The following is a 144,179-nucleotide window of genomic DNA, read 5'->3' as shown; positions in this document are numbered from 1 at the left end:
GGAGTGGGTTGCCATTTTCTTCTCCAGTGCATGCAAGTGAAAAGTGAAAGTGAAGTCGCTCAGCCGTGTCTGGAGTGGGGTGCCATTGCCTTCTCCGAAAAATGTCCTTACCTGTGGCTTTTTTTTTTTTTTTGGTTGCACCTTGCAGCACGTGGGATCTTAATTCCCCAAGCAAGGATCGAACCTGTGCCCCCGGCATCGGAAGCACAGAGTCTTAACCACTGGACCGCCAGAGAAGTGCCCCTGTGGCTTTTTAAATGTTATTTTACTTTGTTTTATTTTTAGATCAATGCTTTCCTTTCCTTGGGAGAAATTAAAATCTAACAATAAAAAGTAATTAATTATAGAAGTGTTGCCTAAGCAAATACAAAAAAACTATAATTTTGTATGATTCCATTTATGTAAAACTTTATTGTAAAACAGGCAAAGCTAATTTGTCGTACTGGTATTAAGATTTTGATTATGCTTAGAAAAGAGGATGAGAGTAGATGAGAAGAGGGTTTCTAGAGTTCTGCTGCTGCTAAGTCACTTCAGTTCTAGGAATGTTCAATTTCTTGATTTGGGTGGTAGTTACAAGGGTAATTTCACCATGAGACTTCCTCAAGTTATACACTTAGAATTTGTGTACTTTTTGACAGGTATATTACTCCTCAAAAAAAAAAAAAAAGTTTATTAGAAACAAAAGAGGGAAAATAACTAACCAGAAGTGGACCCATTTTAAATGGAAGAGGGCAGTAGAGAGAGCAAAGGGCAAGGGAAGTGAGGTTAGATGCAAAGAAATCACTGTGACCTTGGAGAGGTTCACTTCATGAGAGTGACAAAGTCAAGATCACCATCAGGAAACCAAGAGAGAATGGAGGAAGGAAAGGGAGGAAGTGGTAAAGATTGTTAGGAGAGAAAATAAAGCAGAAGGTGGTGGTTAACAATGAAAACCAATGTGTCTGAGAGCATAGAAGATGAAGGTCAAAAGCACCAGTGAGGACTTCCCTGGTGGTCCAGGTTGGGCCTCTGTGCTTCCAAAGCAGAGGATGCAAGTTTGATTCCTGGTCAAGGAACTAAGATCCCACATGCCACGCAGCATGGCCAAAAACAAAAATAATTTTTTTAAAAAAGCGTCAGTGAAAGAAGGAGAGTGAATGAACTGAGCGGTACGTGCATGGGAGAATGAATGATCACTTATTGCGGCTTCCTCTGTATCAGACTCTGCTATTAGGGAATTTCGAGCAAAAAATAAAAGGACAGGAAATAGAAGAGAAGAAAAGAGAAGAGCAGTTTTGTTCCCTGAAATGGTCAGGCTGCAGCCTGAACTGATGACTCTTCAAGCGTTCATCATATTACAGCTAGCATGTCAGCTGAAGTCAAACTTGTCACCACACATAAGGCAAAAACCATCTTCTCTGTAAGAAGCACAAGACAGAGCAGCTGCCTTTGAGGCAGGTTGGTGAAAACTTTCACAAGGACTGCGTTTGTTCTCTAGGGCTGCTGTAACAAAGGAACCCAAACTGCAAAACAACAAAACTGTAAAACAATAGAAATATTCCTTCACAGAGTTCTGGAGGCTCCAAGGCCCAACTCAAGGTGTCGGCAGGGCCTGACTTTGTGGGCTTTTTTTGTTTTTTACCATAGTGAAAAAATACAGTGTTAGAGTCAGGAACTGATCAGTTTGGGAGGGTAACGCTTCTGCAAGTTGGTACTTACGTAATGGAAATCTTATACATATCTTTTTATATTGTGTAGCCTTTGCTTTGAAAACTTAAGAAAGTTAATCTTGCAAGAAATATGACAAATATGCCACAGCAAGCATTCAATCACTTGTCACAAGCATAATTGGTGCAAGTGGTATTTTCCATTGCCTTTCCTTATGCTACTATCAGTGCCTGTTTTATTTTAGATGCCTTCAACAAAGGCTTCTCTCACTAACTCAGTTATGGAGCCCATGTAAATAAAGTCAAAAGCAACTTGGATTTTTATTGTTTGCTTAAGAACGGGACCCTCTGATATTTGTAGCCTGTACATTTTGAATTGCAATCAAGATAAACAGAAAACTGAATCAGGGATCAGGCTCGAAAAACAGAATGGGAAGCTTTTTGCATGGCTACGGATGATTGCCTGAGTGTCATGAAGAAGCCATTTCCACAAATCCAACAGAAAACGTGCAAAGGTATGTCAAGGATTTGTTTCAAAGGATGCACAAACCTGCAATGTGATTTTGTCTACAAGCTCCTAAAGAGAGCTCATTCATGTGTTGGTGCTAAGTCTCTTCAATTGTGTCTGACTCTTTGCGATCCTATGGACCGTAGCCCACCAGGCTCCTCTGTCCATGGGGATTCTCCAGGCAAGAATATTGGAGTGGGTTTCCATGCCCTCCTCCAGGGGATCTTCCTGACCCAGGGATTGAACCTGTGTCTCTAATGTCTCCTGCAGTGGCAGGTGGGTTATTTACCACTAGCACCACCTGGGAAGCCCCTGGAGAGCTCTGCATCTCCCAAAGCTTGTATCAGGAGAGGAAAGAGGGGACATGAAGTGCCAGAGGGAGCCGAACCATTTCTGTGTATCAGGGGTCATCTTCTCTGAATTCAGGAGGAGGCAGCAATCTAAGAAAAAGAAATGGCAAAAAGCAAATAGTTTAAAAAGAAGAATTTTACCAGATTTTAATTTGCTCAGACAAAGTGTTCCTTTCTTTGTTTATTACTCACACTGGAATGGTACATAAGGGGTCCATCTCGGAGTTTTCCTGCCTCTGGTTCTCTTCCGTTATTCAGTTTGTAAACAGGACCATACTCCTCAAACACCATAATTCTTCCCATTGAGACTGGGGGTCAGCAAGAGAAGGCAGGGCACAAGCATTAAAAGAATCACACAAGAATGACACAGATGTTGAAGATAAGACAAAAACTGGTTAGAACCTATTAGATCCCATTTTCCCTCATGCCTCATTCTCCTGCAACACCGTTTGATTTTTTTTTTAACCAACTTGAAATGTAAATTCATGAAATAAAAACGTGTATTCTAAGACAAGTCAAGGGCAATTTGAACACAAAAATGTTTCGCTGCCCTTTGACCTCCTCTCTCATGCATTATGTATGGACCACACCTCCCCATTGGCAGAAATACCTGCTCAACCAAAAAAAGAAAAAAAAAACATTCTTCTAGCAGCAATAAGATAACACCTTAGGAGATAACTTTCCTGTTTTATTAATCTTGTGAGGCATCACGATGACCACATAGACCCATACTGTGCAAATTGTCAGTAATATATCAATGAGTGTACAGCCCTCTGTTTCAAAACCTTATGTAGCTATGCTTAGACCTCTAATGGTAGAACAGTTCTCAGAGCTTTCTGAGAGGCTGCTTCCAAAGTTACAATCCGCAATTTAGCTCGAATAAAACCTTCTCTCTCTTTCTTAGATGAACAGATTAATTTTTTCATCCACAAAATCAACTCAGATCTCCTATTAATAAGTGCACATGTGCTCAGTCACTCAGTCGTGTCTGACCCTTTGCGACCCTATGGACTGTGGCCTGCCAGGCTCCTCTAGTCCATGGGATATCCGAGTTAGAAATACTGGAGTGGGTTGCCATTTCCTCCTTCAGGGGACCTCCCCAATCCAGGGATTGAACTCAAGTCTCCTGTAGTTTCTGCATCTTCTGCATTGCAGGCAGATTCTTTACTGCTGAACCACCAGGAAAGCCCTATTAGTAAGTTATCATATTAGTAACCATGGAGGCTGGCCAATGAGCAAGCACTTCCCCAGCTCCAGCCAGTTACTTCTTTGGCTGCTGCATTTCTTCTGGTTCTAGCAAAACAAGCAGGCGCCTGTCAACAGGTCCTTTCCCGCCCCTCCTTCCCCCACACCCATTTGATCCTAAAGCGTCTGCCTGCAATGCAGGAGACCTGGGTTCGATTCCTGGGTTGGGAAGATCCCCTGGAGAAGGAAATGGCAATCCACTCCAGCACTCTTGCCTGGAAAATCCCATGGAGGGAGCAGCCTGATAGGCTACAGTCCATGGGGTCGCAAAGAGTCAGACACGACTGAGCGACTTCACGTTCTTTCACTTTCTACCTCCCAAGGGACGCAAGTCATTGCCCTCCAGGACTTCACGATACTATTTTTGTTTTGTGAATAGCAAATGGCAGAATGTTGAGTGTACTATGCTCTTACCTTTGCAATGAATTTTTTTCAATAGACAGTCAGGTATGTATCAAAAAGTTGCAGGGCTATTGCACAACACTATGGTAAGGCATGGTTATACAGGAGATTTTCACTTTAATTCATGATATTTAAACTGCATATATATTTACACATCTGTCATCTCTAAAGACCAATTTTTCTAAGACAACCTCTTCTGTGAAATGTTATCAGATTGCCCCTTTCTAACGTTGCTCACTCTCATCACTTCTATAATGCTTTTGACAGCTGGATATCTTTACCACTGTTTACATGTATATGTTGTTGCTGTTGCGTAGTCACTGAGTTGGGTCCAACTCTTTTGCTTTTCTGTCCATGGGATTTCCCAGGCAAGAATACTGGAGTAGGTTGCCATTTCCTCCTCCAGACGCTCTTCCCAGGGATCAAATCCTCGTCTACTGCATTGGCAGGCAGATTCTTTGCCTCTGAGGCACCAGGAAAGCCCATATATATATATATATATATATATATATATATATATATATTCATGCATATATTTCTCCTATTTTTTTCTGTTATTTTCCTCTCTTCTCGATTATATTAAAAATCTTAAGATTACTGTAAATTTTATATCAGATAATAGATGAAATATTCTACAATCCAGAGAATTGTAGATGCCTATTTTAAGATTCCCTAGAACCCAATTCATGGTAGACAGTCTTTTGAATAAACAAGGAGTGAGTGTATAGAGTAATGAGAGAATCACTCCACCCCTTGGACCCATGTAAAAACTGCTTCAATATTCATTTGTTCTTCAACAGTTGTGTCTTTTCTCCAAAATGTATATAAAATGTATTGTTATACAAATCCCAGTAATTCCTGAAAACATGTTTTTTTAACAGCGGCCAACAAAGTTACTTTACCAAAGCTAGATTTTCTTACCAACGATTTCAGTTATTCCTGCCAACTGGTTAAAAACCCAGAACCCTTTTCAAAATCCAGAAATGTGACAATAAGGATTGCTGTGCTAACGCAAGCTCAACGGGATCCACAGTGACATACTCTACTTAGCTGTCTCGGGTTGGATGAAACAAGTTTTTACAGCTTTTTCCAGCCTTGGAGTTGTCTATCAACATTTAATTGTACTTCCAATGACTACAGACAAACCATTTTTTCTTCTTTCCAAATGAGAATTTGTAGAGTTTTCTAGTGCCATTTGCCACCAAGAGCTCATCAGAAGATGAACATCCTAGTGGGAGGTCAATGATAATGGAAAAAAAAAAAACAAAAAAACCAGTAGTTCAGTTCCCTGGCCCAGTGATGGAACCAGCAGAGGGCCTCACCCAACTCAAGTTGCCATGGCAAATCGCCTAATGAAAAATGCTTCCTTTCTGAACTCATCACTAGAGGGTGATTAGAATGTAGATAATAGGGAGGCATATAGGTGATAACATTTTTCTATTAAAAAATGTGATGCAAAACACATTCCCATTGTTAACAAGTCACCTGTGATAGGTGTGACTACTGTTAATCCCACACCAAAGCCCTGAAACCTTTTACAAAACCCACTGTTTTCCATTGGATCTGTCTGTAAACTTCCACTACGTTGCATTAAAAATATGTGATAATTAAGGCAATTTAAAATTTAAATGGTTTTTGGGCGAGTAGAGCGAAGTCTGTCATTTTTCTCACTGTAGGACGTGTGTAGGGTATGGATTCGCATCTGTTCTCAGCAGTTCCTCCAATTCGATTACAGAACAATTTGGAAACTGCAGAAAGACATGAAGCATCGCTTGAATCACAATTTATCTTTTTTAAAACTGTATTTATTTACATAAAATTCAGGATATATATCCCTAACCAATGGTGGCTCAGAAGGTAAAGAATCTGCCTGCAGTGCAGGAGATCTGGATTCCATCCCTGGGTCAAGAAGATTCCCCGGAAAAGGGAATGGCAACCCACTCCAGTATTCTTGCCTGGAGAATTCCATGGACAGAGAAGCCTGGTGGGCTACAGTCCATAGGGTTGCAAAAAGTCAGACACGACTGAATGTCTAACCCTTTCATCCCTAACCAAAAGTGGGAATTTTACATTTTCCATTCTCCCCCAGTAATGAAAGTCATATGGCCCACTGTTGTAACAGAGTCCTCTTGTTAAGCACAGCTCTTGTCTTCCGGACTACCTGGATGCCTACCACAAGGGGAGAAGTGACACTATAACTTCACTTTGGAGTTGAGATGAGGTGAAAAAGTGAGTGGCGACAAGGTCAAGTTGAATAATCCAGAGAAAAAGAGCTCAGAATGTTTGGGGCACTCGTTTATGTCTTTGTGCATGTGTGTATTTGATAAGTGTTACCTAGTTCAGTTCAGCTCAGTTTAGTCGCTCAGTCCTGTCCGACTCTTTGCAACCCCAGGGACCACAGCACGCCAGGCCTCCCTGTCCATCCCCAACTCCAGGAGTTTACTCAAACTCATGTCCATTGAGGCGGTAATGCCATCCAACCATCTCATCCTCTGTCATCCCCTTCTCCTCCTGACTTCAATCTTTCCCAGCATCAGGGTTTTTTCAAATGAGTCAGCTCTTCACATCAGGTGGCCAAAGTATTGGAGTTTCAGCTTCAACATCAATCCTTCCAGTAAATATTCAGGACGGATTTCCTTAGGATGGACGGCTTGGATCTCCTTGCAGTCCAAGGGACTCTCAAGAGTTACCTAAGCACCTAGTATAATTGTCATCTGTACACTAGGACTTTTGTTGTTGCTCAGTGACTAAGTTGTGTCTGACTCTTTGTGACCCCGTGAACTGCAGCACACCAGGCTTCCCTGTCCTTCACTGTCTCCGGGAGTTTGCTCAAATTCATGTGGAGGGGGAAGGAAGGGATTATCCGAATAGGTGATGCTATCTAACCATCTCATCCTCTGCCGCCCCTTTCTCATTTTGCCTTCAATCTTTCCCAGCATCAGGATCCTTTCCAAAGAGTCAGCTCTTTGCATCAGACTCTTTAGGTGTGTTGATTAAGCTTTACAGCCTTGGCCAAAGGCAAGAGGCTACCTTCTCAAAGGGTATCGTCCTTCTCTTTGTCCATGACCGCCCCCCCCAAACAGGTCATAAATCTCATCCTGTAACTCTGCCTACATACTGCCGTGTGCTCTACAGAAGGAAGTGTAGGTCAATGACCTAATTCTCTCCAAGGCTGCAGCTATGAGTCACTGCTAACGTGGTGTCACTTTTGTGAGAACTACAAAACGGCACCCTCTGAGTGAATAAATTACAAAAGCCACTCTTCTCTCTGAATTTTAGCCCCTGCTTTTCCCCTCCACCAACATACTTTGAAAGTGAAAGTCTCTCAGTTGTGTCCAACTCTTTGCGACCCCATAGACTGTACATGGAATTCTCCAGGCCAGAATAATGGAGCGGGTTGCCATTCCCTTCTCCAGGGGATCTTCCCAAACCAGGGATCAAACCCAGGTGTCCTGCAATGCAGGCAGATTCTTTACCATCTGAGCCATGAGAGAAGCCCAAGAATACTGGAGTGGGTAGCCTATCCCTTCTCCAGCGAATCTTCCCAACTCAGGAATCGAGCCAGGGTCCCCTGTATCACAGGAGGATTCTTTACCAGCTGAGATCATCAGGGAAGCCATGTTCTGACCACTTGCTGGTTCCTTCCAACTAGTACAGACCTGGCCCCACCTCCCCCAGTAGAAGCCCCTTCGTGCACATCCTGTATCACAGGATGTAAATTAATATCCCCCTGACTAGACCAATTGGGCTTCCCTGGTGGCTCAGAGGTTAAAGCGTCTGCCTCCAACGCAGGAGCCCAGGTTCAATCCCTGGATCAGGAAGATCCCCTGGAGAAGGGAATGGCAACCCACTCCAGTATTCTTGCCTGGAAAATCCCATGGAGGGAGGAGCCTGGTAGGCTACAGTCCACGGGGTCATGACTGAGCGACCCGACTGAGCAACTTCACTTTGAGTTGGACACGACCGAGTGACTTCACTTTGGCTAGACCAAGGTGTCTTCTGTGAGTTGAACAATGTGAACAAGGTCCTTAACTCTCTATTCCATGTTGCTCACTTCCATGCCATCCAATCAGCAATGTGTGACCTCACTAAAGATTCAAGTCCATTGCAATGCAAAGGGCATCCTCTCTCCACATACCAGTCAACTCCGCTGCTGCCGGGAGCCTGCAGTACTGGAGAGCAGCCAGCAGCTGTCATGGATGTTACAAGAGCTTGTGGTCCTCGGTCCACACCTGTTTCACACGCCCCTAATTTCAGGGACCTGCCATTTGCCAGCCCCTTCCTCCTCCGTCATGAGCTGGCATGGGGACACTTCTGCCTGGGGCAGGGTCTTTTTGGAGGAGGTTCTGCAGATACTCAGGCTTCAGGGCACATCATTCTGCTAAGTGAAGAAGCCCCACTGCCTTTGGGGGTCTCTGGGGGTCTCCAGGGCAGAGGGACACATGTCCTGTCCCTTTACAGGGCTTCCACCAGCCTTGTGAACAGCTGCAGTCCAGCCGCAGCATCAGCCTCACTGCCCGGCAACCCCCTTTCAGTGGACACAGATGTGGCCCCCATGCCACCTGGTGAAAGGTTCTGCGACCACTACAGCTTGAGAGCCTCAGCAAAGGCAGCAAAGAGATGCGCACCCAGTGAGCAGGCAAAGGGCACAGTGCTGACAGGAAGCACCGTGGAGGAAAACGAGAAACGATGTTTCTCTGACCTCAGTTCACTACCTCTGTCCGCTCTCTTGGAGGCAGTCCAAGCTCCTCGCAGCCTTCAGAGGAAGCTCTGGAAGAAGTCAAATGGGCTGGGTGTGCTCAGAAGGTCATCAGAGTCTTTCCCTGCAGCCCTGCGCCCCCCACCCTACACCCCGGAAGGTTGGGTGGGGCTCCCAGGGGTTCCCGGGTGATGGGTGGGAGGGGGAGAACAGAGAGAGGGGTGCAGGCTGAAAAGAGGGGGCACCCCACCTTTCTAGACCTCCAGACAGTTCGTAAAGGGGAGGCGGGTGATGCGGCAGGACTATGGGAGCCAAAGGCCAGGTGTCATTTATTTTTGCCCAAGTTTCAGCTGGGGAGCTGCCTGGAAGCTCACGTGGAGGACTGCAGACTTGCTCCTTTGCATCAAAACCCAGTAGGAATGGTTGATTCACAGTTGAAAAAGTAGCAGAAGAAAGGATTTGCCTTTAAAAAAAAAAAAAAGTTTTCTAAATCTCTGTTCAAAGCAAAGAGCCTGAGGCAGGGAAGGAGAAACACACTGATCTGAAATCAAACCACCATGATGGCTGTCTTTGGGCAGCTGTGTGTGAGTGTGTGTATATGCGTGTGTGCAGGCAGGGGTGAGGCGGGGGCTGGGGGGGATGTGTACCCTGGAGGTAAGCGGGGGCAGGATGTTATTTGTGTTAAATAAGATAATTTTCAAATATTCTTTGCACAGGTAGAAGGGAATCGTCGTTCACATTTAGGTGATTTTCTTGCTTTCATCATTGTGAAATGCCAGCAGCTTTGTTATCTGCTGCTTAGTCACTTCAGTAATGCAACCCCATGGACTGTAGCACGTCAGGCTCCTCTGTCCATGGGATTCTCCAGACAAAAGTCCTGGAGTGGGTTGTCATGCCCTCCTCCAGGGGATCTTCTGAACCCAGAGATTGAACCTAGGTCTACTGCGTTGGCAGGCAGATTCTTTACTGTCTGAGCCACCAGGGAAGCTTTGTTACCTCGATCTGGTCAATCTGATCAAGTCATTGACAGTGACCTATGAGGACTATTGCACCCCTTGGCTCCCACCCCAGCCCACTCAGTCCCTGGCAGCACTTTGTTAAGAAAAACAAGCATAAACCTAATAAAGTACACAGGTCAATTCATAACCACTGTAAAAATTGGGTGATTAATCCAAACTCCTGGTCCTCACATAGTCTGTTCGCTTAAGTTTAGAAAGGTTCTCAAATTTATACTCTGCACTGTGCTAGGTTCTAGATACACAATAGCAAACAAGAGCAACCAAGTGCCTCCCCTCATGCAGCCTGGAATGTAGCTGGGGAAAAACACATTATATAAATGAATATGGAATTTAAATGTGGATAGCCAGACAGAGAAAGTTCAGTTCAATTGCTAAGTCATGTCAGACTCTGCGACCCCATGGACTGCAGCACACCAGGCTTCCCAGTCCATCATTAACTTCCAGAGCTTGTTCAAACTCATGTCCATTGAGTCGGTGATGCCATCCAACCATCTCATCCTCTGTCGTCCCCTTCTCCTCCTGCCTTAATCTTTCCCAGCATCAGGATCTTTTCCAGTGAGTCAGCTCTTCACATCAGGTGGCCAAAGTATTGGAGCTTCAGCTTCAGCATCAGTCCTTCTATTGAATACTTAGGACTGATTTCCTTCAGGATTGACTGGTTTGACCTCCTTGCTGTCCAAGGGACTCTCAAGAGTCTTCTACAACATCACAGCTCAAGGGCATTAATTCTTGAGCAGACAAGAATGCCCAGGGAATTTGACTATAGAGGCCAGTGGGACTTGATTACAGAACTTCCACAGGACTGGGGAAACAGACTCTTGGAGGGCACAGACCAAACCTTGTGCACACCAGGAGCCAGAATAAAGGAGCAGTGAAAGAAAGGAGACAGAGACAGAGAAATATATGATATCACTTGTATGTGGAATCAAAAAAAAATGTTTTTAAGATGCAGATGAACTTATTTGCAAAACAGAAATAGACCCACAGACATAGAAAACAAATTTATGGTTTCCAAAGGGAAAAGGGAGAGGGAGGGATAAATTAGGAGTTTGGGATTAACATATACACATTACTATATATAAAATAAAGAACAAGGACCTACTGTATAGCACAGGGAGCTATAATCAATATTTTGTAACAGCATAAAAAGAATCTTAAAAAGAACATATATATATTAAAAAGCTGAATTACTGTGCTGTGCATCTGAAACTAACACAACATTGTATTTCAACTATACTTCAATAAAACAAAATTTTTAGATGTAGTAAGAAAAATTTTTTTTATGTGGATAAATGTGATGAAAAAGTGCAGGACACTTTGAGAAAGAGTTGTAGAAGGACTTTATTTAGATTGTGGGGCCCAGAAAGGCTGAGGCCGAAATTAGGAGCCAGCCAACCAAAGAGGGCAGGAAGTCCTGGCAGAGGGCACAGCGTGAGCAAAGGCCATGGGGTAGGAAGGAGATTGGAGAATCTGAGGAACTGTGAGAAAGGAAGCACACAAGGAGATAGAGATGCAGGTAGACAGAGGCCAGATGGCATAAGGTCCGTTGTGCGATGTGTACCTTTATCATGGCACCACTTGTGTATTTTGAAAATAGTAGCTTCACAGTGAAAAAAATCGGGCAGATACCATGTTGACCAAATAATAAAAGTTAACACCAGCAGTGGCATAAAGAGTCATTCCACGCCTCCTGGTAAGATGCACTGAGAAGGGCATAATGTCATTTCTCTGGTCTCCTTGCCAAAACCTGCATAATCAGCATTAGTTATGAAGAAACATCAGGAAAACTCAAAATGAAGAGCATTCTACAAGACAAGCGGCTCATAATTTCCAAAACAGTCAAGGTCACAAAAGACAGAAATTGAAGATCATTTCTAGATGAAAGGAAATTAATGAGACAAGGTGACTAAATGTGTGATCTTAGACCCCAAAAATGAAGTTGGGACAATTGCTGAGGATTAACAAAGGTCTACATCTTTGAGAATCCTACTGCATTGATGTTAACTTTCTGGTTTTGATCATTGGACCATGGTTTTGTAAGATGTTAACCTTTAGGGGAGCTGGGAGGGGAGCTTATAGGAATTATTTGTACTATTTTTGCAATGATTTTCTAAAGTCTGAAATTATTTCAAATTGAAAAGTTAAAAAATAAATTGAAAAAAATGTTAAGCTTTAGATTTCCTCCCAGGTATAACGGCAGGCCCTTGATGGAGTTTAACTAAGGGAGTGTTTAGGTTTTTAAACATCTGTGTGGTCGGGGAATGGCAAATGGATTGAGGGCAGGACCACAGGGACATGGTCATGATGCAAGAGCTTTGACTAAGTGACATCAGTTTTCTCAGCTGCCAAATGAGAGGGCTGAACTGTCTGTACTTACAAGGCAGGCTCACGACTTACCTGCGCTGGAGTCACCTGGGGAACTTCAGCCATTCAGATCCCTGACACCCAGCCCCTCATGATGACCTGCAAGAGAACAGTAGTGTCTTGGTCTGCTCCAGCTGCTGTAACACAGTACCACAGGTGCCGGGGCTTACACAACAAGCATTTACTTCCCATGGTTCTGTGAGAAGTCCAAGATCAAGGTTCCTGGTGGGAGCCCTCCCCCGGTGTGTAGATCGCCACCTTCTCCTGTGTCCTCACTTGGCAGACAGCGAACTCGGAGGAGTCCCTTTCTTTTCTTATAAGGGTGCCAGGCCAATCATTTCAGGGTTCTTCTTTTATGTCCTCATCTAACCTTAATGATCTCCTTATGGGGGCTTCCCAAGTGGCACTAGTGGTCAAGAACCTACCTGCCAATGCAAGATAAGCAAGTTCAATCCCTGGGTGGGAAGATCCCCCGCAGGAGGCCATGCTAACCCACTCCAGTATTCTTCCCTGCAAAATCCCATGGACAGAGGAGCCTGGTGGGCTACATACAGTCTGGGGGGTCGAGAAGAGTTGACACAACTGAGCAACTGAGCATGAGCACACATGTGCGTGCACACACACACACATCAGGGCATCTCAGGACAAGAGCCACAGAAGAGATTCTGCTCCAGCTCCTCAGAAGGGCCAGTGGGACTTCATACAGTTGCCCACAGCAGCGACGACTCCCACAAGCCTCTCTCCTACTGGCTTTTCCTCCTTCCTCTTTCTCTCTCCCTGGCCCCTCATTTCTACTCTCTGACTTTGAAAAATGAGCAGGTTTAGACAGAGAGGAGAGAGCACCTTCTAAGCAGAAGGAAAGGCAGAACAAAGGGAAGCTGGAAAGACAAAGGACGAGAGACATCACTGTCTGTTGCCATTATGTGCATGATTCAGAGTGAAGCTTGTCACACAGATCGTGGGACAAATGGATGCAGGTACCAGACCCACACTGGTTATCAAATGCTGTAAATGTGGCAAGAGGGATGTGTGTACGGGCATGCTCAGTTTGTGACCCCGCGGACTGTACTCTGCTGGGCTTCTCTGTCCAAGGGATCCTTCAGGCAAGAATACTGGAGTGGGTTGCCATTTCTTCCTCCAGGGGATCTTCCTGACCCGGGGATTGAACCCATGACTCCTGTGTCTCCTGCGTCACAGGCAGATTCTTTGCCATTGAGCCATCGGGCAGGAACAGGGCAGAAGCAGGGCAAAATAGCCTGGGCGCATGTGTGCATGCAGCAGAAACCCTGGCAGAGAAAGTCACCTCTATGGGTGCTCTCCTGTTTCATCACGTGAAATTGCACTTCCAAGGCTGTTCATGGCATAGCCTATCTTGCAGCTTTCCAACCAGCTCTAAATTAGCTTGGTCAGCGCCCAAGGAGAGGACCATTGAGCCACCTTCACGACGCACATATCAGGACATAAATATGTGAGCAGTTCTATATTAGCATGAATTAGCAGCAGTAGCCTGGAAATGCTGAGCCTGACGCTGGGAAGCGCTAATGGAACTGTGCATCTTTTTTCTACCGCAGGAGCAGTCAAGAATCATGCATAATATAAAAGCGCAGAGTGCAGCTGGTAGCCGCAGGCTGGATCACAGGAGATGGTTTCAACTGGTTTTTGTGATCATGAAGAACTACCTTTCAATCAGGGCCCCAAAGCATCTACAGCCCTCCTGCCCCAGGGAGGCGGGGGAGTAGGGGGGGAGCGGCGGCGCAGTGGGGGGCGAGGCTGGCGGTGCAGAATTGTAATACATAACAGTAAATACAGATCCCACTCAGAGGGCACGAAGCTGGGCTCTTTATTGATATTCAGTCCATATTTATAGAGTCTAGCAGAGTGGGTGGCGGCGACATAAAGCAGGTGCCACCTGGCCATCCTTGAGGCTGATTCAGACACGTGGATGAGCCATTCTCGGATCAGCCCGGAAAGGTCTGCCCTGGACATGCAGCTTTCTAATCTCGAAATTGTTCAGACTTCCACAAGAAGGGCCAGAGCAGAGGAAAGCCTGTTTAATGGCGTCAGCTCACCTCCTGGTCTTAGAGCATCTCGGAGAAAAAGTCAGGAAAATTCCAGGAAAATTCCTCAATTTAGTCTGCTGTTTATTGCTTTCTTTTTCTCAACCACTATATGGATTTAGGGTTTTTTTCCCAATAGCTTTATTCTGACATAAATCACATCCCAGACAACTCACTCATTTAAAGTGTGTAATTGAATGCATTTTTGGTTTATGATATTTCACCAGTGCGTGCTCAGTCACTCAATCTTATGTCCAACTCTTTGGGACCTCATGGACTATAGCTTGCCATGCTCCTTTGTCCATGGGATTCTCCAGGCAAGAATACTGGAGTGGGCTGCCATTTCCTTGTAAAATTTGTAATATGTACATACAAAAAAATCTGCCATCTTAATCATTTGGGGTAGAATAATTTTTATTGTGGTAAAATATACATAAAATTTGCTGTTTTAACCATTTTCAAGGGTACAGTTCTGTCATTAAGTACATTCAAATTGTTTAACTATCACCACCATCTGCCTCCAGAACTTTTCATTACCCAAGGCATAAAGTCTCTACTCGTTCAGCAATAACTCCACATTCTCCCCATTTCCCCTTAGCCCCTAGAAACCTCAAATCTATTTTCTGTCTCTATGAATTAGCCTAGTCTAGCAGTTTCATGTGAGTGGGGTCAGACACTCTTTGTCCCTCTGTGTCTGCTTGTTTGACTTAGCATAACATCTTCAAGGTTTGCCATGCTGTATTAATAGCAGGAATTATCAATAAAGTTTCATTCCTAATAAATGCTATTTGCAGCAACATAGATGGACTTAGAGATTATCATACTAGGTGAAGTAAGTCAAACAGAGACAAATGTCATATGATATCACTTATATGAGGGATCTAAAAAAATATGATACAAATGAATTTATTTGCAAAACAGGAACAGACTCACAGGGATTGAAAACATATGGTCACGAAAGGAGAAAGGTAGGGGAGAGAGGAATACATTAGTAATTTGGGAGTAACATATATATATGTTATATATGTGTGTTTTATATATATATATGTTATATATATGTGTTTGGTTTTTTATATATATATGTTATATACATATATAATAGATAGACAACAAGGACCTACTCCATAGCACCAGGAACTATATTCAAGATCTCGTAATAACCTATAATGGAAAAGAATCTGGAAAAGGATATATGTGTGTCTGTGTGTGTCCAAATCACTTTGCTGTATGCTAACACAACAGTGTAAATCAATTATATTTCATTTTTTTTAATTCATCCTTCTTTATGGTTGAATAATATTCCAAATATGTATGTATTACATTTTGTGTATTCATTCACTTGTTGATGAATCCTTCCGTTATTTCCACCTTTTAGCTACTATGAATATTGCTGCTAGGAACACTGCCCTGCGAGTTATCTATTCGAGTCACTTATGAGTTCTTTTGGATATATACCTAAAAGTGGTATTGATGGGTCATATGTTAGTTTAGCTTTTTTAAAAAAAAAAACAGAGGTGCTGTATTGGTTTATTTTTGGCTGCACTGGGTCTCCACTGCTGCACGTGGCCTTGCTCTAGTTGCGGCGAGCAGGCTCTGCTCTCCACTGCGATGCTCGGGCTTCTCGCTGTAGTGGCTTCTTTTGTTGTGGAGCACAGGCGCTAGGGCACATGGGCGGTTGTGGCTTGTGAGCTCTAGAGCACTGGCTGAGTAGCTGTGGTGCGCCAGCTTAGTTGCTCCTTGGCATGTGGGATCTTCCTGGACCAGGGATCGAACCTGTGTCCCTTGCGTTGCAAGGCAGATTCTTAACCACTGGAACCACCAATCTCTTCTCCATAGCAGCTCTACCATTTTACATTTCCACCAGCCATGAATGAGGGTTCCCATACACTTCTTATTTTCTGGTTTTTTTTTTTTTTTTTTTAATTATAGCTATCCCAGGAGATATAAAGTGATTTCTTGTGGTTTGGTGACTGCAGCCATGAAATTAAAAGACGCTTACTCCTTGCAAGGAAAGTTATGACCAACCTAGATAGCATATTCAAAAGCAGAGACATTACTTTGCCAACAAAGGTTCGTCTAGTCAAGGCTATGGTTTTCCTATGGTCATATATGGATGTGAGAGTTGGACTGTGAAGAACGCTGAGCACCGAAGAATTGATGCTTTTGAACTGTGGTGTTGGAGAAGACTCTTGAGAGTCCCTTGGACTGCAAGGAGATCCAACCAGTCCATTCTGAAGGAGATCAGCCCTGGGATTTCTTTGGAAGGAATGATGCTAAAGCTGAAACTCCAGTACTTTGGCCACCTTATGCGAAGAGTTGACTCATTAGAAAAGACTCTGATGCTGGGAGGGATTGGGGGCAGGAGGAGAAGGGGACGACAGAGGATGAGACGGCTGGATGGCATCACCGACTCGATGGACGTGAGTCTGAGTGAACTCCGGGAGTTGGTGAGGGATAGGGAGGCCTGGCGTGCTTCGATTCATGGGGTCGGAAAGAGTCGGACACGACTGAGCAACTGATCTGATCTGATCTGAATGACTTATTGACTATGCCAAAGCCTTTGACTGTGTGGATCACAATAAACTGTCGAAAATTCTGAAAGAGATGGAAATACCAGACCACCTGACCTGCCTCTTGAGAAATCTGTATGCAGGTCAGGAAGCAACAGTTAGAACTGGACATGGAACAACAGACTGGTTCCAAATAGGAAAAGGAGTACGTCAAGGCTGTATATTGTCACCCTGCTTGCTTAACTTATATGCAGAGTACATCATGAGAAACGCTGGGCTGCAAGAAGCACAAGCTGGAATCAAGATTGCCGAGAGAAATATCAATAACCTCAGATATACAGATGACACCATTCTTATGGCAGAAAGTGAAGAGGAACTCAAAAGCCTCTTGATGAAAGTGAAAGTGGAGAGTGAAAAAGTTGGCTTAAAACTCAACATTCAGAAAACGAAGATCATGGCATCTGGTCCCATCAGTTCATGGGAAATAGATGGGGAAACAGTGTCAGACTTTATTTTTGGGGGCTCCAAAATCACTGCAGATGGTGACTGCAGCCATGAAATTAAAAGATGCTTACTCCTTGAAAGGAAAGTTATGACCAACCTAGATAGCATATTCAAAAGCAGAGACATTACTTTGCCAACAAAGGTCCGTCTAGTCAAGGCTATGGTTTTTCCAGTGGTCATATATGCATGTGAAAGTTGGACTGTGAAGAAGGCTGAGTGCCGAAGAATTGATGCTTTTGAACTGTGGTGTTGGAGAAGACTCTTGAGAGTCCCTTGGACTGCAAGGAGATCCAACCAGTCCATTCTGAAGGAGATCAGCCCTGGGATTTCTTTGGAAGGAATGATGCTAAAGCTGAAACTCCAGTACTTTGGCCACCTCATGCGAAGGGTTGACTCATTGGAAAAGACTCTGATGCTGGGAGGGATTGGGGGCAGGAGGAGAAGGGGACGACAGAGGATGAGATGGCTGGATGGCATCACTGACTCGATGGCTGTGAGTCTGAGTGAACTCCGGGGGTTGGTGATGGACAGGGAGGCCTGCTGTGCTGCGATTCATGGGGTCGCAAAGAGTCAGACACGACTGATCTACTGAACTGAACTGAATTGAACTGAATGACTGGCGATGTTGACCATCTTTTTGTGTATTTATTGGCCATTTGTATAGCTTTTTTGGAGAATGTGGTATTAGTTTGCTAGGACAGCCATAACCATAACCAAGTGCACAGACAGGGTGGCTCAAACAATAGAACTTTATCTGTCACAGTTCTGAAGGCTAGAAGTCCAAGGTCAAGGTGTCAGCAGGTTTGGTTTTCCTGGGGTCTCTCCCTGTGGCTTGTAGACAACCCCCTGCATGTGGTCGTTCTTCTGTGCCAGCCTGGGTCCTAGTCCTCTCTTCTTACAAGGACACGAGTCTATTGCTTTGGGGCGCACCTTATGACCTCATTTAACCTTAATCACCTCTTTAAAAATCCAAATACTGTCACAATCTGAGGTCCTGGGAGTTAGCACGTCAATATATTAATGGTGAAGATTAATATGTGGGGGTACAACTCGGCCCACAATAAACAACAAACGTCCACTTAAATCCTTTGCTTAATATTTTTAAAATTGAGTTGTAACCACCACAAGTTTTGATGTCGAATGTGTGGTTTAATTTTTATTTTTGAGGGGTGAAGATCCAGTTAGAAAAAAAGAGAGAAAGGTTATTACTAGGTTTCTAACCTCAAAATGTTTCATTTGATCAGGTCTAAGTATACTCACATTGTCCCAAAGGACACATCTCCTTCAATTTTACACACTTCACTGATGAGAATCCTCTTAGTACTAACACTATAAGCCAAAATTATTTTTTGAACTAGGAGTTTCTAATGTCAGTCATAAAGGAGTATATTTAATTTCTTAGGTACATATGAAATAAATATTACAGTAATAAAGAAGGACTAAATTCAATTAATATGCTTTATTCATGGTAATTGTAATAAAGACAGAGGATTTTTTAATTAAATGATAGGAAGGAGGGCAAAAGGTTATGAGATGAAAGTTTCAATACACCAAAAATTTAAAAATAGTCAATGACGTTGGTTTGTTTGTTTAGTTGCTAAGTCTTGTCCAACTCTTGCGACCCCATGGACTGTAGCCCGCCAGGCTCCTCTGTCCATGGGATTCTCCAGGCAAGAATACTGCAGTGTGGGTTGCCCTGCCCTCCTCCAGGGGATCTTCCCGACCCAGGAATTGAACCTGGGTTTCCTGCATTGCAGGCAGATTCTTTACCGACTGAGCTATGAGGGAAGCCCCAACAATTATTATACTTTTTAAAAATTCTCCACCTAAGACAATGATAGCAACATTCACAAATTATCCACATTGGTTTCAGCCCTCTGCTGGTGAGATACGTTTCTCTTTTCGGAAACATCCAAGTAGGCCCGGGCTCCTGTTGGTAATGGAATAAGAAGCTTTGGCAGACAAGTAACAGGCCTCCCCTAGGATTCTATGGAGCTGCTTCACATAAGGATGGAGAAGGAACTGGCAACCCACTCCAGTACTCTTGCCTGGAAAATCCCATGGATGGAGGAGCCTGGTAGGCTACAGTCCGTGGGGTTGCAAAAAGTCCGTCATGACTGAGTGACTTCACTTTTCACTTTCACATTAGGAAGTTGTCAGACCTCTTTGTGTCCCCCCATGGTGGTAACCTGAGCCCTGGTAAATCCGGTCAATCCTCTCTGACCTCACCTGACAAGGTCTAATGGACAGCCCTTCTCCAATGGCTTTATTCGCCATCAGTCACCAAAACTATTGAGCAAAGAAGAAATCCATCTAAGGAATTTCACAGATATTACACATTCTTCCTTTGCCAAGATAGCTATTTTTCAAGGAAGGGCATACGGAACCTTGTGATCACAGTTTGTTCATTCCATCTTTTTTTCTTTAAGGGGAAGGAAAAAGAAATAATTACATGGATAAAACATGTCAATGAAGACCTCAGTTCATAAAGAAGAATCTGACCCAGGAAATCCCAGAACATCTTTTGACGTCTCGATGTGTTTTTGTTTTATGCTTTGCTTTACTTTCTGATCCCCAACAGGCTAGCTGCTCTGGGAGGGGGAGAGCCCACTATACGCTGGGGCACGGCCAGCAAGACACACCACACTCTCAGTGTCAGAAAGGCCTCTTGTAGCATGTCACCAGCTCTGACTGACTGGGGTCATGGATGGGTCCATGACCCAAATCACATGCTCTATCAAAATTATCTGACTCTTAGTTTCCATAGTTCTTCCCGTGAGGGACAATCTAGGTGTGTTCAGAAATCAGCAGGGTTAAGATTAACTTCTCTGATCAGGCTGGACAGTTGCTCACACAGCTAGAGTCAAAGTCTGGTTTCATGTATGGGCTTCTAAGAACAAGGATTCTAGAACACTCCTACAAACTGATTTGGGCTGGGCTGTCTGGAAGTCACCCTGGTTCTTGTTTTCTTACCTTACTTCCCCTTTGATCCTACTCAACTAGTTGTATGTTGGTGAATGTCCAACTACTCTCCAAAAACATGCAAATATATATATACTAAACTTTACTGTCTCTCTAAAATGTATTTGTTTTAAGAGATGGTACTGATGAACTTATCTGCAGGGCAGCAATGGAGATGCAGACATAGGGAACAGACTTGTGGGCACAGTGGGGGGAGGAAAGGGTGGGACAACTTGAGAGAGGAGCCTGGAAACATATACAATGCCATGTGTAAAATAGATCGCCAGTGGGGATTTGCTGTGTGACACAGGCAGTTTAACCCAGGGCTCTGTGACAACCTAGAGGGGTGGGATGGGGTGGGACATGGGAGGGAGGTCCAGGAGGGAGGGGACCTAGTGTACCTGTGGCTGATTCATGCTGATGGATGGCAGAGACCAGCACAGTGTTGTAGAGTGATGGTCCTCCAATAAAAAAAAATTTTTTAAATAGATCTACTCACAAAAGTCAATGGTAGCAGGAAGTAAAAATGTGAAATAAGATGGCAAAAAAAAAAGATGTGTAATATACAATTTACAAATGATAAAGTATACAGTTTTCTTCACTGTGAATTCCATTTACTCAACTGATTCTCAGAACTCTTTCCCTGATCTTTTTCCAAATTCTCACATCTCTAGTCAATCCATGCTTGCAGCTAAAACATGATGTAGTTTTGAAAAGAATATTGGTTGATATTTTTGTCTACGCCAGTCAGGTGAAACAATGAAGATGTATCTCAAAGGGCCACCTGATTATCAGCACGATCAACTTCTTTGCTGAATAAGATAATTTTCTAATGCTGGAAGAGTATTTCCTCAAATTTTTGTGCTATTCACAATGTGATGGCCGTGGATGTGACAATTTTAAGTTTTACTCTGCATTATTAATATTTTCCCCATCTCAAGTCTAGACAGTCATTAAACCAATAAGTCAAGCCCTAACTTGTAGCAGTTGTCAAGTTCCATGGCAGATTCAAAGCTATGAAAGAGACACAGAACACGGATATGGGAGGAGAAGCACAGTAGATGGGATCATATACTATTATTGCATAATATAAACCCAATAGATGTCAGTAATCACAAGCGTTAGGTAGTAAAATAGGTAGGAAGCAATGAACTTATTAATACAGATGATTTCATGATGCACGCATGCTAAGTCGGTTCAGTCGTGTTTGACTCCGTGCAACCCTATGGACTGTAGCCTGCTGGGCTCCTCTGTCTATGGGATTCTCCAGGCAAGAATACTGGAGTGGGTTGCCATATCCTCCTCCAGGGGATCTTCCCAACCCAGGGATCAAACAAAAGATCTCCGTCATTGGCAGGCGGGTTCTTTACCACTAGCGCCACCTGATTCTTCCTGATTATGAGATAATTACTTTTTTTTTTTTAATTTTATTTTATTTTTAAACTTTACATAACTGTATTAGATTTGCCAAATATCAAAATGAATCCGCCACAGGTATACATGTGTTCCCCATCCTGAACCCTCTTCCCTCCTCCCTCCCCATTCCATCCCTCTGGGTCGTCCCAGTGCACCAGCCCCAAGCTTCCAGTATCGTGCATCGAACCTGGACTGGCAACTCTTTTCATAAATGATATTTTACATGTTTCAATGCCATTCTCCCAAATCTTCCCACCCTCTCCCTCTCCCACAGAGTCCATAAGACTGTTCTATACATCAGTGTCTCTTTTGCTGTCTCGTACACAGGGTTATTGTTACCATCTTTCTAAATTCCATATATATGCGTTAGTATACTGTATTGGTGTTTTTCTTTCTGGCTTACTTCACTCTGTATAATAGGCTCCAGTTTCATCCACCTCATTAGAACTCATTCAAATGTATTCTTTTTAATGGCTGAATAATACTCCATTGTGTATATGTACCACAGCTTTCTTATCCATTCATCTGCTGATGGACATCTAGGTTGCTTCCATGTCCTGGCTATTATAAACAGTGCTGCGATGAACATTGGGGTACTCGTGTCTCTTTCCCTTCTGGTTTTCTCAGTGTGTATGCCCAGCAGTGGGATTGCTGGATCATAAGGCAGTTCTATTTCCAGTTTTTTAAGGAATCTCCACACTGTTCTCCATAGTTGCTGTACTAGTTTGCATTCCCACCAACAGTGTAAGAGGGTTCCCTTTTCTCCACACCCTCTCCAGCATTTATTACTTGTAGACTTTTGGATTGCAGCCATTCTGACTGGTGTGAAATGGTACCTCATAGTGGTTTTGATTTGCATTTCTCTGATAATGAGTGATGTTGAGCATCTTTTCATGTGTTTGTTAGCCATCTGTATGTCTTCTTTGGAGAAATGTCTATTTAGTTCTTTGGCCCATTTTTTGATTGGGTCATTTATTTTTCTGGAGTTGAGCTGTAGGAGTTGGTTGTATATTCTCGAGATTAGTTGTTTGTCAGTTGCTTCATTTGCTATTATCTTCTCCCATTCTGAAGGCTGTCTTTTCACCTTGCTAATAGTTTCCTTTGATGTGCAGAAGCTTTTAAGGTTAATTAGGTCCCATTTGTTTATTTTTGCTTTTATTTCCAGTATTCTGGGAGGTGGGTCATAGAGGATCCTGCTGTGGTGTATGTCAGAGAGTGTTTTGCCTATGTTCTCCTCTAGGAGTTTTATAGTTTCTGGTCTTACGTTTAGATCTTTAATCCATTTTGAGTTTATTTTTGTGTATGGTGTTAGAAAGTGTTCTAGTTTCATTCTTTTACAAGTGGTTGACCAGATTTCCCAGCACCCCTTGTTAAAGAGATTGTCTTTAATCCATTGTATATTCTTGCCTCCTTTGTCGAAGATAAGGTGTCCATATGTGCGTGGATTTATCTCTGGGCTTTCTATTTTGTTCCATTGATCTATATTTCTGTCTTTGTGCCAGTACCATACTGTCTTGATAACTGTGGCTTTGTAGTAGAGCCTGAAGTCAGGTAGGTTGATTCCTCCAGTTCCATTCTTCTTTCTCAAGATCGCGTTGGCTATTCGAGGTTTTTTGTTTTTCCATACAAATTGTGAAATTATTTGTTCTAGCTCTGTGAAGAATGCTGTTCGTAGCTTGATAGGGATTGCATTGAATCTATAGATTGCTTTGGGTAGTATACTCATTTTCACTACATTGATTCTTCCAATCCATGAACATGGTATATTTCTCCATCTGTTAGTGTCCTCTTTGATTTCTTTCACCAGTGTTTTATAGTTTTCTATATATAGGTCTTTAGATTCTTTAGGTAGATATATTCCTAAATATTTTATTCTTTCCGTTGCAATGGTGAATGGAATTGTTTCCTTAATTTCTCTTTCTGTTTTCTCATTATTAGTGTATAGGAATGCAAGGGATTTCTGGGTGTTGATTTTATATCCTGCAACTTTACTATAGTCATTGATTAGTTCTAGTAATTTTCTGGTGGAGTCTTTAGGGTTTTCTATGTAGAGGATCATGTCATCTGCAAACAGTGAGAGCTTTACTTCTTCTTTTCCAATTTGGATTCCTTTTATTTCTTTTTCTGTTCTGATTGCTGTGGCCAAAACTTCCAAAACTATGTTGAATAGTAATGGTGAAAGTGGGCACCCTTGTCTTGTTCCTGACTTTAGAGGAAATGCTTTCAATTTTTCACCATTGAGGATAATGTTTGCTGTGGGTTTGTCATATATAGCTTTGATTATGTTGAGGTATGTTCCTTCTATTCCTGCTTTCTGGAGAGTTTTTATCATAAATGGATGTTGAATTTTGTCAAAGGCTTTCTCTGCATCTATTGAGATAATCATATGGTTTTTATTTTTCAATTTGTTAATGTGGTGTATTACATTGATTGATTTGCGGATATTGAAGAATCCTTGCATCCCTGGGATAAAGCCCACTTGGTCATGGTGTATGATCTTTTTAATGTGTTGTTGGATTCTGATTGCTAGAATTTTGTTAAGGATTTTTGCATCTATGTTCATCAGTGATATTGGCCTGTAGTTTTCTTTTTTTGTGGGATCTTTGTCAGGTTTTGGTATTAGGGTGATGGTGGCCTCATAGAATGAGTTTGGAAGTTTACCATCCTCTGCAATTTTCTGGAAGAGTTTGAGCAGGATAGGTGTTAGCTCTTCTCTAAATTTTTGGTAGAATTCAGCTGTGAAGCCGTCTGGACCTGGGCTTTTGTTTGCTGGAAGATTTTTGATTACAGTTTCAATTTCCGTGCTTGTGATGGGTCTGTTAAGATTTTCTATTTCTTCCTGATCGAGTTTTGGAAAGTTGTACTTTTCTAAGAATTTGTCCATTTCTTCCTCGTTGTCCATTTTATTGGCATATAATTGTTGATAGTAGTCTCTTATGATCCTTTGTATTTCTGTGTTGTCTGTTGTGATCTCTCCATTTTCATTTCTAATTTTATTGATTTGATTTTTCTCCCTTTGTTTCTTGATGAGTCTGGCTAATGGTTTGTCAATTTTATTTATCCTTTCAAAGAACCAGCTTTTGGTTTTGTTGATTTTTGCTATGGTCTCTTTTGTTTCTTTTGCATTTATTTCTGCTCTAATTTTTAAGATTTCTTTCCTTCTACTGACCCTGGGGTTCTTCATTTCTTCCTTTTCTAGTTGCTTTAGGTGTAGAGTTAGGTTATTTATTTGACTTTTTTCTTGTTTCTTGAGGTGTGCCTGTATTGCTATGAACTTTCCCCTTAGGACTGCTTTTACAGTGTCCCACAGGTTTTGGGTTGTTGTGTTTTCATTTTCATTCGTTTCTATGCAAATTTTGATTTCTTTTTTGATTTCTTCTGTGATTTGTTGGTTATTCAGCGGCGTGTTGTTCAGCCTCCATATGTTGGAATTTTTAATAGTTTTTCTCCTGTAATTGAGATCTAATCTTACTGCATTGTGGTCAGAAAAGATGCTTGGAATGATTTCTATTTTTTTGAATTTACCAAGGCTAGCTTTATGGCCCAGGATGTGATCTATCCTGGAGAAGGTTCCATGTGCACTTGAGAAGAAGGTGAAATTCATTGTTTTGGGATGAAATGTCCTATAGATATCAATTAGGTCTAACTGGTCTATTGTATCGTTTAAAGTTTGTGTTTCCTTGTTAATTTTCTGTTTAGTTGATCTATCCATAGGTGTGAGTGGGGTATTAAAGTCTCCCACTATTATTGTGTTATTGTTAATTTCTTCTTTCATACTTGTTAGCATTTGTCTTACATACTGCGGTGCTCCCGTGTTGGGTGCATATATATTTATAATTGTTATATCTTCTTCTTGGATTGATCCTTTGATCATTATGTAGTGACCATCTTTGTCTCTTTTCACAGTCTTTGTTTTAAAGTCTATTTTATCTGATATGAGTATTGCTACTCCTGCTTTCTTTTGGTCCCTATTCGCATGGAAAATCTTTTTCCAGCCCTTCACTTTCAGTCTGTATGTGTCCCCTGTTTTGAGGTGGGTCTCTTGTAGACAACATATGCAGGGGTCTTGTTTTTGTATCCATTCAGCCAGTCTTTGTCTTTTGGTTGGGGCATTCCACCCATTTACGTTTAAGGTAATTACTGATAAGTATGACCCCGTTGCCATTTACTTTATTGTTTTGGGTTCGAATTTATACACAATTTTTGTGTTTCCTGTCTAGAGAATATCCTTTAGTATTTGTTGGAGAGCTGGTTTGGTGGTGCAGAATTCTCTCAGCTTTTGCTTGTCTGAAAAGCTTTTGATTTCTCCTTCATACTTGAGTGAGATCCTTGCTGGGTACAATAATCTGGGCTGTAGGTTATTTTCTTTCATCATTTTAAGTATGTCTTGCCATTCCCTCCTGGCTTGAAGAGTTTCTATTGAAAGATCAGCTGTTATCCTTATGGGAATTCCCTTGTGTGTTATTTGTTGTTTTTCCCTTGCTGCTTTTAATATTTGTTCCTTGTGTTTGATCTTTGTTAATTTGATTACTATGTGTCTTGGGGTGTTTCGCCTTGGGTTTATCCTGTTTGGGACTCTCTGGGTTTCTTGGACTTGGGTGATTATTTCCTTCCCCATTTTAGGGAAGTTTTCAACTATTATCTCCTCAAGTATTTTCTCATGGTCTTTCTTTTTGTCTTCTTCTTCTGGGACCCCTATGATTCGAATGTTGTAGCGTTTAATATTGTCCTGGAGGTCTCTGAGATTGTCCTCATTTCAATTCGTTTTTCTTTTATCCTCTCTGATTCATTTATTTCTACCATTCTATCTTCTAATTCACTAATCCTATCTTCTGCCTCTGTTATTCTACTATTTGTTGCCTCCAGAGTGTTTTTAATTTCACTTATTGCATTATTCAGTATATATTGACTCTTTTTTATTTCTTCTAAGTCCTTGTTAAACCTTTCTTGCATCTTCTCAATCCTTGCCTCCAGGCTATTTATCTGTGATTCCATTTTAATTTCAAGATTTTGGATCAATTTCACTATCATTATTTGGAATTCTTTATCAGGTAGATTCCCTATCTCTTCCTCTTTTGTTTGGTTTGGTGGGCATTTATCCTGTTCCTTTATCTGCTGGCTATTCCTCTGTCTCTTCATCTTGTTTAAATTGCTGAGTTTGGGGTGTCCTTTCTGTATTCTGGCAGTTTGTGGAGTTCTCTTTATTGTGGCGTTTCCTCGCTGTGTGTGGGTTTGTACAGGTGGCTTGTCAAGGTTTCCTGGTTAGGGAAGCTTGTGTCGATGTTCTGGTGGATGGAGCTGTATTTCTTCTCTCTGGAGTGTAATGAAATGTCCAGTAATGAGTTATGAGATGTCTATGGTTTTGGGGTGACTTTGGGCAGCCTGTATCTTGAAGCTCAGGGCTGTGTTCCTTTGTTGCTGGAGAATTTGCTTGTTATGTCTTTCCCTGGAACTTGTTGGCCCTTGTGTGGTGCTTGGTTTCAGTGTCGGTATGGAGGCGTTTGATGAGCTCCTGTCAATTAATGTTCCTTGGAGTCAGGAGTTCCCTGGAGTCAGGGATTGGACTTAAGCCTCCTACTTCCAGTTATCGGTCTTAATTTTACAGTAGTTTCAAAACTTCTCCTTCTATACAGCACCACTGATAAAACATCTACGTTAAAGATGAAAAGTTTCTTTACTGTGAGGGTCACTCAGAGAGGTTCACAGCGTTACATGGAGAAGAGAAGAGGGAGGAGGGAGTTAGAGGTGACCCAAATGAGATGAGGTGGAATCAATAGTGGAGAGAGTGGGCTAGCCAGTAGTCACTTCCTTATGTGCACTCCACAACTGGACCGCTCAGAGATGTTCACGGAGTTATACAGAGAAGAGAAGAAGGAGGCAGGAGACAGAGGTGGCCAGAAGGATAAAAGGGGGAAATGAAAAGGAGGGAGACAGATCCAGCCAGTAATCAGTTCCTTAAGTGTTCTCCACCGTCTGGAACACACAGAAATTCACAGAGTTGGGTAGAGTAGAGAGGGGTTAGGGAGGAGATACAGGTGACCTGGTGGAGAAAATGGAGAGTCCAAAGGGAGAGAGAGCAGTCAAGCCAGTAATCTCGTACACTAGTGAAAAATGGGTCCTGAAGATTGGGTTCTTAAAGGTACAAAATTGGTAACAAATACATAAAAACAAAAATTAGAAATCTAGAGTAGAGTTTGGAATTTCAAAAATGCGATGTTAATGAAAAGGAGAAGGAAAAGAAAGAGAGAAAAAATGAACAAAGAAAAACAAACAAGGTCGTGAAAGTAATAAAGAAACTACAGGTACAAAATTGATAACTAATACCAAACAGCAAAAATTAAAAATCTAGAGTAGAGTTTGGAATTTCAAAAATACAATGTTAAAAAAAAAAAAGAAGAAGAAGAAGAAGAAAAATAAAGAGAGAAAACAAACAAACCAACAAAAACAATGTCGCAAAAATTATAAAGAAAATACAGGTACAAAATTGATATCAAATACCAAAAAGCATAAATTAAAAATCTTGAGTAGAGTTTGGAATTGCAGATATACGATGTTATATAAAAGAAGAAGAGAAAGAAACAGAGGGAAAAAAAGTCACAGCAATTATGAAAAAAACTATAGGTACAAAATTGATAACATATATCAAAAGGCTAAAATTAAAAATCTAGAGTAGAGTTTGGAATTTCAAAAATACAATGTTAAAAAAAAGAAGAAAAAGAAAAAAGAAAAAAAAAAAAAACCACGGTCAAAAAATTATAAAATATATATATGAAGTTTGCTGAAGAAGAAAAAAAAAAATAGGGTCTTTTTTTTTTTTTTTGCAAAGTAATAGTTATAAAAGTGAAAATCAAAGGACAATAGAGGACTTAAAAAAATTTTTTTTAATTAAAAAAAAAGAAAGAAAGAAAGATTGATCGTAAAAATAGTAAAAATATATCTAGGTCTTTCTCTGGTTTTGTTGTGAGTATTGTGGGTTCAGTTCATTTTTGGCAGTTCCTTAGTCCGACTTATATTTCTCAAGATCTATAGGCCCCTTCCTATGTAATCCGTAGTAACCACAGGGTTTTAATCTATGGCCTGTAGCTTCCAAGGCGTTTCCCTCTGTTATAGCTTCTTCTGTTTGCTGGTCTCTTCAGTGTCTGGTTCCCGCCCTGACACAAAGGGGATGGTTGAGGACACTATATATTTTTTTTTTTTTTTAATTTAGGCTCACTTGTTCAGCCGCGCTGTGGGGAGGGAGGGAGGGATGCTGCAAACAGATAACACTGGCGTGTGCTCGCAGTGCCTCAGCCACACTGGGTCTGCCCCCGCTCACGGCGCGTGTAGCCTCCCTGCCCACACTGCTTGGGCTCTAGGTTGTTCCGCCGGGAACAATCAGAGGCCGGCCCTGGGCTGAGCTCCCAGGTCCAAGCCGCTCAGGTTCAGGCACTCAGGTAGTCCTCAGAGGCGCAGACTCGGTTGGGCCTGCGTTTTGTGTTCTTCCCAGGTCGAGCAGCTCAGGTGATGAGGTGTTTGGCGGGCGCCAATGCTGCGACTTATTGCCTCCCCGCCACTCGGTTATCTGGGTGTAAAACCGGCGCACCTTCTCAGGCAGATGTTGACCGTCCAGACCCCCAAGAAGTTTTAGTTAGCAAAGAAGCCTGCTTACAGTTTTATAGATAGTGTCTCTCTGGGGCTGCAATTGCCCCCTTCCGGCTCTGGCTGCCTGTCACCGGAGGGGGAAGGTCTGCAGCCGGCTATCTCTGTTCAGTCCTTTGTTCTGTGCGCGGGCCTGGCGGTGTCTTAGGTTAGGGCTGGCTTTTCGCGTGGTAGATATCCCACAGTCTGGTTTGCTAGCCCAAATTATTTCTCTCAGATAGCGCTCAGGACATTCGGCCAGATTCTTACTCTAAGGACACAGCCCGCGCCGCGCTTCCCTGCCCAGCCCCCGCTTGCTAATGCCGTGTGCAGGCGTCTGCGCTGCTTCTCCGCTGGGGGAGTTACCGTAGGGCTCACAATCCGCGATTTTTAATTGTTTATTTTTTTTTCCCCTCCCTTTTATGTTGCCCTCTGTGCTTCCAAAGCTCGGCACAGATTCGGCAGTGAGAGGGTTTCCTGGTGTTTGGAAACTTCTCTCTTTTTAAGACTCCCTTCCCGGGACGGAACTCCATCCCTCCCTCTTTTGTCTCTTTTTTTGTCTTTTATATTTTTTCCTACCTCCTTTCGAAGAGTTGGGCTGCTTTTCTGGGTGCCTGATGTCCTCTGCCGGCATTTAGAAGTTGTTTTGTGGAATTTACTCGACGTTTAAATGTTCTTTTGATGAATTTGTGGGGGAGAAAGTGTTCTCCCCGTCCTACTCCTCCGCCATCTTGGCTCCTCCTCGAGATAATTACTTTTTAAAGGACATCTAGGAAGACTAATTTTCATGTACAATTTGGCTGTACAAGGTCTGTATCAGAGTACCACAAGTCAGATTCCTGGTATAGTAAATAAACCTCATTACAAAGAAAAAAAAAAAAACTCCCTTGTAAAAATTCTCTAGTCCATAGAACATTCCAACAAAATACCATAAACACACTAAAATTTCACAGGGAATTTGAACAGTTCTTTGGAATATGTTTCCCTGGGTTTTGATCCACATTAGTATTATTAAAGAAAGCAACTGAAAACCATTCACACACAAAATGTATTCAAGCAATCCTCAAATATTTTGAGGAACCACCCCCCAACCTGATACTTGGAGTCCAAGGAAATAGAGCCCGCTGACTTGGGGCTCCCAAGGCTGTCAAGACAGATCTGGTCACTGAAGAAGAGTCTGTCCCATCTGTCACTGTCCAGACACATCTGAAGCAGAGAGAGTCTCTGAGTTTAGGAAAAGGCGGCAAATAAATGTCAGAAAGAATAGTGTCTGGGGTGGACTCTTCATACTTAGGAAAGAATCGGGATGTATAAATGCAGCAGACTCTTGAGATTATAGCTTCACTTCCATCTAAAACTGTGTTCTCCTTGGTCAGTTCATTCCGGAAAATGGTTTTACAGGGAAGAAATTTGGGGTTTTTCTTGAGACTTTTCAGGGGCCTTGTGTGCTGTAAATCTAAAAACAAACATAATGCCTAGATTTTCTAAACATGATGTAATAACCATGGAGCACTCTCCTTTTGTTTTGAAATGAAGTACATTAAAAACATTTTTAATTTAATTGTGTGTGTGTGAGAGAGCTTCCCAAGTGGTACAGTGGTAAAGAATCTGCCTGCCAATGTAGGAGATACAAAGAGACATGGGTTCCATCCCTGGATTGGGAAGATCCCCTGAGGAGGAAATTGCAATCTGCTCCAGTATTATTGCCTGGAGAATCTCAAGAACAGAGGAGCCTGGTGGGCTACAGTCCATGGGTTTGCAAAGAATCAGACATGACTGAGCAACTAAGCACACACATGCACACCCACACACACATATGTGTGTGTGTGTGTGTGTATATACATATATATATATATATATAAAACATAAAATTACCACTTTAACCATTCAAAGTGTACAGTTCAGTAAAGTATATTTATATAGTTATGCAACCAATTTCCAGAACTTTTCCATCCTGCAAAACTGAAATTCTGTATCCATTAAACAACAGTTCCCTGGCCTTAGGTTACCTTTTCTATAGCCTCCAATCTTCTCAGCTGAGCATCTAGACATCATGCAGCAAAGACAGGCCATCCCTGTTTTTCCTGTCCAAATTCCTGACCCTCAGAACTTGTGAACACTATAGAAAGGTTGTTTTATACCACTGAGTGTTGTGGTTTGTTACAAGGCAATAGTAACTGAAACAGATAAGATTGCAACCATTCTCTCTTCATACTGTCCATGCTTGCTCCTTGGAAGGAAAGCTATGACAAACTTAGACGGCATATTAAAAAGCAGAGACATCACCTTGCTGACAAAGGTCCATATAGTCAAAGCTGAGGTTTCTCCAGTAGTCATATACAGATGTGAAAGTTGGACCATAAAGAAGGCTGAGCACTGAGGAACTGATGCTTTTGAACTGTGGCACTGGAAGAGACTCTTGAGAGTCCTTTGGACTGCAAAGAGATCAAACCAGTCAATCCTAAAGGAAATCAACCCTGACTATTCATTGGAAGGACTGATGCTGAAGCTGAAGCTCCAATACTTAGGCCACCTGATGCAAAGAGCTGACTCGTGGGAAAAGCCCCTGATGCTGAGAAAGATTGAAGGCAGGAGGAAAAGGGGATGACACAGGATGAGATGGTTGGATGGCATCACTGACTCAATGGACAAGAGTTTGAGCAGGAGACAAAGGAGAGCCTGGTGTGCATGGGGTCGAAAAAGAGTCACATACGACTTAGGGACTGAACAACAACAACAAATTTCATTCTCTGGATTTTCCCTTGCCCACTCCAGGGAAGCCTCTGTGTCTCCTTTCATAGAAGTAGACTTTTCTAGAACCCTATCACTCTTTTGCAGATTAGATGCCAAGGATGGAAAGGAAGGAAAAAGAGTGTCTGGGGTGGGGGAGGTGGTTTTGTAGAAGGAATGGAAAAAAGTTAAGAGTCCCCAAACTAGAAAACTAGAGCAGGGGCAGAGGTGAGAACTTACAGCCCAGCACCAAGCACCCCCTCATGGCCACAGAAGGGGTCAGACCTCGATAAGGGAGGCCAATGCCGTGCATGGAGAGATGGGACCCCAGGCGCAGAGCACAGCATTGATGAGACCTCTATGCACAGCCATATGAAGTAGCAGAAGGAAGAATGGGCTTCTCAGGGGACCGGGACCGACCAAAGATCAGCTCCCAGGACACCTATCTTTGTACATGAGACCCCCAGGACAATATATATATTGCTCTATAATTAAGGTACCCCAACATGACTGAGTTTTTTTTGCCTACCTGATAGGGTGGTGGGCTTGAAGTTTAATTTGGTATAAGGAACTTGTTTTGTGGCAGATTGTCAATACTTCCAATGTGAAATTCATGGAAATTAGACCTTGAAAAGTAAACAAATAAATACACAGGGATGATAGAAAAAGGAAGCTCTGGATCAACAAGAAACTGTGAAGAATTTCTTCAAGTTAGAAAGTTTAGGCAAGAATAGATTGAAGAGGAAAAAGTAAAGCCCAGGATGAAGGTTGGAGAGTTCTGCTAAAAATCCTGAGGGTCCCCCAGACTGAGACGGGGTGGAATCCAGCAGGAGGAGAGGGCAGCTCAGAACCAGAAAGGTGAGATGAGCTGGCTGGGTGTCCGAGCATCCGGCCTCCTCCCTGGGTGTGGGAGCCGGCAGCCGTGGTGTGGTCCTCACTTCCCACAAGGCAGTGGGCACAGGAATTCTGGGAGCGAGAAATGTGCAGTGTCCTGGGGTGCCTTAAAGACCACCTTATCCTGACACATCACAGAAGCCCCTGCCACCCTTGCTAACAACAGTAAGTACAAGCCTTAGTGGCAGTCCCCATACTGCTTGGCCAGTCTGCATAATTTGTCGTATATCTGTTTTAGTCGCTTGGTCATGTCCAACTCTTTGTGACCCCATGGACTCTAACCCACCAGGCTCCTCTATCCATGGGCTTCTCCAGGCAAGAATACTGGAGTGGGTTGCCATTTCCTTCTCCAGGGGGATCTTCCTGACCCAGGGATCAAACCCGGGTCTCCCACATTGCAGGCAGATTCTTTACCATCTGAGCCACCAGGGAAGCATCATTTGTTACAGATGCTGTAACAAGGAATCTTAATATTAGGGAACATAATTAAGAATCAAATATCTGGGGAGAGCCCACATCATAGGATGTGGAGGAAACAAGGAAAACTAAACAAGCAGATTAAATAGTGTGGTCACAGAAGGATGTTTTTTTTTTAAAGACAACTATATCAAAGCTTTAAGGAAACAATGTGGGCGAATGAAGAGACAGAACCAATAAAAGCTACGAGGCATTAAAATTATAGTTATTGAGCTGAAAACTTAATATGACGGGTAAAAAAGAAAAAACAGAACAGGCACAGCTAAGGAGCAAATCATTTGGGAAATGGAGCCACAGAATTTGCTCAAAAGACAAAATTAAGAGGCTTAATAATGGAATAAATCTAGTTCCAGCATCCATATAATAGGGATTACAAGAGCCCAGAGACTGAACAACAACAAGAGAAAATAAAATTTAAAGAAATAATTAATTAGAAATTTACAGAACTAAAGTAAGACATGGGGTCTCTGGAAAAAAAAAAAAACTACTCACTACGCAGCAGGATAAATTTTTAATTAATCAGACACAACTAAGAATAGAGACAGGTTCATTGTACCCATGTAGCTTAACTACTGGGACCAAGAATTAAGACCACCTGTTCCAACAGGATTTATTTTTTCCAGGAAATCCTTGCCCAGAAAGATAAGACAGTAAATCAGCAGATAATTGTTGCTTACCTCAGGAAGTTCCTGACAACCAAATTGTCTGGGCAAACGGTTTGTACGTCTGGGCAAACAATTTTCCTCTCTGGATAATCGTGTCTACACCTGAGCAAACAGCTCATTTATCAGACAGTTTACATATCAGTTTTGGCTTTGCGCGTCGGTGTGTCCACTAAACTTAAGCAACTAGTTAGGCGCTTCACCCAGTCCCAGTCAGTTCCCTGGTCTTGAAAGAGCTGTCCTAAATTCCTAAATCACATGAGCCCTGACCCCCCCACCCACCCAACAAATCCTGTAAATATCTTGCCCAAATTTTCTCCTTCTGAGACATTGCTAAAATCTTCTCAAAGTGATGATCTCTTACTGCTGTAGGGTTTTTTGTTTGTTTGTTTTCAATTTGTTTTGTTTTTGTGGCCACACCACTCACCAGCTCCCCAACCAGAGATCAAACCCACGCCCCCTGCTTTGGAAGCATGGCGTCTTAACCAATGGTCCCTGCATAAGTTTAATAAACACCTCTGCTTTATCAAAAACTTGCTTGCAATAGACAATTTGGGGGAGCAAGGGGGCAGTTGCAAATCCATGAGGAAACCATTAAAATGAAAAGAGAACCCTAAGACCGTCTACAGAGGCGTACCCTGGTCCTCTGCAAGGAAAAAGAATGTGGGTGACCTCAGGCTTCATGACCGCGGCAGTGGCACCGGGAGACACTGGAGCAGTTCTCTCCAATTTGTAAAGGAAAATAACTTGGAACCTAAAATTCTATATCCAGATTCTATATCCTTTAAAACCGAGGTCAGCAGACAATGGCCAATGGACCAGCCACCTGTTTTCATTAATAAAATTTTATTGGAACATGGGCATACCTATTCAGTTATGCGTTGTCTTTATATACATAGACATATAAGGACAAAGCATAGAAAGACTGTTTATATACAAAACCAGTTGGGGCCTGCTTTTGCGTAAAGTGACAGCGTTGAGTAGTTGTAACTGAAAACTTATGCAAACTTAAAACACTTATTTGGACCATTAAAAAAAAAAAGAGTGCTGACACCTTCTTTAGCATAAAGACATTTACAGGTATAAGATCTCAAAGTTTGCTACCCAATGACCTTTTTGGGAAGAATTATGAAAATTAGGGGTGTGGGGAGAGGGAGGCTCCAGGAGAAATAGGTGAGATTTATAAAGAAACAAATCAAACACAGAAGTAAAATGTACTGTTACATTTAAAAAGTATTAAATAACTGCGAATTCTCTGGCAGTCCAGTGATTAGGACTCCGTAAGGATTTGATCCCCGGTTGGGGAACTATGTACAGCTCTTCTGTGTATTCCTGCCACCTCTTATTAATATCTTCTGCTTCTGTTAGGTCCATACCATTTCTGTCCTTTATCGAGCCCGTCTTTGCATGAAATGTTCCCTTGGTATCTCTAATTTTCTTGAAGAGATGTCTAGTCTTTCCCATTCTGTTGTTTTCCTCTATTTCTTTGCACTGATCACTGAGGAAGGCTTTCTTATCTCTTCTTGCTATTCTTTGGAACTCTGCATTCAGATGCTTATATCTTTCCTTTTCTCCTTTGCTTTTTGCTTCTCTTCTTTTCACAGCTATTTGTAAGGCCTCCCCAGACAGCCATTTTGCTTTTTTGCAGTTCTTTTCCATGGGGATGTTCTTGATCCCTGTCTCCTGTACAATGTCACAAACCTCCGTCCATAGTTCATCAGGCACTCTATCTATCAGATGGACAGGGAGGCCTGGCAATTCATGGGGTCGAAAAGAGTCGGACACGACTGAGCGACTGAACTGAGCTGAACTGAATTGGAGAACTAAGATCCCACATGCCTTGCAACAAGGCCAGAAAAAGAAAAGAAGAAAAAAAAATAGTATTAAATAAGTAAAAGTTTTAAATAAAATGTCCATACAGTGTTGAAATCCATGGAGGCAGGGGAGATTGGAAGTAGGAGAACTAAAAAGGGCAATAAAGTTCTTTCATTTTTGGTGGGAGTGAGGAGGCCTGAGGATAAAGATAATTCCAGAAAAAGTTTATTCATTCTAGATTATTTATAGATGATTATTCATTTTAAGCAATGTTAAATACTAATGGGTAAGTATTAGAAGATTAGAGGTAAGGTGAACTTACCTCTTACTACTTACAAACTTACAGAAGGGGAAAATGAAAAATATATATATATCAATTAGCTCAGTTAAGGGCACACAAATTAAGACAGTAGGACTAACCTCAAACATATCAGTGAAATCAATGGTTATGATTCAGTTACTTTTAGCTCAATTTCCTGTTGATTACCTGCATGCTTTGTGCTGGCATTACTAGAGACTCTAGAAACACAATTAACAGCTCTCACGAAGCTTGAAGCATGCGTGCTAAGCCGCTTCAGTCGGGTCTGACTCTGTGTGACCCTATGGTCTGTAGCCCACCAGGCCCCCCTGTGGATGGGATTCTCCAGGCAAGAATACTGGAGTGGGTTGCCATGCCCTCCTCCAGGGGATCTTCCCAACCCAGGGATCGGAAGCTTATGTCCCACTAAAGAAACAAACCGTAAACCAATATGTATGTAATATAACCTCAGATACAGGTGCTATTTTAAAAGGAAGTAAGTCAGAGTAGAGGACTGGAGAGTGATGTAAGTTGGTCACCTTGGAGGCCACTTCATGGGCCCAGGCAGTATGTGGCGGGAGCCCGATTAGCGTGGGTTTTGTGGAAGCAATGGCAAGTATGGGTGGAGGTGGTGAAGGAGAAAGACGAGAGGACTTGCTGATAGAATCTACTGAAGAGGGGAGGGTCAGGGCATACGACAAGGAGCATTCCGTTTTGTGTTAAAACACATACAGACAAGCATATAATCAACTGTCTTCAGCTTACAAAAGAAATGGCTATGGACGCCAAGGGGACCCACCCACGTCCGTTTCCAGCTGGTGCATCCACCCCTACTGTGAGTGTTGGTTCTCAGGCTGCCTCCCTTCCCTGCGGAACTGCTGATGGTAGCTGCTCGTGTGAGTGGGTATCCAAGCAAAAAACCCTCCATGTACCAAATGGAAGAGACTTCTCTAAAGATCAAAGAGGAACACACACACACACACACACACACACACACACACACACGTTCCATAGGGCTCCCTGGCTTTCCTGCATTGTACACACTTCTGTTAACTGTTTTCTTGTAAGAAAGTAAGAATTTTGAGCCCTGTTGGGACACTGAATTTAGACCTGGAGTGGAAAGGCACAGTGAGACTAAAACATTTCTTATCTCTGCTGCCTCTAATACCCCAGACCATTGTCAAAGCATATATTGTCTTGAAGAAGAGTTCTCAGGAGAGCAAAGCAGAGCTTTTGTAAGAAATATTGAATGCAAAAAAAAAGGGAGGGCTTTTTCTCCTTATTTTTAAGTATAAGCAATTCTTTCCAGCTGCTCTCAATAGTTGTACCCTAGGATATTCCAGTAGCTAGAAAGAAAAACATTCAAATAGTGAAAACTGCAAGTGCTGTGATTTTTTTTTTATGCAACTGAATTTCTTCTGAAAATACATTTTTTTCAGCATGTTTCTGACAAAACTCACAAATGAAGTTTTACATTATTTCTTGCAGATCGAGGCAGTTACAGAATTTCACGAAATCATACTACAAAATTTTTATTCCAACTATAGTCACGCCTCAGACTAGTTTATAGTTGAGGTTTTCTTTAAAGTTCTCTAGTTCCTATTAAAAGAAATAACAATGAAATTGATGCTGCACCCAGTCTCATTTAGCCAACATCTTCAACTATCGGATTCACTTCCTATTGCTGCTGTAACAAGTTTACATAAATTTAGTGGCTTAAAACAGGGCAGGTTGATCATCTTATCATCTGTATCATCTAGAGTGTATGTGTGCTAAGTCGCTTCAGTCCTGTCTGGCTCTTTGGGACCCCATGGACTGTAGCCCACCAGGCTCCTCTGTCCATGTGATTCTCCAGACAATACTGGAGTGGGTAGCCTTTCCCTTCTCCAGGGGATCTTCCCAACCCAGGGATCGAGCCCAGGTCTCCCTCTTTACCGTCTGAGTCACCAGGAAGCCGGGTTCTTTACCACTAGCGCCATCTGGAAAGCCCCTTTATCATCTTGTGCTGAAGTCCAAAACAGGTCTCACAGCATTAAAATCTAGGTGTCGTCAGAACTGAGTTCCTTCTGGTAGCTCTAGGGGAAGAATGGGTTTCCTTGCCTTTTTCAGCTTCTAAGGACTGTTCATGTGCTTTGACTCACGGCCCAATCATTTATCTGCAAAGCCAGCATTATCGGGTAGAGTCCTGAGGCTGCCATCTCTCTGGTTTCTCTCTCTTCTGCCCCCCCTTCCACTTATAACGACCTTTGTGATTACACGACCCACCAGGATAATTCAGGATCATCTCAAAATCAGGCAATTACAAATTTAATTCCTTCTGAAACCTTAACTCCCCTTCACCATGTAACCTAGCATACACACAGGTTCTGGAGATTAAGAGTGGCCATTCATTGATGGGTAGCCAGTATTCTGCCAATCCATGTACTAAAAAACTACCCCAACAAAATGGACTTTTATGATTAACAATTATTTATCAAAATGTGCAGTATACTATTGCTTTGCTCAATTACATTCTCATTTAAATTATAACTAAATATAGAATAAACTTCTTATCCCTAAGAGCCTGAGAGTCATAGGAAAAAGATTTTCAATCAGTAGGCATAATTTTATTTGTTGATGTTGCTATTTAGTCACTAAGTCATGTGCCGGCTCTTTTGAGACCCCATGGACTGTAACCCAGCAAGCTCCTCTGTCCATGGGATTTCCCAGGCAAGAATACGGGAGTGGGTTGCCATTTCTTTCTCCAGGGGACCTTCCTTACCCAGGGATGGAACCCACATCTCCTGTATTGGCAGGTGGATTCTTTATCACTGAGCCACCTGGAAAGCCCCATAATTTTATTACAAACATGTATAATAGGGTGAACAATAAAGATTCTAAAGCATAAAATTGTATTACATTAGGATAAAATTCAGTGTGAAAATGAAATGGAAATGCAAGTCGAGGAGAAAGAGAAAATAAGGATTTTCCCAATGTTTAAGGAAGATTTGTGTGTGTGTTTGTAAAGGATGATGGTGTTTATCAAATCATTATATGACATTTAGGTTCCATTGAAACATTCTGAAGTGTGGTTAATAGGTTTGCCTTAAAACGTTGATACCACTGAGCCTCAAAAACTGATTTTGAATAAAAGGAACCAAACTATATATTCCATTCATAAAACATTCAGAAATAAACAAACTGAGCAGTGGCATGAGAAGTTAGGATAGCAGTTCCTTGAGGTGGAGCAGACAGTGACCGGAAGGGCCCAGGGGTCACCTATGTAAAGGCACAAATTAGGACCTGTTAGTTTTCCTGTTTGAAATTCAGTCTAGTTATTTTTCAAGAAATCCCATTTCATTGTTTATATATATAGCGGATATGCTCCCTGAAATCTTGCTTGTTTCAAAACATTTGACTCCCAAAAGAAATATGTTCTAGCCCTTTTCTCTCTAAGCCCAGGTAACAGAAACACAAGAATTCCTGTAACAAAGATTTAATGTTTCCCAACCTCCTTGTCATTCCTACTCTGCTATCAACTCCTACTCAGTGCATTTCCCTAAGGGAGTCTGACTTCTCATCCAATTCACAAATGGAATCCTGACACAAAGAGCAGCTGCAGAATCTGTCAGAAGAAAGAGGGACAGAAAGAGCAAAGAAATCGGCACACAACTGGAAACAGATATGCTTCGGGACATCACCTAGTAGCCGGGTGACCAGATAATAGAACCATCTCCCCGGCTTGGTTTCCTCTCCTCAAGACGTGAGTGTTTCCATACACACAGACCACCCTGAACCTGTACACACACAACGTGAGGTTACTTGTAGGCATTGATTCTCAGGTCTCTCCATTTTTGTTAACTTCCTGTAAGTATCACATTTATACGTGAGCTACAGTCCACAGACTCAGGTGCAAGAAACACCCCATCTCTATATAAATCAGCCTGATTTCTGATTCCAATGCCAATGATGTAAGGCTGGTAGCAAAATGTAAACTCAACCACTTTCAGAGTTTCCAGACAGTTCCCTGGAGCTATCGAAAGGTTATGGAGGGACTGCCCTGGTGGTCCAATGACTAAGATTCCATGCTCCCAATGCAGGGGGTGGGGGTGGGGTCACAGTTCGATCCCTAGTCAGGGAACTTGGGCCACATGCTGCAACTAAGAGTTCACAAGCCACAACTAAAGATCTCACGTGCTGCAACTAAGACCCGGCATGGCCAAATAAATAAATTTAAATTAAAAAAAAAAACAAAACAGAAAAGCTATGGAGGTTTTCCATGGTTCTGCAACTGGCCCTCTGGACAAGCATTGGTGGGGGCGGGTAGAGGGCGTTCACCCAGATTATGGCTGAGACAGCCTCTTCTCTTTGCAATGTCAGAATGGCCATGGAGCTCTGCTGCTGCCATCCACATGTGGGGTTCCACCTGCCCACATGAGCTGTGAGGCCACTGCCACTCCCACCTGGGGTCCTCCAGTGCCTCCAGGAAGCCATAAGCAAGACCCTCTCCTCAAAGACCCCCAGCTTCTCCTCTCTTCTTACCAAACTCTTTCTAATCCATGGTATGAAGTGGCTCAGGTGATCAGGGGGACCTCTATCGCACCTCTCTCGCCTGATTCACCAGATCTTCAAGCAGAATCCTCTTATTGGAAGTTCCCCTCAGGGATTGACAGCCTTATCTCCTCAATGGGTTTGAGTGAGTGAGTGAAGTTGCTTAGTCGTGTCCGACTCTTTGTGACCCCATGGACTGTAGCCTACAATGCTCCTTCGTCCATGGGATTTTCCAGGCAAGAGTACTGGAGTTGGTTGCCATTTCCTTCTCCAGGGGATCTTCCCAACCCAGGAATCGAACCTGGGTCTCCCACATTGTAGGCAGATGCTGTACCATCTGAGCCACCAGGGAAGTCCCAATGGGTTTATGTTTTGGAAACAAATCAGTAGGTCACAAGCTTTCTCTGAACAAGGAATATTAGCCTCTGCTGCCTGTCTGAATAAGGAGAATAAAGGGGAGAAACTGGGCTGAAAACCCATAAATATCTCCAAATGGCGTTTAGCCAATAGTAACAAAAACACACAGCCTTTCTCACCCAAACCATAGTTTATGCTCACATCCAACAGACTCCCTGAAGTTTAGATGAACTCCCGTCGGTTGCCGTGATTCAAGTTTGTCTTTGAGTCCTGAACAGGAGGGCAGATCTAAACCGTATGTGCCAGGATTACTCTTTCCCTTCAGAGGTTGTCTCGCCCTTCATGAAAAGTCTACAAGTTACTTTAGCATTTGGAGAAGGAAATGGCAACCCATTCCAGTATCCTTGCCTGGAAAATCCCACAGACAGAGGAGCCTGGCAGGCTACTGTCCATGTGGTTGCAAAGAGTCAGACACGACTGAGCGACTTCACTTTACTTTAGCATTAATGTCCCAGAACGTAAAAGAAGAAGTTACTTAGGAGCGTATGGGTGTTTTTTAGCTGATTGCTGCAACTCTGCCATTCCCAGTTTTCTCCAACACAGTGAATTACTCTTTCTTTTATTCCCCCATAGTGTGAAATTTTTAGGTATTTTTGGCACTGACTTTATTCTGCCTTCTCTCTGGGGAAATAAATGAAGATCATCCAAAGGAGAACAGGCAAAGACTGTTTATCCAGTGCTTGTTGTAGCAAGAAAATCAGCCACCACCACTTGCCTCTGGCAGAAACTCAGAGCAGCCAGGGGCTGGGAGAGCCTCAGAGAGAACAGGGAGGGCTCCTCCCTAATTGGAGGCTGTTGGCCTGGGAACCTGGGGGCGGGCCAACGAGGAACAGGGTTCCCATGTGATTGGTTAGGGTGTCTATTTGGCTTTCTCTGATTGGTAAGTTGGCTTAAAGCTCAACGTTCAGAAAACGAAGATCATGGCATCTGGTCCCATCACTTCATGGCAAATAGATGGGGAAACAGTGGAAACAGTGTCACACTTTATTTTTTGGGGCTCCAAAATCACTGCAGATGGTGACTGCAGCCATGAAATTAAAAGACGCTTACTCCTTGGAAGGAAAGTTATGACCAACCTAGACAGCATATTCAAAAGCAGAGACATAACTTTGCCAACAAAGGTCCATCTAGTCAAGGCTATGGTTTTTCCAGTGGTCATGTATGGATGTGAAAGTTGGACTTTGAAGAAGGCTGAGCACCGAAGAGTTGATGCTTTTGAACTGTGGTGTTGGAGAAGACTCTTGAGAGTCCCTTGGACTGTAAGGAGATCCAACCAGTCCATTCTAAAGGAAATCAGTCCTGGATGTTCTTTGGAAGGACTGATGCTGAAGCTGAAACTCCAGTACTTTGGCCACCTCATGTGAAGAGTTGACTCATTGGAAAAGACCCTGATGTTGGGAGGGATTGGGGGCAGGAGGAGAAGGGGACGACAGAGGATGAGATGGCTGGATGACATCACCAACTCGATGGACAAGAGTTTGAGTGAACTCTATGAGTTGGTGATGGACAGGGAGGCCTGGTGTGCTACGATTCATGGGGTTGCAAAGAGTCAGACACTACTGAGCGACTGAACTGAACTGATTGGTGAGAAGGTGGAAGTAGAAGCCAAAAAAAAAAAAAGAAAAGAAAACTGTCAGGTATGAATCAAGTCCTGGCCATTTGGGGCTGTTCTGTATAGCTGTTATTGTCTGGCTTCCTGGACTGGTTCCTAGAAATAGCCTTCTTACTTTGGACAAGTCTAACTTACAGAGAGCAGGCTGACTTTCTGAACTGGTTACTGTAAATAGTGGATAGGTTTCCTGGGCTGATTGCTGAAGATTTGGGATCAGAATGTTATTTTTGTAAATTTTACACCATAGGTCTGGCTAATGTTCATTTGTATACTGTCTCTCATGTACTGGAGCTGGCTGTTTAAGTTCATGACAATAAGCTCCTTGAGGGCAGACACTAACTCTTTGTATTTCAATGTACAGGGTCTAAGACAAACATATTTTAAAAATAAAATTGAATCCATAGCTATTTGTGGAAGTGAACTGAATACACTTCATGTTCCCTAGTACAGTCATTGGGTTTATTTTTCCCTTTAGCACAAAATTCTAAATGGATGATATCACACAAACTTCCATTTAAAGCAAGGCTCCCCTCCACATGCTAAACCTCCAAATTTCACTTATGACCAATCTGCCCTCAATTACATCTCTGTCCTTCCATCATCTTCCTATATCTTCCCAGGCCTGAGTTATGTCCAACCTAAGGCAACAGGCCATGAGACGTTGGGTTTGTCCATCCATATTTTATTGTCGTTAGGAAGTTGAATTTTGTCTACATTTCCCACAATGGCTTAAAAACAAGATGCACTTGTAGTGAACCAACATTTTCTGGGTATAATTTTTTCCTGGAGCATATTTTCATTGAATTATACATTTTTGTGTCTTGATTTTGATTGCCTATGTGAGACTTTCACACGCTCTCTAAGCAAAATAAGATAAGACAGTTTCAGGGACAAAAGAGATGTTTCAGTGATGCTTGAACTGTTTTTCTCTGTATTTTTCTATGTAGATATCCATACCAGAAACCTGACTCTCCTTGACTCTCTCCCTCATTTCCCACATCCAGGCATCAAATTCTGCCATTTTTACCGAAATATTTCAGTTTCCTTCTTTTTCTCTCCACTGCCACCACATTAGCATGGCAAGCCACCCTCAGCCCCATCCTCAGTTCAGTTCACTTCAGTTCAGTCGCTCAGTCATGTCCGACTCTTTGCGACCCCATGAATTGCAGCACACCAGGCCTCCCTGTCCATCACCATCTCCCGGAGTTCACTCAGACTCACGTCCATCAAGTCAGTGATGCCATTCAGCCATCTCATCCTCTGTCGTCCCCTTCTCCTCCTGCCCCCAATCCCTCCCAGCATCAGAGTCCTTTCCAATGAGTCAACTCTTTGTATGAGGTGGCCAAAGTACTGGAATTTCAGCTTTAGCATCAGTCCTTCCAATGAACACCCAGGACTGATCTCCTTTAGGATGGACTGGTTGGATCTCCTTGCAGTCCAAGGGACTCTCAAGAGTCTTCTCCAACACCACAGTTCAAAAGCATCAATTCTTCGGCGCTCAGCTTTCTTCACGGTCCAACTCTCACATCCATACATGACCACTGGCAAAACCATAGCCTTGACTAGACGGAGTCTCTGCTTTTGAATATGCTATCTAGGTTGGTCATAACTTTCCTTCCAAGGAGTAAGCATCTTTTAATTTCATGGCTGCAGTCACCATCTGCAGTGATTTTGGAGCCCCAAAAAATAAAGTCTGACACTGTTTCCACTGTTTCCCCATCTATTTCCCATGAAGTGATGGGACCAGATGCCATGATCTTCGTTTTCTGAATGTTGAGCTTTAAGCCAACTTTTTCTCTCTCCTCTTTCACTTTCATCAAGAGGCTTTTGAGTTCCTCTTCACTTTCTGCCATAAGGGTGGTGTCATCTGCATATCTGAGGTTATTGATATTTCTCCTGGCAATCTTGATTCCAGCTTGTGCTTCTTCCAGCCCAGCGTTTCTCATGATGTACTCTGCATATAAGTTAAATAATCCCCATCCTAGATTTATCCTAAATGCATGCTGGTTGGTCCCCTGACTCCAGTCTACTTCCCACCCTCGCAAAGAGGATTTTTCTACAATGAAAATCTAGGCATAGCATTACTCTGCCTATAGCCTATAATGGTTCCCCACTGCTTGCCAAATAAACCAAAATTTTAGCCATGATCTTGGTGATTGGCACCCACCCAGCACCACCTCTTTGGTCTCTTCTCCACACCCCCAGAAGCACCCAACTTCAGCCACAATGGGACTGAGTGCTATTCTCTAAAACAGGGGTCCTCAGCTTCTGGGATCTAATGCCTGATGATCTGAGGAGGAGCTGATGTAATAATAACAAAGTGCACAATAAGTGTAATACGCCCAAAACCATCCCTCCCACCCCCAGTCTGTGGGAAATTTTTCTTCCATGAAACCGGCCCGGGTGCAAAAAGGTTGGAGACCACCACAAAAGACCCAGAGTCTCTTGCTCACTTGCCTTTGCCCAGCTCTTCTATTTAACTTCATAGTTCAGATTCATGACTAGTCTTCCTGAATCCCTTTCCCCACGTCTGTGTTCTGTGTGTTTTTTAGTTCCTAGTCTTTGCAAAGTCCCTGAGGCAGGAGAGGCAGTCATCACATATTTCTTTGATTCAGTAATAAATGGATCCATGGCTCACTGTCATTCTATCATCTAGGCCAGAAACTCAAAAGACCTTTTCCTCTGACCCTTAACTTTCCCTTCCACGTCCAATCACACCTTGGAAACTCCACCTTTCCTAGAGGGGAAACCCCTGATTCGTGGTATTTGTCAGTTTCTGTACTGTAAATTCTTCCACCCAGGACCAGCTACATAATTTCTAGGGCCCTGCACAAAATTAAGATATAATGTTGCTTGTTTAAACATGATTCCGAATTTCAAGACAGCAGCAAGAGAGCATTAAACCAAGCATAGTATGTGCCTGTGTGCTAACTCGCTTCAGTTGTGTCCAACTCTTTGTGATCTCACGGGCTTAGCCTGCCAGGCTCCTCTGTCCATGAAATTCTCCGGGCAAGAATACTGGAGTGGGTTGCCATGCCCTCCTCCAGGGGATCCTCCTGACCCAGGAATCAAACCCGTGTCTCCTGCAGCTTCTACAGTGCAAGCGGATTCTTCACCACTGAGCCACCAGGGAAGCCCCTCTCTATACATATTTGAACTAAAATTCACGTACCTAAAATTCACCATCTTGAAGAGTACAGTTCAGTGGCATTTAATGCACTTGTGTTCACCATCACTTCTGTCCTGTCCCAAGACGTTTTCATGACCCCAAAAGGCAATGCTGTACCTTAAAAAGCAGACACTCTCCATTCCCCGCTCCCCAGTCCCAGGCAACCACAATCGACCTTCTGTCTCTTTGGATTTATCTATTCTGGATGTTTCATATCAATGGAAGCATACCATCCGTGCCCCTTGCTCCTGGTTTCCTCCCCTTAGCCTCAAGCTTTCAAGGTTCATCCATCTACATTCTTGCCTGTGTCCATGCTTCATTCCTTTGTCTGGCTGAGTCCTATTCACTTTACGGATCTCACTTTACGGATAGACCACATCCGCGAGTGCACTCATCAGGTGACAGGCATTTGTGCTGGTTCCACCTTCTAGCTTTTATGAATGATGTTGCAATAAGTTTCTGTGTGAACACATTTTCATTTCTCTTTGATGTACATCTAGGAGTGCAATTGCTGGATCATAGACTTATACTATATCCAGATTTTTTAGTGAATCTTCTCTCAAAAGGGACTAATGTAAGGTGTGCTCAATCTGATTGAAACACACAGGTGGGAAGAGAGACCTAGAATGGGCTTTCCAGTAACCCCCCGAGGGCTCCCTCCTCTTTGCAGCCGAGTGAGACCTCCAGGTACCAGACCAAGCTGGACTGAAATCATTTATTTCACATCTGAAACCTCGATTAGCCTACAATTCCCCTTGAGTGGGGGCCACACTTCATCTGTGTAACCTGAGTGTTTAGCATTTAGCACTGTGTCTAGCGCATAAGGGTCAGCGAGTTTAAATCAATTTATGAATAATTTAATTAAGGCATCCATTCCTTCTGCGGTGTTGTCCTTCTTTTCTAAAACAAGAGAGTCAGAGAGCTGCTGCTAGGACATTAGCACTATCATCCCACAGGAGGAACAAGTACGTTTGGAGAGAAAGAAACCCCAGGTGCCCTGAAAACGATGGTGATGCCTGCAGTTTAGGATGGTCCCCCCTTAACTGGTGTGGAGGTTGGAAGTGAGCACCGTTGAGTATTTCCCATTTCATAGTTCCAGGCCTCATTATCCCAAGCAAAATACAGTCTGAGATTAACACTGACACTAAAGCACAATATCGTGTCTGAGAAAAATGATTTCAGTGGTACACTGGTTATATTGCATCGTTACCGATCAGAATTTCTGGGTCTACAAGTTCACCCATTCTGCTTCTGCAAACTGATGAGTGTCTCCTAGGAGCATGAAGAAGGACACAGTTCATCTTTTAAATATGCAGGAAACTCAGCCCCAGTGTTAAATGTAGCCATCTAAGAGCTCAGTCGGAGGAGGCAATGGCACCCCACTCTAGTACTCTTGCCTGGAAAATCCCATGGATGGAGGAACCTGGTAGGCTGCAGTCCATGGGGCCGCTAAGAGTCAGACACGACTGAGTGACTTCACTTTCACTTTCATGCATTGGAGCAGGAAATGGCAACCCACTCCAGTGTTCTTGCCTGGAGAATCCCAGGGACAGGGGAGCCTGGTGGGCTGCCGTCTATGGGGTCACACAGAGTCGGACACGACTGAAGTGACTTAGCAGCAGCAGCAGCCGCAAGAGCTCAATTCTCTGCAATGGACTGCTGGATTGACATTACATGTTATCTGAACGCAGTGCCTGCCACTGAAGAACCTAGAAAAGAAGGCAATGCACAGCTCTGTGTTAACTTACTGTCACTGCAATGAGATCTTTCTTTTCTTTTTCCCCCTGTAAACTCTCCCTTGATGTTGAAGAGCCAGGGCTAAAAACAATCAAACACCAATTAAGTCATAGCAATCTAAGAATTAGGAAAGATGATGACCTGGAAAGGACTGTCTGCGCCTGAAAGATAAATTGAGAACATGCAGGGGAAGGAAATATTAATTCCGGGTTAAAATGTGGGACTTCAGTGTGGCAGGCCATAATCAGAGACTGAATTCACCATGTCCTTCTACATCAGCCCTTCTCTCTGCATTTCCCATCACTGTGCCTGGCGCCTCGTCTCTCCAGAGACGCTAAGACTCAGGACTTGGCATCAGTTTTGATGCCTTCTCTCTCATCCTGGGAGTCGGTTTCCATATCAACCAATCCAGCTTCTGGAACCCCTCACGTGCACCCCGTCCCTCACCGCCTGCTGCCACACCCTACAAATTATTTGAAGCCTTCAGTAACTCGGGATTATTAAAATAGCCTTGGAGCCAGCTTATTGCCTCCAGCCTCCTTCCTGCTTTGCCTGGCATTCAAAGCCATCTGTAACATGGTCCTGACTCACCTTTCTTCTCTGCAGTTAAAGTGAGCTATGCTTCTTCCCTGCACACATTCCTAATATCTCATGTGGGGTTCACATGAGATGAGAATTCACATGCAGGTCACTTACTGAGGGACCTAGACAGGGGAGGGGAACAGCCTGGAAGAGGGGTGATTTCCGACACAGGGGAGCAGAGGGAAGACTTGGGGAGCTCTGTGTGAGGAGACAAAGCTGCTGTGGGAACCCCTGGACAGGCCTCTCAAAGTCCCAGGGACAGGGCTGTTGGAGGCAAAACACACCACTGTTTGTATAGGGGGCAGGGGTGGGGTGGAAGAAGAGAAAAGATGGAGGCCCCAGGAGGATTCGGGTGGATGATGAAAGAGCCTGCTTTACCCACTTCCCTGCCTGGCATCCTACCCAAGTCACTAAGCAAGGCCTTCCCATCTCCACCTGCCCGAATCCTGACCAGTTTCACGGCTCAGATCAAAAATGTCAACAAGCCAACACATGAGTGCGCATACACACACACACACACACACACACACACACGCACACACACGCACATAAAGAGAGATGTGGACCCAGCCACCCTGGTGATCAGCTGAGTGGTCTGGGAATAGAACAGTTCCGGCCTCAGCCAGAGACACGGGCATCCGAGGTACAAGGGGGAGCGGGTGGCCCAGCAGGTGTCCTTATAACAAAGGAAATTTGGAGTCTTCCCTGGTGGCTCAGTGGTAAAGAATCCACCCACCAATGCAGGAGACACAGGTTCGATCCCTGGTCCAGGAAGACTGCTTATGACATGGAGTAACTAAGCCCGTGCACCATAACTATTGAGCCTGTGCTCTAGAGCCTGGGAGCCACAACTCCTGCGCCCATGCACCCTAGAGTCTGTGCTTCACAACAAGAGAAGCCCACACATCACAGCTTAGAGAGGAGCCCTTGCTCACTGCAACTAGAGAAAAGCCTGCACGCAGCAACAAAGACTCAGCACAGACTAAATAAATACATAATTTTTTTTAAAAAGGTAAAGGAAAGGAAATCTGAACATGCAGAGAGACCCCAGAGGCGTGCACAAAGACCACAGGACAGTCTGCAGCCATGTGCAAGCCACGGAGAAAGGTCTCGAAAAAAACAAAGTAGCTGACACCTTAATCAGACTTGCAGCCTCCAGAGTCGTGAGAAAATAAATGTCTGGTTTAAGCCCCTCGGTCTGTGGTATTCTGCTCTGGCAGCTCCAGCAAACCAACAGAGCAGCCTTTCTTACTTGCCTGGGAGTTGGCTCACAGCCTGCAGGACGTGGCTTGAAACGTGTCCCCATAGTATGACCACCTTCATCTTCCCACCCAGGATGCCAGAAATCAGGGTGCTCAAGTCCACGGATGTCCCTTCCTGTGGGAGAGACTCACAGGAAAACAGAGCACCCATCAACAACAGAGATAATACATGAGTGTCCATTAAGATCTGAGCATAACCCCCGCTCTTGTGTGATTGAGGGAAGACACCAGAGGTGTTGGTTCTTCCAGACCAGAAGCTGGCTCAGCTTGATAAAGTGAATATGTTAGCACTTAAATCAGCTCTGATGGTTGGTCTAAATGGAATCACGCAAGCATTAGGCACCAATGATGTACTGTCCAATTGCAACCTCTCCTGCTGATAAAGGCAGGACCTGCTGGAGCAGAGAGTGAGTGAGATGGAGTTGATGGATTTACTATGAGTTTTGTTGCCAATGTTAAGAGCTATAATCTTTTTCTAATTTCTTTTTTTTAAATACACTGCTGCACTTCATGGAAACCTGATAACATTCTGACAGGTCTTAGGAAAGGAACTGAATAATATTGGCTTAATTAGATTAATTGCCTGCCGTAATTATCTGGAGAATGTCTTCATCCTTATTCTTCTTGTTTTTTTCCTCAGCTCTTGCCTTTCAGAGTTTTTACCAGCAGGTGATATTTTCGAGACTGTTGGGATGGCAGAAGCGAGAAAGCAATTACTAAGATACTTGTGAGTCTAAAGACACTTGCCTGAGCTTCTTCCCCTCTTTGTGTACTTCTGGGCCCCCGGGACCCACCTCCAGGGAAGCCAGCATTACCTCTGAGAGACATAGGGTTCGATTTGCAGCTGGAGAAATGAAAGGGAGGCTGGTCTGTGGTGGAGGTGACTCAAGATGGAGAATTCCGATGTGTGGAAAAGATGGGAAAGTTACAAATGGAAGGGGCTACCCTGGTAGCTCAGTTGGTAAAGAATCTGCCTGTAATATGGGAGACTGCAGCTCAATCCCTAGAGAAGTGATTGGCTACCCACTCCAGTATTCTTGGACTTCCTTGGTGGCTCAGACAGTAAAGAATCCACCTGCATTGTGGGAGACCTGGGTTCAATCCCTGGGTTGGGAAGTTGCCCTGGAGGAGGGCATGGCAACCCACTCCAGTATTCTTGCCTGGAGAATCCCATGGACAGAGGAGCCTGGTGGGCTGCAGTCCTTAGGGTCGCATAGAGTCAGACACAATGGAAGGAAGGAAGCAGCAGCATCAGGATAGCATGGGAAGGAGAAGTTTAATCAGAAAGAAGAGAAAGAAAAGAGGACTTGTGGGTTGAATTGTGACCACCCACCCCAAACACACGTTGAAATCCTAATTCCCGTACCTGTGAACATGATCTTATTTGGAAATAGCAAAAGTGGAAATAGTGACTTATTTGGAAGTTGCTCAGTCATGTCTGACTCTTTATGATCCTATGGGCTGTAGCCTGCAAGGCTCCTCTGTTCTTGGAATTCTCCAGGAAAGCATACTGGAGTTGGTAGCCATTCCTTTCTCCAGGGGATCTTCCCAACCCAGGTATTGAACCCAGGTCTCCCACATTGCAGGCGGATTCTTTACCATCTGAGCCACCAGGGAATAGAGTCTTTGCAGATGTCATCAGATTAAGATGAGGTTACACTGGAGTGGCTCAGCAGTAAAGAATGTGCCTGCAAATGGAGGAGACATAAGAGATGTGGGTTCGATCCCTGGGTTGGGAAGATCCCCTGGAGGAGGGCATGGCAACTCACTCCAGTATTCTTGCCTGGGAAATCCCACAGACAGAAGAGCCTGGTGGGCTATAGTCCATAGGGTCACAAAGAGTTGGACACAACTGAAGCAACTGAGCAAAGCTCCCATATTGGAGTAGGATGGGTCCTAATCCAACAAGACTGGTATCCTTATAAGAAGAGGAACATTTGTTTCTGTTTTTATTTTACTATTGGAGAATAAATGCTTTACAATGCTTTGTGCTGTAAGGAAGAGGAACATTTGGATACAGACAGTCACAGAGGGAAAAGACGGTGATGAGAAGGCAGAGGAAGAGACTGGAGTGATGCTGCTACAACCAAAGGAAAGCCTGGAGCCATCAGAAACTGGAAGAGGCGACAATGGATCCTCCCCTAGAGGCTTCAGAAGGAGCCAATGCCTTGATTTTGGACTTCTGGCTTCTACAACTACAAGAGAATATATTTCCATTGTTTTAAGCCCCCGGTTTGTGGTACTTTGTTATCATGGCCCCGGGAAACAGAAACAAGGCAAGAGTATAAAGAAAGACGTTTCCTACAGGCGCCTGCTTCTTAAGTGGCTGATACGCTGGGAGCACCACAAACATGTTTAAATTAACACACTAGGACGAGGGTGACCACAATTGTACACCAGGTGCTCAGAATAAAAATGGGAGAGGAACTAAAGTGAGAACCCATTTCATGTATCTCTTCTTTCTTCCCTATGGGCTAGCTCAGTGACTTGCAGAAAATAGATGTGTAACGGAAGTGTTAATCAACTGATGAATTCATTTCCACCATCAGCTAAAGCTTATTTTTATGGACTCAGGTTGCACAGTTTTGCAATGAGGTAATTTGTTTTCCGGACTTAGAACAGCTATTCCATTGATCTAAAAAAACAACTGGGAATCTCATCATGGATCATTTTATCTCTTGTACAAAGGGATGAAGGAGAGAAGAACCAGGAGTTCAGAAAAGAGGAAGGAGAAGAGGAAGAAAAAGAGGGGAGAGGATGAATTATGAGAAGAAAGAAAAGGAATTGTTTCAACCTTAAATGCAGGAGAAGTGATGAGGGCAGCTTACTCATGGTTCATTGAGAATTGTAACATTTTTGAAATAAAATTAAACTTTCCTTGCCTCTCAAACTGGCAAAGATGAAATATATTGGTAAAACATATTTGGGGAAGATATGGAGAAATAGATTTCCATGGACTGTTGCAAGAAATATAAATGGATGTAACCTTTCTAGAAATCTTTGTATATTTTCACTAGCAATCCCACTTCAAGGAATTTATCTTAATATAATAAGCACAAAATGCGAAAATGTAGGCACAATGATATTTAGCCTTGTTTATAATGATGAAAATCGGAAGCAACTGATGTGGCCTTCGAAAGGAAAGTAAGCAAATTATGGTACGGACAACCTGATAGTCTCCAACCATAGTAAGTGATTTCTAGATCTTAGATTTACAGAAATGGAAAGATGTCCATCACAAATTATTGAGTAATGATGTTGGTTACAGAATATGTATAGTATGGTGGTGGTGGTTTAGTTGCTAAGTTCTGTCCAACTCTTGCAACCCCATGGACTGTAGCCTATCAAGCTCCTCTGTCCATGGGCTTCTCCAGGCAAGAATACTGGAGTGGGTTGCCATTTCCTTCTCCAGGGGATCTTCCCAACCCAGGGATTGAACCCGGGTCTCCTGTATTGCAGGCAGATTCCTTACCCACTGAGCTACAAGGGAAACCCAATGTATAAATGTATAGTATACATGTATTAAAACTGTGTACATATATAGTATATATAGCATACATTTTTTAAAACCATGTACATATATGTACATACAGGTCTGTGTGCACCTATATGGTCACCATTGTGAGGTAGAATTTCTAGTGTTTTGTCTCTTTATTATTCTGCTTCATATTAAATGTTTTATGAAAAGTAACATTTTTAAACATAAAGCTAATTTTGAAAAGAGCTACCAAAAAAGCAACAATAACAGCATTTGCAGCAGCTCCACATTATACCTAGACCTTTTCTATATCAGCTACTCCTTAGAGATGACAGCATCTCTTCCTTTTATAAAACAAATGCTCTAAAAAAAAAAGAAAAAGACACACAGTGCACTTTGGCAAACGCCAAAAGAAAACTAACAGAATGCGTGTCACCATTTGTTCTCAGTGAGATCATTCTACCCAACTCTCTTGAATGATTCTCCAGAAATAAGAATGACATAATTGTAGGCAGGAAGCCAGAGTTTTCATAACAAGAAGGGAGAAAGGAAGGATTCACTTACCTAGTGGTGACTTGAAACAAGAAGAAAATTAGGCAAAAATGTCACTGACAGCCTTGTAACCGGTTGAGCTACTTTATCAACCTGGAGAAAATCAAGATCCTTATCCATGTTATTTTTCTCATTTCCTGCTTGAGTCATCACCTGCCCTATTCATCAGAAATGTCATTATCTCCTTCTGGAAATCTTCCATATACCTGCCATTTCAGTGCCAAGAATTCAAAGTTGAATTGCTCAGCCCCCAAAGACCAAGCAGAGGAAAACCTGAGTTGTGCAGGTTAAGCCCAGCACCCTCGCTCCATAGAAATCACCATGTTTGATAGATGCCCGGTTGGCAATTAAGGCTTCTTGGTTTCGGACACAACTGAACCCTTGACTAGAGCTTAGGAGATAACACATTTAGTTCAGCACATGCTCAACCATTTCTCCAGCATGAGTCTTGGCCAGAACATTTAGATTTAGGAAGCCCGCAAATATTTGTGTTGTGCTGAGCCTAGTTCACCAGCCCAGATATCTTCCCTCCCAAACAGATCAATGTAGATGGATAGAGAGGTAGATAGATAGATAGAGACAGGCTGATGAATGGATAGATACACGAGTTCCCATTTGAGTCCTAGGTGGGTTTTCCCATCAACAGACTTCAGCTGGGTTGGGGCCGTTCTGATTCATCAGAAAAGGTCTGAAGAACACGGAATCTCAATAGTGAATGTGCAGGGGACTTCCCTAGTCATCCAGCCATTAAGACTCTCTGCTTCCACTGCAGGGGGAGCAGGTTCCATCCCTGGTCAAGGAACTAAATCCCACATGCCACATGGCATGGCCAAAACATTTTTAAAAATGAAAAAATGAACGAACACTGAAAGTGCAGGAAATGAGCCTCAATCGCTTTCCTCTCAAATCTACCTGCCTTCTGATTCAGTAACCATCTCTGCCAGGTGCTGTTTGTTTGGGGAACAGAGTCTCAAAGAGCTCCTGTTAAATTACACTGAAATCTTCCCCAGGGTAATGGATCCCTATTCACCTAACATTCATGTCACTAACAGCAGGCTTGGAAGGGACTTCCCAACCCCCCACCAACAAAAGTCTACTCTAAAGAGATTTGTTACAGACTAACTTAGAAGAATAGTAGCACCTCAGTCGTGTCCGACTCTTTCACAACCCCCCCAGACTGTAGCCCACCAGGCTCCTCTGCCCATGGAAGTTTGCAGCCAAGAATACTGGAGTGGGTTGCCATGCCCTCCTCCAGGGGATCTTCCCTACCCAGGGATCGAACCCCCGTCTCCTGAATATCCTGCATTGGCAGGTGGATTCTTTACCACTTCGCCACCTGGGAAGTTTTTCTCTGTTATAAAATCCTTAATTCTGCCTAACTGGACATCCTATTTAGAAGCTGTCATTTAAACAAAAAGAGGAGGGCATGGAAGCTGCTTGTATAGCTGCCTTAAAATTTTAAGCTGCCTTAAAATCCCCTCCTCCGTTTTTAATGTGAGTCAAGACTGACTCTCCTGAATCTGCCCAAATGACTCTAGGGGCACGCTGCACATCAAAATAGTTCAAGAAAATGATTTCTCCCTGAGTAAGATCACTGAGTGACCTGAGACCTGCACTGGACATAAAGCTTTTGTATCATTACATTCAAGGATTCTTATTTTATCTCTGCCTTCGGCACAGAGTTAAAGAATCCACCTGCCAATGCAGAAGATGCAAGAGACACAGGTTGGATCCCTGGGTTGGGAAGATCCCTTGGAGTAGGAAATGGCAAGCCACTCCAGTATTGTTGCCTGGAGAATCCCATAGACAGAGGAGTCTGATGGGTTACAGTCCGCCGGGTCACATAGAGTTGGACATGACTGAGCACACACACACACATAGTATCTCTCCTTTGTATTTTATCAATAGGCACAGACATTGTTGCAGCTGGGTGACTAACACTGAAACACATAAGACGTCAGTTCAGTTCAGCTCGGTCACTCAGTCGTGTCCAACTCTGTGACCCCACGGACTGCAGCACACCAGGCCTCCCTGTCCATCACCAACTCCCAGAGTTTACTCAAACTCACGTCCATTGAGTCCATGATGCCATTCAACCATCTCGTCCTCTGTCGTCCCCTTCTCCTCCTGCCTTCAATCTTTCCCAGCATCAGGGTCTTTTCAAATGAGTCAGGTCTTCCTATCAGGTGCCCAAAGTATTGGAGTTTCAGCTTCAGCATCAGTCCTTCCAATGATATTCAGGACTGATCTCCTTTAGGATGAACTGGTTGGATCTCCTTGCAGTCCAAGGGACTGTCAAGAGTCTTCTCCAACACCACAGTTCAAAAGCATCAATTCTTCGGTGCTCAGCTTTCTTCACAGTCCAACTCTCACATCCATACATGACCACTGGCAAAACCATAGCCTTGACTAGACGGACCTTTGTTGGCATAGTAAAGTCTCTGCTTTTTAATATGCTGTCTAGGTGTGCTTCCCTTGTGGCTCAGTTGGTAAAGAATCTGCTTGCAATCTGGAAGACCTGAGTTCAATTCCTGGGTTGGGAAGATCCCCTGGAGAGGGGAAAGGCTACCCACTCCAGTATTCTGGCCTGGAGAATTCCATGGACTGTGTAGTCCATGGGGTCGCAAAGAGTCAGACAGGCCTGAGTGACTTTCACTTTCACAGGTTGGTCATAATTTTTCTTTCAAGGAGCAAGTATCTTTTAATTTCATGGCTGCAGTCACCATCTGCAGTGATTTTGGAGCCTAAAAAGGTACAGTCTGTCACTGTTTCCATTGTTTCCCCATCTATTTGCCATGAAGTGATGGGACCAGATGCCATGATCTTCGTTTTCTGAATGTTGAGCTTTAAGCCAACTTTTTCACTCTCCTCTTTCACTTTCATCAAGAGGCTCTTTAGTTCTTCTGCATTTTCTGCCATAAGGGTGGTGTCACTTGCATATCTGAGGTTATTGATATTGTGCAAGTCGTTTCTGTCTAGTTACAATTTTACTGTCCTGAATGACATTAACCAATTTTAGCTCAAACTCAGCAAAGTTATATCAGAATGTTTTATATATGTGTTATATCTGGTGGAGATAATTCTCTGTGCCCGTACCGTCCTAGGCATGCTGTATACATCAACTCATTTGGCCCATACATCCGTAAAATCAGTAATAATAGCAAACTCAAGGTGGATATTAGGTTCATATAAAATAATCCATGAAAGCATGACACATGCTGAAACATGGTAAGTTGTCAGTGAAGATTAACTGTTATTATTGTTCACTGTTACGTTAGCATAATATTTATTTTAAATAGAGATTTAAGGTAAGACAGCTGAGATGAAGAGAAGAGGATAAGATGCAGGAAGACAGCAAAGGCTGAGGAAATAAAGATGCAGGTTTTGAAATTCTTGGCCATGTGGGGGCAAGAGAGTGAACGGATAAATCTTGACCTGTTCCTGGCCAGGCTGTCTGACCTCACCTCCCAGCTCTGCCAAGTCCAGCTGTTATATAACTCTGCTGTGTCTCAAGGCCCACATCTATCAGCAGAGGGGTAGTAAGAGTTGATCTACCTTATACAGTAAATATGTTATACATTAGGGTTTCCCAGGTGGTACTAGCATTAAACAGCCCATCTGCCAATGCAGGAGACATTAAGAGACAAAGATTTGATCCCTGGGTCAGGAAGATCCCCTGAAGGAGGGCATGACAACCCACTCCAGTATTCTTGCCTGGAAAATCCTATGGACAGAGAAGCCGGGTGGGCTATTTGAGTTAATATATACAACATGCCTAGGATGCTGCGGGCACAGAACAAGCTGTCTATGTTAGCTATTTATTTCCTCCTCTAATATCACACTGCTTTCACCAATTATTTTGCGATTTAAAGTTTAGGTTCAAATATAACCACATAGGGTACACAAGCTCTGTTACTTAATTTATGGTTACATACTTAATGTTGAAAATGCACATTAAAAATGAAAATTTATAGAAATATTATGTAAATATGATGCTTTGTTAAAAATATGATGCTTTAAGATTAAGCAAATGAAACCCTTTGGCATTCTTTTGAAAGCATTTTTTTATCCATATAAAAATACCAAAAAAAAAAAAAAATTCTACACCAGGCAAATATTGATTGACCTACAAAAGTTCTCACGACTCTTACAGAAATCAGGGAATTCTAAAAATAGAAATGATCATGAGTCTCGTGAAAAGAGGAACACTCAGGAGAAATAAAGACAGGAGGCAGTTAATTTAAGAGAGAGCAGATAGACTGCTAACTGGTTAATGTGGGTGAACAGGTCAAAATATAAGATGTTTCAAAAAAGTAGTGCACGAATGCAAAGTTCATGTTATTTAGCATCATTAAATTCTTTTTAGCTCAGTGGGAAAAGAAGTATCTATTCCAACCTGTCTCTGGGTTAAATTTTTTCTTAGTTTTAAGAGACCATGATCCATATTATTTATTTTTTCTCCTTCACCTTCACCCTCTCCCTCTCTTCTGGTTCTTACTTCTCAGCATACAAACAAATTTAAATCTTTTATGTGTTAAAAATAAAATTCTCAGGACTTCCCTGGCAGTCCAGTGGTTAAGACTCTGCGTTTCCAATGTGAGGGGGCACAGGTCCATCCCTGGTAGGGGAATTAAGATTCCGCATGCTGCGTGGAGAGGTTAAAAAAACAAAAATCTCCCTCGATACTCTGCTCTTCCAAGCGCCATCTGATAAAACATACTGATAGGGGACTTCCCTTGTGGTAGAGTGGACGAGAATCCATCTGCCAATGTAGGAAATACAAGTTCGATCCTTTGTCCGGGATGATTCCACGTGCCCAGAACGACTAAGCCCATGAGCCAGAACTACTGAAGCCTGCGTGCCCTGAGCCCCTACTCTGCAACAAGAGAATCTACCTCAACGAGAAGCCCGTGCACCATAACAAAGAAAGAGAAACTTGAACTAGGAACTGCAACCAGAGAAATCCCGCATGTAGCAGCAGACCCATCACAGCCAAAAAATTAAATAAAAAGTCTTTTTAAAAATACAAAATAAGATTACATTTTCAAAGCATCCGCACAGTGCCTGGCATATATTAACTCACTTTCCATGAGTGTGGTGACCCCGGAGCTCCTACCTAAGGGGCTGGGGCTGGGGGTAGGGGTCAGCGGATGGCCCAGCAGCAGGGAGACGTTTTCTGTAGCTTACACTTCTTATTAAACCATAAGATTGTGACAGGCAGAATCAGCACCCTGCTTATCTTTATATTCTCCACAGAGCCTGCTGCCGTGCTCAGTACATAGTATGAAATCATTTTGATCACGGCTAGCTCAGCAGTTCATGGAGCACAACACCCTGGATTAAGCCAGGAGATTCCAATTCTGACTCCAAACACTGCTAGTAACACGCAGAATGACTTTCAGAAATGTACTTCTTTCTGAGAGACACCGTGGACTGTCTGCAAGATGCGGTCCTTGCCTCCATGGAAGTCTAATGATGGAGATGGACTTGATATAATGAGCACGTGGTTAGTTAGTAACTATGGTGATAAGAACTATGAGAGCATATCCAGAGGCACCTAAGGGTGTTGAAAGAGAAAATTCAAGGAAGGCTTTTCTGAGCGATGGACATTTGCACAGAGACCCAAGTATGGATTAGTCGAGAGTCATGGAGGTGAGCAGAGGGGAGCACTTTCGGGTATGTGAAAAGTCCAAGATGGACAGGAGCAGAGTGCCCTGTAGGACTAGAAGGGGCTCACGTGGCTCAGCTCAGGGAACAGAGGTGACAGGGCCATGAGATAACTCAGGGGAAGCAGGCAAGGGGCCAGGTCAGACAGCAGCACTGGGGCCTTCAGCCTAAGAACACTGGGAGCAGGCAATCGTCCTGGGGGTTGGAAGTAAGGAGTATATTGTCTGTAGAGAATTGAAAGTGAAAGTGAAGTCACTCAGCTGTGTCCAACTCTTTGCGACCCCATGGACTGTAGCCTACCAGGCTCCTCTGTCCATGGGATTTTCCAGGCAATAGTACTGGAGTGGATTGCCATTTCCTTCTCCAGGGGATCTTCCCAAACCAGGGATTGAACCCAGGTCTCCCACATTGTAGACAGACACTTTATTTATTTTATTATGTATTATAAATGTTACAAATGACATAAAGGATTGTAACACACAGTTTTCAAGTAATGATAAAAGCAGGCAAATACTCTTTTTCCTGCAAGTTCTACATAGTTGATGGAATCTCATGGAACACTTTTGTTGCTTTTTGCTAAAGGCTTGTGTATATATCAATCTGGCTGTGGTGTTGGCCATCTGGTGATGTCCATGTGTAGAGTCTTCTCTTGTGTTCTTGGAAGAGGGTGTTTGCTATGACCAGTGCGTTCTCTTGGCAAAACTCTATTAGCCTTTGCCCTGCTTCATTCCATATTCCAAGGCCAAATTTGCCTGTTACCCCAGGTGTTTCTTGACTTCCTACTTTTGCATTCCAGTCCCCTATAATGAAAAGGACATCTTTTTTGGGTGTTAGTTCTGAAAGGTCTTGTAGGTCTTCATAGAACCATTCAACTTCAGCTTCTTCAGCATTACTGGTTGGGGCATAGGCTTGGATTACCGTGATATTGAATGGTTTGCCTTGGAAACGAACAGAGATCATTCTGTCGTTTTTGAGACTGCATCCAAGTACTGCATTTCGAACTCTTTTGTTGACCATGATGGCTACTCCATTTCTTCTGAGGGATTCCTGCCCACAGTAGTAGATATAATGGTCATCTGAGTTAAATTCACCCATTCCAGTCCATTTTAGTTAGCTGCTTCCTAGAATGTCAACGTTCACTCTTGCCATCTCCTGTTTGACCACTTCCAATTTGCCTTGATTCATGGACCTGACATTCCAGGTTCCTATGCAATATTGCTCTTTACAGCATCAGACCTTGCTTCTATCACCAGTCACATCCACAACTGGGTATTGTTTTTTGCTTTGGCTCCATCCCTTCATTCTTTCTGGAGTTATTTCTCCACTGATCTCCTGTAGCATATTGGGCACCTACCGACTTGAGGAGTTCCTCTTTCAGTATCCTATCATTTTGCCTTTTCATACTGTTCATGGGGTTCTCAAGGCAAGAATACTGAAGTGGTTTGCCTTTCCCTTCTCCAGTGGACCACATTCTATCAATGAAAGTTATGACCAACCTAGATAGCATATTCAAAAGCAGAGACATTACTTTGCCAACAAAGGTCCGTCTAGTCAAGGCTATGGTTTTTCCAGTGGTCATGTATGATGTGAGAGTTGGACTGTGAAGAAAGCTGAGTGCCAAAGAATTGATGTTTTTGAACTGTGGTGTTGGAGAAGACTCTTGAGAGTCCCTTGGACTGCAAGGAGATCCAACCAGTCCATCCTAAAGGGGATCAGTCCTGGGTGTTCTCTGGAAGGACTGATGCTAAAGCTGAAACTCCAATATTTTGGCCACCTCATGGGAAGAGTTGACTCATTGGAAAAGACCCTGATGGTGGGAGGGATTGGGGGCAGGAGGACAAGGGGATGACAGAGGATGAGATGGCTGGATGGCATCACCAACTCAATGGACACGGGTTTGGGTGAACTCCAGGAGTTGGTGATGGACAGGGAGGCCTGGTGTGTTGCGATTCATGGGGTCGCAAAGAGTCGGACACGACTGTGCGACTGAACTGAACTGTGTGTATATCCAACCAATGCTTGTACTCTTTGCAACCCCATGGACTGCAGCCCACCAGGCTTCTCTGTCTGTAGGGGTTCTCCAGGCAAAAATACTGTAGTGGGTGGCCATGCCCTCCTCCAGGGGGATCTTCCCAACCCAGGGACTGAACCCAGTTCTCCCGCATTGCAGGTGGATTCTTTACCGTCTGAGCCACCAGGGAAGTCCAAGAATTCTGGAGTGGGTAGACTATCCCTACTCCAGGGGAAGTTCCCAACCTAGGAGTCGAACCAGGGTCTCCTGCATTGCAGGCGGATTCTTCACCAGCTGTGCTGGTAGTTGATGGAATCTCATGGAATGCTTTTGTCGATTTTTGCTAAGGGGTTGTGTCTATATCCAACTAATGCTTGTAATTAAGCCATGATTTCACAAATGGAATTGCATCTCAATCTTCTCTTTTCCCAATACATTCATTATCATTAAATCTGATATGTCATCTGTTCAACTATGTCTCACCTTTGTACGAATCAAGGCCACTAAATTAAGATCTTTTCATGTCATCACTAAACGCAACGCATTTTTAAGTTTCATCTGCATTATTATTTCCTCCATCACTTTCTTAAATCTAGCAAAGAAGGAAGTGGACAAAACATCAAATCGAACCCTGATTTGTGTTTGCCAATTTCCATGGTGTAAATGACAGAGGATGAGATGGTTGGATGGCATCACGACTCAAAGGACATGAGTTTGAGTAAGCTCTGGGAGATGGTGATGGACAGGGAAGCCTGGCATGCTGCAGTCCATAGGGTCGCAAAGAGTCACACACCACTGAGCCACTGAACTGAACTGAGATACTCCCACAGTGGCTGACTGCAATCTCCCAGTGTGACATCACTGAATGTGGGTTAGGAAGCACACGCAGTAGCACAGCACTAAATACAGCTGTGAAAAGGAGAGAATTGTTCAGATTTGATCCACATGTCACAAGTAGAGTCTTGGTGACTTGTTAACATACCAAGGGTGATGGCAGATTGGGGAATCACTGGAAGCATCACCATGACAGGGAGCCCTGAAGAGGAGCGAGCAGTGAGAGCACGCCTCTCACTTTAAACGAGTTCCATTCGAGGTCCTGGTGACAACCAAGTGGAGAAGCTGATTAGGAAGCTAGATACACGGGTTTGGAGCTCAGAGAAGGAAAGATCCGAACTGTAAATCTGGAAGATATTCACTGAAATGTTGGCAGTGTGTTAAATCATGCAGGGAAAAATTGTGGCTTCAAAGCAAAGGGCTGAGATCTTTCAAATACATCACTTGGATGTTATCAAGAAGCAGACCCAGAGCAAGCCAAGGAGACTGGAGGGGGAACTGGGCGGATTATCGCTCTTACCAGAGTGTTCTAAGAAGGAAGAAAGAACTTTGCTAAGAGATTAGGTATAACGAAGTAGGACAGTGTCCTTTGTATTACTAACTGCAGGGAGCCAAGACAGTTTCGGTGGAATGCAGAAACCAAGAACTGAGTGCGATCTGGGAGACCAGAGAAGCGTGGGCAGACAACCTTTCAAGGAGTTCAGCTACAGAGAGTAGGGGCAAGGCAAGAGGGGCAGCTGGAAGGGCACCTGGAGGGGAGGAAGGTTTGGGGTTCATGAAATGCCTATGACTCGGGTCCAGTGAAGAGGGAGATACTGATCTAAGATAGGACTCTGATACTGGAGGAAAAGCAGGATGGAGGGAGGGTTCAGAATACGTGTGGAACCCCACTCCAGTACTCTTGCCTGGAAACTCCCATGGACGGAGGAGCCCGGTAGGCTGCAGTCCATGGGGTCGCTGAGGGTCGGACACGACTGAGTGACTTCACTTTGACTTTTCACTTTCATGCATTGGAGAAGGAAATGGCAACCCACTCCAGTGTTCTTGCCTGGAGAATCCCAGGGACGGGGGAGCCTGGTGGGCTGCCGTCTATGGGGTCGCACAAAGTCGGACACGACTGAAGCGACTTAGCAGCAGCAGCTTTGTAGGTTTCAGATTTCCCTGGTGGTTCAGACGGTAAAGCATCCGCCTGCAATACGGGACACCTGGGTTCAATCCCTCGGTTGGGAAGATCCTCTGAAGGGAATGGACCTCCCACTCCAGTATTCTGGCCTGGAGAATCCCAGGGACAGAGGAGCCTGGTGGGCTACAGACCATGGGATCGCAAAGAGCTGGACACGACTAAGCGACTTTCACTTTTCATCCTTGGGTCCAGAAGATTCCCCTGGAGGGAATGGTCACCCACTCCAGTCTTCTGGCCTGCAGAATCCCATGGACAGAGGCTACAGTCCATAGTGCCTCAAAGAGTCGGACAGGACTAAACGACTAACACTTTTGTAGGCTTGGCAATGGAAAGTGGAGAAAGTTTCTCTTTTTCCTTGACATGGGAGGCAGAAAAATCGACTAAGAATGGGGGTTATGAAACGCGCGGAGTGGCAATGCGGTTGGGAGCATAAGTTCAGGACAAAAATGACTTGGATGCAGAAGCCGGCAGGATTCGTGGGTCAGCAGGAGATGCGAGACTAGAGCCGTGGAACAGGGTCTGCTAAAAACAAAGGCGGGATAGCAGCAGGGCCTTGGACTGAAGAACGCAGTCTCATCGGGTCTTTCCCGAGACGCAGAAAGTTGAGACACACACTCGAAACAGCTCCTCCCAGGCAAGAGGAAGTCTTGCGTCCGGGTCGCTGCGATCCAGCTCCCTTTCCTGCAGGGACGCGGCACCCCTCCGCCGAGCGCCACCGGCAGCGCGAGGAGCGCCGGACAAGCCGGGAACGGGCTCCAGCGCCGCGAGGGGCACGGGGGAAGCGCCTACAGGCCCGCGGGGGCCCCCGCAGCCCGCCGCCCAGGCCCTGCCCGGGGCTCCACGCCCAGGACTCCGCTTCCTCCTCTGGCGCTGAGTCCGCCTCTCAGTCCCTGGCGGCTCCCTGCGCCACGGTTCGCGCCCCTGGCCTGACGTCACCGGCGTGTCCGCCAATGAGCTCGAGAGGGACCGGCGGCGCCCGCGAAAGTGACGGCAGGTATAGCCAATGGCCGCGAGGAGAGGGCGGGCCGAGGCGGCGGGGATGTGAGGGGGGCGTCCGCGCGCGTGGGGAGCTGTGGGCCGTGCGGGCGAGCGCGCGGCGCGGGCGCCGCGGGGCGGGGGAACGCGGCGGGGGGCGGGGGCGCGGCGCGCGCTGCCCCTCCCCCTGTCCAGCTCGGGGCAGGCTCCCGTAGCCGCCGGACTGCCCGTGTCCGCCGGGGAGATGCGGCCGCCGCTCGGGCTCCTTGCAGGTAACACGCGGGGCGGCCCCTGCAGGGCTGAGGGCACCGCGGCTGGGCAAGCGGAGTTGGGCGCCGAGCGGACGCGGGCGGTCCCCACTGCCCGCCGCGCCCCGAGCCCCGGCAGTCCGAGCCGGGCCCGGCGGCGGCGCGGCTGAAGGAGTTGGCTCCGGGACCTGGGCTGCGGCCGGGGCCGGGGTCACGGCGGATGCGGGCCCTGGAGCCGTGCGCCCGGGTGTCAGCGGCACGGGACAAAGGGCGCGGCGTGGAGGGGGCGCGCTCACCGCCGCTCCGGCAGCGCAGGCTCCCCGTCGACCCAGGGCGCACGGGCGCCTCTGGCGCGTCCCCCGGAGCGGACACCTGGCCGCGGGCCCCCGCGCCACCCGCCAGCTGGCCGCCGCGCAAGCGATGGCTGGGCGCAGCCGGACCGCCTGGCCGCCCGCCCAGGGGTAAAGGCGGCGCCCTGGCCGCGCCGCGAGTGCCAGCCTCCCCGCGGTGGCTGCCCGGCCGAGCGGCGTGCCCTGGGCCGGGGCGCCCGGGGCCACTACCGAGCTGCCCCTTCCCTGCGCCGGGCTTGGAGTTTGGGGAAGCCGAACGGGTGGCACAGCCGCCTCCTCACCTCCTGCGAACTCCGCGGGGCTTCTCGTCTTGTTGATGTTGTGTCTGTAGGCTGTGCGTATTTTCTTCCTTCTTTTTTTAACCGCACACAAAAGAAAGGAGGAGTTAGAGGAACGAGCTAGCCAGAGCCCCGTGAGTCATCCCACGCTGCTCTTTCTCTTGGAGCGCAGATGGATGGGGAGTGTTTCTTGAGAAACAGTTAACAGAGGACTCACAGGGTCCCCCCCCCCCCGTCCCCTCAGCCCCGACCGTGCCTGGGGCGCCCCAGAGGGAGGTGGGGTGAAGTATCACCCGCTGACTTCGATGGGAAAATGACTACAAGCTAGCAAGCTGGAAACTTTCTGGGACAGTGGAACTGGGAATGTCGAACCTCCCGCAGTCATTCTTACTGTCGGCAGGCATGGCTCTCGCGCGTTACTGAATCAAGAAACCGAGAAGGTGATCCGAAGAGGAAGCTACTCGGAGTAGCATTGTGTTCAGCGCTGCGTGGGGGGAGGGCGGGAGAGATGAGTCTCCAGTGCCTTGGGGGCCCCAAGAGAGGAGCAGCCAGCTCTCCAGGTGCTAGGTCAGGAACGGTTGTGTTCTTTATTCTGGTTTCCAAACGCACTCTCATCTTGGGCTGGCAAAGGGCAACCGGTGTGTGAATGGATCAATACTGATGAGCTGGAAAGGCCAGTCTGAGGCCAGAAGGCCCTTCAGTGCAGCTGGAAGAATATTTTTTAGTAGGTGTTCACTGCTGATTTTTCCAGGGATCGTGTAGGTTTGATCTGCATCTGTCAGCCCCTTACTGCAGTCCAGGCTGCTGTGTCAGGCGTCACCGAGTCCCCAGGGTTCAGAGCTCAGTGACTGCTGTGTGTTTGTTTTTGAGGGATGGTGTGCCCTCTCTAAGGTCTCTTTGACCTTCTCATTGACGATTGATTGATGGGTTTTAACCCCCTGAAAATAGAAGCTTGGTATAAGGAGTTTGAGATATTGAAAATAAAGAGGCTTGTGCTTCAGTTCCCAATCTAACTACATACAGGCGCCAGTGAATTCTCAACACAGTAGGGGTAAGCACAGGAGTGGGACAGGAATCCCATCAACAGTGTGGTCACTGGTAGAGCTAACTGGAGCCCTGCATGGGCTGAACCTGAGGCCATGATATTGCTCCTTTCTTCTCTGTCCATGAGGCAAACTTCCATGGCTCAGGAGCCAGGGCTCGCAGGCAGGACATCCCCTGGGGAAGACGAATGGGGTAATGCCGCCCAGGGCCCATCCAGAGAGAGAAACAGAACATGCCCCTTTTCCTGGTTCATGCTGCTGTTTAGTCGCTCAGTCGTTTCTGACTCTTTGAGACCCCATGGACTACAACCCACCAGGCTCCTCTGGTCCATGGGATTTCCCAGGCAAGAATACTGGATTGCCATTTTCCTTCTCCTGGTACAAAAAGACGGAAGGGCCCCATCTCCCTCCAGGTGCCACTTCATGCTGGCAGGGCTTCTTGTACCTCAGCTTCTAGCCTGCCTGCGATCCTTGCAGAAAAAAAGTCCATCTACTGTTGGAGGAGGAGGATTAATGTGTTCAGCTAAGTGGTTTATGCAGGACATACAGATGCCTGGTTACAGAGCCAATGCCCTGGGTCTGCCCAAAAGAAGGGTGCCCTTCTCTCAATTGCATCAGGTTACCTGATGGGCTACTGCTGGCCTTGGTTGGCTAGCCTATCCTCAAGAATAAAAGTTGACAGCAACGTGTTGTTCAGTGACTCAGTCGTCTCCAACTCTTTGCGACACCATGGACTGCAGCACGCCAGGCTTCCCTGTCCTTCACTGTCTCCTGGAGTTTGCTCAAACTTATGTGCATTCAGTCAGTGATGCTATCTGACCATCTCATCCTCTGCCTCCTGCTTCTCCTCTTGCCCTCGATCTTTCCCAGCATCAGGGTCTTTTCCGGTAGGTCAGATGTTTGCATCAGGTGGTCAAAATGCTGGAGCTTCAGCAACATGATGGCAACATGGGCGACCCCAAGAGAGGACGTCAACGACTAGGCACTGGGAACTAATCAGAATAATGAAGTGACGTGAAAGTCACTCAGTTGTATCTGACTCTTTGGGACCCCGTGGACTATACAGTCCATGGAATTCTCCAGGCCAGAATACCGGAATGGATAGCCTTTCCCTTCTCCAGGGGATCTTCCCAACCCAGGGATCGAACCCAGGTTTCCCACATTGTAGGCTGATTCTTTACCAGCTTAGCCACAAGGAAAGCCCAATAATAACAGTAGTGGGAACCAATTGTTTCCATATATGCATTCGTTTAATCCTTAGTACAACCTCCTGGTACCCTATGGTGCTGATGAGGAATGCATCCTTGGAAACACCAGGCAACTCAAGGTCATGTAGGCAGCAAGTTCAAGTCTGTCTGCCTGCAGGGCCTGTGCTGTTAACCACTGGGCTAGACTAAGGTTCCTGACGCACTGTAGCAGAATTGCATTTGCTGATCCACAGTATTTTCTGGGCTACCTTACTCTGCCCATTAGCAATCAGGCCTTAAATGGGAAGGGCATTTGTGAGTGTCCTTGAGGGCAGCAGAGAAGTGGGGATCTTGGACCAGGGAAGGGAAGCAGCAATGAAGAGGGAAGAGTCAGCCAGGATGGGGAGCAGGGCAGAGTCTAGGCTCCCTGGTGTCCCTGCCAGAGGGGGAACCCTTCTGAGATGGGCTCATCCATCCTGTTGACCCCCCAAGAGTCCAGGCCTGGTCCCGATGTTCGGGTCTGTAGTCTGCCTTCCGTCTATCTCAGCAGCCCTTGCCTGAGTACCAAAAGCACTAGTGTGTGTTACAGATAATCTGAGATGAAAAGGGAGGCACAGCAACTAATGTTGTTGTTTGGTTGCTAAGTTGTGTCTGACTCTGCGACCCCATGGACTGAAGCACGCCGAGCTCCTCTGTCCTTCACCATCTCATGAGTTTGCTCAGATTCTTATCCTTTGAGTTGATGATGCCATCCAACCATCTCATCCTCTGCCACAGCAACTAATTCAGGAGCACAAATTAGTTCCTGATGCAGTACTCTTCCTAGAGGGCCATTTGAACCTCAGAGATCCACTTGTAAAATACCAGCATCATCAACTCAATGGCTATGAGTTTGCACAAACAGGAGATGGTGAAGGACAGGGAAGCCTGGCATGCTGCAGTCCATGGGGTCGCAAAGAGTCAGACACATCTGAGCAACTGAACAACAAACTCAAATATGTGGGCCTGAAGCAGACAACATGAAGACCAGTTAATGGACCATCTGTCAGCTCACAGCTCCATTTCACATTTAAAATTGATATGAAACTAATATAAACCATTTGCTTTCCTTCATATTCACTTTCTGAACCAAAGGACTCTTGTATTCCCTCCGTATGACGTCAGGGTAGCTTCCTAACTGTTCAGTCTTTTTTCACTTGTTGTAGCAGGAGTAACTTCTGGAGCTCAAATACAGACACAGTGTTTGGGGCCTGCGTGGTGACCTCTATGTGTTTGCAGCTGTAATTTGGATTTGACCAGCGGTTTATCCTTTCAGTGAAAAAGGAGGGTGGGGGGAGTGCCACATAGTGACTGGAATATTCCCCCTGTACTTGCTGAAAGCATGACTTACAAATGGGTTACCTCAGGTGGAGAAGCTTGAGGGCCCAGCACCGCGAGAGCTGCAAAGCCCTTCCTCTCTGGGGGGTAAACCCGGCCTCTTCCCAGGCCTGGACAGGAGCAGTGCTGCCATAGAAGAGAGGGCCCCCTTGACTGTTGTTGGATCCTCAGCACGTTCACTCAGACAGAGGGCTGCAGAAAAGAGGCCCGTGGCGTCCAGTGCCCCGTGGGCTGACTTCTCATTGATTCCATCATCTGGGGTATTCCCTGGAAGACCTGGAAACAAATACAGGTTCAAACTCATGTTGACCTTACTGTGTGGGTACATTTATATGCAGATTATTTTCTGTAGTAAAGACCTCAGTACTTTAAAAAAAAAAAATTGATAAAACAAAATTGAAGGGGGCGTGAGTTTGATCCCTGGTCAGGAAGCTTAAGATCCCACATGCCACGCATGGAGCCAAAAAAAAAAACAAACAAGACTACATGGTCTGTGGTTAGTTGAGTCCCTGGATGGCAAGGAACTGCAGATACAAACTTATATAAGCTCTACATAGATTTTCAACAGCGAGGAGGGTCAGTGCCCCTAACCACCGAGTTGTTCAGGGGTCATCTGTACGTCTAAAGTGACTCCCAGTCAAAGGGCCTGAAATTTTCTTCCATCTCAGTGTGAAGGAGTGGAGCTGCTCCCTTAGTAGGGAAGACGAGAGTCTTGCTTATTACCAGTCAACCAGACGCTCCAGGGGATTCTCAAATTATTCTCAAATGAATGTGCTTTCTTCTTCCTTGAAGAAAGTGCTTGTAATAACAGTTAACCTTCCTTTGACATCCATTAAACCCAGTGCTTCTAAGCACTTTCGGTGGGTGTCCTGCTTAACCTTCATGACAACCATGTTAGGTGGGTATCATCCCCATTTCAGAGGTGAGGAGACTGAGGCCCAGAGAGGTGAAGTAACTTGGCCAAAGTCAGGTAGGATTAGACCTAGACAAGATCCTGGTAAAACCAAGGAGGGTGCCTACTGAAGGTGTGGTGGGCATGGGGACAGATACAATGTGATGGGGAGGGGAGGTGGTTTCATAATTGGTGAATTCCAGGTTAGGAAGCTCTTAGGCAACTGCTGGGAAGTTCTTTTGCTTTGCTGAGTGCACAGGACGTGAACTCAAAGATAGGCAGCACACGCAAGGCCACCGAAGTAAGAAATGGCAAGGCCGGGAGACAGTATTTCATTTTAATGTTTTGCCTATTTGAAAGAAAAGCTAAAATAAGTGTCTTTATAACTTGACTCCCTCACCAACATTGGAGGTCATGTCCTCGCCTAGAAGAGGACCCCCCACTCTCCTTTAGGACACAGCCTAACAATGCTGTCCCCAGCATCAGTCTGCAATGAGCCCTCCTTGCTCTATCCCCTGGGTGGGAACCATGGCTGTGTGCCTGCCACCTCACCTCTGTTAAACTTCTTTCTCCCAGATTTTCATTGAATGGGCTGGAGTGTTTGTGTTCTGCAGAGAGACCATAAGCTCTCTCTTCACAGTCAGGACCATGCTTCACATGCACACACAAACACACACAATTTTTGTGCTAAGACTCCACAATGAATATGCATTTTTTTCTTGATTGCAAGAAGCAAGATGGTAACTTTTTTTTTAACTTTGTAAACTGGTTCAAGGACTATAAAAATGATCTGCCTTATGGGGCTGATAAACATAGGATTCCCTTAAATCAGTGTTTCTCAGGGATAATCCAGCATCAGAAATCCAAAGACTCCTGACGTGGTCGGCCGCATCTGGGCCCAGGAGAAGCTCCCTGTGCCCAAGGTGACGGTTCTGCCCACTTGAGTTTTGAAAGCACACTTTAAAGGTGTTTAGGATCACACCCTATAAACTCACAGTATAAATAAATAATTGACCGCCTCGCTCTTTTTCACTTGGGGTAAACATGCCTACTGTGTGTGTGCGTGTATGCTAAGTCGCTTCCGTCGTGTCCAACTCTTGGCAACCCAGTGGACTGCAGCCCTCCAGGCTCCTCTGTCCATGGGATTCTCCAGGCAAGAATACTGGAGTGGGTTGCCATGCCTTCCTTCAAGGGATCTTCCTGACCCAGATCGAACCTGTGTCTCTTACTTCTCCTGTACTGGCAGGCGGGTTTTTTACCACGAGCGCCACTTGGGAAGCCCGCCTACTCTATAAACCTGCTACCAAGGCGTTGATGAGTATTGATTTCGTGTCACTTATCTCGCAGGTTTCTAGCCAGCAGAATGCTGGACCCAGAGGCCGGCAGGGCGCAGCTGTCAGGATGGCCGAGTGGGACGCCAGTCTGGACCATGTCATCCCATCCTCTCTGCTTCCTCCCTTCTGGGCGAAGTTCCTCGTGGGTTTTGCTTCCCTCGTGTGTTTTGCCTGGAGCTACGATGGAGACTTTGTCTTTGATGACTCTGAAGCCATTGTTAACAATAAGGTCCGTATCTTGATGTCTGTCTGGTAAACTGGCTTGCCTGCATCTCAGTAACGATCTGCATCAGTTATTTTCTATGGCCGTGGTCCTCATCCTCTCTAACACCAGGGACCAGCTTCGTGGAAGACAAGTTTTTTCCTCGGACTGGGGCGGCAGGGGAATGGTTTCAGGATGATTCAAATGCATTATATTTACTGTCCATTTTATTTCTATGATTAGTACATCAGCCCCACCTCAGCTCACCAGGCACTAGATCCCAGAGGTTGGGGACCCCTGCTCCACTGAACTTTGGCTGAGCCTTTATCTGAGCCCCCATCGTGCTCCAGATTTCCCATCTTTTTTTAGAGAGCATCTCCTTGATTTAGGGCCCCTTTTATTGCTGGCAGCAGGATCTCCCAGCCTTGCCTAACCTCAGGCTTTGCCCTGGCTGGGTTCCCTGCATGAGGTCCCAGCCCATGCACATATCAGAGAGACCGTTCTTCTAACATGACAAGGCCACAGTATTGCAGAGCCTTGCAGGCTATTTCAGGTTTTGTGAGAAAATTTTACAGAACTCTAGGCCAGAAGGATGCCCCCATCAGACACACACACACACACACACCGTGCATTTGCATACACACACACACACACACACCCCTGCTGCAGTGATGGGCAAGTCTGATCCCCCACTGGAAGGTGTGTCCTTGGCTGTAGGCAGTGAGCCGGCCCCTTCTGTGTCCTTCACTGGGAGCATCAGGACATCCTGCTGACAGTTGCGGATGAGCTGGAGTTTGCTGCCCGAGGAGACTGCAGTCCCTGCTCGTTTCGTCCCTGTTTGTGTCATGTGTGGAGACTCAGATTTGCTGAATTTGCAAAACCCCAGCCAGTTCTGCTCACCAGTGGGTGCAGGGGAAATGATATTCTTTTTCAGTCTCTGACTATAGAGGTAGGGAAGAAGAAATCGGTTTGTGGGAAGGGAAGAAAAGGTTTTCATTGAGCTAAAAGAAAATCCGAACAAGAAACTTGGAGGCAGAGAGAGCCCAGAGGAGAAAGAATGTGGAAAGAGCGTAGTTAGAACCTTTGTGATGGGAAATGGCTACCCTTTCCAGTATTCTTGCCTGGAAAATCCTATGGACAGAGGAGCCTGGCGGGCTGCAGTCCATGGGGTCGCAAGAGTCGGCCACAACTTAGTGACTAAAGCAAACCAATCCCTACTCAGCCGATGTTCTGTGTCTGCCTTAAGGGGCCAAGAGAACCTGAAGGAGTTCACTCCTCTCTCTTTCTCTAGTAGATACAATCGTGGCATCTCTTTGTAGCACTTAACACTCTGCAAATTTTGAAGTCATAGATTTTCCCGAATGTGGAGAAAGCCATTTTCCTATTAAAAGTGTTGAGGAAAATTCTCTGTGCAAGGAACGTGTGTTAGGTGGGGGTGGAGGGGAGGGGGTGAGGGGTAAGAAGGGGACTGTTTGGCAGACATTTCATTTGTAACATCCTGTAAATGATTTGCTCCATTTCCACGGCACAGACTTCAGTCCTGCGTTTATTTTGAATCCAGGTTCTTCACTTGTAATTTCCCTCAAGTTTATCCAGCAGTTTTACTACAGATATTTCTGTTTCAGTCCTTTTTGCAACAGCGCTTAGGAGCAAAAGAAGTGTGTTAGCTCTGAGCAACGGTGTCACACGGGTGGCTTAATAGCTATTTTCCAGCGGGATACGTGGCTTAATAGCGCTTTCCAGTGAGGACATGTGACTGTGCCTTTATTTTTTTGGCTAAGCTGGGTCTTCATTGCTGTGCAGGCTTTTCTGTAGTTGTGGAGAGCAGTGGCTACTCTCTATTTGTGCTGCTCAGGCTTCTCACTGCCATGGCTTTTCCTGTTGGGAAACACGGGCTCCAGGGCACATGGACTCCGTCATTGCTGCACGTGGGCTCAGGAGTTGTGGTGTGCGGGCTTAGCTGCCTCGCAGCATGTGGGATCTTCCTGGACCAGGGATCCAACCTGTGTCTCCTTCATTGGCAGGCAGATTCTTAACCACTGGACCACCAGACAAGTCTGCCTTTATCATTATTATTTTTTAATTACATTTGCTGAGAGTTTCTTGGCTCTGCCACTCCCAGAGGATGTATGAAGTGTCAACCCTGGACGCTCGTTGGAGAGCTCTGGTGAGCGAAGCAGGGAGACACGGACCATGTCCTGCGTGAGATGCCCGGGACGAGGTTGTGCTTCTCTCTCCTTCTGGGAGCGAGGGCAGATGAAGCGCTCTGACCCCGTGCGTTGTCTTGGCAGCGTTTTCTGGAGTGTTACACTGTGCCCCTTTGTTCGCTTGCGAGCCTGCTCTTCTCCCCTTCCCTGTCTACTGACAGGCCCTCCTCTGTGCATCGGCACTGTGCCTGCAGTAAGTGAAACAGGCTGTGCCTGGAGTTGCTTGGTGTTAAAGGCTGTTTTCCAGCTGCTTCCTTGTAGTGTTGAGTTGTTCGTGGAGATGATGATTTTCTTTGAGACAGTGGAGTCAGCAAGCATTTGAGACACAGCACATCTTTTCTAGGAATCATTAGGAGGAAAAATTGACCTTTCTTCCTGTGGCGCTGTGTGAGGGCTACACCCAATCAAATATTTAGAGCTTTGTTGGTGTTTGTTTTCTGCTCAAACGGAGGGAAAGATCCTTTGCTTCTCCCTCCACAGCTGAGCAGGTAGTTCTGGGACAACGTAAAAGTACATGACTTCCAATGGGGTAATGGAGTAAACGGAGTTAGTAGGTGGATCGCACGACCCTCATGAAATAGCGACTTGACTCTTAGAGGCGGGTGTGTGCACTCAAGGCCCCTGAAGCTGATACCCACCGGAAGTGAAATTCACCCACAAAGTGGTTGTCAGGTCACCGGCTTGCCTCTGTCCCACGTCGTCAAGCTTTTCCCTTTGCGTCATTAAGCACCAAAGGCTTCCCAGGTGGCACTAGTCATAAAGATCCCACCTGCCAATACAGGAGACACAGGAGACGTGGGTTCCATACCTGGGTCAGGAAGATCCCCTGGAGGAGGAAATGGCAACCCACTCCAGTATTCTTGCCTGGAGAATCCCATGGACAGAGGAGCCTGGCGGGCTACAGTCCATGAGATCACCATAGAGTCGGACACGGCTTAGTGGCTAAACAGCAGCCTTACATATTGGCTGTGAGAGAGGGTGATAGTGACCTCATTTAGCTGCTTGGTCCATTTGTTCATTTTGCATGGATCAAACACCTTCTGTGCACTCCCCCCAAACACGGGGTTGCCCAGGCCTGGAGGAGCCCCAGCGCAGTGGGGCAGATAGCATCACGTGACTGTAAACCTCCCGGGAAACAGGCACTGTGAAGAAAGGTCGAGGATGCTCTGGGCCCCCCAGGAAAAGAATTGCATCAATTCCGGAACGTCGTAGCCCAGTGGCTGAAATATGACGAGCGGGAGGAGCTGAGCTCTGGGGAGCTGAGGGGTGACCATCCGGGCACAGACCCGTCTTGGGGCAGGTGGCAGCAGGGGCCATTTGGGGACCAGAGACCAGGAGCAGAGCCAGCGTCTGGGAGACGTGCCAGCGGAGTGCAGCTGAGGGGCCAGAGCACCCCCAACTGTGGTGTCCCCGTAGAATGTCGGCTTGGTCCTGGAAGGGGTGGGGCTCTCGTAGTGGGTGGGAGAGGTCACTTGGAGAGCGCACAGAGCAGGGCACAGTGGAGCCCCGAGGAGACCCGGCTGGTGCTGGGTGTGAGGGTGCTCGTGGCTGGACCCAGGACTGGTGGGAGACATGGGGAAGAGAGGGCTTCCACCCAGGGGGAGGGCACAGTCCCGACCCCGCCGTCTGCTGTGTTGCCCGCAGGACCTCCGCGCAGAGACGCCTCTGGGGGACCTGTGGCATCATGACTTCTGGGGCAGCCGGCTGAGCAGTAACACCAGCCACAAGTCCTACCGCCCCCTGACCGTGCTGACCTTCAGGTGAGGTGCCGCAGGACGGCCGTGGGGGAGGGGAAACCCGAGGCTTGTGCTTGGCATTGCACCAGGTGGGGTGTAACAAGGGGCCCCGGTCAGGGGTTCCGATGGACATACAAGCCGCGGTGTAGACACTGACCCAGGCAGCCACACAGAGGAGACCTGCCAGGCCCCCGGCAAGGCAAGGATGCTCTGACGAAGCGGTCCCTACTTTGCACAGTCCTCTCAGGTTGGACCCTTTGCAGCTTAAGCTGGAGGAAACAATATGTCAAAGCAACAGGTAGCCTCTAATTAAATTGTGTTTGCTTTCACTATATACAAAAAGTAAGTTATAAATCTTCCTCCTGTGAACCACATCAGGCTTCCCTGGTAACTCAGAGGTAAAGCATTCACCTGCAACACAGGAGACCCAGGTTCGATCCCTAAGTCAGGAAGATTCCCTGGAGAAGGCAATGGCTACCCACTCTAGTTTTCTTGGCTGGAGAATTCCATGGACAGAGGAGCCTGGCAGGTTCATGGGGTCACAAAATGTCAGACACGACTGAACGACTAATACTTCACTTCTGTGACCACATCAATATCCAAAAACAAAATGAAACTAAAGATGATCTCACCACCCCCCATGAATCAGGGAGCTGTTTGCATTAAATAGATTAATTGATCTCACAGAAGTTCCCATGCATAGCTGTTTCTCAGGTGTATTGGATAACCTATGTGTAAAGTAAAGTAAAGTGAAGTGAAGTCGTTCAGTCGTGTCCAACTCTTTGCGACCCCATGGACTGTAGCCTACCAGTCTCCTCTGTCCATGGGATTTTCCAGGCAATAGTACTGGAGTGGATTGCCATTTCCTTCTCCAGAACCTATGTGTAGATCCCTCAAAAGTGAAAGTGAAAGTCGCTCAGTTGTGTCTGACTCTTTGCGACCCCATGGACTATATATACTGTCCATGGGATTCTCCAGGCCAGAATACTGGAGTGGGAGCCTTTCCCTCCTCCAGGGGATCTTCCCAACCCAGGGATCAAACCCAGGTCTCCCGCATGGCAAGCAGATTCTTTACCAGCTGAGCCACAAAAAGAAGTATAGAAAGGATGAATCAGAACCACTCGTGGTTGAAAAAGAGACAAGAATCCTTGACAGGGAGGAAGTGCTTCCTTGTTCAGAAGGCTGGTGGACAGACTGTCAAGGGGTATTTTGGGGACGGGGAGCATAGACAAGTCACTTGCCCCTGCTTCCCTGTGGAGCAGCCTGCGTAACGTGTGGTCTGTTTTATCTTTCTGAAAGACAGCCTTGCCTTTATCGCACCTGAATAATTGTCTTTTTTTTTTTTTTTTTTGGCATTTCCTCTCCAAGTATTTTCTGTCCCAGTCCTCTGAGAGGTCCTTATCTCCCGTTTTCCCCTCTGCAGTTAATTACATTCTTAGCTCATCTTCACCCTTCTTAGCTTAACAGGCATTATTTATCTTCACGCTATTTTTATCAACTGCGCACACGCTCACCTCCTTCAGTATGTTCACACGCCAGCCTTTCCCTCCAGCCGGTTCGTGTTTTATTTCATGTGCTTCTGCATCTCTGCTGTGAATACCATCCTTCCCTGCAGGATGAACTACTATTTGTCGGGAGGCTTCCACCCCGTGAGCTTCCACGTCGTCAACATCGCCCTGCATGGCGGCGTCTGCGTGCTCCTGGTAGACGTCTTCTCCGTGCTGTTCGGGGGCCTGCAGTACACGAGCAAGGGCAGGAGGCTGAACCTGGCCCCCAGGTCGTCTCTGCTGGCCGCCCTGCTGTTTGCCGTGCACCCGGTGCACACCGAGTGTGTAAGTCCTGTCTGCCAGCTGTCTCTACACTCGTGTAAGATAGATGCGGTCCACACGTTGGTTTGTTCCCTAAAACAAGCTTCCCTTGGCTGATTGTATGGCTGTAGAGGGCTGTAGGCGGCCAGCTTTCAGACGCCCAGAGTGGTGATTTGTGGGGACAGCAGGTCCCCCTTAGGACAAACACAGGGTCCGCAATGGGCCGAGACTTCATAAAGACCACATGGTGTGATCTCTGGCGATACTGTCTGTGTCCCTTATTAGACCACACTGGGAAGGTGTGAATGGTGAACCTTGCCCAGCTTCTGGGTCTAAAGCCAGAGGCTGAGACTGCCTTGTTTTCCTGCAAAGGGGTCTGATGCAGTTTTCCTCTGTTAGCCGAGAGCTTTTGTGATTTCCAAAATACTTCCTTACACTTCATACGATCGTCACCAAAACGCTGTAGGTTCAGCTGGAGCAGCATAACAATTTCCACTTTACAGAAGAGGAAGCAGCCAGGGAGGACAAATTAGGGACTTAACCTAGGTCGGTCACATGGCCAAGGGGTATAGGGACAGAATTTAAGATCTGGTCATCTGAACCCCTGCCAGGGAGAGGTTGGTGTGCTGTGAGCTGAGCTGGTGGGTGGGTCCCCATGTCCTGCCGGGACCTACTCATGAATTCACCCCACCTTGCTTCTCATCTCCCATCCCTCCATTCCATGACAGCCATTCAAACTTAAATATTTGAGAAAAAGCTATTGGTCATTAAAAATTAGCATTCCTAAAACAAATCAGCTTCTGTTCACCTTTCCTTGTTTCTTGGCAAATAGGCAGTATTCAGTTTCATCCTATCAGTTCGGTTTAGTTCAGTTGCTCAGTTGTGTCCAACTCTTTTCAACCCCATGGACTGCATCATGCCAGGTCTTCCTGTCCATCACCAACTCCTGGAGTTTGCTCAAATTCATGTCCATTGAGTCGGTGATGCCATCCAACCATCTCATCCTCTGTCATCCCCTTCTCCTCCTGCCCTCAATCTACCCCAGCATCAGGGTCTTTTCAAATGAGTCAGCTCTTCACATGAGGTGGCCAAAGTATTGGAGTTTCAGCTTCAACATCAGTCCCTCCAGGACTGATCTCCTTTAGAATGGACTGGTTGGATCTCCTTGCAGTCCAAGGGAGTCTCAAAACTCTTCTCCAACACCACAGTTCAAAAGCATCAATTCTTCAGCACTCAGCTTGGTTTATAGTCCAACTCTCACATCCATACATGACCACTGGAAAAACCATAGCCTTGACTAGATGGACCTTTGTTGGCAAAGTAATGTCTCTGCTTTTTAATATGCTGTCTGGGTTCGTCATAATTTTCTTCCAAGGAGTAAGCATCTTTTAAATTCATGGCTGCAGTCACCATCTGCAGTGATTTTGGAGCCCAAAAAATAAAGTCTCTGGGCTTTGGGCTGGGTCCCCAGGGGAGGGAGGAGAGCTAACAGAGGGTGTTTCCTCGCCTCTTGTCCTTTTAGAGACCAGGATGTCGGCCCCAGGGGGTTCCCCAAGGACACTAGCGCCACTGCAAGATTTTCTTTCCTCGAGGCGTTGGTGAGGATTTCAGATTGCTTGAGTTCAGACTGCAGAGTGTCAGAGAGGGACGGCCAGGTGTCCTTACTACTCCTGCTCATCCAGTGAAGCCAGAGTTTATACTGAAGGAATCAGGTGGTGAAATACCACCCTCCCACCTCCCTTCCATCATTCCTTCTACGGCTCCCGTGCAAATTTGCCCAGTAGGGGAACGCCACCACCTTGTATGTTACGGATTCAGGGAATGGCGGTGACTTCTCCAGAAAACCCTGATGGGACTGTCTCAGGTTATTTGTAAGAAAAAAAAAAAAAAAGTCGTTATAAAAAGCTTTGCCTGAAAATACATATCAATGCAAATAACAGAAAAGAAAAAATCTCTTTGTACCCATGCACATTGGCCAAACAGTTAAACTCTGTACCTTCTTGGAATAGCCTTTAAAATTTTCTTCCTATAGAATCTCTCTGCCAAAAATTCACTGAAGGACTAGATACTCTGTACACTGAAACACCTGTCACACTTTTTGTTGAGACTTATTTTCTTCTTTAAATTACTTTTTATTGGAGTATAGTTGGTTAACAATTTTGCGTTAGTTTCCTGCTGTAGAGCAAGTGAATCAGTTATCCTTACACACACATCCCCTCTTTTTTGCCTTTCCTTCCCAGTTAGGTCCCCACTGAGCGCTGAGGAGAGTTCCCTGTGCAATACAGTAGGTTCTCATTAGTGCCATACTTTTTAAAACCTGTTTTTCTTCATGTCAGATGATGTAATGTACATTCCTTAAGACCTGGGAGTATCTTCACTTAGCCAAAGGCAGAATATTTGTTTTAAAAATGAGTTTATGATATTTAAAGTTCATTTTAGTGGAAGTCTTTTTTTTTTCCTTCCAGATTTGGATGATTTACAACATTATATGTTAGGGGGAGTCTTTAAATGTACCTCAGCCACTCAGATAGCAAGTGGTTTAGGCTGGCCTTTTTGCGCCCTACCCCTGGTATTTATCTAAGCCACTTCCCTCCCCTTCACTCAGTTCAGGAGGCCTTGTTCTCTGACCCTCCACGTTCCCAGCCCCTGCTTCCCCTACCCTCTTGCTCTCAGGACCTTGGATGCCCTTCTCTGAGTTGGCTTCTCTTACTGTCTCCTCTGAAAGGCCCTGGGATGCTGAACCATCCTCGGGCCCTGTGAAGAGCCGCAGCTGGTAGATGCTGCTCACACCCCTCTCTGGTCGTGATGGGAGGCCCATGGCACCAGCTGCTTCCTCCATCGCTGGCCGCGGAGCCGCAGAGCCCACACCTGCTTCTCCCTAAGCTGCCGTGTCCTTGGTCCGCTGCTCTGTCCCCCCGAATCCCCCCAACCATGTGTACCTGTCAGATTGACAGTGAACCAGCACCCACTGTGAGCTGGGCTCTGTCTGTGGGGTCTCATTGCATCCTCAATTTCACTGCATCTCTGAGCAAGTTACAGGCCAGAGGATTCCAGAAGTCTCATGATCTATTCACTGCCTTCATGAAGTAATCATTCCATTTACCCCTCCAGCACACTGGCCTCCTTGGCCCAGATCTGTTGAACCTTTATTTGTTTTTAGCTTCTTTCCCGGGAAGGTTTCTTCACGTGCCTGGCAGTCACAGGTGGGACTCAGCTGCCAGTCTTAGTGATCGCGTGCCCCTGCGTCAGGAGCTCGCCATCGGATGGGTGTTGCCTCGCCAGCATCGGGAGCCACGCTGGTTGGATGGAAACTGCTCCTAAAAGGCATTCCTTTTAGCTGTGGCTTGTACATGGACCTGGGTACAGAATGTAAATATAGTGGTTTTCACATTCATTGTGAAATGTACTCTCTTACCTCTGTTTGTAGGCTAGACTTTACTTTGGATCCAGCGTCACACTTCTCACTTTAAGATGAGCTTCCCAGGAACTAAAATGAAACCTTGAGAGTCACAGTGCAAGCTCTGATACATGTCCTGTCCGGGTGCTAGTTAGTAAAGGATGCCACGTAGACCAGACCAGTACTCGGGAGCACAGTTCTCTGTCTTTGGTTGATGTGAGACTTTTGGAGGACAATTTTTGGAGTAATCAGCTTGAAAGAAATGAAGCACCCATTTTATATTGCTTCTTTTACACTAAGGTGGAGAAAAGGGTCATCATCAGATGCAGAAAATGGGGAGGGGCAGAGAAGAAATGGTGGAAATCGTACTCTGTTTTCATCTTACTGGTCAACCTCTTTTGAAGCCTTCCACTTTCCAGGTTAACCCGCTTAATTGGTTTTGGTCTAAAGGGAGGGAAAGACAGAGACAGAGGCTTTGACCCATCGTCCCTGTCTTATTCTCTCTGCTTGATAACATGTAACACTTACTTCCCACCTGTCTTTCATGTCTCCAGTCAAATTTTCTTTCTTAAATATCATGCCCTTTGAGCTGATAACATTTTCCAATGGAAAAATGCACCCTGGGCACCTGCTCAGGGCAGAGGTCTCTAGGGCTGTGGGCACAGAGTGCCAAGTGATGGGGTTTTCCCTGCACACGGGCATCGCTGCCTCTGTACGACCCACAGAAGAGCCACAGTAGGTCCGAGTCAACCCAGCCTTCCCATGGAAGCAGCTGACCCAGATCCTAGACCCAAAGTGAAAAGAGTCAGTTGTCAGATCACATCACAGTGAGAGAGTTTAACAGATGGCTGAGTTTCTGTTTCTAAGGACGCTTTTGTGTTTCCAAAGTTTCATGTAAATGTTTTTTAACATAAATCTTTTTCCTCCACCTTCTTTGAAGGTTGCAGGTGTCGTCGGCCGTGCAGACCTCCTGGGTGCCCTGTTTTTTCTGCTGTCTTTCCTTGGCTACTGTAAAGCGTTCAGAGAAAGTAAGCATGATGTTTTGCCCTCTTAATTTTGCATCTTCTTCATGTTTCTGTTCTGTCGAGCGTGTTTTAACAGATGGGAAGGTGTCCGTTCCTATAAGTTTATCACTTTGAAGGAATGTAGGTCAAAGGTGTCAACTGTTTTTAGTGATGTCTGTTACTCGGTTGCTTTTTCACGACACAAAGGTTGTGCTTCAAGATTCACAATGTTCAGGAAGCATCTTGCTGAGTAGTGAAACCAAGAGCTCCTGCTCTTAGTGCTAAAGCAGTTGTGACAGATTTTTGTGACTTTTTTTTTCCCCAGTAAAATTGAAGAGGGCAAAAGCTTTTTGTTATTCATTTATTTTTAATAAAAACGTTGGAGGGAAAATATAGAAAAATTGTAAAAACATATAGCTATGAATGTGCACCTGGAGCATGAGGTTCTTATTTTTTCATTGTCATGTTAATGATACTTAGAAAGTCTTTGTTGCTGGAACCAATGGAGTTGAAATGACCAGTTGTGTGTGTGTGTGTGTGTGCGCGTGCAAGTGGTGGGGGTTGAACTGCCTGTTTATTAGCACCAATGCATTTATTGAGATTCAGTAGAATCCCTGTATAACTCTACTAATTATATGAATTCTGATCGCCTCCACGTTACATCATCCCTTCCCAGTTGTCTTACAGTAGAAATTCGGTATGATCCATTTATACATGTTGGCCCTGGCAACGGTGTTATAATTTCAACTTCTGTTATAAATTCAGTTCATGACTGTAGAACTCTCTCCATATATAACACAATCAATTGAAAAGGGAAAGTCAGAAGAAAAGGGAAAGTGAGAGGAACGATTCCTATGGGTTGCTTGACAGGGCTGTTTCAGCAGAGTGAGTGAAAGTCGCTAAGTTGTATCTGACTCTTTGTGACTCCCCATAGACTGTAGGCCACCAGGCTCCTCTGTCCATGACATTTCCCAGGCAAGAATACTGGAGCGAGTTGCCATTTCGTTCCCCAGGGCCTCTTCCTGACCTGAGGATCGAACCTGGGTCTTCTGCATTGTAGGCAGATCCTTTACTGTCTGAGCCACCAGGGAAGCCAGTTTCAGCAGAAGCTGATATAGTAATACATTGGTTTCCTTGAGTCTTTGCCACAGCACTTCTCAAAGCTTAGGTTTGGTCCCCTGTCAGGGCCTTAATGTTATCGTTCATGTACTAATGCTTATATTTGGATTCCTCTTATAAACTGATATCTTATTCATAAGCAAGGACAGACCACTCATTCAGGATTTTGTCTCTGCTGGGGCTGGTTGAAGTAGGGTCACTCAGGACTGGTTTTTGCAGAGTTAGGAGTTTTCATAGAGGCTGCCTGGCCTGTGAAGCCTGAAATTCTTACTGGCCTATCCTTTGCAAAGTTTGCTAATCCCTGGGACAGATGACTGACAGGTAACTGTCACCTTGCTAGTGGTTCCAAAAGATTTTTTTAGCCAAGATTAATAGGGAGTTTCCAGCACGAATTTTTTTTTACTCATGAAGGTAGAGTAGTTTCCTGTTAACATAAGTTACCATTTTTTGACTGTCTACTGTCACACATATGTGTGTGTGGTTGGCAATTATGTTACAGTCTTCAGTTCAGTTGCTAAGTTGTATCTGATTCTTTGCAACCCCATGGACTGCAGCACACCAGGCTTCCCTGTCCATCACCAGCTCCCTGAGCTTGCTCAAACTCATGTCCATCAAGTTGGTGATGCCTTCCAACCATCTCATCCTCTGTCGTCCCCTTCTTCTCCTGCCTTCAATCTTTCCCAGCATCAGAGTCTTTTCCAGTGAGTCAGTTCTTCCCATCAGGTGGCAAAGGATTGGAGCTTCAGTTTCAGCATCAGTCCTTCCAATGAATATTCAGGACTGATTTCCTTTAGGATGGACTGGCTGGATCTCTTTGCAGTTCAGGGGACTCTCAGGAGTCTTCTCCAACAACACAGTTCAAAAGCATAAATTCTTCAGCGCTCAGCTTTCCCAATAGTCCAACTCTCACATCCATACATGACTACTGGAAAAACCATAGCTTTGACTAGACAGACCTTTGTTGGCAAAGTAATGTCTCTGCTTTTGAACATTCTGTCTAGGTTGGTCAGAGCTTTTCTTCCAAGGAGCAAGTGTCTTTCAATTTCATGGCTGCAGTCACCATCTGCAGTGATTTTGGAGCCCCCAAAAATAAAGTCTGACACTCTTTCCACTGTTTCCCCATCTATTTGCCATGAAGTGATGGGACTGGATGACATGATCTGAGTTTTTTGAATGTTGAGTTTTAAGTCAGCTTTTTCACTCTCCTCTTTCACTTTCATCAAGAGGCTCTTTAGTTCTTCTTCACTCTCTGCCATAAGGGAGGTATCATCTGTGTATCTTTAAGATAGGTGGAATTACTTTCCCTGCTGTCCACATGTAAGACAGAGAGTATAAGTAACTCACCAGGATCATGCGGCTATATATGGCTGAACTGGGTTCACCCTCTATGTCTAACTCACTTCAAAGCCAATCCCAACTAAATTGTCTTCATCGGCTTCCCTGTCCTCATGGGACCAGTGAGGCAAGCTTGTCAAAACAATCATTAAAAATAAATAGGAAGTGCATTCAATTCTGTTAATGAATCGTTAAAGTGTTAAGCATGGTAGGAACATCAAAAGTATGATTTAAGAACAGCCCCTGCTACTCACGTTGTTTGTAAGTGTGCAGCCAAGAATCAAAGCTCTTTTGTGGAAGAAGTTCAGTCTGGTACTTATTGAATACAAATAAAAATAAATGATATTTGTTGTTTAAACCTATGATTTAAGTTACCTGGTCTTTGTTCTTTCAGATCTGAACATCAATTCAAAGAACAGTCAAGCATTCATTCCTCATAAACTTGAAGTTTAAGAGAGGTTTTTTACAGAGGAACAAATTTAATATTTTTTATAAGGGAACAAAAAATTGAGTGTTCTGAAGTGAATGATTTAACTAGGTAAAAAGATCTTTCAGAGAATACATTCCTTTTTAATAACCTCATTAGCTTTCTTTATAGATGCACTGTCTGTATTATAAAGCTCTGGACAATTTTTAACTGCCTGAGTTTATTGTAACAAGCAATTCTGTGCTAACCTCTGGAATCCTGGCATTTTTTGAGAGTGAAAAAAGAGTCTCATGTAACATTTCTGTTTGTTTGGGTTTTTTTTTTTGTTGTTTTTTGTTTTTTTTTTTTTTTTTTTTTTTGTACTTATGTAGAATAGCTCCAAGCGAGCTCTTTTAGAATAGAATCTTTTTTTTTTTTTAAAGAAGAAAATAGCCTTATAGAAAAGGATAATTATTTTAAAGGGAAAAAGAAAGAAAAACACTAAGTCGATGGTGCGCTGGTTATTGTTTCTGAACACCCAAAATGAAAAGTATTATTCTAATGATGAGACATCCTGTCAATATTTCTCTCTGTTAAAGCCTCGTACATATTTTGGATTGGAAAAAGGTAATCTGTCTGCGTGGGCTTCCCAGGTGGCACTAGTGGTAAGGAATCTGCCTGCACATGCAGGAGATGCAGGAGATGTGAGTTCAATCCCTGGGTGGGGAAGATCCCCTGGAGGAAGAAAATGGGAACCCACTCCAGTATCCTTGCCTGGAGAATCCCACGGTCAGAGGAGCCTGGCAGGCTTCAGTCCATGGGGTCACGAGTCAGACACCACCGAGCATGCACACATACATAATCTCTGCACAATAAACTTGATAGAAGAGCCAAAACAATTTCTTTCATAAACGAATACCTTAGAATATTGTTTCATGGGAATTGGGATGACAAAGAGAAATTTCATTAGTCTCATTTATATAGTGGGGAGGAGAGAACCTTTTCAAGAGGAAAGGAAATGGGTACATTTCTAGAATAACCATTTTAAATGCTAAGCTATTATGAAACACAAGATCTCAAGTCTCAGTTGTTCTAAATTCTTCAAATTTATTTGCTCTAGTCACTCTCCCTACCATAGTTCAGGGCTTCCCAGATGGCTCTGCAGGTTAAGAACCAGCCTGCCAATGCAGGAGACGCAGGAGACGTGGGTTCAATCCCTGGGTCAGGAAGATCCCCTGGAGGAGGAAATGGCCACCCACTCCAGGATCCTTGCCTGAAAAAATCCAATGGACAGAGGAGCCTGGCAGGAATACAGTCCATGGGGTCTCAACGAACGCACACGACTGAACACAAGACAGTCGCACCACAGTTCAGGCAGCTAAAACAGGATAACTGTTGACTCTTGGGATCTCATTTCCTGCTCTTTTCCACTTTGATTCAAGACACGTTTGTCTTTGGCTTACACAAAGTTAAGTCACACAGCTTAAAAGAAACGAGGGCAACTGTGTAACTCACATAATCTAGGATGCTTTTCTTTTTTTTTTTTAGATTTGGGGTTGCTGCCATCTGAATTGTGACCGCGGTATTCACGTGGGTTCTTTTCTCCAGGGTTGCTACACGGGCTCGATCCTCCCAAAATGTCCACCCCCACCCCCACCACCCCACCCCGTTATTTTAGTTAGGAGAGCGGCCTCCGAGTTGCCTCATTCCGAGGGTGGAAGCGCCGCTTGCTTGGCTCCCACTCCTGGAAGGAGAATTGGATGCTCGTTGTGCGGTCGGCCGAGGGAGCTGGGGCCGCCTGACGGAGTCCAGTGACTTCCGCCCACGCACCGCGACGCACGCCGGCTTCCGGGCGGCGAGACGCAGGCGTGGATTGGGGAAGACGGTCGCTCCTGGCATGCGATGCTTTTTTTTTTTTCCTGAAATGACAGCTTCCCCACTCGAGCGCCGTGCCAAGTCCGCCACTCAGCCCTTCCCTGAATTGCTCGCATCTGTTAGGCACTTGAGGGTGTTGGCGCTGACCAGGGTCTTGCTGTTATTACTTGAGGGTTTTTTGTTTCCCCCACCGTGCTTCTTCCCCTCGCCGCCGCCCCCGCTGCCCCTCAGGCTTTGCCTTGGTTTACTGAAGGGATTGCCTTACCTCAGAGACAGACACGGAAACAAGGAAAGCATTTTCCAAGCCAGTCTTTCTGAAATTCTGGATTATAAAAGGTTGATGTTTGCGAACGCTGTACAGTTCTCCTAGAGCAAGTTCTGAGAGATGTTGCATGCTGTAAGAATAGTTTTTTGGGGGTTTTTTGTGTTTGCTTTTTTCATTTTCTCTCCTGAACCATTGTTGCTTAACAGCTTAGCAGACTGGACGGATTTGAGATGGAGAGTTCTTAGCCTGAGACACTTACACAGAGTTTGACACCAGTTTGGCTTCCCCCAGTGGCTCAGGGGTGAAGAATCCGCGTGCAGTGCAGGAGACTCGGGTTCGATCCCTGGGTGGGGAACGTCCCCTGGAGAAGGAAATGGCAACCCCCTCTAATATTCTTGCTGGAAAAATCCCATGGTCAGAGGAGCCTGTTGGGCTGTAGTCTATGGGGTCACAAAAGAATTTGACACGACTGAGCGAGTAAACAACAAACGATGCATCAGTTAGAACTCCCTATTTGCGGAAGACTTTTTGAATAAAAGTACTCATAAATGCAGTTGTACTGGAGGTGATATCCACCTCTCAGGATTTATTTTTACTGTTTTTAGCTGTTAATTCTAAAATGAAAATGATCCATTTTTCCTAAGTCTTTTTAATATTATGTAATTTTTAAAAAACTATTTTAAAAAAGAATCTCTTACATGGCGGAGATTATTCCGTTGTGAGGAGGTTCAAAGACTAAAAAGTGAGAAGAGAACTTCTGCTGTATTTATTCACATTAACAAATTACTAACTTTTCGGTGTTAATTATATCTCATAATTGCCTTTGAAATATAGTAATATAGTAAAGCTTCTAATAGACATCGAAATAAAACTGTTGACTCATCCAGTATTTATTGAGTGCCAGCTGTATGCAAGGTGGCCTACTGTTTTCAGTTTCAACTGTCTTATTAAAATGATCAGGCAACTCCCCTGGTGTCCAGTGGTTAAGATTCTGCGCCTCCAATGCAGGGGGTGCAGTTTCCATCCCTGGTTGGGGAACTAAGATCCCCACATGCCTGGGAGGCATGACCGAAAAAAGAAAAATTTTTAAAAATAAATAAAAATAAAATGCTCAAAGTTGGGAATAAAAGAATAGCTTACATTAGTTACTAAGTAAAAACATACAAAAACACAAGTCCAGATTTATCTAGATTATGCTGTATATATTTGCAACTGTTCGCATTAGTCACTTTGACAAATTAATACTCAAAGAAAATAATAATTTGGCAAATTACATGGTAAAACTATGCTGCTGCTGCTGCTAAGTCTCTTCAATCATGTCCGACTCTGTGCGACCCCATAGACGGCAGCCCACCAGGCTTCCCCGTCCCTGGGATTCTCCAGGCAAGAACACTGGAGTGGGTTGCCATTTCCTTCTCCAATGCATGAAAGTGAAAAGCTCAGTTGTGTCTGACTCTAGCGACCCCATGGACTGCAGCCTACCAGGCGCCTCCGTCCATGGGATTTTCCAGGCAAAAGTACTGGAGTGGGGTGCCATGCTAGAGGAGGTCTTATGACCATAAGTCTACTCGGCTGTGCTGTCCCTAAACTCAGGACCACTTTCCCAGTTGATTATTTAATTTTTATAAGGCTTTTCTTGATTGTCCCCAGTACTAGAGATACTTTATCAATACTTTGTAGGCTGGCTTTGGTTTATCGTGCACCTCCCTTCCACACATTTGTAAAGAGGACCCCTTTGATTTATATGAGATAGTTTAAAAGTATAGTTAGTCCATGGGTGTGAACTGCACAAGTCCATTTGTAGGTGGATTTTTTTCAATATGCACTTCAATATCGCAGAACCAAAAGTTGGTTGAATCCACGGATACAGACCAGCAAATACCAAGGAACACAGTGGGGGCTGACTGTGAAGTTATATGGAAGGGTTGGGCCCTAACTCTCCAGTTTAAGAGTCAACTGTTAAGCTCAGCTTTCCAGTTTGGATTGCGGAAACACTGAAGTGTGTGTGCATGCTGTCTTATGACTCCTGATAGCAAATCAAGTGACTAATCTGGTAGGGGTTGGAGGAGAAAGAAGTGAATTTTAATAAGCAAGTCACTTGCTATTTTCTGAGTCTTCGAAGGCAGACTTGGATTATAAACAGCCGTGTAGATCATTTCATGGATGAGCTGGGTCTCTGAGCATGTGACACTCCAGTACTGTGTGGTAGGAAATACGATACGAGCCCTCAGGTCATCGCAAAATTTCTAGTAGCCCATGTTATAAAAAAAAAGAAAAAAACAGATTAGCTGAATTTTAACAATAGCTTCTTAGCCTAATATATCAAAAATATTGTAATTGTAACATGTAATCAGTATACAGATTATGAGCTGTTGACATTCTTTCATATGAAGTCTTCAAAATTAGGTAGTGTGTTTGATCCTTCCAACATGTCTCAATAGGGACCAGGTAAATTTCAAGTGCTCCCCAACCACCATGCCTCCTCTTGGACCGTGGTGGTTTAGAGTTCGTTTTCTGAATGTAAAGCCATTGCTTGGTTTATAAATGAGCCCTGAAATTACCATTGTTGAGAAGTGACCTGCCTTCCTGCTAAGTTGTTTCAGTTGTGTCCGACTGTTTACAACCCTATGAACTGTAGCCTGCCAGGCTCCTCTGTCCATGGGATTCTCCAGGCAAGAATACTGGAGAGGATGGCCGTGCCCTCCTCCAGGAGATCTTTCTGATCTAGGGATCGAACCCGGGTCTCCTGCCTTGCAGGCAGATTCTTTATTGCTGGGCCGCTGGGAAAGTGACACTCATATTTAATAATCACTGAAACTGAAAAAACTTCTTCAGCACAGAATCATTGTCATCCTCTTTCACATGTTTCCATACTGGAACCAATCCAGAAGTATAAGGAAAGTTAAAGAGTAGGATGCTCCCAGAACAATTCGCTGAGGATTTGAGAGGTGGAGGGAGCCTGAGTCCCTTAAAGAAACTTGAAGTTCGAGCGGTATGGTGGAATGATGAGGTGAGATTAGAGAGAAGGCTGTCAAAGAACCTGGAGGTTGTGGGTTTTTAATGTGTTCTTCTTTTTTTGGTGAAAGCTCAGATTGAGCCATCTAAGGAGAAATCCATTTTAAATTCCAGGCAAGTGGAATGTGAATCTTGGGGTAGTTTACCTTTGTGTTCACAGAGTGCTTTCAAGAGCAGTCCTTTGGGTGTTTTAATGGAGAAACTGGGAGTTTTTTTCCTATCCAAAACTACTGAGCCGTGGAGGGCGGGGTAGAATTAATCCATGTTACAGTCAAGTAAAACACAAGCTAATTCAGTTTTTGTAGGAAGAAATGTAAAATGATCAAGGGACTAAAATGTTAAGATCAGGGAACATTACACTGGGAAATCATAGTATGTTTCAAGACATCTGAACACAAACTGTGGGAATAGAATCTTAAAAAAAATCTAATTCCGCTAAAGGGGTGAGGAGGAAAGCGGTCCATTTGGTTTTTTTGTTTTTGGAAGGGGTTTTTGGCCACTCCATGTGGCTTACTGGATCTTAGTTCCCCAACCAGGGATGGAACCCATGCCCCCTGCAGTGGAAACCCGGAGTCCTAATCACTGGACCCCAGGGAAGTCCCTCCATCATGGTTTCTAGTGAACTACTGAACCTAATGCCTCGTGGATATGAAAACAACGGCTGGGTCTGAGGTGTGGGGTTTTCAAGGGCGCAGGAGCCAGGGTGGGAGACCCCATGGTAATTAATGTGTTCATTTATAATTAAAGGGTATCTATTTGCATATAAGGGACTCCTGGGTGGCTCAGTGGTAGAGAATCCACCTGCCTTTGAGTCGGGAAGATCCCCGAGAGGAGGAAATGACAACTCACTCCAGTATTCTTGCCTGGAAAATTTCATGGACAGAGGAGCCTGGTGGACTATAATCCATGAGGTTGCAAAGAGTCAGACATAACTGAGCACACACACAGTTGTACATAAACTGCTGATACAAGCAAATCCCAAAAGTGGTTGGCCGCAGACTCAGCATGACGTGTCACAGGAGGAAGGGCTGAGGGAACACCCTACACTGAGAGGAGAGGGCGAGCCCTGTGGGGTTCCCTCCACCCATCTCTGTCGTGCGGCAGAAGGCGTGGGATGCCATGCTCTGGCGTGATGTGGAGTGAGCGTGACGCCGCTGCTTGGCCTGGACCCCTGTGCTCACCTGCTAAAACTTGTGGGACTTTTCTCAAAATCATATTCTAAGAGGAATTAAGTGATCCATTAGCTTTACCTCTACTTTGGCCATATTTTTTTTAAAGGTCTCAATGCCTTGGTGTATATAAACACTTGTCTGCTGCTGATTGCTAGCAAATGCTCAAAGTAAAAGTCGCTCAGTCATGTCCAACTCTTTGCGACCCCATGGGCTATATACAGCCCATGGAATTCTCCAGGCCAGAATACTGGACTGGGTAGCCTGTCCCTTTTCCAGGGGGTCTTCCCAACCCAGGAATCAAACCGGGGTCTCCTGCATTGCTGGTGGATTCTTTACCAACTGAGCTATTGAGGGAAACCCAAAGAAAATAATAAATCCCAATAAATATATGAATACCCCAATGAAATCATGTCTAATGTAACAGGACTATTGGGGTTGGGGCTCGTAATTGTGATCTCTTGGTGTTACATGTATAGTGTAATTAATTTCTACAAGTGGAATTATCCTTAGTTTGCTTGATGGAACTAAATACTCTGATATACCGTGGTTTTCAGTAAAGACAACTTGGCTTCTAGGCACTGTGCTGCCTGGGATATTGGAGAGATGCTGCTCAGGATGGTGGGAGGCAGGTAGAAGGCAGGCATGGGCTCACTCGAAGTTAAAACTGAAATGGACTATCCATTCTCAAAGTCACAGCCATGTGGCTCCCTGCCTACAGCATCTTGAGAGGGATTCCCTCTCTGCCATCACCGCCAGGGAGATCACAGGCATGACCTCCTGGAAGCACTCCAGCTGTTCCTACATTATGGCTCTATGATTTGTCAGTTCCTTGCCCCTCCTGATAGGTAATCAGGTACCCCAGATTCTGGCACTTGGAGAAGATGCTGCAACAAGCCAGGCCTGGTACCCAGGATGCAGCCGTGAGCAAGCTTCCCACCGAGTTTGATGCTCCTCGACCTGTGGCATCAGAATCACCTGGATGGCTGGTTAACAGGCTTCCGGTGTGGCTCCACCCTCGAGTCTCTGAGTCCAAGGGTCTGGGTTGGGCTGGGGGGCCCTGAGCATCTGCCTTTCCTAGAAGATCCAAGGGCAGGACCACACACTGTGAGTGGCACTGGTTAGTTTAATGGTCTCCACTGGGCGTGATCCCCTCCCACCCAGGATATCTGGCAAAGCCTGATGTTTTGGGTCATCACAACTGAGAGCTAGGAGGGCTGCTGGCTTCTCGGGGGTAGAAACAAGGGAGGCACCGAGCATCCTACAATGCTGAAAATTGACCCACGTGTCAGCAGTGCCAAAGGTGAGAGCTGAAAATCAAGCATTTGTAGTGATGTGTAAAAAGAACACGCTGGCAGATTGTGCTGAGGGCCGTCTAGGGGACTACCGCTGGGCCTGAAATTAATGTAGACAGTCAGTTAGGGGCACCACGGTGCATGGGACAGACCCTGCTACTGGGCAGTCAGGCGTGCACACAGTAGGACCATTTGCTGTTGTTGCAACTGTGAATAAAACAAGTGAACCAGAAGGGAGGCTGCCCAGGAGGGTGGATTGCACAGCCTAAGTGACCTTTGACGGCCACAGGATTCTTCTGGGGTGTTCTAGCCTAAGAAAAGGGAACATGCAAAGCTCAGTGAGAGTATATTGGCCTGTGTGCTTGGAATTTAGACCCAGGGAGCCTGGAGAGGCTGTGTCACCCCGTAAGGAAGGCCTTAAGTACTGTTTTCAGCATTGGGACCCCTTCATCCTGTCAACGGCAGGAAGAATCAGATCAGAAAGACTTAAAACAAGAGTGCTGGTTGATCCGGGCCAGTGGAATCCGAATCAGTGAGGCTTTACTGTTTTATCAATCAGTTGGGCTGGTGAAAAGCCTTCGGGTGCCTCGACTGTACAGCCAAATAAAACTTTTTTGTATTCTGTCAGTTCTGCCTGTTTGTACGTACATTAATCCCGGAAATCCGACAGATTCCCAAGAAAAGCTGAAAAGATCAGTGTCAGCCTGTGTGTCCTTTGGCTTGACTTCCAGATCTCCAGCCCCCGAGGCCTGTGTGTGAGTGAGGACGTTTTCCCAGCCGGCCGACTGGGCCCTCAGTCAGCACAGGGGTCAGTCCTGCTCACAGTTTGTTGAGAGTCCAGGGGGCTTGGCTGGGTGTAGCCCCTCAGCATCCTGAGAGGAGTTTTCAGCCACACGTGGAAAGTTCCAGGTTAGCAGCATCCCCTCTCCCCAGCTCCAGACCCCGCAGCTGATCCCAGACAGGGAGCCCAGGACTTTGGTCTGGGGCTTTGCTGATGACTCCCAGATATCCACTTCATTCAGGATTGCATCTCTCTGTCTCCCTGTCTCTCTCACATACGTACCTTAATTGTTGGTTTTCTGCTCAAGCAGTTTAATGAAAATCATGGTATATCTTGTCACCGCATAGCGAGCTTGGCACATTTTGGTTACAACGTGACAGATCAGTCACCCCCTTGCATCAAAGCCCCATTGGAGACCCTCTCCCTTGAACCTGGGGTGGTTTTGCTGATTTATGTGCAACAAACAGTGAATGCTTTCTGTGGTCCCAGCAGTCTACCAAGGTTTTTTGTTTGGTTTTTTGATGTTTAGTTTTTAGTATGGTTTTAATTCATGCACATAGTTTTTAAAAAATGTACATTGTATGAAAGGTTTTGCAGTGAAAAGTAAGACTTCTTCCCTCTCCTATCCAAATTTTTCTTCTTAAAGTTGTTTAGATGGAATTCACTGGCATTCCAGTGGTTAGGACACAGGCGCTTTGGCTGCCAGTGCCTGGGTTTGATCCCTGGTCAGGGAACTAAGACTAAGCTGCATGGTACAGAAAAAAAACTAGTTTAGAAACTACTGCAGTTGGTTTCCTATGTGTTCTCCAGAGATATGTTTTGCATGTACAAGCAACTTTTATGTGTAACTTTTAACACAAATGGGCAGGTATTTCTTGTATACCTTTTTTCTCACTTGAGTAGGGAAGATACAGTTATTGTTGCACCCATTTTATTGATGAGGACCCTGAGGCTACAGAAGTAACTTGCTCCAGGTCACATGGTGAACGGTGGTACTGCATTTAGGCCAGGAGTTCTGGTTTTAGGCAGAGCTGAACCAAGACCCAGGGGCACCTCCTCCAAGCAGGTTCACTTTGCCTCACCTCACACTTAGGTCTTTATAAAATGTTTGTTCACCATCAACCTCAGTGAGGAGCTGAGGGCCTCACAAAGAACAGAGAGGAGTATCACAAGTGCCCTCTCCTCTCCTCCCGGGAGCAGGTCAGCTCTGGTCCCGGAATTGCATCCTCCACACCCCCTGCTGGTAGAGAGCAGACCCTCCTTCCTCAAAAGGTGTTCAGTTCAGTTGCTCAGTCGTGTTTGACTCTTTGCGACCCCATGAATCGCAGCACGCCAGGCCTCCCTGTCCATCATCAAAAGGTGTCCACGGACCATCAATCATTACTGGAGCCCAGCCTCACCCAAACTAGGCGGCTTCCTGCCACAGTCACATTTCTGCTGAGGTTTCGGTTTCCTGTTGATACTTGAGTGTCCGTGCAGGTGAGCTCAATGGTCCGGCATCCTTCAGAACTAGTCCATGCTGGTAGCAGAGCAGGTGTTCTTAAGGCATCTGGGGTTCAGAGAGCCCAGACTCCACCTGGAAGTGGTAGACACTCTCAGAGCAGTGCTGGACCCCGACCCTGGGAGTTGTAGAGATTCTCAGAGCAGAAGGGGGTAGCCAGATGCAGCGCCTCCACCACCAGTGGGAGTGCTCGGCACAAGCTGTCAGAACGGCCTGTTAGGTGACCGGTGGGCTGGGAATAAGGACCTCGCCCCTGGGAACTCTGCCTTGAGATGTCTTTGTACCAGGGCTGCATTGCAATGCCTCCTGAAGGCTCTGGGCTCCTGCTGGGGGACCCTTGAGGAGGGGATGTGTATGCCACGAAGAAAGTGAAAGTGTTAGTCACTCAGTCGTATCTGAGTTACAAAAAAAGTCCAAAACATCCAGCTCTTTCCGAACCCATAGCCTGCCAGACTCCTCTGTCCATGGAATTCTCTAGGCTAGAGTACTGAAGTGTTGCCATGCCCTCCTCCAGGGGATCTTCCCAACCCAGGGGTCAAACCTGGGTCTCCTGCATTGCAGGCAGATTCTTAACCAGCTGCTGCTGCTGCTGCTGCTGCTAAGTTGCTTCAGTCATGTCCAACTCTGTGCGACCCCACAGACGGCAGCTCACCAGGCTCCCCCGTCCCTGGGATTCTCCAGGCAAGAACACTGAAGTGGGTTGCCATTTCCTTCTCCAGTGCATGAAAGTGAAAAGTGAAAGTGAAGTCGCTCAGTCGTGTCCTACTCGTAGCGACCCCATGGACTGCAGCCCACTAGGCTCCTCCATCCATGGGATTTTCCAGGCAAGAGTACTGGAGTGGGGTGCCATTGCCTTCTCTATAACCAGCTGAGCTACCACCATCTAACCAGAAATACGGGTCTAACACACTGGCCCACAGAGAAATGCCATCTGAATACCAAACTGTGTTTTTAAATGGTGACTGTCGAAGGTGCACGCTGAGAATTTGATTTCCAGGAGCTCCCAAGACTGAGCTGAGTTGTGTGACTCTGTTTGTCATTTCTCCTGGTCGGCAGCTAACAAGGAGGGGACCCATTCCACGTTCTGGGTGTTGCTGAGCATCCTCCTGGGAGCAGTGGCCATGCTGTGCAAAGAGCAAGGGATCACCGTGCTGGTAAGACCCCAGGCACCTTCAGTGGGGTAGCCCTGCTCCCTACACCCGTTTCCCTCCCATGAAGACACTTTGCACTGCCCTGCCGGTGGGACCCCTCTGCTGTACCCCTATTGCCGGTCTTCAACTTAGCCCTCTCTGGGCCGATTACGGGTGCCACCATGCTCCCAGTGATTCAGGTGGGAACTGAGTGTCTCGGTTGATTCATTAGAGCTGGTGGGCACGGAGAAGGGACACGTCTGAAGAGCAGGTGACTAGCCCCTGTGGAGAGGTCCTGGAGGAAACAAAGAGTGTTGTGGCCTTTCTGGGGTGCTCTCATGTTTCAGCAGTCTTAACTACAGCCATGTTGTGACCCTACTGCTGTTTCTGGTCCTGATTAACAAGCATTGATGTGTGTTATGTTACATTTGCCTTTGTCCGGAAATGTCAGGGGGAACAGGAGAGGGCTCTGAAGGGTCCAGGTGTGCGCCCCCTACGTCTGATCTGAGTAGAAGCCCCTGGAAGGGAGAGGCATGGAAATGCACTCTTTTTTTCTATTCTAGCTAATTTTCTGCCTGACATTATCAGAGGGAAACTGAGACATTAGGGATGTGAAGAGATGTAGACAAATGGAAAACAGCATTGTGGGGCATGCACATGTAGGAAGCCGTGGGAAAGGATCTTCCTTTCCCAGGTCCAAGCTCTTTGGGGCTGGACACCAGTTGAGGCAAAGATAAATGGTTTTATTGGATTCAATCTGTACGATTAAGGTCAGCTAGCTAGGAAACAGTATAGAAAGAATTGCTGTGCAAAGATACTAGAACTTCATAAGTTACTTTTTTAAAAGATTGCTATAGACCAGTGTTTCTGAACCATTGGCATTTGAGGCTGACTCATTCTTTCTTTGGGGCGTGTCCTGTGCATCATAGGATATTTTAGCAACATCCCTGGTCTCTACCCACTAGATGCCAGAAGGACACCTCCTCCCTCAGTTGTGACAACCTCAAATGTCTCCAGACATTGCCAAGCACACCCCCCTGGTAGGGGGTGAAAATCATTCTGTGAGAACTGCCGTCCTGAAATCTTGTCTCAAAGTGTGGCTTGAGGACCAGTGGCGTTGACACCATCCGGGAGCTTATTAGAGATTTAGGATCTCAGACCTCCCCCTGCCACAGGCCTGCTGTGGCGCCTCCATTTCACGAGGCCCCCAGGTGACTCCCACCTCCGTTAAGAAAAGCGCTGAAAAATTAGGTTGAATTTTCATGAATAAAGATAGGGTGATGTTGAGCAGGTTTCCAAAAATCTGACTAGAATGTGGCCATTTTGATGACGCGTTTAAATGGAAAGGGAGAGAGCGCCAGACTCGTGTTGGGCTCAGTCCTCATGACAGCCTGACCGCGTCCCCTGGGTGACTGTCCCATAGCTGCTCACAGGCAGAAAAGCGCGTGGCATAAGAAGACAGCGCAGCTCAACAGGGAGCTTCCTGCCTTCTAGAAAATGCTTCACACCCGGGCAGAAATGGTCCTCTGACCCAGGACAACCATGCGTCACACGGATGAATAAAATGAGGATTCTGTGAAGTCATTAACCCAGCGCTGGCGCGTGTACTGGATAATTAATGGCTCCCAGCATGTATGGGGGTTGCTGAGGAGAGATGTCACCCTTGCGCTGAAAACCACAAATTACCACTGGCTTCTGACGACTTATGATTGATCCTCTTTGCACGAAGCTCTGTGTTCGAAGGCCCCACGTCATAGAAGGGCAGCTTGAACCATCCATACAGTGTATATTCTGACCGCTCTGCCTAGTTCCAATAGGGAGTTCAGCGCATGGCGTTGTCTACAGCAGCCACATTTATGGAAAGTCCACTGCAGGGTAAAGGGTAGAGTCCAGGCCAGACGAGCCCTCAGCTTGTAACCACGGGTGTCAGAGCTTTAAGAGCAGCCATACCTACTAGAAAGGAGCTGCGGTGGTGCTGCTGGGAGCTGTTAGCATCAGTGCAGCTGCAGTATCACACTTCCTAGGGCCAGGGGTTTTGCATACTTGGAGTTATTGGTCATCCCCCTAAAAGTCATGGGTAGAGTTGGTCTTGATTAGAGTTACTGGCCTTCTCCCTAAAGGTCATGGGTAGAGGTGGTCATAATTGGAGTTATTGGTCATCCCCCTAAAAGTCATGGGCAGAGCTGGCCATCCTCCACACAGTGGGGCTCTGCCATCCTCAGGGTGTGGTTTCCAGTACCACTCCAGACACCTCCATCATCTCCTCCACAGCCAACTGGATGGGAAACCAAGGGTGGGGTGTGCTCTGGTCTGTGACCAAACCTCCAAGAGGTGCCTAATCACTTCTGCCCACATCCCATTGGCTAGAACTCAGTCACATGACCACGCTGCCCTGTGGGGCTGGCTGTGTGCCGGGCAGGAAGGGAGAGCTGGTGGGTGACGAGGAGTCTGAGCCTGGGATGTCTCTGCAGCCCCACCAGAGTCTGTATGTTCTGTTCCCTCTCTTCCAGGGCATATGCCCTCATCAGGCAGCACCCCAGGTTCCTGAAGTGTAATTCCTTACATGGCTGGGTTTTCAAGGTTGCTGGCTGCCTTATCGTCTCAGGCATGGCCACTGCACAGGTATTGGCTCTGCTACAACTCTGGGACAGTTTTAGGGGAAAAAAATGGAAGGAGGACCTCTGCAGAACTTCTCCTGGGAGCCCCAAAGCTCTAGCTCTCCTGCATCTTATCATACTCTTGCATGCAGGCCATGAAACTGTGACTAACGGGATTTATTAGATGGCAGATCTGATGGGACTTTCTTGGTGGTCCAGTGGTAAAGAATCGGCCTGGCAATGCAAGGGACACAGGTTTGATCCCTGGTCCGGGAAGAGTCCACATGCTACAGGCAACTAAGCCTGCGCGTCACAACTACGGAGCCTGTGCTCCGCAACGAGAGAAGCCAGCGCAATGAGGAGCCCACACACCGCAACTCAAGGGTAGCCCCGCTCACCACAACTAGAGAAAGTCTGTGCACAGCATCAAAGACCCAGTGTAACCAAGAATTAAATAAATAAGTAAATTTGATACAAATATCATGAGCTAATTTCATAGGAACCATAGGATTTGTTTTGTTTTTAGAGCTGAAGAGATTATCTACAATGATCTAATCCAGGACATTTCTCGTCTAGATTCTGCAATAGAATTGTGGCATATCCTGGCTACCTGATCAGAGTTAGGCTGTCCCATGGCTGATTCCTTGCTTTGCTTTCTTAGGGTCTGAATGCCATCTTCGACATCTTTGTGATAGGCAAATTAAATGTCCTGGAAATTGTCCGGAAGCTCCTCCATAAGAACAGATCGTTAGAGGTGAGTATCTACTTTTGTCTCCAGCTGAGATGTGGAAAATGTCACGTACCTGCTGGCTTAAAACACCATTTTCAAAGTACTTCGTGCAACTTTGAATTCTAAAACAGGCAGCCTTTTAAAGCTCAGTGTCAGCGAGGTTCAGCCAGAATTGCTGCACATTTATACCTGGCTTGGCCACACTTTTATTTGAAAACTCCTCAACATTGGGGGCCTTGCACTGTCCTTTCAGAGCCCTGGCATGCTCCGGACAGGGGGCCTCCTCTTCAGAATGACCCTCCTGGCTTTGGGGGGAGCCGGGGTGCTGTATGTACGCTGGAAGATCATGGGCACCGGCCCACCCGCCTTCACCGAGGTGGACAACCCCGCCTCCTTCGCCGACAGCGTGCTGGTCAGGGTGAGTCCTGGGTGCGTCCTCCGCTGGGTCATCTTTGCCTACCAGATCCCCAGGTCTTCCCTCCCTCCTCCTCCTCACCTCCCTCCCCAACATACCCACAAAAGCCTCCCTTAATCAGAACACCTCCACGGGTGTTTCCGTTCACCAAGGAAGTTCTAGGGTGAAACCAGGTTTTTATCAGGGCTTTGAGAGGGTGTAAAGTCTTTGTATTTCCTTGCGGCTCAGAGGGTAAAGAATCTGCCTGCAACGCAGGAGCCCCGGGTTTGATCCCCGGGTCAGGAAGATCCCCTGGAGAAGGAAATGGCTACCCACTCCAGTATCCTTGCCTGGAGAATCCATGGACCAAAGGGCCTGGTGGGCTGCAGTCCATGGGATCACGAAGAGTCAGACACAGACTGAGCAATTACTATTTTCACTTGCACGCTAAACGAAATCAAGAGGAGTGGCGTAGAAAACGTCAGGTTTCTTGCCAGACTCCTTCAATTGTCCCCAACCTACTTTTGGTATAATGGAAATTGACGTGTTGAGGTTAGGATAAAATATAATATTGATGGTATCTTTTTCCCTTTAGCACGACTTTTTAAAAGTCGTTTGTCTCTGGCTGCCCCAAGTCTGTGTTCTGTGCGGGCTGTCTCTGGCTGCAGCCAGCCGGGGCTGCTCTCTAGTTGCGGTGCACGGGCTTCTCATTCTGGTGGCTTCTCTCGTGGCGGAGCACCAGATAGGCGCACAGGCTTCAGTAACTGCAGCACACAGGCTTCATTGCTCCGAGGAACGTGGGATCTTCCCGGGCAAGGGATCAAACCCGTGTCCCCTGCATTGGCAGGTGGATTCTTATCTACTGTACCACCAGGAAGTCCCTAGTGGTGATGTCTTTAAAAGTCTTAACGCTGTCCAGACTTTCTTGTCAAGGTTTGCTTTTTCTGAAGGCAAGGTTTCTTAGCTGTGCATTTCATACAGACAGAAATCTAAGACCAAAAAACCCTCTGCTTATATCGTCAGACACGTGAGAGACCCCTGGACAGCAGGTTTCCTGGGTCACGGACTTGGGGCATCAGTGAATAATTGGGACATAACATCCCCAGAAATATAACAAATGTAAAGCAGAGTCTGGTGGCTTTACTGTATTTTTTTAATCTATTAAAAAAAAAAAAAAAAACTCAATGCATTTAGTCAACTGCACACTTCAGCCTAGTGCCCAGGGCAGAAAGTGGCAACATTTTATTTTATACAGCTGGGCTCCTTGAGCAGAAACATATGAAGGCCTCCAAAGGGAAGCTAGGAGATATATATATATGTATTTTTTTTCCAAGTTCAGTATCAAATATTTGTTTTTCTTTTGACTGGCAGGCCATAAACTATAATTACTACTATTCATTGAATGCCTGGCTGCTGCTGTGCCCTTGGTGGCTGTGTTTTGATTGGTCGATGGGTTGCATCCCCCTCATTAAGTCCGTCGGGGACTGGAGGGTGATTGGTCTGGCAGCACTCTGGTTCTGCCTAATTGGCCTGATATGCCAAGCCCTGTGCTCTGAAGACAGCCACAAGAGAAGGTAAGAGGCCGAGCTGAATTTTAACTTCCACACTGGGTGGAGTCTGAGCATGTTGCTAAATCCAGCACTGCGGATCACCGTAATGATTTTGTGCAAGGACGGGTGTTTCAGTAGAGATGCACATGTCTGGGCAGGATGAGTTCTGTCCACTCGGAATCCATGGCTGGCTTCAACTCTTGGGGAGTGGACTGGAGGGGGCGCCCGATGACTGCTTCATCTCCCCGCCTCTCCCCGTGATGTAGCATTTTGAGATCCTTCTCGCCATAGGTGGTAGAGAGTAATTTATGGTCTGAACGGAGAGTGTAATTGATGTGTGTTGTGCCCATCTTTTCACAATTCCCCTTCAGAAAGCCCTGGTGGATTCGACAGCGATTCCTTCTCTTGTTATTTGTACAAAATAAGCTGCCACCCCAAAGAGACTTATTTCTCACCAAAAAAAGCAGGGGGCGGGGGGAGGGAAGATTATTGAGAAAATAATTGGGAGGAAAAACCTGTTTTGTGGAAGAGAAAGCTATTTAAGATGACTTCCTTTAGAAATAAGTGTTTCTGGAATTAGATGAGTAATTTCTCAAAATAAATTCAGTTTTGAGTTTACCCTGTGCCTTAAATTGGTTCGTAATTCTAAAGGGTGACAAACCTCTGTCCCAATTGGCTGTGCATGTGCCAGTAGGATTTTTCTAACACGATAAGCGCAGGTTTGTGGGAAGGAGCTATCAAATTTGACCGGGCTTCTTTTGTTTGGTTTTTTAATTGTATTGAAGTGTAGTTGAGTTACAAGGTTGTGTTTCGTTTCTGCTGTGCAGCAGAGTGGCTCAGTTCATATATGTGTTCTTTTTCATAGTCTTCTCCATTCCCATTTATCACTGGATTTTGAATATAGTTCCGTGTGCTGTGCAGAAGGACCTTGTTGTTTGACCCAGCCTCTGATTCATCCTCTTAACATCGCCTGGGACTCTGGGAATGCTTACCTGCTTCCACAAGTGTCCCGCTGCTCTCAGCTTTCTTTTTGCTCAACTGAAATTTACGCTGGAGCATCCCCAAATGATACGAGTTTATTTCAGATCTTGTAAAGTTTAAACCAGTTAAGTGACATTGCTGCTGCTGCTGCTGCTAAGTCGCTTCAGTCGTGTCCGACTCTGTGCGACCCCATACACAGCAGCCCACCAGGCTCCCCCATCCCTGGGATTTTCCAAGCAAGAACACTGGATACATCCTGTTAAATGTCAGGGGACTAAATTGGACTTATTGGGACCAATATCCCAATTGGCCCAATTGGGATATTATAGGTGTTGAGCTGGAGAAGGCAATGGCAAGCCACTCCAGTACTGTTGCCTAGAAAATCCCATGGATGGAGGAGCCTGGTGGGCTACAGTCCATGGGGTCGCCACGAGTCGGTTGCGACTGAGCGACTTCACTTTCACTTTTCACTTTCATGCAATGGAGAAGGAAATGGCAACCCAGTCCAGTGTTCTTGCCTGAAGAATCCCAGGGACGGCAGAGCCTGGCGGGCTGCTGTCTATAGGGTCGCACAGAGTCGGACACGACTGAAGCGACTTAGCAGCAGCAGCAGGTGTTGAGCTATTTGACACCTACATGGTTTGAGATATAGTTAGAAGCAGGCAAGTTCATAAGACCGTTCTAAGTAATCATTCTAACTTTATTCATGTGAATGTGAGGAGTTCTAAGATTTATTCTTATGCTCGATGCTAAGTAGTCTTAGTAAGATTTTTCTGTTTTATCCTAATGGTACTCAGTTAGATCCTCTCTGCTGATACCTCTTCTTAACTGCTGGCATGAGAAAAAAGGGAAGGGGCGTCTGGATTTCATGTAGAGTAGAATACTTTTCTTGAGAATTCTAAAAGTAGCCATTCTAACTACTTCTCATCTTCCAGGATCCTCACGCTGGGCCTGGGATTCCTCATTATCCCGTTCCTTCCCGCGAGTAACCTGTTCTTCCGAGTGGGCTTTGTGGTGGCCGAGAGGGTCTTGTACCTCCCCAGCGCCGGCTACTGCATGCTGCTGACGTTTGGATTTGCAGCGCTCAGTAAACATACGAAAAAAAAGGTATTGGCCCAGCGAGGTGGGTGCCGTTCCTGACCAAGACGGTGGGTGGGTTTACTAATGACATTTCCCGTGTCCCTCTCTTCTTAAGAAACTGATTGCTGCTCTCATCCTGGGAATTTTATTCCTAAACACCCTGAGATGTGTGGTTCGCAGCGGCGAGTGGCGGAGCGAAGACCAGCTTTTCCGAAGCGCCCTGTCTGTGTGCCCGCTCAATGCCAAGGTATGTTGGCTGCCACGCTTTTAAATTCGACAGCTGAGTGAGGAGAATCTGGAATATGACCTTGGTCATAGACTTGGAGGTTTTCTTTTTCATCCTTTTTTTTTTTCCTTTCATGATCTTGACAAAGTTTATTACAGTTACACTTCAGCCAAAATAATTAAAAAGGAATCATTAAAACCAGACAATGTCAGGGAAATAGCAGATTTCTTAAACACGTTTCTATTCATCTTCCAGTTAGTTCGATCATGGATCGAGGTGGTGGCAGGGTGGGCAACTCCATGCATTCAGGCTCAGGTCTGGGGAGACTGACAGTCAGACCTCTTAGAGCACACTTTTTGAAACATGCACTCCAGCCTCCTGCAGTCTATAACTGGAGGATGATAATACCTGCCAGCGGACAGCAATTTGGTTTAGGAATTTAAAGGGTGCTCTGTGGTGTGTGGTATGCATGTTTCCATCACCTGTGTCTTCTCTGCCTGGAGTTGTTTTTGCCAGATTAGGTAAAAATAAAATGCATAGACTCTAAAATTGGCAGTGTTCTTGTTGACATGGTCTGGTAGGAATTCATTCACTTGTATCCTTGATGAACTCCATCTCTTCACTTACCCAGCTGTACATCTTTGGGCAAAATGGTTTTGAACATTGAACGCCCTTACCTGTGACAAGGAGGGGCACCATGGCTGTCCCCTGGGCTTGTCGTGAGGCCTTCATGAATGTGGTCTCTGAAATGCCCTGACATGGTACTTAGAACATGGTAGGTGCTCAAGAAACATTTGTCTTCTTAGGCTCCTTTTAGTATCGGCTGTCCCATTCCATGAAAAGAAGGGAATGATACTTGCTCAGAATGGGAGGCCGAGGAGTTAGGTGAGAATATTTTCTATTAGGGCTTCCCAGGTGGCGCTAGTGGTGAAGAGCCCTCCTGCCAACCCAGGAGACATAAGAGACTCAGGGGGTTCAATCCCTGAGTCAGGAAGAGCCCCTGGAGGAGGGCATGGCAACCCACTCCAGTAGTCTTGCCTGGAGAATCCCATGGACAGAGGAGCCTGGTGGGCTACAGTCCATAGGGTTGCAAAGAGTCAGACGCGACTGAAGCGACTTAGCATGCATAGATCATTATGTGATTAATAATGGTGTCTTCTGGTGTCATCAGGATTGGAACTTCCTCAGATGCTTAAAAGCGATCCTCTTCGGAGCAGGGGAAATAAAAGCACCGTGAAGTTCTATCTCATTTCCACATTCTATGCTTAAGAGAAAGCAGTGATTTCAGGCGAAACTACATGAAGAAATCTAATGAATAGTTGATGTCTTACTGTGACCCTGGAGTGAAGGATAGTATTATATAAAACGTGTTGACTCCTTGTTTGTCTTTCCCTTGGTTTAAAAAAATTTGTTCGTGTTCTATAGTTAAGAGGCTTAGATAAAAGAGTGAATTACTTCAGCCTTTTATTGTCGATTTGATTTGCTGACCTAGCCATCTATGTTATGCTACTGAAAGTAAATCAGCCTGTGATTTAATTTCATAAATGTTAATAGATTTGCTTTGTTTTTACTTTTCTGTTTGAATAGCAGTGATTACCCCTTCTATTTTACTTCTTCCCCAGAAGGAACTCACACTTCGTTGTAGAGGTTCTGTCATTAATTTCCATTATCCTCCCTCGAAGACTTTTAGAGAGAGGTTATTATGTACCTTAATTTTCCAAATGGGAGACACTGAAGCATAGAAAGATGGAGCTGACAGTATCTGGGTTATAACTCAGATGGTAGGTAGAGACCGGGTATAGTCCTGCACCCAGATTACCCTGGGGAACAAGCGGGGATGGGACCATGTGATGTCCGAGCCCACACGGCTGCCCCAGTGAGTGATTTCATATATCACAGGCTAGAAAACTCAGGGACTGTGCAGACGGACACCCACACAATCGTGTGCCTGTGGGTGCAGTTTTCGCCTTTAAATTTAAGACCTACACATAAGATCTCATCTTCAAAGTGCACCCAATAGTGACAAGCCTTTCCAGGAACATTTTTTAGTGATTCCATTCAGTATGGGGCTTCCCTGGTGACTCAGACAGTAAAGAATCTTCCTGCAATGCGGGAGACCTGGGTTCAGTCCCTGGTTTGGGAAGATTCCCTGGAGGAGGGCATGGCAACCTGCTCCAGTATTCTTGCCTGGAGAATCTCCATGGACAGAGGAGCCTGGCGGGCTGCAGTCCATGGGGTCACAAAGAGTCAGACACAACTGAGCAACTAAGCACATTTAGTATGAGCAAAATAGAGTTGGTTTTTTGTTTGTTTGTTTTGGGTTTTTTGTTGTTGTTGTTTTACTTGGGACTATAAATTGAAGTGTATCAAAATTCTCTACACTTTTTTTTTTTTTTCTTGGAAAAAAGCTAGGTTGATTTCAGGGAAGAGATCTCCTTTAGGATGATTTCATTGGACTCTATTGCAGGAGATGCATTTTCTGCACTCGTTCCACTTTCCATCCATTGACTGTTAACTGAGCAGTTGGCACTCTGCTGTAGACCAGGCCCAGATTTACAAATGCGACTGTGCTGAGCCTGGTCGGGCATTGGAATTACCCACAGTGCCTTGCATCTGGTAGGAACTCGTGATATTAGTGACTGAACTGAGCCAAATAGAAATTAAATTCCTACTACGGATGAGATACCAAGTATCTGATTATACTTGCAGCCCTTCTTCGTTTTCGAGGCTTGAAAGTATGTGGCATTTTATATCAATCCCGGGATACAATGCTAAGTTTCTTTAGCAATGAAAGGGATCATTTACCACAATGAGGTATTTCCTTAAGGATGAGGCTGGGGGAGGGGGGGAGGGGGTGGAGGTTATAGGACTTTTATGTGTTTAAAACATTTTAACATCAAATGTTAACAGGAAATTTGAAACAGTGGTTTGAGCACTGTGTTGAATGTGCCTTCTTCCCTTAGGGATGCTTTCACTTCGTTTGTATTTACATATCCTTGACTGGGGATCTTGTCTGTGGCTTCTGAGCTGGTTCGTTGCCTTGGCGTGTGAATCACAGACTGGAGGGAAGGTTCAAGGATCAGCAGGCTTTTTCAATCCTTTACATTCCATGGAAACAAAAATCATTCTTTAAACTGTTTTAAGTAAACTGTTTCTGAGCATTTTGCTTTGGTTTTTCAAGTGGGTTTTCTGTTCAATATGTCCCTGCATATAACCCATAGGATAAGGCTGGCCTCTGCGTAAGCCTGTTCTCCAGTCGTGATTATGGGCAGCTTGCCTTCTAGGCGGCTCTCTGATCTTTAACTGGTTCCACTGACTTCACTGCGGTCTGATTCTGCAGAGGCTCCCTCCTCCCTCCGCTGATCTCCTGGTCTAACAGAACAGCGGCTCTACTGCAGAGGGCAGTTCAGCTCTTTGAGCATTTAATTGAGAAAACAGAATTTCCCAGGAAGTGGCAGGAGCTTGCTGAGTTGAAGTCTGTGTAGGAGCTGTGTTTGTATTCTGGGGACCATAGGCACGTCCACATTCACAGGTTGGAGTCTCCCTTTGTGTGCGGGACAGGAGTGAAGTTAACACTTCCAGGCTGGGGCTGGGACTGGGACTGGGACAAGACCAAAATCAAACCACTTAGAGCACACTTTTCCAAACCCATGATCCAGCCATAGCCTCCTCCAAGCTGTAACGTGAAGATGGTGATACCTATGGATAGACAGTAATTCGGTTCGGGAAGTTTATATAGTGTGCTGCACAATATTACACATTTCTGTCACCCATGATTTTCCTGTTTTCTGATTCCTTGTGTGCAAGGAGATAAAAATAGAAATATAGACTTTAAAATTGGGAGTTAAAAAACAAATCTCTGCTACATATGTGCTGAAAGAATATCGTACTGTTCTACACCCTTCTAGAAATCTTAGTATTTTTTGAAGAAGATTGATAAGGCAGGATGTGGTTATATGTTTAGAAGGGCTTTTGAATGTTCAGATATAACGCTACTTGACTGTCCTCACACCATTACTGTAATTCACCATGTATCAGTCCATCTTTGTTGTTCAATTGCTAAGTCGTGTCCGAAGCTTCGTGACCCCATGGACTGTAGCACACCAGATTCCTCTGTCCTCCACTGTCTCCCGGAGTTTGCTCAAATTCATATCCGTTGAATCAGTGATGCTATCCAACCATCTCACCCTCTGCTTTCCTCTGCTTCCCCCATCCCCAACTCTTTGCGACCAATCCCTTTGCCACGCTGTGAACTGGGGCCCACTAGGACCCTCACCATGGGATTCTCCTGGCAGGAATACCAGAGTGGGTTGGAATTTCTTCCTTCAGGGGACCTTGCTGACTCAGGGATTGAACCTGTGTCTCTTGCATTGACGAGTGGATGCTTTACAAGAGCCACCTTGGAAGCCCTTACATCAGTCCACTAGGGCTACCATAACAAGACACCATGGACTGCGTGGCTTACACAATAGAGGTTTGTTTTCTTACAGCTCTGGAGGCCTGAAGTCCAAGACCAAGGCATCAGAGGCCTGGCTTCTCCAGAGGCCTTTGTCCTCGGCTCGCAGACTTCTTGCTGAGCCCTCACGTGGACTTCCTGTGGTCTTTCCTCTGTGTGCGGGCATCCCTGGTGTTTCCCTGTGTGTCGCCGTTTCCTCCTCTTATAAGGACACCATTCAGATTGGATCAGGGCCCAAAGAACCTCGTTTCAACTTAAGGACCTCTTTAAAGACCCCATCTTTCAATTCAGTCACATTCTGGGGTACGAGGGGCTAGGACTTCAACATGAATTTTGCGGTCACAGTGCAGCCCGTAACACCCCAAAGCAGCATTATTTTACCTGAAGAGAAATAGCAGAGTTTGTGAGCAGGTCTAGAAGTTGCCTTGAGCAGCTGGCCCGTCTTCACCTGGCCCCCTCAGAAATGGGTGTGATGCAGGGAGAAGACACACAGGCTTTGGAGCCTGGGTTCAAATCCAGCACCACAGCCTTGGGTAAGACGCTTAGTGACACCAAAGCAGCGTGTGAGCACCTGCTGGTCGCCCGTGTCACCGTCATTATCATCACGCAGCACTCACCCAGGTGGGTGCATTTCTGTAGCATCATCCCCTCTGAGACTCCTATTGGCCTTTACATTGTATGCCTCCAAAAGGAATGTTTGATGACGGAGAAATACTTTTGACCCATTTCCCTGGTGGCTCAGCAGTAAAGAATCCGCCTGCCAATGCAGGAAGGAGATGCAGGAGACATGGGTTCTTGGGTCAGGAATTCCTGGGTCAGGAAGATCCCCCCGGGAAGGAAACGGTAACCCACTCCGGGATTCTTGCCTGGGAAATCCCATGGACAGAGGAGCCTGGTGGGCTACAGTGGGGTGAGCGACCATGGAGTCGCCAAAAAGTTGGACACAACTGAGCGACTAAACAATAATCCTTTGCTTTCAGTTAGAAGTATGATGGGCCTCCCAGGTCCAAACAAAGAAGCCTGGCAGCCGACAGCCAAGTTTTTCCTCTCTTTGCAGGTTCACTACAACGTTGGCAAAAACTTGGCTGATAAAGGCAATCAGACCGCGGCCATCAGATATTACCGGGAAGCGGTGAGGTACTGCGAGCGGCTTGCCGTTTTTACAGTATCAGTGTCTTATTGTAACTTTCTAGCGCTAAAAACCTGTGTCTGCGAGGACCTCTACTTTAGGTTTGCCAGTGCCTGAGAGCTGGGTGAAGACTGCGGGCTTGGTTTCTCTTTCCACTTCCAGATTAAATCCCAAGTATGTCCATGCCATGAATAACCTGGGAAACATCCTGAAAGAAAGGAACGAGCTTCAGGAAGCGGAGGAGCTGCTGTCGTTGGCTGTACAGATACAGTAAGCGTCCTCTTACAATTGTGTTCACGGCGAGGACGGGCGCTCCTGCCTCCTGGGAGCTGATGCTTTCTTTTTGCCTCGTTCACCTTCCAGGCCAGACTTCGCTGCCGCGTGGATGAATTTAGGCATCGTACAAAACAGCCTGAAGCGGTTCCAAGCCGCGGAGCAAAGTTACCGGACGGCGATCAAGCACCGGAGGAAATACCCGGATTGTTACTACAACCTGGGGCGTTTGGTAAGCTTACGGTGCCCTGCGGCTGTGGAGGAAAAGCGTGACTTTGTTTCCCTCTTTATACAGTTATTGTAACGTCTGTTTGGTTCTTGCCCTTTTAGTGAAGTGAAAGTCGCTCAGTCGTGTCGGACTCTTTGCGACCCCATGAATCACAGCACGCCAGGCCTCCCTGTCCATCACCAACTCCGGGAGTTCACCCAGACTCACGTTCTTCGAGTCAGTGATGCCATCCAGCCGTCTCATCCTCTGTCGTCCCCTTCTCCTCCTGCCCCCAATCCCTCCCAGCATCAGAATCTTTTCCAATGAGTCAACTCTTCGCATGAGGTGGCCAAAGTACTGGAGTTTCAGCTTTAGCATCATTCCTTCCAAAGAAATCCCAGGGCTGATATTCAGAATGGACTGGTTGGATCTCCTTGCAGTCCAAGGGACTCTCAAGAGTCTTCTCCAACACCACAGTTCGATAGCCTGTTCCCTTCTCCAGGGGATCTTCCCAACCCAGGGATCAAACCCAGGTCTCCTTCATTGCAGGTGGATTCTTTGCCTAGCACTATATCCTCGGTACTTTGGGGGAAAACAGAGATTGATCAGGAAGAACCTAGTCCGGCCTCATAAGATTGACTGTCACCAGGCAGAAGAAAGTGATTAGGTCATTTGAAATATTGTATTACTTCAGATGAAGCAAAACTGATTAAACTCATTCAAGTGAAAAAAAACAACAAGTGACTTCCCTGGTGGCCCAGTGGATAGGAATCCACCTGGCAATGCAGGGGACACGGGTTCGATCCCCTGGTCAGGGAAGATCTGACATGCTGCAGGGCATCTGGCTTAGTTGCCACAACTGCTGAGCCCTGAGCTCTAGAGCCTGGGAACCACAGCCACTGAAGCCCGTCACCTTGGAGCCTGCGCTGGGCAACAGGAGAAGCCAGGACAGTGAGAAGCCCTTGCCCCAGAACTGGAGAGATGCCCCCACTCACCACAGCTAGAGAAAAGCCTTAGCAGCCATGAAGATCCAGCACAGCCAAAAATAAATCATTTCTTTAAAAGACACTTAGAGAATGAGAATAGCAACACCCATTCTTGCCCTCTACATTTTAGGAAGTTCTCTCACGTACATTTATCTCAGTTGAAGGCAGCTATTTGATTTCCTAATATGTGGGGTTTTTTTTTTAAAGCTCTAATTAGAGAGCAAGCCAACTCGAATTAGCCAAGTTTAAGAGATCATAAAGGCAACAGGTTAAACTAAGGAGTAAATTACAATTTTTAAAGTCCCTTTGTGCCCTGTAAAAACGGTGTTCCAAGGGGTTACTTCCTGATAAACATTGGCTTCTCTGTTTTTTAAAACACGGATAAAAACTGAAATTTAAAAAAACAAACCCATAATGTGATTTCTGAGCTTTCCTTTTCTCCTGTCTCAAGGGACGGTTCCCTGCGTTTTTACAAGGAACCACCACTCACCCCCATAAAAGAAAGCTCAGGAGCCCACAAAAGGGCTTTGAGATTATTTAATGGAAATTTTGGTTACTAACCCACTCCAGTATTCTTGCCTGAAAAATTCCATGGACAGAGAACCCTGGAAGGCTACAGTACTTGGGTTGCAAAGAGTCAGACAAAACTGAGCAGCCAACACATACACTCTCACACACACACACTCACACTCACACACACACACACACACACACTCATCCATACACACACACTCACTCACACACACACACAAATAATCTGGTCCTCTGTATTGTTTTCTTGGAGAGAGGAGAGACGGTACAACTTCTCTGTAATATCACTAGAGACCAGAAAATCCAATCATATATAACGCAGGGTAGATTCTTACAAAGCTCCATGAAGTGAGAAGGAGGTCTGGAAACAAGTTGGCTATTATCCAAATACCTGCCTTGGTGGTTATGGCAGAGATTACCGTTTACTGTGTCTGCACCAGGACTTGCATTGACATAGTATTCTTGAGATCCACATGAATTCTTCTTTGTTTTCCCCCCCACTATGGTTTATTATAGAATATTGAGTATGGTTCCCTGTGCAGTACAATAGGACCTTGTTGTTCATCCACTCTCTGTATAATAGTTTATATATGCTAGTTCCAAACTCCCAATCCGTCGCTCCCCCAGCCCCCACTGAATTCTTCTTTGATTCCTTTTTGTTCCTCTTTTTTGGAGGCAGCTCTTTTTTCTCATTATTGTTTGTGAAGTGAGTGTATCTGCCTGGAGTCCTGGGTTAATACTTTAAAGCTCTAATACTTAGCAGTCTTCTTCCTTCCTGCAGTAGCTGCCAGTTGCTGCAATTCCTTGGGGTTTGCAAAACTAAGAATTTATGGTAAATGAGCCAAGTTAACGTTCAAAGAAAGGAAGATAGAATATAAACTAGAGGATTCTAGCGATGTACTCCAGGCCCTGGAACTCATCCCCACTCTCACGCAGAAGATCATCTGTAGTCTTAACTGTGTGGAGACCTTCTGCCACTCTCTGTGTATTGTTTACTAATTATGCTACCATGAAGTAATCTTCCTGCATTCTCTCCTGTCAACTGTTCTTGCTTATTTAAAGATTTTGTCCTCTATTGTGGTTTAATTATCTAGCTTTTGCCTGCTTGACAGTTTAAAAGCATTAAGAGCTTAATTTTTAAAAGCTCAACCAGTATATTTATATATTAGCAAATAATAGGAACTTAACGTAAGAGTTTCTGTTTGGAAAAAAAAAAATCCTCCTTAGTCACTCTTGAGTAGTGGGAGACAGAAATGTGTTTTGATGTCTGGATCTAGATAAGAAGGGAATATAATGCAGTTCTCATGTGACGTAGGAAATGGGGAGGAGCTGGAGTATTTGGGACCCTGGTCTCGTGCATTGCAGGCAGATTCTTTACAGTGTGAGTCACCAGGGAAGCCCTTATGTGGGACACATCACTGGTATCAGAGAACTATGGTAATGGTGACTGGACACAGTTCATTGTGCAAGGACCGACTGTATCAGTCAGGATCCATTCAGGAGAACCAAGCCATGCTAAGTATGTTAGAGAAGAGTCAGTACAAGGAACGGGTTATACAGTTGTTGGAAACACACATGTGGAAAAATGATATTAACTCGGGGAGTAAAAGGAAACTGCGTGAGGTTAGGGGGACAAGCGGGATGACGTGGTGCCCCCAGAATTTAAGAGCTCATGGAAGGCAGCACATCTCAGGAATTACCATCACCTGCAGACTGAGATGTGAGATGTGAGAGCTGGACTATAAAGAAAGCGGAGCGCCGAAGAATTGATGCTTTTGAACTGTGGTGTTGGAGAAGAGTCTTGAGAGTCCCTTGGACTGCAAGGAGATCCAACCAGGCCATCCTAAAGGAGATCGATCAGTCCTGAGTGTTCATTGGTAGGACTGATGTTGAAGCTGAAACTCCAATACTTTGGCCACCTGATGCGAAGAGCTGACTCATTGGAAAAGACCCTGATGCTGGGAAAGATTGAAGGCAGGAGGAGAAGGGGATGACAGAGGATGAGATGGTTGGATGGCATCACGGACTCAATGGACATGAGTTTGAGTGGGCTCCAGGAGTTGATGATGGACAGGGAGGCCTGGCGTGCTGCAGTTCATGGGGTCGCAAAGAGTCAGACACAACTGAGCGACTGAACTCAATTGAAGACTGAGATGGTGATACAACAACCACAGTCCAGCCCTGGGACTGTGGAGGAGGGGACATGACCTCTGTAGAGATGCTGCCAAGGATAATAAGGAAGGAGAGAGCAAGAATGGGGGACAGGGCTACTCCTTGTCCAACCATCTGATCATCACTTGTGACTCCTATTGGCAGAGACTTAACTGGGAGGAGCCAAGTAGCAAAGCAACCTGGGAAATGTAGTTTGCAGGAGCATAGAAAGCTAAGCATAGAAGTATTAGGAAAAGAATGGTTATTTACCTGTTTACTTTCTGGATGAGTAGTTCTTGTTAAATCACCATTTTTCTTTGTTTCACTTAAAGTGCTTGTTCACTTTGTATAGATGCTGTAAAAGGCAAGTGTGTAAAAGTGTTAGTCGCTCAATCGTGTCCACTGTTTGTGACCCCATGGACTATATAGCCCACCAGGCTCCTCTGTCCACAGGATTTTCAACACAAGAATACTGGAATGGGTTGCCATTCCCTTCTCCAGGGGATCTTCCTGACCCAGGGATCAAAACTGGGTGTCCTGCATTACAGGCAGATTTTCTACTGTGTGAGCCAGTTCAAGGCAAAGTAAGAGTAAATGTTATCTGGTTCAGTCAGGTGTTACTCTTTAAATAGTAATAAATAATAAAATATGTAAAGAATGCTCATGTAACGAAGTTATGTTGGTTTTCCTGAGTGCTTTAGAAAGAATGTCATTATGAGTCTTGTCCATGTGACTCAAATGCATGTTACTTGCTGGAGAGAATTGGCTGAGAAATCAATGGAATATCAAATATAAAGAGGAAATTAAATGTTGATATAATTGGCTTCCCTGGTGGCTCAGACGGTAAAGCATCTGCCTACAGTGTGGGTGACCCAGGTTCGATCCCTGGGTCACAAGGATCCCCTGGAGAAGCAAATGGCAACCCACTCCAATACGCTTGCCTGGAAAATCCCTATGAGTCTTGTCCGTGTGACTTAAACGCGTGTTAGTTGCTGGAGAGAATTGACTGAGAAATCAATGAAATATCAAATATAAAGAGGAAATTAAATGTTGATATAATTAGGCAACCTAAATTATTTTAAGTTTTTTAACTTTACATATTTCCTCATTTAAGGGCTAAATTACTTTAACTAGAGTTCTGAGTCTCATGGGAGATTTCAAAAACATCTTTAGCAAATGGATATTGACAGATATTTCCGTAATTCATTCAGCATTTCTTTTTCTGGCAAAATATGTCACCTATTTGCCGTGCGGGTCACAGGGCAAGTCACAGTGTTTCTGTTGTCTAAGGGAAAGACAGACTTGATAGTAAATAAGGAAAGAGCCTTAAATTCTGATTAATTGTCATCACATGCATTTTGTTTGCAGTTAAAGGAACCATGTTCATTCAGTTGAGATGTGCATTTGAACTGAATTAGAGGGCCAGGTAAAGAATCTGCCTGCAGTGTGGGAGACCTGGGTTTGAACCCTGGGTTGGGAAGATGCCCTGGAGAAGGCAATGGCTACCCACTCCAGTATTCTGGCCTGGAGACTTCCATGGACTGTATAGTCCTTGGGGTCGCAAAGAGTGGGACACAACTGAGCAACTTTCACTTTCAGAGAGGGCCAGAGGGTCACCTGCTAAAAACTCCCATCACTTTCTCCCTCCACGTGCTTTTATTAACTATGTAAATTGAGAACTAGCCATTTTATATTCTGTTATCAATGTTAGCATTAGCTCTCAAAAGACAGCAGTATATCATTCTCTCCTTCCTGAGGGAGGCAAACAGGCTCCAGATTGACAAAGGGATTTACGTTCTTAAGACTTTTCCAGCGAGTTCATAAAGTATGTCTGGTATACTCACAGTTTCATAGGAAGCTTAGATAGAGGCAGGAAGACCATTTTTCACAACGTGAGCTTGACACATGGAGCTTAATCACATTAAATGTTTTGTTTGCCATTTAAAATAATACCTTAAATAATACCTAGACTATATGAAGTCTTTCTAGAAAAATACTAATGATTTTGTTTTTTTCCTTAGCTCTCCTCAGTAGTAAGCAACATAGTCACCCCTAGAATCACTAAGTTATGGGTTGTAGTTACAAGGTTGTAGGCTGAGGAGCTAAACCATCTGGTCCCATTCCCTGCTCTCCCATTTCTAGATGTGGAACTTTGGGCAAGTTACTTCTTCTTTGTGTGCCTCAGTTTACTTCATCTGTGAAATGGGAATAGTTCTCTTCATCCCTGAGATTGTTTGGAGAATTAAATGAGTTAATATGCAAATTTGGAAGCTTGATACATGCACGTTTGGTTTGGTTTGGGTTGGTTAGATCTTGGAAAGAGAAAGCAGGAGAGAATTGGAATATTGATTGATTGCCAGGAGTCCGTACTTTCTTTTCAGTACGCAGATCTGAATCGTCACGTGGATGCACTGAACGCGTGGAGAAACGCTACCGTGCTGAAGCCAGAGCACAGCCTGGCCTGGAATAACATGATCATACTCCTCGATAACACAGGTGCTGAGTAGTGATTCAGTCAGTCCCCAGTACTGCACCATTGGATAATTAAGGAATAGAGATGATTGTTTTTTAATAGTATGTTAGAGGTTTTTTTTTACATGAAAATAGGGTTCAATATTTTGCATGGCAAATATAAAACCTAGAATATGGAGTTCCCTTTGACATACTGGAATATGAATGGGAAAGTGGCCCTTTGCTTAGAGGTGGTGTTGAGTGATGAGGCCAGTGCGCTAACATCTCATTTCATCTTAAGCTTGTCATGTGACAACAGGCCTCATCTAGGATGCTGGAGGTTCCCAGAAACAAGTAAGGATGCTTTCCAGGCTTATGAAACGGATGGTGCTGATTCCATGCTCTGAAGTTCATGGATGGTACCCAAAGGAGATGCCCTCAAACCTACCCTCAGAGATCCTTATTTTTGATACAATGATAATAAAACTTGATGATCTGGTTTTCTTAGCATGTGGGAGACTGGATCAATTTGAAGTTTCTCTGTTCCCCAGTTTAAAAAAATCTAACCATCCCGTAAGAAATGATAGGTTTCATTTGGCAGAATTTAAAGCTAGTCAGCCATCTGTACAGTGTGGAGAGAGAAATGTACTTGTTTCTAAAGGAACTTAGAATGTGAGCTTCAATACTATAAATATTCAGTTATTAAAGGGTTTCTGGGATATTCTTATTCTGCAGGCTTGTTTGCTCCTATTTGGGTAGACCTGGTATCTGGGGGGAAATTAAAATTAGATTTTACGTGCTGTGACAGAATTTAATCCAAAACTGTTAGTATATTATATCAAAATTGTGCTGGACTGCCATGGCTTTGCAGCTGGTAGGTCGCGTGTGTGTGTGTTTGTGTTGTGTGCGTGTGTTACATGTTCCACATTTATTTTATTACAAAGTTTACTCGTAATTGTACATAATGCACAAAAGCCTTTAATTAGACTAAAACACTGCTACAACGCAAACGTGTTTTTAAGTTTTCCATTTTTCACTCATAGGTAATTTAGCCCAAGCTGAAGCTGTTGGCAGAGAGGCACTGGAATTAATACCTAATGATCACTCTCTGATGTTCTCCTTGGCAAACGTGCTGGGGAAGTCCCAGAAATACAAGGTGTGTGGACCCCAGGCCGTGATTTCTTGCACTGAATGCCAGCAGCTGACAGGAACCATAAATGTAACTTTTGCCTAGTTAAGTCGAGAACGCGGCCCGAGCCGTGCTAGCCGCATACCAGCGTGGCTTGGTCCGTCTGCATCCTGGAGAAGCTGCCCGAGAGGTGACTCTGTGGCCCCAACTCCACGTGCTTTCTGGTCGTCATCGCTGTTCCTCAGACGTGGGAGGGCAGGAGAGGCCCACAGAGTCCTGCCGGACTCCCCAGCCCCTCTCCAGCACAGAGCTGTGATGCTGTCCTGGCAGTGGGGCTGGTGGTCTTTGCACAAAAAGAACACTGGTCCAAGGCGAGATAGGATTGGTTCTTCCTGCTTCCAGGTTTCTCCTCACCTGCAGGAAGTTACAGATCGCCTGCCAAGCCTTAGAAGTTTCTAACCAATGAAAACTGGTTCAGCTGTATGTGGCTGGGCTCCCAGGATGGGCCAGTAGACCGTGAATCACAAGGCACATAACTCCCTGTGCACTGAAGGGGACTCCGTTCCCAATGACGCTGATCTCAGATTTTAATTCTGTGTGTCAGAACCACCGAGGGAGCCCGTGAGATTACAAACGCTTATTCTTCCCCATGACTCAGCTGGGTAAAGTCAGCAAATAGGCATTTTAAACCAGCATCCTGGCCTCCTAACACAGATGTTACAGAAAACACACTTTTAGAAGCAGCGTCTTAGTCCTTTCATGAGAGAAGTACTTCCTTCCCGAATCAGGGACTGTATGTGATTTTGATCGCACTAGGCCTAGAAGCACTGATTAATTCCCATTTGTCCCATGTTATTTACTTCTCTCCAGTCCTGAATGAGACAGCATTCAGTTCAGTTCAGTGCAGTCGCTCAGTCGTGTCCGACTCTGCGACCCCATGAACCGCAGAGATAGCATGGTCAGTATAATTTTCTGTAACGACACCGCAGTAAGATATTTCATGCATTTCTCTCCTTTTCGAGTTGAATACTCAGGGAGTTTCATAGCTTCAGTATACACTTTAGAATTTCTAGATTTTGCTGACCGATAACCTTTTAAGGGGTATCGTGTTTATTTTTTGCAAGTCTGCCTGTGCAGAGGGGACCCAGTTGTAGCTGTTTCTCCCCCATTCTCTCTGCTCATTTTCTCCAACTGACGGGGCTGCTTCTGGGTTCCCCAGGGGGTTGTGGGTTCTTCGGGGAGGTTACCCAGACCCCACCTCCTAACCTGGAGAATCCCGGAAATGAGTTCACGAATGCTGACTGGAAGTGACCCTTCCACAGGTGTTCTCAGAGCCCAGCACTTTCCTGCTTTGACCTTTGTTCGTCCTCCCCTGCACCCTGAACTAGCTGCTTGCTTGATGTGGCAGGATCCCCGCCACTTCCGGGAGGCAGGTGGCAGAGTCCTTAGCATATTCATCCTCTTTTCGGCCACTGTCCTGACTCCTGCTATCACCTTTGCTCTGTCACACCCTGCGGTGGGTCACCATTCCCAGCCTCTTCTCAACGCGGTGTGGCCCCGCTGGGCCTCCTCAGTGTTGGAAGGAGGATTTGGTGGAACAGAAAGAGCACGTTCCAAGTTTGAAAACCATAGGCGATAAAACTGTGCATGAGACCTTTGCACTGCGTGCAGTACCTTATCTTGTGTATGTTTCATCTTCTAGGAATCCGAAGCTTTGTTCCTCAAAGCAATTAAAGCTCATCCAAATACAGCAAGTTACCATGGCAATTTGGGTAAGCAAAAATTTCAACTTGAATCATACGGAAATGCTATATAATCTTAGTAAAATTGGGCTTCCCTGGTGGCTCAGCTGATAAAGAATCCACCTGTGATGCGGGAGACCTGGGTTCCATCCCTGGGTTGGGAAGATCCCCTGGAGAAGGGAAAGGCTACCTACTCCAGTGTTCTGGCCTGGAGAATTCCAGGGACTGTAGAGTGCGTGAGGTCGAAAAGAGTCGGACACAACGAGGCCACTTTCACTTAGTGAAGTAGGTACATTTCTGTAAAATCACTCGGGAGAGTTGTTGTTCAAATCTAGCCTGTGTTGGCCTTGGTGAACTGAGAAGTGCTTTGGGAGTTTGCAGTCTGACCTGTGTGTGCTTGCCCTTTCTGCAGTGGACCTCCTTCTAACCTGGTCTTCCTTGCATTCGCATGTTCTCTGTCTTGGCTAAAAATGCATTTACAGTGATCTATTCCCTAGAATTCCTTTCTTCTATTTTTATATCTCAGTAATTCAGATTTTTTAAAAAAATAGTTATTTGGCTGCATTGAGTCTTAGTTGTTTCTCTCTAGAGGTAGCATGCAGGCTCGGTTTCCCCGAGGCATGTGGCTGCACCGCAAGGCAGATCCTTCACCACTGGGCCACCAGGGAAGTCCCAGTAATTCAGATTTTTAGAACAAGGCTTGTTGATGTTTGGAAGGCTCAGTCATGTGAATATTTTTTCTACCAAATCTCATCCCTATAGATTCTGTAGCTTCTCTTTGCAAAAAAAGTGATGAAGCATCAGTGGTTGCTGTACTGCTCACATCGAAAGTTCATTTTACTTAGAAAATCATTATAATCATCAGAGGCTTACTATTCTAATAAGTAGATTTATTTTACTATCACTTTATAGTCAAATCTTGATGTGAGAGCCCTGAATTCCAGCTGGCAACAAACAAGCTACAATGTTGCCAAAAGGTGTAAGAGAACCCTTATTAAACAGCTGGTCTTGGGGCATCCCTGGTGGCTCAGTGGTAAAGAATCCACCTGCCAAAGCAGGAGACAGGGGCTTGATCCCTGGTCCCAGAAGATCCCACATGCTGTAGAGCAACTAAGCCCGTGTGTCCACGACTACTGAGCCCATGTGCCCTGGAGCCCATGCTCTGCAACAACAGAAGCCACAGCAATGAGATGCCCATGCACTGCACCAGAGCGAGTGAGTGGAGTCGCTCAGTCGTGTCCGACTCTTTGCGACCCCATGGACTCTACCAGGCTTCTCTGTCCATGGGATTCTCTAAGCAAGAATACTGGAGTGGGTTACCATTTCCTTCTCCAGGGGATCTTCCCGACCCACGGATCGAACCTGGGTCTCCCACATTGGAGGCAGATGCTTTAACCTCTGAGCCATCAGGGACGCCCAAAGAGTAGCCCCCGCTTACTGTAACTAGAGGAAAACCCTTGAAGCCTTTAGGACCCAGCACAGCCAAAAATGAATAAATAAAAATTATTTTAAAAAAAACAAAAACAAAAACAAACAGCTGGTCTTCTACGTGGTGGCTTTGTGCAGAGCGGTGTGGCAGCCCAGCCCTATCCAGCCCAGCTTCCAGGAAATTTCAGGGCAGCATCACCAAACTTAGGGAACTCTTCTTTTACTTCTTTATGTAACGATGTTGCTGTTGGGAGATGGTTCAGAACCTGGGGAGTAACTGGGAATGGTTAAACGGACGATCACCAAGGAGTACGATTACAATAAATAAAGTTGGCAGTACAAACAGTATTGTTTTAAACAATGGTTTTGGAAAACTGCTTGCAGAGGTTCTGTTATATTTCTTTGTGCAAGTGGTTGGGAATACCACAAGTTATTCAGAAGCCTTTCCAATGAAATTGATCTCTTGCTCTTTCAGCTGTGCTCTATCATCGTTGGGGCCATCTAAACTTGGCCAAAAAACACTACGAGATCTCTCTGCGGCTTGACCCAACAGCATCGGGAACTAAGGAAAATTATGGTCTTCTAAGAAGAAAGCTGGAACAAATGCAAAAGAAAAACGTCTGATCCTTTTTCCTTCATTTTTTGAGTTTGTGTGTGTGTGTGTGTGTGTGTGCATGAGGCAGATTGTTCATATCTCGTGCTTGCGTTTAACCATTTAAAGTCCTTACATGTTGTTTACTTTATTGTTTTTTTTTCCTGTGAAAACAAAGACATGCAAAAAGATTATAGCACCAGCAATTTACTCTTGAATGCTTGATGTGGTTTTTGCATTGAAATTGTATTTTTTCAGACAATTCAAACATAACTTCTGAAATTCCAAGGACAAAGTCTTTTTTAATGAAAAAGAAAAAGAGAAAAAAATTATCTTGAGCGACTTACAGCAGAATTAAACCTGCATTTGGAATGAGTCGTGTTGTATAGAGACTCATGCTATTAAACACTGACTGTGAACAGGAAATGACAAGCTGGCTCCTACATTTATATAAATATCTAATGTGTCTGTATATTAGAATATTTAATGATGAGTAAATTAAGATTTTTGGTTTTTTAATTTTTTTTCCAAACAATATGCTAGGTACTTCATTTGTAAGGAAATATTTATTTGTATTTTTATGTTTTGAACAGGGCAAATCATTGAATGAAGAGTGGAAATTTTAACATCTAGTATATTTACACTTTTTCCATAGGAAGAAATTCACTCCTCCAATATTTTTTGGATTCTTCAACTTGTGCTGTTTGTAGCATGCAAAATTGTGTAGTATTCTACATAAACTGTCACTCTTAATAGAAAATTCAAGCTGTGCTTTAGACAAAAACAGGCAGCCTAATGTCTTTATTTTTGTTATATCCAGTATTAAGAGGGCTACACATCTACGTAAGTTGCGTTTTTATATGTTTAGCTGGAAAGCCGTTTTCCATTTAGCTTCATAGAACCACAGTCATATCCAAAAAATGCAAGAGGTAAACTTCCTCTCAAACGGAACCACATTTGAGGAGTTTGTGATATTTTTAAGAATTGGATTATTTATCCTGTTTTATTGGGTCAGAATAATCATATTCATTTTATTCTTCTGTATTTGCTGTTGACCTAATGATTTATGCAATCTGTGTAATTTCTTATGCAGTAAAATTATTACACAAACCACTATAAAAGTGTCATATTGCCTCAATAGATGATTTTCAAGTTGCTCGGTTGACCAAATGTTTCTTTGGGTTTTTCCTTAAGATGTTATGGAAAAACTCAAGTAAACATTTTGGGCAACCCACTATTTGACTCTTTGTCTTCTTTCCTTAAACTGAAATCAAAGTGACCAATTCATTCTTTCTAGAATATGGCTTCTATTTGGTTTTTGTTGTTGTTTAGTCATTAAGTTGTGTCCGACTCTTTTGGGACCCCATGGACTGTAACCCACCAGGCTCCTCTGTCCATGGGCTTTCCCAGGCAAGAATACTGGAGTGGGTTGCTGTTTCCTCCTCCACTGTTTGGTTTTAGGCACCCATTAATAGTCATCCAAGTTCAACAAATGGGCTGAGTAGATGTCACATTGAGATGAATTGTCTACACTTGCTTGTGGGGGATGGGGTCCAAGGCCAACCAGCATAGAGTTGTAAATCAGTAATTGTAACCTACGATGGCTGAGATCCTCAGAAGAGAAAATGCTGTTTCAAACCTTTCAGAAATGGTCCCAAAACAACAATAACAGTTTATAGAGCTCTTAGGAGCAGGAGCTGCTTTATTGTTCATTATGTTCCTATAGCGCTTAGCTTGGGAGATAATAACTGTACTATATGCTTGTTGATTTTTCTTTTTTTTAATTTCTTTCTTTAAAACAGTGCTTGTCTTTTGAGAGTAAAGGAAAACCATTTCTTATAACAGCCTGTTTGTGATTTTTTTTTTTTTTTGGTACTGATACTAAAATTTGTGTCAAATCAAGACGCCCTGCCTGCAGAATAAACCCCCATAGCTCTCATTGCTCCATCTCAGGATTTCCATCACAGCTGCCTTCAGCCCAGAGAAAACAGTCATTTGCTTGATTGACAATTCGTGGAGCCTTTTATTTCGGCTTCCCTGGTGGCTCAGATGGTAAAGCGTCTGTCTACAATGCAGGAGACCCGGGTTCAATCCCTGGGTTGGGAAGGCAATGGCAGCCCACTCCAGGGCTATTGCCTGGAAAATCCCATGGATGGAGGAGCCTGGTAGGCTACAGTCCATGGGGTCGCAAAGAGTCGGACACGACTGAGTGACTTCACTTTTATCTCGGCAGATTTTGGAAGTGGGCCATGCTGTTCATCTTTTCTTCCTCCTTTTTTCCTTCTTAAAGCAGCCACCTTCTTCATTTCTTAGGTGTCCCTTCTAACAAGACTAAAGTGGAGATCTGACTCCCAGTTCCCCCTCATTTTTGATATTTTTCTTAAACTTGTGTTTGTATTGCTCAATCATGGTATGGGATTCAGTTGGGGGTAGGGGTGGTATCAGAACAAACATAGGGATCGTTGCCAGTTTGGGATATCAGAGAGTCCGAATAATTCTTCACCTCCCTGATAGTAAACATCACAAAGCCTCGGAAGATAGTTTGGGGCTATTTTTTATTTCTCTGTACATCTCTTCCCCATTAAATGCAGTGTTACATTTATTTCTTAAGACCCACACCATGTAGACATAGCCCACTGTGCCCTCACAGGGCTCTTTGGGTTTCTGATTCTATCACATTTTTTAAGCATGGTCCTTACATTTTATTTCAGATGACTGAGTTGAAATCTCACAGAAGAGACCAAGCCCCACAGTAAGGCATTGGACATGTATGTTCATATTCACACCTATTGGACTTTGAGGTGAAAAAAAAAACTACACTTGGGTCTTGGCTCTAGGCCTTCGATGTCATAGGCAAGTCATTTAGCATTGCTTCAACTCCAGTTTCCCATCTGTAATGTGGGCATAATAAGACCTCCCTCCCAGTAAAGAGGTGCTCAACTCAGTACTTGCCTTAAATGATAGACTAGACTTTTGGAGGAAGGTATAGGTTTCTCAGCAGACAGGTCTGACCTATCTACTGCATGGTTACCAAATAGCCATAGCTGGTGGGGGAAAATATTTTTCTCTATTGACTAATTGAAGCTAATAAATGTTGAAAGAATGGCAATTAGAAAACCATTCTTTTTTTTTTTTTTTTTTTTGTCCCCAGTGAATTAATTGATTGAGGCAAAGATCAACAGTGAATAAAATCACTAGATGAAAGATCAGTGGAGAACTTTTTAGTGGAGGGGACAGCTCTGTGATTTTATCACGGTAGATTTGTGAGGTCACTACAGTTGAGTAGAGTCCCCTGGGCTGCAAGGAGATCAAGCCAGTCAACCCTAAAGGAAATCAATCCTGAATATTCATTGGAAGGACCAGCGCTGAAGCTCCAATACTTGGCCCCCTGATGTGAAGAGCTGACTCATTGGAAAAGACTCTGAGGCTGGGAAAGCTTAACGGCAAGAGGAGAAGGGGACAACAGAGGACTAGATGGTTGGATGGCATCACTGACTCAATGGACATGAGTTTGAGCAAGCTCCGGGAGAGTGTAGGACACGGAAGTCTGGTGTGCTACAGTCCATGAGGTTTCAGAGTCAGACAACTGAGCAACTGAACAACAGTCAAGATACAGAAGAGTCCCGTCACAAGGGTCCCTCATACTACTTTTATGCTATTATCTTTTTCAAAATATCTTCTTGAGCACAGATTGTGCACTGGCAGTGTGCTAGCTGCTGAGGATATGATGAATGATCACAGGTGATTCCTGCCCTGTGGAGCTTACAATCCAGGTTACTTCAGCCTTTGCTGTGTGCGCAGGTTGGGCTTGCTGGTGTAGACATCAGGGACTGAGCATTGTTACCAGCCTCCGCTTGCAGGGGCCTCTTCGGGGCTCTCCTTTGTAAATTACTGCATCATTTGAAATAACTTTTATTTGTAAATAAAGGAACGTGTGACATCACAGATTCATCTTTCTTCAAGAGAGCCATGGATGAGTTCATAATATAGCTGTGATAAGATGCCTTGGTGGTAAAGAAACACCATATGGGAAAGTCGGGTAATGGAAAGTAGTCACTAAATTGCTCTGCCCAAAAGGTGGGGGAGAGGCTGTGGGGTGATGTTCCAGAGTAATGCTGAATGAAAAGAACTCAGGAGGCTTGGATTGTTGGCTGAACGATGGGGTGTGCAATGCAGGCTCTTCCGAAGCAAGCTTTTAAGTCTTTAGGAAACTGTATGCCGTACGGCTCTCTTGGTGGTCATCTAGAAATAGTTGGCCTTTGGGGGCATAATACTTGAGTGTGAAAGGGAAATCTGTATTACACCCAAGTTGGAACCTCACAGTTACCTTAGGCAAGTGTAGGGAGTGTCAACTAGTGTCCCCTGCTAAAATTCATATCCACCCAAAATTTCAGAAGGTGACTGTATTTGGAAATCAGGTCTTACAGATAAAATTAGTGAAGGATCTTGAAAGGAAATCACCCTGGATTTAGGGTGGGCCCTGAATCCAATGGTTGGTATCTTTTAAAACAAAGAGAAGATACATAGAGCAAAGAAGGCTGTGCCTAGGATGGAGGCAGAGACTGGTGTGAAGCCAAGGAATGCCAGGAGTCACCAGAAGCTCACCAGAAGACAAGGATGGATCTTCCCACTAGAGCCTGCAGAGGAATATGGCCCCATCCACACCTGGACTTCAGACTCCTGGCCTCCAGAACAACATTTCTGTTAGTTAAATATTTATTTGTATTTGTTTACTTATTTGGCTGCACTGGGTCTTAGTTATGGCATGTGGGATCTAGTTCCCTGACCAAGGGTGGAACCCAGGCCCCCTGCATTGGGAGTGCTGAGTCTTAGCTGCTGGACCACCAGGTAAATCCCATATTAATGTTATTTAGGGACTTCTGTGGTGGCTCAACTGGTGAAGAATCCACCTGCAATGAGGGAGACCCGGGTTTGATCCCTGGGTTGGGAAGATCCCCTGGAGGAGGGAAAGGCTACCCACTCCAGTATTCTGGCCTGGAGAACTCCACGGATTATTCCATGGTGTCGCAAAGACTCAGACACAACTGAGCAACTGTCTGTTACGGCACACAGACTGTCCGGTATTCTGGCCTGGAGAATTCCAAGGACTGTATATCCCATGGGGTTGCAAAGAGTCAGACACGACTGAGTGACTTTCACTTTCACTTTGGGGGCTTCCCTGCTGGCTCAGACAGTTAAGAATCTGCCTGCAATGCAGAACACCCAGGTTTGATCTTGAATATTATTATGTGCCAAGCATGGGTCTAGGGCTTTATATATGTTTTCTCATTCAAACTTTTCAATAAGTCTGTGAAAAAGGTAGTATTATCCGCCAATTTAAGGACTTCCCAAGTGGCTCATTTGGTAAAGAATCCACCTTCAAGCCACCCAGTTTGTGGCACTTCCTGGCCGCCTTAGAAATCCAATCCAGCAAGTAACTCAGAACCTCATCCATAAAATGGTGGATGGTGGTGGTTTAGTCACTAAGTTGTGTCCAACTCTTCTGTGACCCCATGGACTATAACCCTCCAGGCTTCCCTGTCCATGGGATTTCCCAGACAAGAATACTAGAGTGGGTTGCCATTTTCTTTTCCAGGGGATCTTCCCTGACCCAGGGATTGAACCCAAGTCTCCTGCATTGCAGATGGATTCTTTACCAAATGAGCCACCAGGGAAGCCCTTTTTTAAAATGGTGGATAATACTTCCTTTTTCACAGACTTATTGGAAAGTTTAAATAAGAAAACATATATAAAGCCCTAAACCCATGCTTGGCACATAATAATACTCAATATATTAATAACTGAAGGAGAGCTAATTCTCACTTGAGGTTTTTATCCTCAAGACCTTAAGTCACCCAGAAACAATCTCAGGTTTATAGTCTTATCACCTGTGTTCTAAGTCTGATTAGTTCTGTGAGTTCTTGAAACCTGTTACACGGTTTATCAAAACCATCTTGAGTGTCCTGCGTTTCTAATCATTTTGTTTTTAAATATGTGGCATTTTTCTGAAGCCAATAAAGCTTTCTGCTTCCCAGTGGTGGTAAGTGTTTGAGAAAATTTGTTCCCTGTAGATTTAAATTCAGTTTTACCTATCATTTAAAACCAGTTTCGGGGACTTCTCTGGCAGTCCAATGGTTAAGACTACACCTTCCGTGGTCAGGGAACTAAGATCCCACATATCTCATGGGACAAACAAACAAAAGCAATGTTGAAACAAAGTCAATAAAGATTTTAAAAGTGGTCCACATCAAAAATAAACTGTAAAAAAAAAACTACTTAAAAAAGTTTTGTTTCAGCAGTTAATTTCAACAGCATTAATTTTGACGAGCAGACTTGAGACTTGTCCCAAAAATTTTCAAAACTGCTCATTTCTAGAACTTTCTGATGACGGGTAGGGATGACAGCTTTTATAGTACTGGTCTAGGAATCTGCAGACCTCAGCAAAGAAGGTGCAAAGAACAGAGACCAGGGGTGTGAGAGCTACGCTACGGCCAGCTTCACTGGCCTAAGTCATCTTTTTAAGCTTCAACAGTTCAATTAGACGTGAACCCTTCCCATCCGGCCATTAGTTACCAGGACTCTGAAATGAGTCACTTAATTACTGCATGCCTCAGTTGCTTCTAATAAAAATAATGCTGGTGGTGGTGGTGGTTGCTTTTGTTATTAGTTTTTCTTCCATGAAATGAGAGGGTTGGACTAAACTAGTGTTCTTCAAATATTCATAGATGCTTAAACTTTAAAATATAAAACCTAACTCTTATATAGAAGTCCACTGTTAAAAGTTATAAAAGTGACCTGGGTGCTTATATAAATCCTCATAAAAATCTGTTGTGTAATGTAAGAATGTTTGAAATTCCAACACTCTTGTGGAAATAAAATATTTTGAAGCTTTCTAGTCCTGATATATTCTGATATGGTTAAAAAGTCCCCTAGACTGAAAAAGTACGTTTCTGCTCTGCCATTCATCAGACTGACACAGCACAGATGAAGGCAGTGGGGAGTGAAGAGAAAATCACATTTTTCCCGTAGAAATGCTGAAGTTGTAATGTGTCAAGGAACCCACTTCTAAGGGTGACTGCTGCTTTATTATATATGGAGAAACCTTCTTCTGGAAAAGCACTATCAGAAATGTTGCTGTTTTAAATCATTAGGAAGAATGAAACATCACACTCTACTTGGACGGTGCAAGTCATTTCGACACGAACAAGCACCCTCACTTTCCAACCCATGTGCAGAACTTCATGGAAAGCGCTTCTGGACACACCCATTCACATCTCTTATAACTTTTAGTCTCCAAGTTCATAGGACCCTGATCCAGCAGTTGGTTCTGCTGCCCAGACTGTGGAGCCCTGTACCAAGGTCACAGGATGAAAATCTCTGAAACTGACCAAGCCCCATAGCAACTGTTGCCATGAGCCTCTGATCAAACCAGCCAGTTACTTGACCCCGTATTAGGTAAAATACCCACCCTATTACCCACCCTATAACATCCTAACCTATCACCTAATGCCCCCATTCTAGTAGGAATTTTCTGTCTTGAGGCTGTAGAAATTGGCTGCTGCTGCTGCTAAGTCGATTCAGTCGTGTCTGACTCTGTGTGACCCCACAGATGGCAGCCCACCAGGCTCCCCCGTCCCCGGGATTCTCCAGGCAAGAACACTGGAGTGGGTTGCCATTTCCTCCTCCAATGCATAAAAGCAAAAAGTGAAAGTGAAGTCACTCAGTCATGTTCGACTCCTAGCAACCCCATAGACTGCAGCCTACCAGGCTCCTCCGTCCATGGGATTTTCCAGGCAAGAGTACTGGAGTGGGGTGCCATTGCCTTCTAGAAATTGGCTACCAGCCCACAAAAGGGTTTGGCTCACCCTTGAGCCAGCCTGCTGTTCTCTAACAGCGTCTCCCACTCTGATAAACTCTGTTCTCTCATTCTGCCTCATGTCTGGAAATTCCTTTCCAATCCATGTTTGGGCCACAACACAGACCTAATGTTGACCCCTGGCACACAGCCCTGTTTTGCCTTCAGCCTGTGAAAACACTATTACCTTTAAATTCCACCTAACCTCTCCCTCCCCCAAACCTCCTGACTGCGCCTTTGTTTGGTGAGTCATCTCAGGGCTCTGAGGGTGTGTAGATCTCATTCTTAGCTTACAAAACAAGTGGCGGCCTGGATTGAGGTTACAGGATATTTAGGGTCAAGGACGATTATTTGTAATAATTTACTAGAATGATTTGATAACATTTCAGTCGATTTTATAGTGTTATTCAGTTAGACTTCAAGCTCTGTACATAGCACCCAGGTTCTGTTGCTTAATTATCTTTTCAAGAGATGAAGAATATATTTTCCCATCTACTGTGTGGTACTTGCAATGCTGGAGATGTTGGGGAGGGGTCAGAAGGAAATGAGGTGGGCCCCTTTTGCATAATACGAAGTGTCTGTGCATTGAGTCACATATGTATTAGCCTCTAACAGCAACTTCCCTGGTGGCTCAGAGGGTGAAGCATCTGCCTGCAATGCAGGAGACCTGGGTTCGATCCCTGGATTAGGAAGATCCCCTAGAGAAGGAAATGGCAACCCACTCCAGTATTCTTGCCTGGAAAATCCCATGGATGAAGGAGCCTGGTAGGCAACAGTCCACGGGATGACAAAGAGTTGGACATAACTTCACTTTCACTTTCTAACACCAAAGTCTGGAAAACAGAGTTTGGCAATTACCTGCTGGTATTTAGAAAACAAACTGACCAAACTAGATAATTCCAGTAAGAGACAATTTGACAGTTTATATCCTTTGAGTTGATAAAGCGTTTGTTGAGCTTTGAACCTGGGGCATAGCAGTTGGCCAGCTGCTTGACCCTGAGCCTGGAGGGTATGGGAGACTGTGGACGGCAGAGCATCAGACCAGAATGAACAGAAAAACAGCTGAGAGTGGGCTGAATCATTTCCAGCAAAGGACTCACCTGCACCATTTGCAGGCAACTGACAGCCTCTGTGAGTCAACTCAAGTTATTAAACCCACTAGAGCAGTTGGCTGCTAAGGGCTCTGGTGTAAGGCACCAACCCCAAACTGAGGCCAAGACTTGTCTGAGTTGATCAATCAGTTTCCTTGAGAAACTGATTTTTCTAACATAATGTTGTAGTTTCTCTAATGTATTGTAGGTCAGTTACACTTCAAAAACAAAGAAACATAAAAACTCAACAAAAAATGGATCAAATTTGTGGTTACATCAGGGCAGGTGGGGGAATTAGATGAAGGTACTGAAAACTTCAAGTTGTAAGATAAACAAGTACTAGGGGTGTGACATACAAGATAATAAATATAATTAATACTCCTGTAGGAAAGTTATTAAGACAAGTATATCCTAAGAGTTCTCACCACACAAAAATTTTTTTCTATTTCTTTAATTTTATATTTATATAAGATGATGGAAAGTGAAAGATGATGAAAGTGAAAGAGGAGAGTGAAAAAGCTGGCTTAAAACTCAACATTCAGAAAACTAACATCATGGCATCCGGTCCCATCACTTCACGGCAAATAGATAGGGAAACAGTAGAAATAGTGACAGACTTTATTTTTTGGGGGCTCCAAAATCACTGCAGATGATGACTGCAGCCATGAAATTAAGACACTTGCTCCTTGGAAGAAAAGTTATGACCAACCTAGACAGCATATTAAAAAGCAGAGACGTTACTTTGCCAGCAAAGGTCCGTCTAGTCAAGGCTATAGTTTTTTCAGTAGTCAGGTATGGATGTGAGAGTTGTACTATAAAGAAAGCTGAGCGCCTAAGAATTGATGCTTTTAAACTGTGCTGTTGGAGAAGACTCTTGAGAGTCCCTTGGACTGCAAGATCCAACCAGTCCATCCTAAAGGAGATCAGTCCTGAGTGTTCATTGGAAGGACTGATGCTTAAGCTGAAACTCCAATACTTTGTCCACCTGATGTGAAGAACTGACTCATTGGAAAAGACCCTGATGCTGGGAAAGATTGAAGGCAGGAGGAGAAGGGGACGACAGAGAATGAGATGGTTGGATGGCATCACTGACTCGATGGACGTGAGTTTAAGTGGGCTCCGGGAGTTGGTGATGGACAGGGAGGCCTGGAGTGCTGCATGCAGTCCATGCGGTTGCAAAGAGTCGGACATGACTGAGCAACTGAACTGAACTGAAGATGATGGATGTTCACTAAACTTGTGATAATCATTTCATGATGTCTATAAGTCAAATCATTATGCTGATTTAATCATTATGCAAATTACCTTAAACTTTTATAATGCTGTGAGACAATTACAACAATAAAACTGGGGGAAAAATAAATGATCATCATGAAAAAAAAAGAGGCACTTGTTAAAATGCATTTCATTTCGCTGGGTATCACCCCCAGAGTTGGTTATTCAGAAGGCTTGGGGTATGGGCTTCGAGTTTACATTTCTGAATTTCCAGGTGCTGCTCATGGTGCCCATCTGGGACCACATTTTGAAAATTACTATTATAAATTATTTTTCTGTGGGTGATTTTTTGACAGTTAAACTGAATATCTCATCCCACAGAGCCTAATCCATATTGGATCAGACTCTCCCAGCCTTATCTGGCAATAAATGCAATTTAACACTCACCTCCTTACTATCTTTAATCTTCCTTTATCAGGGGAATTATTTATTCATTTATTTCCCTCACACTTTCTTTTGCTGACATGACCTTCCTCCTTCAAAAAATTAATAAAAATGGAATTTCTCTTCCTTTTGGAAGAGAAAAATTAAGATGATTACAGCTACTCTTTAAAAATGGTATGTTAAAATATACATTAGATGTGGCTTTTTTATATTAATATAAATTTAAATTTAATTATGGACTTCTCCACACAAGAAAGAACTCTGTGAAAATTATGGTTTATGAATCTGATCTTTTAGATTTCTTTAGGAATTGCACATCTGTTCAAAACACAACCACATCAGCATTATTGGAAATGTTTGGGTAGAAACCAGATTGTAAAAACCACATGAGTCCAACCCCATACATGAGAGAGTGGAAAGGCAGAAAATGAGTAAGGGGGATTATTTCTAGTCCAACAACTAGTACTTACGCATTGGTCTTTGGGGTGGGGGCAGAAGTGGCTCCCCTCAATCTCTCTGCCAGTCTTTTCACCCAGGTCCCCAAAGTAGCATTGCTTAAGCCCAGAATAACAAAGTCTAGAAAGAAAAAAAAAAAGTCTTCACTCCTCTCATTGCTGGGGTTCAAATTTAGTTCTGGGATCCAGGGAAGAGATGGTAAGTGTTGATCCCCTGGAGGAGGGCATGGCAACCCACTCCAGTATTCTTGCCTGGAGAATCCCATGGACCAAGGAGCCTGGTGGCCTACAGTCCATAGGGTCGCAAAGAGTCGGACATGACTGAAGTGACTAAGCACGAACTCCTCCAACCACAGTTTTAAGTGAAAATGGGGAATTGGTAAATAGTGGCAGTATCCAGGTTACACGATTATCTGTATCCAGTATCAGTGCCGACTGGAGTGTGGCTGCTGGAGTGAGGCCTTGGTCATCACCTTGTCCATCTGTCCTACAGGATACATGGGCTCATTTCTGTGTGTGTGAGTGTGTATGTGTGTGTGTGTCCCCATGGGTCTGGGTCCAATATGGACTCAAGACTGATCCTGGACGCCCAGGCGGGCTACCTTAGAGCGTGTGTGTGTGTGTGTGTGTGTGTGTGTGTGTTCAGGTGGGTCTGTGTGTGTGTTCAGATGGATCTGGGTTCAACATGGACTCAAGGCTGTGTGTGTGTGTGTTCCCAGGTGGGTCTGGGTCCAACGTGGACTCGTGTGCGTGTGTCCCTAGGCGGGTCTGGGTCCAACATGGACTCAAGGCTGACCGTGGACGCCCAGGCGGGTCGCCTTAGAGCGCACGCATCGGTAAAGAAGCCCCAGGTGTGCGCCCTCGGGGCTCCGGCGCGTGCTCAGGTGTGCTTGCGGCCCTCGCGGGCGGGCGGGTACCGCGTCCCGCCTCCAGGGGGCGCCCTCGGGGGCGGCCTCCCGGGGGCGGCCGCCCCAGCCACGGGCGGCCGCCCCAGCCACGGCCGGCCGGGATTTCCGCTCGGTCGCTCGGGCCGGCTCTCCCCGAAGGGCGCCGCGCTGCGAGGCAGGTGAGCCGCCGGGCGCGGGCCGAGCCGGGCCCCTGTCCGTCTCCGTCCCCGCCCCCGCCGCGAGGGGGCCCCGGGGTCTGGGGGCGTCGCACGCCGGCGCGTATCCGGGGCCCGCGCTAGCCGGGGACGGAGGGCGGGGACAGAGCCGCGGCCGTGGCGGGACGCGACGCCTGCGGGAGCGGCTGGAAGGGCGGGGCCCGGGCCGTTAGCGCGTCCACACAGTGCCCGGCGCAGCGCGACGCGGACGCCTCGGCCAGCTACCCAGGTGTAGACGCCTCCTCTTCCCAAGGAAGACGTGATGACCCATCAGAAGGGTCCCCTTGAAAAGGATCTCCCGCTCTGATTCTTCTGTTTTTAACTTTAGAGCTCCCTGTTTGCGAGGAGACCAGAAAGCTGCAAAAGAAAAGAGAACATCTGGCACTTGTCAGTTTCTGAGTTCGGGCTTCTTTGGAGCTGTTAGTGAGTGACACCGCTGAGTTTTTGAAGAAATCTCTTTTACTGCCTTGATTTTGAAATATGCTTATTGAGCTTTCACTCTCTTGGCCAGAGAACACCGCAGCCGCACTGGTAACGCTAAAGAGGTGCACGATTTTTTTTTTTAATAATTAAATTTATTGGTGCACGACTTTTTTTTTTAAAGCACACCTGACTCCAGGCTGTTAATATTGAACTGATAAGAAAATGCGACTTGGAGCCACGTCTTCTTAAAGCAGTATATTAATTTTGCTTAATGTCCCAGGGAGAAATCTTGGATTAAAAACTAAAAGGTCCCTCTAAATCAGTTGGATTTGACCAATATAAAGTGTAGGTCTCACACACACACGTTTTTATGTACTTTTTCCTGTAACTGAAGACCGTTCTCCCTGGTCTCACTCAATTTATTGAAATGCTAATAAGAGACCCCTGCAGGTTGCCCGCATTTTCCCCAAATGCCTTGTTTTTCCTAAAACGACTCCCTGGAGAAACCAGAAGTTCCTGAATAAGCAGACTGCCTGGGTAGAGAGCATTTGTGTTTCAAAAGCTGAGTTTGCAAAGGTAAATTAATTTCTAATTGGTGGACCTTTGTACAGAAGTGTTTTGGACTGGCTGACCTTGCAAACCAGGGTCCTGACTATTAGCACTAGACCTAGAGAAGGTGGTTATTCATGCTGACCTTAGGCAGCCGATTGTGGAAAGAAGAATAGAGCAAAGATAGAACCTGGTATTAAGTTTTTAAAATGATCTGTTCATTGCCCTCTTATTTTATGTAGTAAGATCTTGAAAGTTCCAGTCTGGGTCAGCTCTTGCAGGTGGAGTCAAGGCTCTGTACTTGAGGGCTTTGTGCTCAAGTCCACTGGGCCTTTCCAAGGGCACCAGTGGGCATGGAGATTAGTGCGGCATTGTTTGCAGACGGACGGTCCCAAGGAAGGTGACGACAGGAGGACAAAATTCAAGCGATCTTACTCTTTTCTAGGACCTTCTTCATCCAAGAGGTAATGCTCAGATTAGAGATTTTATGAAGAGAGTGTTGATTAAACAGGGCCGGCATCTTGTGTAACAGGAATTCGTTCTTTAATTGAAGCTCTCTCTGGTCAGTAAAACTGCTCAGGGCAAGATGACCTTGCCTAGATTGGATCTGAGAGCTAGGCAGAGAGTAGGCAGAGATTACAGTGTGGAAGGTGTTATTATGCCCCCATATTATACCCCCTGAAACTGATTTACAGTTAGTAGAAGTCTCGGGTTTGTATGACATCACAAGGTAATAGACATGGTAAATAGCTAACATTTCTGGAGGTTGAAGTAAGTGCCCAGGGGCAGTTAGAGCACTGGGAAATGAATACCTGCCAGAGGACTGGGGGAGGTCATAGTGAGGCTTCACCTTGGACCCAGGGTAGAATATTTACAGGCAGAGGAGTGCAATGGGGACCAGCATTCCTGGTGGCAGACTGTGCCCGCGTGCGTGCAGGCTTAGTCGTGTCCCACTCTTTGTGATTCCATGGACGGTAGCCTACCAGGCTCCTCAGTCCATGGGATTCTCCAGGCAAGAATACTGGAGTGGGTTGCCATTTCCTGCTCCAGGGGATCTTGTAACCGTGTTGGAGAAATAGGGATGAAACTCTGTAAGGACGGTGGGACCGAAGGCCTGCCTAGAGAGAACGGCCCTCTGGAGATAAACTCTAGTTTTTGATCAGGGCTCTGATTTTTAATTTGCTTTTTATTAAAGCAAATTTAAAAGGGAAGGGAATGGTATAATGAACTTCCATATATCCATCAACTAGATTTAACGGTTGAGTAAAACAATTTCTTTCTTTTTTTTTTTTTTTGACTGTATCTGCTTATCTTTTTGTTGAAGCAATTTAAATTGCAGATAACATATTTCACCCCTGTCTAGGGTAGTTGCTTTTGTTTAGTTATGGCTAAGTCATGCCTGACTTTTTTGCGACCCCATGGACTATGGCCTGCCAGGCTCCTCTGTCCGTGGAATTTCCCAGGCATTAATCCTGGTGTGGGTTGCTGTTCCCTTCTCCAGGGGGATCTTCCCAACCAAGGGATCAAACCTGGGTCTCCTGCATTTGCAGGCGGATTCTTAACCACTGAGCCACCCGGGAAGCCCAACTAGTGTGGTCTGTACTTCCAAAAAGGCATTTTCTTATATAACCATGATACCATTGTTATCTCTCTATCAAAGTGACGATAATTCCTTAATGTTTTCTAGAACCCAGTCCACAGATTTCCCTGATTGCCTCAGAAATGCACTTTTACTCTTGGCTCATGTGACTCAAAATGGGCCACATAAGATGTTTTGCTGAGTGTCTATTGTCTCTTAGTCCAGGACAGACAGACAATGAAAAGGGCTAGTTACTAACTCTTTAAGGCTTCTCAGGCCACGTGGTCTCCATTGCAGCTACTCAGCTGTGTTGCTGTCAAGACTCAACCATGGTTGATATGTGAACGAGCATGGCTGTGTTCTAGGAAAACTGTTTCCAAAGGTTTTTGTTTTAAACTCCGCCTGCAGGTGGGAGTTATCTGAGGGCTGTAGTTTGCTGACTCTGGTCTGAAGCAGTCCTGTGGGTTACTTTAATGCCATGGTTCACTGGTATCGCCTGGTTGGCTCTGGAAGGCTCTCATTCTGGGTTTATTCAGCTTTGTTTAGAGTGTGGTTTAGCTTGTTCCTCTATCTACTGTGTCTGCATAAACTGCAAGGTAGATCTAAAGGCTTAATTAGAGTCAGAGTCACCATGTACGGCAAGTATGCTTCAGATGTGGTTTGAATGTTTTTTCTAACTGTTGAACGAGTCACTATTTTATTTGTTGGCCATACCATGCAGTATATGGACTCTTAGTTCCCTGACCAGAGATGGAACCTGCGCCCCCTGCATTGGAAGTGTGCCATCTTCCTTGGACTGCCAGGGAAGTCCCTGAATTTTTTGTTGTTGTTGTTCTTAATTTAGGACTTTAAAATATTTGAGCTTCCCTCATAGCTCAGTTGGTAAAGCATCCACCTGCAATGCAGGAGATCCCATTTCAATTCCTGGGTTGGGAAGATCTCCTGGAGAAGGGATAGGCTACCCACTCCAGTATTCTTGGGCTGCTTTTGTGGCTCAGCTGGTAAAGAATCGGCCTGCAATGTGGGAGACCCAGGTTTGATCCCTGGGTTAGAAAGATCCCCTGGAGAAGGAAAAGGCTTCTCACTCCAGTATTCTGGCCTGGAGAATTCCATGGACTGTATATTCCATGGGGTCGCAAAGAGTGGGACATGACTGAGCAACATTCACTTTCAAAAGATTCGCGGGGATTTCCCTGGCAGTTCAGTGGTTAAGATTTTGCTCAATGCAGGGGGACGAGGGTTTGATTCCTGGCCAGGGAAATAAGATCCCTCATGCCTTACAGCCAAAAAACCAAGACATAAAACAGAAGCGATATTGTACAAATTCAATAAAGACTTTAGAAATGGTCCACATCAAAAAAAAAAAAAAAAATCTTTTTCTAAAGATTCAAATCCATGTCCGGGAAACTCAGTATTCCTAAAATAATCTTACCCTGATGGTTAAAGATACACTCCATTCTTGTTTTCCTTATTTGAAGGAGAGGCTATAGATGCTTTTTCTCAAAGGTGAGAACTTTGGGCCCCTCTGCTACACCAGTGCGAGCTTGCCTCTGTTCTAGGCATCCTTCGGCCCCTTGGGTCATGTTTTTCCACTGAATGGCAGTCCCTTCCTTCTGAACCGCACACCCAAGGTCTGAGATGTCATCCAAGGGGCTTTAGCCTTTAAGCCCTCATCTCTTAAACAGTCCACTTTCTGCACTCACCTTCCTCTTCATCTCACCCCTGGCAGGACTGAGAACCGGACACCTGATCCATGGACTTCTGGTCCCACTGTGAGGTGGGACTACTTGTCCTACATCCTGTTTGGATGCAGTCCATGGGGTCGAAAAGAGTTGGACACGACTGAGCGACTGATCTGAACCAGCAACACTAGTTAACAACAACTTGAGAAGTGTAGACTTTGAAGGAAAAATTCAGTCAAGCCAGGCCCAAGCTGAGAGGAGGAGGTGCTAAGAGAATGCCTGGAGTGGGGTCCTGGCCTCGTCTGGCACGGTTAAGCAGGGTCTAGGGTCAGGAGAGCTTTTCCAGAGGGGTGGGGGGGATACTTTTGAGTGGAGACGTGAGGTGTGGACGCCACGTCTTTTCATCACAAGTACCTTTTCGTGGACTTCCCTGGTGGCTCAGATGGTAAAGCACCTGTCTACAATGTGGCTCCGGCCACGGGCTGACAGTTATCCTGGTTGCTCGGCCTTCCTAGGCTCCTGGGGCCTCTCTGACGGTGGTGGTACCGCGCAGGCGGGCTTCTGTGAAACCTCCCCGTTTGTCTCCGCGGAGCAGCGGTCAGGATCTTCTTTGACCGACTCCTGTGCCCCCGTGACCCGTCCCCTCCAGGTCACTCCTGCTCTGCACCCTGACGGGGGTTTCGCAGCTGCAGCTATGTTACCTTCTGGTTTTTCTGTTGCTTTTGCCTGTGTAATTCTTTTTGCACACTAGCCTTAAATACTGCCGGATGATAAATAAAATTCATATTATAATATTGGGTTGGCCGAAAAGCTTATTCAGGTTTCCAGTCCCGTCTCATGGAAAAACTCAGAGGAGCTTTTTGGCCAACCCAGTATTGAGTATTTTCTTCTCCGTTAATACTGACTGGCTGAGAGCTGGGCCTCCCTCCTAACAGACCCCCACTGAAGAACTCGTTTCCAGCGGTTGGGAGTGCTTTTATAGACCTCTGACCGTTGGAGTTACACCAGAGGAAAGCAGAGAGAGAAAGAGTAAATTAGAGAGAACTCGTGCTGTGTTCTTCTCTCTGTCCATTCCTACATCCGCCTTTAAAACTTTTTGAGCGTTAATTACCTCTTCCTGCCGTTGTCATCTGCACTTAGGTAGATATAGCAGATAAATTAATGAAAACTATTAATATTTATACAGCTGATGATAGTCTTAATTATTTATGAGTATTAAATGAGATTTAAAAGCATTCTTTAAGCCATTATTTTTGAGACGAATCACAGCTGCTTTGAATTATTCTCTCTCGACTTGGTTTTCTGTAAAGTTAGATGCAGATTATAAAAGCCTAAAAAGCTGTGAGGGGAAATCAATCTATCTTCTAAGTGAATAAAGAACAGCTAGATGGCATTCTTGGGAGTATTTATGAAAAATAAGTCCCTGGTTTTTTTCCTCTCGTCATTTCTCTAATAAACATCTCCAGTTCAGTTCAGTCACTCAGTCGTGTCCAACTCTTTGCAACCCATGGACTGCAGCATGCCAGGCCTCCCTGTCCATCACCAACTCCTGGAGCTTGCTCAAACTCATGTCCATCAAGTCGGTGATGCCATCCAACCATCTCATCCTCTGTCACCCCCTTCTCCTCCTGCCTTCAATCTTCCCAAAATCAGGGTATAAATAGCTCCAGCCCTCTTTGAATAAGAGCACAGTAAACCCTCATGAACCCCCGGTGGCAGAATCCACACACTGTCCTAGCTTTACCATACCTGCTTCAGTTGCCCTCCTTTCTTTGCTTTTTGAGTTTTTGTTCATTGGCTTGCTTCTGGAGAATTTTGAAGCAAATGTCAGAACCTATGTCATTTCACCCCTAGATGTTTTTTTTCTTAATATATATATTTTATTGAAGTGTAGTTGACTTACAATGTTTCAGGTGTACAGCAAGGTGATTCAATTATACATATACCCATATATTATTTTCGAAATTATTTTCCATTGTAAGTTATTATAAGATATTGATTATAGTTCCCTGTGCTATACAGTAAACTTTTGTTGCTTGTTGCATGCCAACTTTTTAAATTAGAAATCTAGTATTCTATTCATACTAAATCAAACGAGTGGAATCAAAATGTCATATGTTTTTTAGTTAGGCCAAAATTCATAAGTTTTCTAAAATATATATAATACATATTTATATATGTATACAAAGCTTTTATACTATACTTGATAAAGGCTTGAGAAGGAACATCAAAAAAAAGAGATGGAGAAATTGGAAAACATAAACTAAGTGAAGTGGGAGCCCTGAATATGAAATAGAAATAAATGAAACAAACTAGATAGGAATAAAAATCATCATGTAGTTCTGGTTCTTAAACACGGTTCTCATTAGAAATATGTCTGGAACTTTGGAGGGAAAAAAGTTCCTTTTTTTGGAGGGAAAAAAGTTTTGAAAAAAAAAAAATAGCTGGGCATTTGTATTTTTCAAAAAATTCCAAGATAATTGATATGCATCTTGATTTTAAAAAGTGATTACAGGTTTTTCTATTAAATAGTAGCTTTTGTGATATAGAATTCTATTATTTTTCTGTTGACCAATCCTGATACAGTGTTATTTAGTGAGTAATAGTTACATAATCATAATCACAATAGTAAAAGATGTTGTTCATCAGTTTTCACAATAGCCAAACAAAAAATAAAAGATAATTACAACTGCAAGCTATAATGGGGATGTGATTAACCTAACAATATAAAATAATTACATACAATTTGGGGGGTCACGCAGAGTGATGTGATAAGTGGAAGTGCATATATGTACATGTTTTCGTCTACCCAGCCAGTCTCTGTCTTTTGGTTGGTGCATTTAATCCATTTACATTTAAGGTAATTATCGATATCTATGATCCTGTTTACCATTTTCTTAATTGTTTGGGATTTATGTTCTGTAGGTCTTCTCTTGTGTTTCCAGCCTGGAGAAGTTCCCTTAGGATTTGTTGTAAAGCTGGTTTGGTGGTGCTGAATTCTCTGAACTTTTGCTTATTTGGAAAGCTTTTGATTTCTCCATCAAATCTGAATGAGAGGCTCGCTGGGTAGAGTACTCTTGGTGGTAGGTTCTTCCCTTTCATCACTTTAATATATCATGCAATTCTCTTCTGACTCGTAGAGTTTCAAAGGGAGTTTCCTTGTATGTTATTTGTAGTTTTTTCCTTGTTGCTTTTAATATTTTGTCTTTGTCTTTAATTTTTGTCAGTGTGATTACTGTGTGTCTCACGATGTTCCTCCTTGGGTTTATCCTGCCTGGGATTCTCTGTGCTTCCTGGACTTGGTTGTCTATTTCTTTTCCCATGTTAGGGAAGTTTTCAGCTATTATCCTTCAAATATTTTCTCAGGTTCTTCCCCTCTCTCTGTTCTCCTTCTGGGACCCCTGTAATGCGAATGTTGTTGCGTCTAATGTTGTCCTAGAGGTCTCGTCTGTGGGGTCACACAGAGTCGGACACAACTGAAGCGACTTAGCAGCAGCAGAGGTCTCTTAGGCTGTCTTCATTTTTTTTTCCCGTTCTTTTTTCTATGTTCTGTTTTGCAGCAAGGGATTTCCCACATTCTGTCCTCCAGGTCAGATTCCTTCTCATGTATTATTCATCTTTGTCCTTTTAGTTCTTTGGTAAACATTTCTTGCGTCTTCCCCATTGTTTTCCCGAAATGTAGTTTTTGTTTTAGCCACTGTGGGATTGTGGTTCTTCTGTCTGCCATCTGAAGGAGCAGGCTAGGAGGCTTGTGTAAGCTTCCTGGTGGGAGGGACTGGTGGTGGGGAAAACTGAGTCTTGCTCTGGTGGGCAGGGCCTTGCTCAGTAAAACTTTAATCCAGTTATCTGCTGATGGGTGGGGTTGCGCTTCCTCTGTGGTAGTCCTTTGGCCTGAGACAACCCAGCCCTGGGGTCTGTGGGCTCTCTCACCCACCGGGGGGGTATGGATTTGATTTTTTCATGATTGTGCCCTTCCTACCATCTCATGTGGCTTCTGCTTTGTCTTTGGACACGGGTATCTTTTTTGGTGGGTTCCAGCGTCCTCCTGGCAATGATTTGCTTTCACAGGACAAGATAAGCTCGTGTCCTTCTACTCTGCCATCTTGAACCAGAAGTATCCCTCACCCCTAAATATTTTGGTATTGAATTTTATTCAAAAATTTACTTTTTAAATAACTATAATCCTACCTAACAATTTGGAGAAGGCAATGGCAACCCACTCCAGTACTCTTGCCTGGAAAATTCCATGGACGGAGGAGCCTGGTGGGCTGCAGTCCATGGGGTTGCACAGAGTCGGACACGACTGAAGTGACTTAGCAGCAGCAGCTACCTAACAATTAACAAAAAGTCTTTAATATTGTGTAATGCGGTATTCAAATATCCCCAGTTGTCTAAAATAATCTGTTTAGCTGTTTTATTCAAAGCAAGATCAAAGCAAAACTCTTTTATTGTATTTGGTTTATATTACTATATCTCTTAGTCTGTTTTAATTATAATAATGAATGTGTGCCATCTGAGCTTAATTCAGAATGCCCTTACTCTTATATCTACTTTTTGTTTTTATCTCATTGTTTTACATCATTGCATGCTCTCATGCTTTCAGTCATTATTATCATTTTGAATTTATATAAAGTAAAATTGACCTTTTTTGTTGTATAATACTTTGAGTTTTAAAATTGATTCCTGTAACCTTATAGAGCAGTCCCATCACCAGAAATACCCAGAAAACAAAAGAAGCCCTCCCTCATTCTGCCCCCTCGAAGTGAAACCCTCACCCTACCCCTTATTTCTGATCACCCTTGATCTGGTCTCCATCTTTATACTTTCGCCTTTCCCAGAACGTCACATAAGTGAAGTTATACACTATGTAACCTTTGAGACTGGCTTCTTACATTCAGAGGACATCTTTGAGATTCGTCCACATGTGGATCCTTTCTTCATCTTATGGACATAGCACAAGTTTATCCATCCACCTTGAGCATCTGTTGAACATTTGGATTCTTCATAATTTTTGGTGGTTATGAATAGAGCTGCTACAAACATTTGTACATGGGGTTTTGTGTGATCGGCGGTTTTGCCCTTTCTGTGGTGGGTCCCTAGGACCAGATGGCCGGGTCAGGGGGTAGGCGTATGTTGAACTTCGTGAGAAACTGCCAAGTTGTCTCCCAAAGTGGCTGCTGCTGTTCAGTCACTAAGTGGTGTCTGAAGCTTTGCAACCCCATGGACTGTAGCCCACCAGGCTCCTCTGTCCAGAGGATTTCTCAGGCAAGAATACTGGAGTGGGTTGCTGTTTCCTTCTCCAGGGGATCTTCCCTACCCAGGGATCAAACTCTCATTTCCTGCTTTGGCAGAAAGATTCTTTACTGCTGAGTCACCAGGGAAGCCCCACCATTTTATATCTCTATCAGGAATGTATGAGAGTTCCAGTTGTTCTGTGTCCTTGACAGCACTTGATATTGTCAGGTTTTTAAAATTTGACCCACCTTAATTGGTGTGTTATTTTTTTCTTTTAATTATCTGATTTCAGTTTTTTGAGTATCACAGAAATATTTTAAATAATTCTTGAATAAATTACTGAACTAAATTTATTTTATATACCCGTTATAAATATTTCTGGTATTCTGGTGATATTCTCCATTTTAATATGTTATGTATTCTGTATCGGAAAATAACTAGATTAAAACCAGATTATTCTACAGATACGCATCTTCCTTGAATCTCATCCCCTGACACATCGTATTTGGCAGAGGTTTACAGAGTAGTGTCTGGACCATGAGGCGTTTTGCAGTGATCACTCATTACATGTGTCTGGTGCATGTCTTGCTCCCAAAGACATGTGCTTTTACCATGAGCACTGTGATTTCTCTTGCCATCAGTTTTATGCTAGATTAGATTGATTGGTGAATAGTTAATTCCATGAGAGCAAATGGATGTAGCCAGAGAGTGATTTCTTTGAGTGCCTTTTAGCTAGGTGAACCCTGTTGTCCTTTAAAAATGGACTGCTCCTATGTGTCTGAGGCAGCAGTAAATGCTTGTGTTTGAATCCCTTTTTCCTTCCGAAAGCATGCTGAGCTCAGGAAGAAAACCATTTGAGATCTGTGGAATAAAGCTCATATATCTCCCACTGGATGATTTAGGACCATGGCCACTGGTCACTGTTGCTTGCAAGTGTGGAGTTGACTCCTGGACTAATTACCAGAATATCCCTGGTGGTGTTGTCCCTCACCGCTCACATTAGGTGAAACCGTGAAGTCTTGGGGTGGACAAGGTCATCGCTAAGACAGGGCCTATCTTTAAATACAGGTCTCACCCGTTAGCTGCTGTGGTTTGAGCTTCTGGTGGGTAGTCAGTTCAGTTCAGTGCAGTCGCTCAGTCGTGTCTGACTCTTTGCGACCCCATGAATCACAGCACGCCAGGCCTCCCTGTCCAACACCAACTCCCGGAGTTCACTCAAACTCACATCCATCGAGTCAGTGATGCCATCCAGCCATCTCATCCTCTGTCCTCCCCTTTTCCTCCTGCCCCCAATCCCTCCCAGCATCAGGGTCTTTTCCAATGAGTCAACTCTTCGCATGATGTGGCCAAAGTACTGGAGTTTCAGCTTTAGCATCATTCCTTCCAAAGAACACCCAGGGCTGATCTCCTTTAGAATGGACTGGTTGGATCTCCTTGCAGTCCAAAGGACTCTCAAGAGTCTTCTCCAACACCACAGTTCAAAAGCATCAATTCTTCGGTGCTCAGCTTTCTTCACAGTCCAACTCTCACATCCATACATGACCACTGGAAAAACCATAGCCTTGACTAGACAGACCTTTGTTGGCAAAGTAATGTCTCTGCTTTTGAATATGCTATCTAGGTTGGTCATAACTTTCCTTCCAAGGAGTAAGCATCTTTTAATTTCGTGGCTGCAGTCACCATCTGCAGTGATTTTAGAGCCTGTCATTTAAAAAGAGTGGACCTTACTGTCATGTAATTGGAAGAATAGTGTCCATGTAGGTCTTACTTTGTGACCAGACTCTCTCTGCTTTTGCTTCTTGAAAGTTGCTGGAGGGTCAGACCTGTTGACAGACCTTCCTTTGTGACATAGGGCATCAGAAAGAAAAATGCGTCTGACCAAGGAAGGGAGATAGAGGACAGATGGCCGGAAGGGTGTCACGTTGCTGTGGTCTGAAGCCTCAGAGGCCAAGTACCAGGAAAATTCATTGCAAAATGAAAAGAAATGGATTTCTGTGGTTAAGTCATTTTTTGGTTTAAAACTAAGGTACTGATTGACCTTCATTACATCAGTTAGATTGGAGTACATCAAAAATACTGAAGGATTAGTAAGGATGTTACCTCCATTGGACCCAAGTCTTTGTTTTAAGAGTTATTATGGATATCCTTTAAACTTTATGCTCGTTGGTATTAATAAAGTCTTAGATATATGTATGTTTTGGAGGGGGTTGGATTTTATTGGGGCTTTAAATCCAAGGTTTAGAACACCGGACTCATGCACCTGCTGCCCCCTGGTGGCGGCGTATTAAACAGTGTGGTTCAGAGGAGTTCTGGAGGGCACAAGTCCATTGGTCATAGAAGAGGATTGTAGAGGGAGCCAGGAAATGGTTTCTCTTTCCAGCTTTTCTCATAATTACTACCTGTAATTATGACCTCAGGCAAATAATGTAGTTTGATTTAAGTCTAGATTTCACTTTCTTCCACTTGAAAATGTAATTTCTTCCTGTTTTAACATCTTAAAATTCTCCAATGGTAACAACAAATATTAGTGAAATGTATCAGGTTCCACTTCTTCCCTTATTAGCTTAACCCTAAAAAATCCCAGATATTTACTCAGGAAAGCAGACTCCAGAGCAACTGTTGAAGCTTAACACAGATTTGATTCAGGGCCAGGAACTGCATAGACCTGTTTGTAGCATAGTCCATAATGAATCAACATGGGGACTGTGTGTTATTATGAAAGCATAATTGATACAAGTTGCATCATTTAAAAGTTAGTTTTCTTAAATTTAAAAGTGG

The 144,179-nt window shown here is 45.0% G+C and overlaps 2 protein-coding genes and 1 non-coding gene across 11 annotated transcripts in view; all 3 read left to right on the top strand.

Moving 5' to 3' along the window:
- Window positions 1-7,901: 7,901 nt before the first annotated feature.
- TRNAW-CCA (transfer RNA tryptophan (anticodon CCA)) lies at window positions 7,902-7,973 on the top strand. The gene has a single exon. It is a non-coding gene; the product is annotated as a tRNA-Trp (tRNA).
- A 56,353-nt stretch (window positions 7,974-64,326) lies between these two features.
- TMTC4 (transmembrane O-mannosyltransferase targeting cadherins 4) lies at window positions 64,327-120,879 on the top strand. 2 transcript variants are annotated; one of them, XM_055542963.1, is made up of 18 exons: window positions 64,327-64,455; window positions 70,906-71,121; window positions 74,946-75,061; window positions 76,653-76,869; window positions 81,183-81,270; window positions 95,064-95,161; window positions 98,396-98,488; window positions 98,718-98,882; window positions 100,230-100,432; window positions 102,325-102,496; window positions 102,585-102,716; window positions 108,209-108,288; window positions 108,443-108,550; window positions 108,644-108,785; window positions 114,811-114,925; window positions 115,924-116,036; window positions 117,712-117,781; window positions 119,655-120,879. In XM_055542963.1, exons 2-18 carry the CDS (start codon window positions 70,960-70,962, stop codon window positions 119,801-119,803), a joined length of 2,223 nt encoding a protein of 740 aa, XP_055398938.1. In that variant the 5' UTR covers window positions 64,327-64,455; window positions 70,906-70,959; the 3' UTR covers window positions 119,804-120,879. The 2 variants fall into 2 exon arrangements, with proteins under 2 accessions (XP_055398938.1, XP_055398939.1); XM_055542964.1 differs by lacking the exons at window positions 114,811-114,925; window positions 115,924-116,036; window positions 117,712-117,781; window positions 119,655-120,879 and adding an exon at window positions 108,884-114,072.
- A 10,943-nt stretch (window positions 120,880-131,822) lies between these two features.
- The window catches only part of GGACT (gamma-glutamylamine cyclotransferase), a 47,198-nt gene continuing 34,841 nt past the window's right edge, over window positions 131,823-144,179 (top strand). Inside the window, exons 1-2 of one of the 8 annotated variants that reach the window (XM_055542956.1) lie at window positions 131,823-131,897; window positions 132,262-132,356. The gene's annotated coding sequence lies outside the window, so the exon portion shown is untranslated. Of the gene's footprint in view, window positions 131,898-131,946; window positions 132,933-144,179 lie in introns of those variants that run through there. The other 7 variants (XM_055542953.1, XM_055542955.1, XM_055542954.1 and 4 more) reach the window with 7 other exon arrangements.

The sequence above is a fragment of the Bubalus kerabau genome, chromosome 12, assembly GCF_029407905.1.
Source record: "Bubalus kerabau isolate K-KA32 ecotype Philippines breed swamp buffalo chromosome 12, PCC_UOA_SB_1v2, whole genome shotgun sequence".
NCBI lineage: Eukaryota > Metazoa > Chordata > Mammalia > Artiodactyla > Bovidae > Bubalus > Bubalus kerabau.
Note: the sequence above shows the minus strand (reverse complement) of the source record. Positions and strands in the feature narration are given on the sequence as shown.

What these genes read in the sequence shown, in the direction of transcription:
- TMTC4 (XM_055542963.1), top strand. Translation starts at nt 70,960, where the DNA reads ATGGCCGAGTGGGACGCCAGTCTGGACCATGTCATCCCATCCTCTCTG. An exon ending in AGCAAGGGATCACCGTGCTG is followed by an intron (nt 95,162 to 98,395) that starts GTAAGACCCCAG and finishes TTGCTTTCTTAG; the next exon opens with GGTCTGAATGCCATCTTCGA. An exon ending in ACTACAACCTGGGGCGTTTG is followed by an intron (nt 108,786 to 114,810) that starts GTAAGCTTACGG and finishes CTTTCTTTTCAG; the next exon opens with TACGCAGATCTGAATCGTCA.